Source organism: Scomber scombrus, chromosome 17 (genome assembly GCF_963691925.1).
Source record: "Scomber scombrus chromosome 17, fScoSco1.1, whole genome shotgun sequence".
In the NCBI taxonomy this organism is placed as follows: Eukaryota; Metazoa; Chordata; class Actinopteri; order Scombriformes; family Scombridae; genus Scomber; species Scomber scombrus.
Genome location: NC_084986.1, coordinates 20,686,344 through 20,791,638, shown reverse-complemented (window position 1 = coordinate 20,791,638; position 105,295 = coordinate 20,686,344). Strand labels below are relative to the sequence as shown.

The window sequence follows — 105,295 nt, the reverse complement described above, 5'->3', positions numbered from 1 at the left end:
TGGTAAAAAACTTCACAACATCTGAGTTTAATGGTACCTTCTACTGTCTGAGATCTGTTTTTTTACAACCTAGGCCCCCAAAATCCTGTCAGAGCGTGTCCATATCCTGGCCAACCACTGGCTCGCCTCTTCCCACGCCCCCCTCCCATATGAGGCTAGAAATTGAAAAACATAACAATTCCAATGTCTCCTCGGGACAACCAGTGTTATTTCTGGTGAGGAAATGTTCAGTGTGTCTTTGACTGCACGTGTGGCGGGGGTGGTCGATGTGACTGCAGCATGGAGGAGGAGCGTGTGTGTACATACTATATATATATAAATATATTTATGTGTGTGTGAGCGTATACACATATACGTATGTGCACACACTTCTGTGTACGTGCCCTATGTACATGCTTGAACAGGGTCCAGCTCCTAAGCACTTGTTCTTCTGCAGGGTGCTGTGATGTCATCCTCCCACCACTCCACTCTGTTTTCACACCACTGTGAGTCACACCGCTCCTGCTCTCTTCTTGGGGAGGTGTGTGTGTGTGTGTGTGTGTGTGTGTGTGTGTGTGTGTGTGCATACAGTGCCAAACGGGAGGTATTTTGAACTTGAATTCTGTCAATGCCTCTGCTTTTTCAAAAAAATCTTGAAAGACTCCTCTGTAAGTTCCTATACTCTACAGAGGGGCACCGGGATTGCGAGGATCATAGTTCAGTGCGGCTTTTGACAGGCAGCTCGGATCCTCCGAGAGCACCTGCTTCTTTACCGCATGCAGGGAGAAAGAACATTATTCATCTCGAGCACTGCACTTTCTTCTACACAGATGAGTGTCTTCATAAGTAATACATATCCCACACTGGTAATGGAGTTTGCATGGAGCAGGCACAATGATAACTCAAACCCTCATGGGACAGACCATTCTTGGTCCGTGTAGCTGAAGCAAAGTGAAGAACTGTGAAGAAAGATAAAGATGTTTGCCTTTTAACCCTTTTAACCTTTTAGTTCAACAAATTTGCTTTCGTTGCACTGGCAGAGATCCAGCTGCAAACAAAACTGTTGCCTGCTGCTGAGGGCGAAAATAGAAAGAAGTTGAAGAGAAGGAACAAAAAGTCTTCCTCACTATTTTGCTTTATTTCTGACTTTCATTCAATAGATTCAACAGTATGCTCTTAGTATACTGTTGAAGTTACGCCCATAAAGTATACACACAATGAATAATTGATGAATTACACTCCTTTATTCTGGTATTGTCTGTTTGTTTTAGCCACTGGCATTCAACGTGGTGTACGAGGGTTTAAGGCGTGTTCAAATAAAGCTGATTGCATAGGGCTTTTGATGAAGTGGTGTATTTGTCTTTCTCTAACTGCTTCGAACCAAGTACGTATATCATGCTATATGCCCCAGGCCACATAGTAGCATGCATGCATTATTAAGACTACAACATCCGTTACTATAATATGCTCCCGACGGAGCATCCGTCCGTTCTCTAAACCACTTATCCTGTCCAAGGTCACGGTTTAAACATGATCATGTGTAATATATAGGAGAAAAATTCACTTGATGCACTATAATTAGGAGCTCTAGTCATTTTGTGCAACTTTGTATGGACACAAAGTAGTGTTATTTGTTTTATTTGCTTATGTGTATTCATGAGGTGCATAAATGAAGAATCCACAATGCTGAACATGTTCTATAGTCTCTGTCAGGATGTTAGGGTTGAAGAAGAAAACATATAAAAGTAGTGTATGCTCTCCATTTTGAAGAAACGTTTGGACAGAACATCATCAGTTGCGTTTCTCCTCCTGTCTACCCTAAAATGTCTACTGATCACTCAGCCGAGCGAATAACCCAGCCAGTTTATCCTCACAATAACAACGTGCAACAAAACACTAATTACACACTCACACACACACATACACACACACACACACACTCTCCAATCAAGACACAGTGGTCTCCACTTATGAAAAACAAGCGCATCAAATTCGGTCTATTTTCAGAGCACACTGTCTGCATTACGCCCCTTAGTAAAGCGGACAAAAGAGCCAGTGTATGTGAAAACAACTTGTCGCCTTTCTTCATGTCAATCTCTATTAGTGTAGGAGCGCCGCTTGAGTGGAACTTTGTGAATGGGGCCCATTCTTTTCATTCCAGCACTTCCAGGGGCAACAGAGCCAGGAATTCCACTGCTCTCCCTCTCTGGGTTAACGCGGTCATGTATCCTATAGGTGGTCGCCCTGCGTCTGACCTCACTATTTGACATCTTAATATACAAGTATCTCAGACAGACTGTAATATAAGCTGCTGTAGTGCCACCATCAGATATGATAACATCACGTTTGATGCTGTGATGTAAAAGGAATGCCGTAATAGAGTAGGGGTCTTCAAAAAGAGCCTTCCTCATTAAGATTCCCTCTTTCCTTGCAGGATAGTCTGTCATACCACCAAGAGAGCAGATGAAAGATGCTGCAAGTGCAAAGACTTTCACAGGCCCACTGCCTACACTTCATGAAAGGGGGCAGAAAGGGGTATAAAATAATCTGTGAACACTATTGCTATCAAGTAGGGACTACAATATAATTACAATTACAAACTGAATCAAAGAAGTTTAGGGTGTTTTGTGTGTCCATATTGGAAACGTTACAAGGATATATATATTAACATATATCGTCCCACAATGCATAAAGACAAAGAGGAAATCTGGAAAAAAGGTTTAACCAAATTGTGAGCAGTGGGGAAATGGAGGGAAGGAAGATTTGGCAGATCTCAGGAAGATTTTGGAAAACCAAACTGGCAGTGGAGTCTGCTTTTGATTGATGTACAAACAGCATTTTTTCTGTTTCCACAAACCAGAAAAAGTGCCTTTATTTCTTGTATATTACTACCACAAACAGTATTCACTACAATTAGTATATAGTACCTACTGTATATCATTATTATGTAGGAAATTTAGGAAATGAGACAGAGATTTTGAGAAATATCTCAGTAGTCATGGGACATACCTCTTCTTCTGTGGCCCCTCTGACCTGTGGTGTTCCCTAAGTCTCCATCCTTGGTCCCCTTGTTGTTCTGTATATGCTGCCACTGAGACGTATCATACACAAACACAAAATCTAGTACAATGGTTATGCAGATGACACACACATTTATTAAACCAGTGTAAAAGACAATTTTAACCATCTTTCATCTCATCTGGTAGAAATGAAGACATGGATATCCCAATAACCTTCTCCAGCTAAATCTGAAATAATTCTTTTAAGTGGCCCAATATTACAGAAACATCTTTGATGACTGTCAAACAAATATCAAATCTGTACCCAGAAACCAGGGTGTAATATTAAATGGTGACCTTTCATTTTGAAAAACGAATTACAAACATTGTTCAATCATGTTTTTATCAACTAGAGAGCATCTAAAAAAAACAGTTATTTTCTGTCCCAGCATGATCTTGAGAAGGTCATCCATGTTTTTCATCTCAGCTAGATTACTGCAATTCATCGCATTCAGGGTTAGACCAGAAAACAATCACAGGCCTTCAGCTGTTATAAAATGCAGCTGCACGCCTTTTTATCAAGTAATAGAAGACAAGATTACATCAGCCCTATTATAGCCTCTCTTCACTGTTTACTAGAACATTTTAGAATTGATTTTAAGATTTTACTCATCACATTTTCCCAGCTACACTGCTGAACTGCTACTCCTCCATGAGCCAGAGTGCAGCCTCACATCCTTGGGCTGTTACTAAGCCCTGACTCCAGACTAAAGGTGACGAGGCCCTCAGCCCTGGAACTCCCTGTCCGAGAATCTGAGCTGGCAGAATCTTTTAAACCACTTCTTAAAACTTATCTTTAAAAAAAGAGCCTTTTATTCATTCTAACTCACTGTTTTCATTTACATATCTTACCTGTTTTATCATACTGTTGTCTTTTTTCTTCTTTTTTATGTCTATTCATGGGCATTTTATTCCATTTTAATTTTGTATCATTTTAATTGCCTGTTTTTATTTGCCTCAGCCCTGAAATATTTTAATCCTGGTTGAACCTTGGAAAGTAAATTGGTTTTGAAAAGTGCTGCATAAATAAAGGTTATTATTATTATATATTATTATAACCTGTTTTGGAAATATTATTTTTGTGAAGTTGTCTTAATCAAATATTTATTAGGGCTCAATTTCCTGTTATTATGAAACATTAAAGTCTTACAGAAAGTGCAAAAACACAATAAAGATAAGTTTACAGTATATATACTAAAAATAATAATAGTATGTTGTGTGGAATTGGGATACAGAGGTTTTCTCTTCATAGTCACTTTCAGTTGTGTACTCAGAATATGAGCTTGAAAGTGAGTTTTTAAAGCAAGAAATGTCAGCAGCTGGTGAAGTGTTTATCGCATTGTTACACACACACACACACGCACCTACGTAATTCTTTATTTAATTTGTTAACAAAGTCTTAGTTATTGAGTGCTTGGAAACATCTTATCACCTCACTTCAATAAAAAAACAATGATTCAAGAAAAAAGACACTTCTATAAACATCATAGTTAAACCACTTGATAAATAAAGTGTCCTCAAGTTATCACTACAGTATTTTCTGCAGCCCAAGGTATTGATGCCTGGATGTTTTATTGGCATAAAAAACTGGGTAGTTTCACTGTCATTGGTTGTTATCAATGCTTTTAATCCTTGTCTTTAATCCATACTGAATTTCATTCAATGGCTAACCCAATTAGACTACTTGAGCTAATCCTAGGGGAGCAGTTTTTCTCCAGAGAACAATACAAACCACCCACACAAATATCCGCCCTATGACAGAATGGGGTGGGTAGTGTTAAGACCCCAAGAGCTACAGGAATAGAGTGGCTTTAATGACGGTAATCTCTTTTCCTTTGTCTTTATTAGATTGTTATGTAATCCTGGATGACATTTTAGTATAATGGATGCACGGATGGAAAGTGGAAAGAAAGGAAAGCCGGAAGATGAGAGAATGTGAGTAAATGAAGATGTGAATTTCTGTCACTGGGATCAGAATTAATAATTGTAGAGAAGGGAAGAAATGAGAGAGAGGCAAAAACACATTGATGACACAGAATACAGAGAATGGGGTTGTAACTATTCACAGGTGATTATGTAGGAGAGAGAGATGAATTCCTGCGACTGCCATACTATTCACCCACTCTCCTTGGTACCTGCTGAGCTGCTTTAATGAAGGCAGTCTTCTTTCTCTTATCTAATTAAACATGTATGCTGAAATAATTTATGCATGTGTACAATGCAAGCAGGTGGGATTTTAATAAACTGGACTCATTGCATTTAAGCACATATCAGTCTTTTCACATACATATACAGTAAATGTCTTCTTATTTATACAGATATTATGTGTTGATGGTTTATGTCTAATGCAAAAAGCTGTTGGTTTAGTAACACAAACAATCACAGCAATGGTAAACATAATAAAGGAATCCCACAGGCTGTGGTTGTGGGATGCTCAGACGTCACTGTAGATCAACTTTTAATTAAGTAACCAAATAGACAGTGGTGGAAACAAACTAATATTCACTCAAGTAGCTCGGTACAATGTTGACTTTACTTGAGGATATGAATTTTTTTCTGATACTCAGCTTCTCCTTCACAACTTTTTAGTGGGTAATTCAAAAGTAGTTAAAGGTTATACATAGTTGAAGTTAGTTCCACCTCAACAAGCTTCAGCTATAAAATGCAGCCTAAACATCAATGCATCATTACCGATCCATAATGTACAACGAACAGATACTTTTTTGTTTGTTTGCTTGCTCTAACCGTTGTGATTAATGTCCCATGTCCTCTTGTATGTTGTGTTTGTGTTTTTGCCCTCTACTGAAAATCAAATTTCCCCTCGGGGGACAACAAAGATAGCACTGATAACAATAGAATGCTAACAGGGGCCATTAAGCCTGCATATCGAGTATTTTCACGTGTGATGAAATACAACTGACTGAACTGATCCCTTATGTCTAACATGTTAGACTTTCAGTTATCTTATTGATAACACTTTTAGCATTTATAAGCAGTATGTAACCATTTAAGTGATTTATAAGAATATAATGTAGTTATATGCAGATGTTATGAACATACATATAGATATTCTATATTATTACAACTGTTTTATATATTGTAGAGCTACAGAGCTAGTGGATGAATCAATTAGTTGATTAATCAACAACTATTTTAATAACAGATTATTATTATTTTATTTTATTTTATCCAACCCACCTTGGTAGATTACCCATTGGCTGATACATATCTGGATGAACATAATTGGTTATTTTTTTGTATATTTTTTGTTACCTTTTTAATTTTTTTCTGCTTTTTAAATACCCTATTTAAAGACTGCTTGCTGTGTGTTTTATGATGACCCTGATGAGGGCTGCAAGCCAAAACACACCTTTTCTTTATAAAGTTGTTCTATACTACAAGTGCTGCTGGAGTTTGGACTTTTTTGGACTTTTTTCCTTTGTCCATGTACCTTGTTTCCAGCTTCTCAAATGCTTTCCTCTGTTTTCATAACATGATTTTTCCCCCTACTATCTGACATTTGTGATTAATTGATAAGTAATTACTTGATAAAATAATTGGCATGTAATTGACAATGACAATAATCTACATTGTAAAATCTTATAAATAATTAATTAAATGTTAGTATTCTTACATGTGCTAAACAGGGGGACTAGACCAGAGAGAAACAGTTCCCTATATATATCTCTCTTGTCTAAAACTTCTTGGTATTGCCCTTGATAAACACAGGCTGAATGCACGTTCAATAGTCCAGTCTGTGTCATATATAAGGTTTGTGTGTGGAATAGGTAACAGCCTAATAATAGCAGAGCTTTCAGAGCCTGAGGAACAAGTGTCTCAGACCATTGTGAATGTTAATAGGCAGTTACTGTCATTGTATTCCTACTGATGTGATTTGATTTCATTCACAATACTCCTGTCTGACGCTGAGTGTTATTTGAATTACCTAACTACAAGAAGAACAATGTAAAAGTGATTGTTACATCATTAATGGGATCGATGCCAAGCTCTAAATTGGGATTTATTGATGTTTTCCTGATTGTTTTCAAAGAATTCCCCCTGATTAGCTATTGCAGTGTTAATGTAACTGTTTTAAACTCTGTAGCTACGTCAGGGTCTACACAGACAGATGCAACTGTGACCTATTTTGATGTTACAAATCAGGGACATAGTCCACACCCAATAAAAGTAGGTGCTGATGGTAGACAGTGATGTGGTGAGCGTGGGAAAGTTCAATAAGTGATAATGTCAGGGGCTAGTGCAGTAGATGAGATTGAGATGTACATCATTTTACAATTATTTTACAATATTTTTTACTACTATTGTTTTTATGGCCTTTGTACTTACTTATTATTTATTGTTCTTTATTGTTTTTATTGACGCTCCTCTATTTTCACTGTCCACTTTGCTGTTGCATTAATGTAAATTTCCCCATTATGGGACTAATAAAGGAGTATCTTATCTCTTCAGTGTTGTACTTTTTTATTTTGAATGTCAGAATGTGTTTCTATAGATTTGTAGTTTTTATCCTGAGTAATTTATTCTACTTTCATTTTACGATTTTTATGATATGCATGATGTAATGTAGTAATGCTTAATTATTTGGTACAGCAGCAGCATTGTGTGTGTTTCCTCTGGGACAATAATGACTCACTTTGCTGCACCTGAATGCAATCATGTGCAACAGATAGTGCCATTTGAAGTCAGTGTTCATCAATGCACAGACACCAGTTGCTTGAGAAGAACAGCCATCACTGTAAAAAAACCTATCCGACTCTGTTGCCAGAGCAACGCCCCCCCCTCCCTCTCCTTCTCCCTCTTTCCACATCATCCTTTCACCACTTATCTGCCAGTCCGCTCCTTTCCGACTACTCTGCGTATCGTATCGCGAGACTGCGCAGTGTACTCATTGGTGAGCATTACCTCTCTGGCTCTTATCGCGAGAGTAGGGCTTAGAGGAGTTGAGAGAGGCGGTGACCTCATCGTCGTCGCGAGGCGGAGCGAGCCGCTGCAACTTTGGATGAACTTCTGATTTGAACAAACCGAGAGGCGGTCTGCGGAGTGCACGGACAACAACACACTGAACGGCGAAGAGCCCAGGACGTGTTTCTTTTTTTTTTTTTTTTTGTGTAAATGTTGACTTGAATTCATCACGGCAGGTTCATTCTGTCTGTACCGACCGGTTACGGTTTATAAACGCCGGTGACTGACCAGGGAGAGCGTTATCTCCCCTTTCAAAATCTCCCACAAGGTGGAAATGAATAAAGGTGAGTGCACCCTCTCCTCCGCTGCTCTGCACGCTTGACACATCAAATAAAGCCATACCAAATAGTCTGTCTGCTTACCTTGCAGTCGAGCTGTGGACGGGTTATTCATTTCTGTGCATTTAAGCCGTACGAGGGGTTTCAGGTAGCACGTCGGAGGGAAAACTAAACAAAAGTTTTGCTAGCGGTCATGTAACGTGAGTGAGGTCGCTGTGTGGTGTGTCTCTGCTAATTCCTAAAGCTAATATCTGATTTAGGTAGTTGCGGTTAGCTTAACATTTTTTTTGTTGTTGCTTTTTAGCCCACCGTTAATACTTCTTCGTTTCTGTGCCTCCCCCTCCATAACAAACTCCACATTTTTAAGAATAAGACAACGAGCCACAACTGCTCTTAAAGAAACAGGAAACCTTGTAAACTGACCATCAGATAAAGGTAATTGTTGTTTGGTTTAGTCCCGGCGTGACTGCTGTGTAATTGGGATGGCTAGCTGCGGCCACTCTTGTGGCTTCCTGTCTGTAACCTCGCTGTCCGTCTTTCAGTAATGAGCGGTGCATCAAGCACAGTGACGTGATTTCTTCTTATCAGAGAGATGACTTCATGTTTGTGGTCTTTCATGAACAGCACTGCATTGTGGTAATAAACTGATGTTCTTTAGTCATTTGCAGCACTTCACCAAGGCTCCGTTAGGCGTTGGTTCACGTAGAAATATCTCAGCAAAAAAGGTGTCACTGTGTGTTGTTTTTATTGCAGGGAAAGTTTATGAATTGTTTTTCTTATAAGGAGGCAATGATATTATTAAAAGTGTTATTGATTCAATGGAAATAGGTCGGGTTATGCATGTTGAGAGCACTGCACAAATAGCAACTTGAAGGCTAAAGAAAAAACAGCAACAACTTAAGCATCATTTATATCAAATGCCCTGTCAAAACCAGCCTCATTAATCAAAATGGCCGTCTGTGTAGTCTATTCACATTTGAATAGTGATGTAACATCTAAGTGAGGAGGGTGACCCAAAGGGTGATGATCATCAGATGCTCCAACCACAGGATGAGCAAACTCTCTGCATAAAAGCCAGTGATATTTTAGAGTAAATGAGTAAGCTTTTGAAGTTACTTTTACTTAAGTTTGCTTATTTGCAAGTGTCTTCCATGCATTTGTCTCTTTTTGCCCTAATGACGCCCTGAGAAGGAGCTTTATTGTGAGTGGACCCCCTGAAGCTGCTCTGTCTTCTGTTATTGCTGCCATCTCCACCTGTGGAGTCTGTCCTCAGGCTACCAGCTTCAGCCCTCCAGGGGGCTTAGACACACACACACAAAAACACACTGCTTCCTCTTTTGACAAAATCCTAAAGGGATTCGTCAAAGAGATCTCATCTCCATTCATCGGGTGGTCGGGGTAGGTCAGAATTCTCTACTTGAAACGCAAAAGTGGAATTACAGAGATATTCCCACTGAGACTGCATTTCAACTGCATCGCCTGCTTTGCTTTGGCTGCTGCAGCCGCCGCCGCTGCGTCAAAACCCCCCTGAAACTCTCATCAGCTAGCAGCCGAACATCTCATTCCATCAGCTCTCCCTCGTCAGCACCTCCTGAATGCCAAGGCTGAGCAGATCTGGAGCCTGTGTCGCATTTATAATATTAAGTAGGCTATTGAAATCGAGTGTGTAGGTGGAGGCGCGCATGTTCTGCAACGCGTGAAGTAAAAGGAAGGTGGGAGAATAGGAGGGGGAAAAAAAGGAAAGGGAAAAGAAAAATAGCAGGGATGCTGATGGGCAGCTGAAAGAGTATCAAAGGGATTTTGAGATGTGGAGCTGTTGAAACATCTCCTGGTGTTCCTGGATTAAGCAGCTGGAGTTGGGTAAAAAAAAAACCCCAAAAACTTGTCTTCCATCCCCGTCCATTGTAAGCACAAGAGAGATCTTACTGGGAGTTTAAACATGAAGAATATCCCAGAGTCTAAGTTACTGCTCGCGAGCAAAATCCAAAGCTTTCAAATTATATCAAATGCTCTGTGATCGGGATGTGGTCACTCTCTCTCAGAAAGCCTCTCATGTGTAGCCGAGGCGTATCTGGGACACGCAAGGTTTCTGGACGCGCACACACAGAGAAATCTGGCAAAAGCAAAAGTCTGGAAAAAGGACGTTTCAGTGTCAGAGCCAGGCCAACTTGCACTATAACTGTCTACATGCGACACACAGCACTGACAGGAGAAGAGAAGGGAGGTGTCACCTGTTTATGGGCCTTCTCCCTCACCATACCCCTTCCTCCCTCCACACTGTACCATGATACTTTCTTGCATCTCTGCCTAGTCTTCCCTTCTGTCTCCACTTTCTGTCTCCACTTCTTTTCTCTCTCCACCTCCCACGTTTCCCTCCTTCCCTTCCTCCCTGCCTCCCTCCCTTCTCCCATCACTGCCAGTGTCTCTTTCCTTCTCGTCTTGCTTCCTTCCTGTTTTGGAAGACATGCCAGGACTCTGACATTCTCATCATTTCTCTGGTCCACATCCCTCACCTTATCTCTCTTTCTTCCAAAGCCCCCCCCCCCCCCCCCCCCCCCCCCCCCCACACACACACACACACACACACACACACACACACACACTCTCTCCCGTGTCTCCTTTTTTTCATTTATTTATTCCCCCCCTTTTCCCTGTCTTTCTGTCTACGTCTCCTTCAACCCTCTTTTTTCTCTCCGCTCTCCCTCTCTCTACGCCGGAGATTGGAATGTGAGTTCCCTTCTGTTTAAGGTCTTGGGGGGTGGGCTGTCTCTTGAGAAATACCAGAGCAAGATATACTTAAAAAAAACAGAGAATAGATCACCCTGCAGGGCAGAATGATTTAATAAGACTACTAGGCCCAGACATATAAGAGGTTTTTTTTCTGCAAATAGAATTTCCTCAAATTCGGGGCAGATTTTGTACCATAACTGGAACATAATAGCGCCCATTTTAAGAGCGTGGAGTTAAATGCATCACTGCCATCTGTAATTGCAACAGCAGGATATCTCCGGGGTGGCACTCTGTTGTAGCAGGATGATACACTAGCTAATTAGCACTTCTCATTATGGGCATAATTCATATTATAAACAAGATGTGGTACATTTGTCAGGTCTGACAGAGCAGCAGTAGAAAAGGTCTGTAATGACAGGAGGTAAAGTTAGTGTTATGGATCAACTTTCATCCCTTGTTGATTGATGATTTTACATAAACACAGTGACCATCACTGTGTAAAAAGGTAGATAATATTTTGCTGTCCTTGTAAATGTCTTTTTCAGTATAATTTAAACTATATACTATCTATCTGATGCTTTTTTTGATGGGCTTCCACAGTGAAATAGTTGCATTATAAATGTAGGGGGGAAAAAAATCAGCAATTCCAGACTATCATAGAGAAATAGTGAGAGTTATCCAAGGCTGATTTTTGGCTGTGTGTAAGTTATACAGCCACTCATCTTGTGTAATATTACAGCCCAATCAACTTGTGACCATTGCATTAGTTGAAGGGATAATTGAGCATCCAAATAGTAAACGGAAACAGCTAAATAGTGTCCCCGAAGACATGAGTGCGGCGTAGTTAGAATGCCTAGGCCTCATTACATCTGAAGTACGAGCGAGCATATTGTTTTCGCTTAACAAACAGCCCTCGCGGTGTTTTTCTCTGATATGTGAAATTGCATATCTCTTTTCATCCGTGGTCTTTAGCGAATGGTAAATCGAAAGAAAAAAAAAAAAACACTGTCGAGGCTTTCAGCAGGCGATGTCAGGGCCTTTTATCGCAGCCGGAGAAGGAAAGCGAGGGCACAAGGAGAATTTAATTTTAGCCGTTACACCTGAGGTGAGAGTACTTTAAAAGCTGCATTTTCTTCCTATTGAAACCCTTTCTCTTTTTCTGAATTTTCTCCTCTCTGTCTGGCGAATTAACTTTTTAAAATTAGGACTGGAAGAGTGGATTATAGCACATGAAAGCTGTGTGGATTATAAAAAAAAAAAAACACTCAGATTTCAGTTGTGACAGATGAGCAAAAAACCTTTTTAAAAAAAAAAAAAACAACATTATGAAACAATGACTAGGCAGGCTAATCCATGCTGAAGTAAACAGAAGGAACATACTGTACAGATGGAGAGCCCTGAGAACAGCCTAGATATTATGAGAACAATGCTTAAACGCTGTCAGCAATAGCAAGGAATCATAATTCTTGTAACAGTACAAGCCAGCGTGGACAATTAACTACCTAATGCTGAAGTGTGAATTTGTAATAAAGAGGGAAAGACCTTAGACTCTATGAGTTTATTGGATGTTATTTTAGTAGTATGCTGCTGTTGGAAATAGTGACGTAGTTAAAGTGGCCAATAAATTTAGATCTTAAAGCCATGAATGTACTCCAACAAGGGGTTTGTTGAAAAATGTTAAATACCCTATGCCGCGCTATCAATTATGCACATTGAATTTAGACTGAAGCAAAATTACATTGCAATAGAACTAGTGTAATCTTTGTGTGACAAACATAAATATTCTAAAATTCTCAATTAAACTAGGTATCTAGATTGGTATAAAAGGTTGGTACAAACTAATTACAGGATTACAGTGCTTCCCCAAGGTTGACCGCTTTGGAGTCATTCCACCTTAAGCGAACGTGGTCATGTTAGGCTACCCCATTGTCCCTAACTTCGTACATTTACTGCCAGATCGATAACTTACCACTAACCTTTTCCTCTGCTCCAATCGCATTCACCATCACTTTTCTGCTGTTCACACGTCTCTAATCCTTAATGGAGCTATGCTATCAACAGTTTCCCAGGCAACGACACAAAGTTTAACTTGAGTTTTGGAATAGCGCCGCACAGAGGCTCACAAACGCTATTGATTTCTGAATGAACGCTTATTTGGTGTTATTTTGGCATTTAAAAGAGATTTTTTTGGCCTGGCGGGGGTTGTTGTTGGCCTGTACAATTACAGGGGAAACACTGGATTACTATGCTGTAGAATAATAGCATGTTTGCTATAATCTCGATTTAGATATTGGCAGTGACATTTAGTTCTCAAACCTATAAATGCTGCTCTTCTAGATCTCACAGATGATCAAACACGCTCGGAAAGTGTACAGTGTTATTTACCTAATATATACATGTGGAAACACTGGGAAAGTGGTGCCAAAGCTTTTGACTGGTACTGTATAAAATAAAATAATCTAAATTCCATTAAGTTACATCACTTTGTACTGGAAGTTCATCACAGTGTCAGTGTTTCCAAAGTCGTCAAAGTAAGAGAATCACCACCGAATGACAAGTGTGTGGTTTGAAAAGTCAGGTGTAGGTGGAAGACGTGTTCATTATCCTGCATCAAAGATGGGTTTAGTGTGTTAAATCGATTCCTCTCTCATGATGACAATGTAAGGATGCGACTGTGCTTGAAAACTGTAAATCTTATCCCCGAACATATATGGAAGCATTGCCGAAATTCCCACCAACTGCCTCGCCATCTGTTTCCTAAGTCACACAGAGCTCTCGAATGTTCTGTCTTCCTCGATGACTAAATGGGTGTCGTTTTGTTGGCTGCCTAGGTTGGTAGTATTGATAAAAGAGCTTCTCTGCCCCTGTTGGATTTGTTAATTGCTGCTGTCTCACCAGTGTCATTTTGTGAGAAAGAAAGTGTGTGTGTGTGTGTGTGTATGGAGCTGAAACCTAAAATTTAGGTTTAAGCTATTTGTCAGGAAATTGCATAGCTGTTTTCAACACTTGGGATGTGATTTGGTTGTTGTAGTCGATCTGGAGCCTGGATAAATTTCTCACACAACTTTGGGGTTATTAGCTCCCAATTTGAGCTTATTCTTCACACTAGAATCAGGCCAAATAATAATAATTTACATGTTTGTTGCCAATACTGTAGAGTTCAGATGGCTACTTATTTCTGCTAAGGTTGTTTATTCAGATATCACTCTTACAGTAACAAACTCGGTGTTGAAAGCAGATCAGTCATTTGTTTCTATTTGTGCATTGGTCAATTCCGAATCTCTGCTTATTGGACTGTTATTTACTTGAACTGTGTGTGGTTAATTGAAGAACAGCATTCATATGTGTGAGTCACTCTACTGTACATTGTGTAAGATGCCATAATGCCATTATGTAAGATCAATAAAAGAAGGTGTAATAAGGATTATGAAGGAGCTTTCTCTTTCACATTCAGTGTTTCCCAGTTGTTTCCTATTAGTACTGGCTTTAGTATTTTATCAGAGCTTTCCATAAGGGACAACCATACAAACAGCCCACTACTTATATGAGTACAGCCAGCTACTTTACTATCCCACTGTTGTCTGTGGGTCAATTTTGACCCAGGAAGACAACAAGTTTTACTCAAAAATGTGGTATAATTTCATTTAAATGAGGCCTATTAACCATAATTACCAAAAATATGCTTTAGGCTTATGCTTTATAAACAGACAAACCAGATTGGGTCAGTCTTGACCTAGAAGGAAAAAAAGTTGCACGACCGACGGGAAGACAACAGGAAGGTTATGATACTTTTTGATTCTAATAAAACAATATAGAATAATAATATGTAGATGAACAAGTTGCGTTTAGGTGTAGTTTTCACCAGTTTTAAGTAAAACAATGTATAAGTAATATTTAAGAATTTTAAGAAGTATAACTCAGGTTACATATTTGCCCTGAAGATAACTGACCACCTGAATGTTTAGTTTATTTGCTCCTGCCACAATAAGAAGAGATAGAAGATAAAATACTTAACGATTCTGGAGCTGTTACCCAAAACCTGAAAGACATACATGCAGTGTAACAGAACACAATACATGATCAAATCTAATGCATAAAAAACAACAACAACAACAACAAAAACAAACAGGCGTTAGTCATTTGGGATTGCTCATCACAGTTTGACACAGGCTTGGCTTGTACCCTCGGCTCGACATGAAAAACACCACAGGGTGATCTCATGAGTGTGATCTTCAACATCTTTGGAGGACTAAATTAAAATAATGCTTTTACAAAAATTCAGTACTTTTTAAGCAAATGTGTTGTGGAAGCGTTAACAATACATTTTGGCTTTGTGAATCAAAGACTGGTGTGTATTTGCCATATTTTGAGGAAATGGGAAGAAGGAAATACAAAGAGCATCAGTCTTGTTCTTGACATTTAATCAGCACAGATTTCTAGAGTCAAAAACCATGAATCCATGACGGCAATATCAAGTAGTCCATCTTAATCCAGGTCCATATAGACTGACATAAACTGGAGCAGAATCTGGAACCAAAATCAAAGTACCCTCCAGTAGGCAAGGCTTGGGCAAGATCCATGTTTGCTATGGAAGATAATGAGTGAAGGATAAAGTGAGTGGGGATGGGAAACATTAGGATCTTATTGATACCACTGCCATTATCGATTCTGCCTATCAGTCTGACTCTTAATCAATTCCCTTATCGATTCCTGATCAGTTTTCTATGTGGGAATAAAGTAGGCCTACACAGGGGTTTCAGTGTCAACCCAACAGTTTTATTATCTCCACTGTTTATCAATGACCTGTCATGCTGATGAATGTATGAAACATGTGTGCCATTTTACACAGGGCATTCTATTCTAAGAGAAAGCACCTTTTATTATTATTATGTGATAGGTGTAACTGGAGGAGGCTCTGTACGTTATTGGAATTTAAACTACTGTTGCTCCTTTTAGACAGGATTTGTTTCTCAAGTAGATGTACAGTGATTTGTATTCCTATCCCAAGCTCACACACATTTTCTCCCTCCTCCATCTATCCCATCCCTGAATGCCATGTCTGTTTTTTGGCATGAGCTTTTAACACTGTAATGTTTGGTGAAATGTTTGAAGTCCAACAAGCAGTATTTGTGTACGAATAGCTCAGCGTCCTGTTATTTAATTAAGTTAACCTTGAGATTTGTGCGCTGCAATGACATCATTTAGTTAGTATTTAGTTAACCTGAATAGAAAAACCTCATTTATACAAACAAATGAAAAACAAACCTTAGGCTTCCGGCTTAGGCTCCTTACAATAGACTATTGTAATTTATAGCAGTCTGTGCAGAAGCTCCTCATTTCATTGCTGGTGACGCTCTACACAATATCATCCCTTTAAAATATTCTGGACACTCTTCATTATTATCAGCTTTCTATGATTTTGCGTTGGCTAACATGCTGTCCAGAACAGTGTAGCTACCAAGCAACATGGCAATTTTTTTAAATACATTTTTTTTTTTAAAATCACCCACATCCCTCTGGAACATTTGAGCCGTTCTCATGAGACAGTGCTTTCATCCAAACATTCTGATGGCATGACAATCCACTAGATTTAATGCCTGGATTACTTGGGTAAAAACTGTAAAATAAGATCATGGTCAGTTATAGCTATTACATCATGCACACATTTTTTTTCAGTTTTTTCAGTCTTGATTCTGCAAATATCTTGCTATAACAGTGCACCCTCATTGTTTTGCTCATGTAACTTGTACATTTTCTTCCCCCCTGTGGGTCCAAGCCTTCATATCACTGCAGGGGAGTGCTCCAAAAATAAGATCATGCTCTTGAATCACTGATTAATATATTCATACAGGATTTGTATGATCAAGCAATGTCAGAGCTTTCTGAGATAAAGACTGACATTCAGTCTGTAGGTTTAAGTTGTCAGTCAGTTAATAATGAGAGTCTGATGTATTTGTAGATATTTAACTTCCTGTTGTTCCTGAAGTTCCTGGATCTGATTCTGCAGCGGTGCTTGTGGAAGAATGGTGGAAGTCAGGTAAAAATATACAATGTCCTCAACACGGCTCCTGCTTTTCTCATGTGTTGCTGCAGGGAACCCTCCACTGAAGGGAAACCGAGGCGGAGGATTAAAAGAAGACATATCCTGGTCATTGTTCGTCACCGCTGGCTGGAGCTGCCTCTCTCATTTAAAAGGAAGCTGTTAATACTTGAAGTTAGGAAAGCTGTCATCGCTTTGCAGTAAGTTTTCTCTTATTTTTTTTCATCATATGCAATCTATGGTACATGCAGCGTGTCGTACCATCAACGAGCTTTGAAGCGGCTGCTTGTTTAATGTAATGAAGAAGATATAAGGGATGTTATCGGCGTCTGTGTCATACCGCACATTGCAGATCTGCCACAGTGTGAAGTGGCGGCTTAGAGAGAAAATCCGACATTAAAGGCAACAGGCTTTTTTTTTTTTGGAGTTGTTTCCCCCCGGCCTTGAAATTGATTCATTAAGTGTGCTGTAATTGACAGTCGCTGTGATTTCACTGTCAGTTTGAGTTCTCTTCCTCAGCTGCAATGCTCCACTTGAGGTTCAACAAACCAAACGGATCATCTTGTGGCCGCGTTGATGTTTCTGGTAATGTAGCTGGTTGGGAGGGGTTGTGTTAAGGTATTGGAACACATACATCAGTCAGAGATGTGGTTTGGGTAGTCTAACATAGTTAAAATGTAAGTTATAAAAAGAGACTCTGTCAAAAGCTTATCAGTGTAGAGTTTTAAAGAAAGATGTTTTCTTTTTGCTTTATAGGAGGTTCTGTTGGTACTTTTTCTACTTTTCATCAAAACCAGTGCTCCATATACACTATCTACTTTAGTCAGTTTACTATACTCTGTAAAAATACAGAAAAATATATTGTTGAAGTAAAGATAACATACAGTATATAATTGATATCCCCTTGTGACAGATAGGTGATCTGATCAGGGTGTATGGTTAAAGTTCCTGAAAACTTGGTTTCACTTTGTGCACATTTTTTCCATAATGTTTAAAACTCTTGTCTAAATAAGCACCAGTCAAAGTTAAGTTATTATTTATTTATAGTTTAAAAGATTTCTCATGAGGGTTCTCATTTCTTTCCAAGTCTGTCTTAAAAAAAGTCTGACATGCCAGTATGACATGCCAAAGGGGTCTTGGTCATTAATTATTCCTCCTCTCCAATGGGATCTTTCCTTTAACAGTCAAACTGATGAAGCTAAATTGCTTCATCAGAACTAAGCAGATGTGGTTTTAATCACATTTGATTGACAGTGCTGGCCACGTACGTTTATATTGTATATGATTTATATAGTCTATCCTAGCATGCACTGAACTTTTCTTCATTGCATAGTCGAGGCTCCAGTCTTGCACAATCCCGCACAGAGAAAGAGGCAAATATGTGGATTGATTTCTCTGACTTGTAACGGATTCTTTTCTGGTGGAGGGAGGTTGGTGGTTTCATGTTTTTATGTTATAAGTACTCAACACAAAACTTATCTACTATTTAGCTGATTATACACTGGTATAAAGTCTTATTATACTAAACAGCACGGAAGATGGATATAAGAGTTTGTTATTATATTATGTTGTCAGTACAGGTCCAGTTAACAGTCAGGGCGACTTTGCTGCACTGAGAAGTTGAATGAAGCGTCAGCACTCACTCGTTGTGCCAAAGAGAAAAATCCCCATGATGAAAGACATGTTTCTCAGATTTTATGGGTTCCAAGGAGGTCCTTGATTGTGCCAGGGGTGGTAAACACATAAATCCATCTTGATTTACTGAAAGCAGCAGCAGCTTTTTGGCAGAATCCACAGCAGTCTTCCTTCTTTGCAGATCCTCATCCTGACACTAAGCCAGAGATAATGCTGATAGCAGTGAATTCCTCACTGTCACTCCGGTCACTTGATAGTAGGTGGACATGCAGTTCATTTTGTAGCAATTATGATTTGGGTTGCATTACTTTGTCATTTCCATTCCCTTTTTACATCTTTTTTTAGTCTCCAAAATTTCTAAAAATGCATAAAAAATCCAATCACAATGTTTCAAGGTGATGTCTTTGAGAGCTACAGCGAATAATCAATTAGTTGCCAACTATTAAATCAATCGCCCAAATATTTTCATAATCGCTTTGAGTCATTTTTTTTAAGGAAAAATGTCCAAATTCTCTGATTCCAGTTGCTCAAATATGAATATTTTCTATGGCAAATAGAATATCTTAGGAAAAGCAACAAATCCAAATGGAATAGAAACTGGAAGCAGGTGGTGTTTGACATTTTTACTGGATAAATGATTAATGCATTATTTAAATTGTTGAATCACTTCCATTGATTGATTAATTGATTAATCAGCTATTTAACGGTAATTGGGTCTTACTTCATGAGCAGATATGGAAGATATGGACCAAAGCTTAGAGGATAGGACTGACTGAAGCGGACCTGTAGGCAATTTTTTTTTCTAAACCAGAAAAACGAGGTCACGGCGCCTAGACTCATAACATCTGGTTTGCAGGTGGTGGAAGCAGAAACCAAAACAGGAAAGTGGCCCGTCATGATCCGTAGCACTCACTGCAACCTCTCGGCTCACTCTGCTCATCCAAGAGGAGGAGTTCTGGCATGTAAGGTGACGGCCTTGCAAGGCAGAGTGAGGTTTTCATTCTGGGATTTAATAGATTTCAGATTCGTGGCTCTTTAAAAAAAAAAAAGAAAAAAAAGTGCATTGGTCTGCCCTGAGGTTCATCCCATCACGTTTTCAGCAGAGCCCCGGGTGTACGATGGAATGTAGCAGAATGTGTGAGAATGCTGTGTGTGTGTGCGTGTGTGTGTGCGTGTGTGTGTGTGTGTGTGTGTGTGTGTGTGTGTGTGCGTGTGTGTGTGTGTGTACACAATAGGGATGACCTCATCGTTTTCAGCTTCATCTAAGCTCAACACGCTGAGGAACAATGAAATCTGCGTGTGTGTCCCCCCCCCCCCCCCCCGCTTACATTGTGTATATGTGTGTGTGTGTGTGTGTTTATGTCCCAACATCTGAGGTGTGTATTTACCTTCTGGTTTACAGAGGTTCTTAAAATATTTACCCAGGGCTGAACTGGTTAATGATTATTTGGACAAGCGGGATTGCAAATGTTGGGCTATACACACTGAGGCATGTCGTAGCAGAGAAAGCAACTATAATGGGCTTTGTTCCTGCTGTCAGTTAGTGAGTGCAGACCTGACTCTGCTGACCTATAGATTAGGAGGTGAGCATTTTCTCACATAGTTGATGGCCGATGATGGCTGGGATTGTTGTCAATCGTCCTTTTTTGGGTTTTTTTTGTTTGTAGTGTTTTATTTTTCCCAAAGCTTATCCCTACAGTTTTCATATCACCAGTGTTTATTCTAGGGTTCGTGTATTTGTCCTGAACTGTTCAGCACAGGATGTTCGGTTCAGGATGCGACTTTCCTCCAATTACAGTTACAACAATTACTGTCAAAGTCATTTAATAATCCACTTACTTGCGATGTGCGGAACAATAATTCTAGAGCATAAGTTCCACCCAAAACTTTTTGGCAGTGCACCACTAAGCTGTAGCGAGTTCATGGAGGTATTATAAGAGCTGGCTAGGGCGCGGCTGCTCAACCGTTCAGACAGTTTTTCCCAGTGGTCACTTGCGGTATTGCAGCAAAAAATCCTCCTGCACCCCAAAAAGCATTTTCCCCATAAACCACTATTGTAAAAGAGACGTCTGTAAAACTGTTGACAGGATACTTTGAACTGCAGACAAGGTCAATTATGCATTTTTGACCCATGGAGGTTTTAGGTGTGTAAAACTTTCCTCGAGCTGAGAAAAGCATTCTAAAAAAACAGTGAAGTCATCACAATGTATATGGGCCAAGCAGGGTGGGGCCAGCGGGGGAAACACTACTGCACATATTCAGTGGGCTGCATAACGGGGAAGCAGACCCGGAAGCTAGAAACCTTTCTTGGTGTATGCACCAGCCAAGCAATTCTCATTGGACTGAATGGGCACCATTTTTGGCTTGGTATCCAGCTCTCATAACACATCCATGTAGCAAGCTGTATACTAGACAGCTAGCCAAGTTAGTGTGGTTACCCTGGTTACCACGATTACCCATGCTCATGTGGTGTCACTGCCATCAAAAAGACACGCGAGAGACCCAAGCTGTATGATCCTCCCATGAGATGAACCAATTGCAACACTGTTATTAAAATATGTGCTGTTATCCCCGTTTAATATCATGTCTTCCTGTCCCCCTCCCCTCTCTGTGACGGTCAGCTTGTGAGTAAAGCCGTTCAGAACAACTAAACACATTTTAATTCTAACGTGGACACACAGCATGTGGTAAGTGACCTGACAGTTCTGAGTGACCATAAATCAGCATTCACCAAGTGATCTGACTCCTTAAACTTTTTCTTTGTCTCTTGAATCAGTTGTACTTTCTAACTTCTTGAATCATTTCTTTACCATGTCCTTGTTTCTCTTTCAATACCATTAGATCCTGTAATTGATGCTCACTTCTGTCTCTTCTCTCCACTCTCTCTGAAAATATATAAAAGCCTTCCTTTTTAAAAGTCAGACAGAGCATGAAGCAGAACTTTAACTTGGTATAATTACAGTAATTGTGGACGTATGACAGCATGAATGCATCAGCAGTCAAGCTTTATCCAAACTATCAACATTATTGTGAAGTAAAGCAGCAACACTAGATAAACTGGACTGTTTATCTGGACATTTCTGTCTTTCTTCTTTGTCTACCATTTCTTTCTGGAAACTATCATTCACGCTTTCATTACGAGTGGAATGGACCATTGTAATTTCCGTCTCTACGGTATCAGCAAAAAGTCCCTCTCTCGCCTCCAGCTCACCCAAAACTCCGCTGCCAGGATTTAGACTCGATCTAAGAAACCTATCACATTTCACCGATTCTGGCTTCTCTTCACTGGCTACCTGTTGTTTGTACAATAGATTCTAAGATTTTACTGATTACTCACAAAGCCCTAGGTGGCCTTGGCCTAAGCCCCCATTTCTTGAGATTATTGGATGCATTGTTCTGTTGTTGTTCCAATGTCCTGATTGATACATGAAGGGGATAAAACCTTTGCAGTCAGGGCTCCTAGACTTTGGAACAACATGCAATAATGTCAATCTAAGGAGATCAAGGCTGCAAACTCTCTCATTAACAATAATGTCAATCTTAACAACTTCTGCTCCATTGAAGAGTTTTTCTAGCTTCTTAGTTCATTGTTTTTTTGTCAAACAGATTATTTGATGCCACACTTAATAATGTCATATATCATCCTCAATACTGATTCATTCATCTGTCCCATGAAAGCTTCAGTATGGAGTGTTCGTCTGTTTTAAACACCCATGTAGCAGGAGCTGGTGGTGCCTTGTTTGTCCATCTTAACAGTAACAGTCTTAATGTCAAGCCCAGAATACACCTTTTGGTGTTCTGTTACACCCCATCTTTTTTGTCTTTTCAATAGATACCTACAAGTATTCCTCTGTGGCTCAGCAGATAGAGTGAGCCATCCACTAACTGGCTGCCACTGCTGTGTGAACTATTGCAAACTGCAAAGCACTTTGAGTTAAAGTGCTCCGTAGAGTAAATGTAATCCATTTAAAAACAAACCAAAAAAACCCAACTAATTTGTAAACCGTGCTCCTTTCCTCTCACACCTGTCTCATTTGCATCCCCGCCTAATCATAAATTTACAGGCCAATGCTGCCTTGTTACCCAGTCACTCAAAAAAAAAAAAAAAATGAAAGCGGCGTCGGAGAGCTTTAAATGGTCATCCGAGGCAACTCACCACACACGCAGCTTTGATCCATTCCAGTGGCGCACAGACAACTTTCTCGCTAATGTCTCCACTGGGTCTCTCCAGCTGCGAGGTGGAAGCTCGATCGGTATGTGAGACGTGTGAGCTTAAGCAAGCTGCTGTTTTTTATTAGGAGAGACGGACACATGGGAAGGGAGTCGACTGTCCCAGCGCTTGTTTCTAATGACAGCGTGCTAGTTTAGAAATGCAGCGTCTTCAATGAAGGCCCATGGGGTTGTTCTTAATGAAGCGACTGCCTGAAGTCCTTTTAACATCTCATAAAACACTCGGGGAAAACAGCCATAGTTACAGAGAGGTTGAATGAAGTGTGCCTCATTTATTTTCTGTATATATGACATCCTGCTTTGAATGAGGCGTTCTTCTCTAGGTCACACTGTGCAGTCAGTGAGCTGATCATACCTTCACCAAATAACAAACAGACTCAAGTAACTAACTTCAGGGTAAAGTATTTCTCCACCAATGTGATTAGTCCTGCGTTGATGATGATGATGACGATCAGAAGTCAGGTGTGGAGATATAATGGGGATACCAGAGGACATGAATGGTGTGATTGCAGCAGGACACCACAGTCTGTACTAGAGATGAGAGAAGTATCTTGAGGGTTATAGCTCAAAGCACCACTGGTTCTCATTGCATCCTGATATGAGATTCAATAAGCGAATGTTGCCAGGCAACGAGTGCAATTCCACTTTTGGCAAGTATTGCTTAGTAACAATTTTGTCTCCAAGATGTAAAAAGCAGCAACACCAGTGGAATCAACGGTGGATGCAACGCTGGAAAACGATCCATTTAAAGAATTCAGAGTAACATACGTAGTGTTGAGCCAATTAATGTCATGTTAGTAAGGTGGAATAGTTGTAACTGATTTGCTAAGTTGAACTTGCATAGAGGAAAAACAATCTTAAAATCTCCTCTTAAAATGTAGTATTCCAAAGCCGAATCCTCCACAAAATATCTCCACAGGTCGTGTCAGTACTGGAGAGCACTCTTGTCTCACAGTGCACCTCTGCCTGCAAATAGCCAGTGGTGCACTAGTGGGAGGTGGAGTAGGAGGAGAAGGGGTGGTGTGAAAGAGGCCTGCGGGGGCGGCGCTGCCGCTGCGTTACATAATATAAGCCGGATCCAGCTGCGCCGCGCTGTTTAGCCCATGGGTGAAGTGGTGCCAGCCGAGCCGACTGATGCGTCCCCACCTGTGCTCGTCGGAGCCGGTGCAGGATTAGATCGAGGTCAATGAACAGACTGATCACATGTAGTCGGCGTGTATCCCAGGCCAGAACTGAAATAAGCAAAGCATGAAAACGACAGCACCAGCCATCTCTCTTTCGCTCTCTCTCTCTTCCGGCACAGTGTTGTTGCTGTGGCAGCACAGTTGTTGTTCTGTCAAAAACCTAGGAGTGTAATGATAATGCAGGGTTTTAACAACTGTAATTAAACTACAACTAAAGCTTCTTCTTCCTGTAGCTCTTTTTTATCCCCAAAGACCCACTCAGCAGAGCAATACATCAAGCAGAAATATTCAGAAATTTTAATATTCATAATCATATGCTGTAGAAAAGGAGAGCTCACGCTATCTTTTCCCCTCATTGTTGTATTACAGCAGCGATTGTGGACGAGAACTTCTGTAAAAACTCATTTACCGTTAATATCCCCCAGCCGGCTGCTGTGTTGCTTTTGGCAGAGCGCGCGAGTTGCATAAAGACTGAATAATACACTACAGGTGTCTTCCAGGAAGGAGCCTCATCCACCCTGCAAGCTTTGTTTAGGAAGCGTCACTGTCATTAAAATCTCATCGCGTTACCCTCCCGGACCTCTGAAATAAAAGGAAGAGGCGTCTGTGAACTCTGCCGCTCTGATGCAGTGCTATTAAGCGAGACGCAGACAAAGTGATGTTAATAGAAGTTTATTTTAAACACAGACAGGCTGAATCCAACACAAAGACCCTCTATATGACAGGAGCTTCACTCATACTTTTTGAATACTGTTGAGCTGCATCCAAAGGGAAGATTTGAACTTATGTTAGAAATGTTATGGTTGGTAGACACGTTCATCCTCAGTGAATAGAGTATATGTCTGGTGTTTCTGGTGTATTGATGAAAATGTAATTGAGGTGTGAACATTTTGAATCCTTTAAAGCAAATGTATTTGTTGAAATACTGAAAGTGGGATTTCTGTAATACTCATGGCGATCCAGTGCAGCACGTTGGTGTTAGACATTAACCACACATGATTTCACTAGTGTGTGTGTGTGTGTGTATTATAAGAGAAAAAACTGGGACCACACAGACAGCCTCAGGCTCTCAAGGCCCTGAAGTGATTGATGGTTGGATGAAACCCGGTAGCAGCGATCTGTTAAGTGCTGCCTGAAAACACCTGCAGGAACTTCTGTTTGCTTCCCTTCGTTCCACCTCTCCTTACCTATTTAAACCATTTTTCTGCCCCCCCAATGTGGTCCGATGGGAGGCGTGGTGGATATCCTCTGGGTTTGCCATGCAAAAGTTTTACTTTGCCTCTGGCAATGTCTTTCTGCACCCAGAAGCCTTCCTCGGAGGTCTGTGGAGGAGCAGAACACAGGGGAAGAAGGGATGAGAGAGTGAGATGGCTTGATAAGTAATATCGACATAAACAGGTGAGAAATGCAGAGTAATAAGGCTGGGTAAAGATGGAGCAGAGAGCTAGTGTTTAGGTGAGATAAGGATTAAAGAAAGGAGGGGAGGGGGGGCCAAGTTATGTGAAAGTGGAGCACAAAATGAGGAAGGGAATGAAAACAGTATAGGGGGAAAAAGTCAGAAAGTAGAGAGAAATACTAGTTGAGCAGTAGAGGTTTTAGAGTAATGAGTGGGAAGGAAAGGTGAAGCCTAGGATACATCCGCACTAAAACCTTCTTGTTGTCAAACTCTCAACTTTTTTACATTTATGCCTTATGTTCACATGATTTTAGCGTTTTCAAACCCCCTAAAATGGAGACTGTTGCAAATGCTGCTCACCTCATTTTTAGTTTGAGATTGTGTGTTTAGTCCTGACCCATGTTGCTTCCTGATTGGGTCTAATGAGTATCAGTATCATGTGTATGAGTAGAGTAGATTATTAAAAAAAAAAAAAAAAAAAAAAAACATTTCTAAAACGAGTCTCAAATAAATATATTAGTGTGAACGTAGTCCCAACCCCCGCACTTAATTGTATTATTTAGCCAGTAAAAGCCCCAGATGCCTGTAGTCAAACAGTGTCTTGACCCTTTCTTTGGTTGTGAGCTGTGGGGCTGAGGGCGCCGCACTGAAAGCTTAGCGCTCGGCCTTTTTACTCAAAGGCCTTTTCTCTGCCGTGCCCCTTTGGGAGGCGCGAAGACTCACATCTGTCAAAGTGTCACAGGGCTCGCTTTCTGCGGCCTCATCCTCCTCCCCCTCCCATCCCTTACAACTGCGATTACCCAGGAACCCCTGCACACTGTTTCTCACGGCCATTAAATCTGCACTTGTCAATCTACCCTCCTTGTCTAGTGACCGATGGCCTCACGGACGTTCGCCTCTCAGTCGGCTAAGGTCTAATCGATACAAGCGCAGATTTTCCACCTCAGCGCTCTCCAACCATGTGCCTTTGAGAGCCATATATGTGTGGTTACATTCACCCACCACCATATTTCACTCATGAATGATACATTGCCTCTTTAAATCAGGTGCCCTTAAAATAAAACTGCACACACGTGGATAGCAGTTAGATATGATGCATGCATGCTTTAGCAAACTTAAGCTGCATACAATCTACAGTGTTTTTTCCTGTTTTCGTTACTTCTGTAAGTTGACTTAGAACAATCTAAATAGCTGTGTCAAACCCATTCATGCTGGACCCCATTTTTGTGCCAAAACTGGCTGATGACATCCACATCCTTTTTTTATTTTCCTAAATATTTTTTGGGATTTTATATCTTATTGTAGCAACAGTAGGGAGAAGAGAGAGAGAGAGAGAGAGAGAAAGAGAGAGATTGCAACATGCGTCAAAGCTCCTGCCTCCGGACTGGAATAGCGGACGTTGCAGTTATACGGTATGTGTGGCATCCATCATTTGTTTGCTAAACAAAAGATGGATGTGAGTGTTTATTAGGAGGTGTAAGATACAGTAGATAGAGATCTTTCTATAGGCCAGATGAGGATTATGAAAGGTTTTGTTTGAAGGCAGGTGTTCCTGCTGCATGACAGATTGACATTTTTTTCAAGCACTGTAATCTGCTGTGAAAAAGTGTGAAATGTGTCTGTCTTCACTAACATGTTTTGGGGCTTAAAAATGGTTCTCCAGCTGATGAGTACAGTCAGTTAGCATGCTTGTAGGTTGTGTTTTTAGCTTGAATTCCTTTTAGTGGAGCATTGTTGTTATCATGTTGCGCTACTGACTACCAATAATTTAACTGTGGAACCACACCGCCAATCAAACAGCAACAGGAAAACAGGAAATTGTGTCGATGCCTTTACTTTACAGTTGATGCCTCTCTTCTGTGAAGTTGCTGGGTTAATTCGAGCTATCCGCCCACGCAACTTTCAGATGTTTGCTTTCAGCTTTTTAAACGATGCTACCTGGGACTACGTCTGATGCTTTCAGATTGTTTCAAGCGTCGGCACGAACAAGACTCCGGGATAATTGCTGTAAGTACCTGGCTCGTGCCTTCAGATGTCAGGATTAAAAGCGTATGGTACACCCCCCCCCCCCCCTCTCTTTTATTTACCTTAATGTTACAGCATCTTCCTCTGGAGCTTTCCTTCCTTCCCTTCATGGTTATGTATGTGGTTAGTTAATTAGCCTGCTTCTCTGGCTAGCATTCACACTCTCCATGTTAATCATTTGATTCAATTTAAGTAGGGCAGGAATCAGGTTATATTGTTTCAGAAGCATTAGAAGGTGACTGCAACTTACATATAGCTTCATCTGTTAGTGTATAAACACAAATACTGAATGCATGTGGCACAAAGCAGACTGACTTACACATTGTTATTAAATATATCTGGAGTGTTGGTACACATATGACTCAATAGCCACGAGCATAGTAGACATGTGCAGGGTTAGTAAGGAGGGAAAAACGATATTTCAGGTTTAGTTGGAAGGGGGGAAAATATCTCTAAAAGGATTACAGACCTCTTGCCAAAATCCCAAAGCTTCAGGAGAAATGTAGTGGAGCGAGACAAAAGGTAAGAGTCTATACAGTGACTTGGCTGTCATGGCTACCCCTGCCACTAATGTTATTTATAGTGTGAACAAGAGTAAAGAAAAGATGGGAGAGGAGAAACTTAAAAAAAAAAGAAGAAAGCAGCTTGTTTTTGTTGTCACGCTGTTGTGGGGCTTGACTTTTATGAGCTTTGAGACCGGGATGTGGTAGCAGTGATTTATAGCTTTCATTATCAAGAATTTTACCTCACCGTATTCTTACCAAAAGGCACCACACACACCTAAAAACACATACAAACACACTTCTGAGATATGACAGTGCAGGTGTGTATGTTACCAGACAAAAAGGAGCAGAATAGTTAAAAAGTTTTCTGAGATGAAGCTCAGACCACGAGGATTAAACGTTAACGCTGCCTCAGGTTTGTATCAGGATGTGAGGAGCAGGTGGCTTTTTCCAGGCACACACGGAAACACATACACACACACACACACACACAAAATACAGAATGTTCCCAGGCTACCTGAATCTTTTGATATTTGTGTTTTCTTTTTTTCTTGAGCTCACATTCGTGTAGACACACACAGAGGTAGGGAGACGAAAGGGGATGTGGAGAGAGAGAAGAGGAAAGGTTTTTCTAGTTGAACTTGTGAACTCAAGTTGGGACTCACACTTTTTTTTCCTGCTTAAATATCTTTTCTGTCTCACTTTATCTGTTTTTTTTCTCTCTCTTTGGCCTTCAACAACCCATTTTTTTCTCTTTTTTACTCAGATTCATTCCGTTCTTCTGAATAACACTTTCTTTCCTTCCTCTCTCTGCCTCACCTTCCCCTCTCTCTCTCTCCCTCTCTCTCTCTTGCTTGTGGACTTAAGCTCGCTCAAGTGTGATTTACATTCGTAGCAGAGGATCTGCTACTTTGGTCATGCTTTTCTTTCTCGCCACATTTTCTCAATTCCCCCCTTTGTGCACAGATGATTCCCAGGCTTTTTCAGTCACACAGACTTTCTCATTTCCCCCCCCCCCCTTTCTCATCCTCTCTCTTTACTTCTATCTTTTTGGCTTGATAGCAACTAGTGATACAACCACATGGCACTTAATTGCCCTCCATAGACTTGCAGAAAATCGCAATAAAGTCGCACACTCACATGTTAACAGTTGTAAATGAATCTCTGATGACTAATGCCTTGACGATGGTAAGTTGGAGGCCTTTCGTGGCCGCTGGTTGAACTTCTCCTGGCAAGTCAGGAGCTTCACAAATAGCTTGGCCTTGTCAAAGCTCACCGGCCATCAGAACTGCACAAAAGCAAATGCCAGGTTTCCCCGAAAAGTAGAAGTAGCAGCAACGGCAGCGGCTAGAAGCAGGCCTAATCCAGGCTCCGCTCTGAAGAAGGTTTAACCGACAAATAGATTTGATACAGCAGCTACGGCCAGCCTGCCTGCATCCCTGTTGTCCAAAAAGGGGGTTGAAGAGTGTTAGAGAAAGAGGAAAACTGAGTCTTATGTCCCCCATGACATGAGGAATGTGAAAAAAGGAGAGGAGGCAGCTGACATTTCATAGAGAACTGCGGCCAAGACAATGAAGACAGGTTTTTAGAATGTTAGGATAGGTGGCAAAGGAACAAAGCTGCTTATGCCGCCTCACGTCGAATTTGAAACAGAATCCACAGAGAATTCGATGCACCACGAGTTTCTGCAAGTTTCACTGAGATTTTTTGGTGCACCTTCACGGAGCTTTATATATACACTTCTTCACTCCCTCCTGTTTAGCATCGCCCCACTCTTAGCTGACTCATTCATGCATTGTAGGGCTTTTTAGTAGGGGGTGTGAGGTTGGTGTTTTACAGCCCATTAAAAGAAAGGTGTTGATTTTACTTTAGTGCAGTTTTTTTATTCCTTTCACAGTCTTGGCATTTGTAAAGCATTGCCAGCTGAGGATTATATCCCAGGCTTAGGTAGAGTGTGTTACATAATAAGTACTTAAAAGCTACTAATCATACTCCCAGGTTAAATGCTTCTCAACAAGACAGGAAGTGAAAACCTAATGGCACACATGGCCACACACTCGCGTTCATCTCTCAAGAAGTGTAAGTAATTGGCTACAGTTGCATTTTCTTTTCATATTTTGGCCTGGTATAATTCATATCAGTTGAATTTCTTTGTGAAAGAATACAAAAGCTGACAGTCAGGATCATTAATTCCCCCCCTTCTTCGTCCGCGTTGAAACAAGTAGAGGCTTTCATCAGCCTCCGTGATTAGACCAGAACAGGAAAAAGTGTGTCATTGTGAGGAATGTTATTTCCATTCTCCTAATGTCATCCATCTTTTGTTCCCCTGAGACGCTGACAGCATTCGTTTTTGAAAAGGCTGGTACAGTTAAAAATTATGACACACCCTAGGTCAGCACGACGAGCATCGATTAGGGTCTTAAAACGAGCCAAACATTGTGCAAAACACCTGACTTTAAGTGATTGATGCTAAAATCTCTTCATGGCTGGATAAAGAAAATTGACTTCTGGCAATCAGCTTCTTAAATATTGATTTTTTTTTTAACTATTAGTATTGCCATGTTCAACTCAGACGCCTTTAATTTTTTCTATTGTGTATTTTCATTTTACAGGTTAAAGCTGGTGATAGTCTGCGTTTCCCAAATCCCATTAAAAGCTCAGAACTAGCAATTAATTTATCTTACTAATAGCCTGTGTAACCTGGTGTAGCTTATTCATCAGTGGCATTGTTGTCCAAATAAATGAGCCACACCATCCCACTTACTATGATTAACATGGGCACTGTATTTGATTTTTAGGCAGTCATTCACACACTGTTCTGGTGTTCAAATACTAATTAGTTGTGTTAATCCACAGCTTAAAATACTCATAACCAAATGCACTATGTACTCCTCTATGAATGATTTAAAAAACAATAGTTTACTCATTAAATTTACAAAAAGCCACAAACAAAGCAGAAAAGTATTTGATTCACTGATAATAAGAAAAATAAGTGTGTCTCCAGTGTGGTTCCCAGTAGGGATTTGTTTTCTCAACTGGGAGGTGTCACCACCATCAGTAGCTGACTGGAGAGAGAGCTATCTTCTTAAATCCTCTCTTGAGTTCTTGTGCGCCCTTGCCAGACATCTGGACATTGTCTGTTTTATGACCTGCAACTTGAAATAATGCTCTGTCTGAATCCAGTATACCACAGAGTGATTTGTATTGTCAAGCTGTCTCCTAAAAAAAACAAAAAGGTGCCAAAATACACATTCTTCTTAATCACTGACTTTAAAAAGACCCAACTTGTCATAGTGGGCATTGATTTACAGCCTAGGCTAATGGCTGGAACATTGTAGTGGAGAAATCAATAGTCAGTTGATGTGAAGTTTATATTTATGGAGTCTTTTTTGTAGATTCCATTTTGACTTTGACACCACTTGACTTGACTAATCCCTGAATCGATGGCAATTTGAAGTTGAGAAGCCAGAATGTGCTTGATAAAACACAAACCGATGCTTAAAAGCAGCACAGCTGTCGTCTCAGGAGCCTTCAGACCTCCGCTGTTAAAAAGAATAAATGAGCTCACACATCAGAGATTTTTAACCATGTTATCATTTTTGGTCTGTGTTAGTTTTAGAGCACAATAAGTTTCTCTAGCACCAGGAGTTGGTGTGAAAGCATCTGGAGAAGCTTGAGGCTTTGGCCTTTATAGGCTGGAGTTATCCTGCCAGCCCACACTACGGCTTTACCGGCTCTGACCTCTTTCGCCCTCCTCTTTTTTTCATCCTCTCTGTTTTTCTCTCTGCTCTCCAAAACCTACATGCCCTTCCCATTTCTGTCGTCTTCCCATCTTCGTCTATCTGCAACTCTTCTGATTCTCTCCCACCCGACTTTCCCTCTTCGCAGTGCGCTGGGTAAATTTTAGACAGAGATTTGTCTGGATCGTATTAATCCGTTTTATCGGCCTTGTCTGTCAGAGTGTTGGTCAGAACCGCAGCTCCCTGTACTTCCCCAGACAAGCTTGATGGATTATGCAGTCGCTTTTAAAGCTCTCGCTCCAGTGCATTCCTAAGACTGGATGGTTACTTATTTACTATTAGATGTGTTTAATAAGTCGTGTAAATAACACTGAGAATTCTTTACAGATATTCTGACTCTAAAAACATATTTTGGATTTTCTGAACTCTGAGACAACACTGTGAAAACTGGACTATTTGGTTTCATATTTACTCCCCCGTGTCTCACAGACTGAGGCTCCCAATCATTAACTAGTAATATTAACAGAGCATGACTAATGGACAAGTTCCTGTGAGAGTGTGGCCTCGCTAAGCCAATCAAAGTGAAGTTATTCGGCATCAGTCACCACCAGAGTTTCAGTGGAAACTGGCGGGGTGCAACAGAAGGTCGTCCACTCAGTTATTATATGTCTCATTGCTGAAATTTGAAGGTTAATTTCCATTGCATGTTTTCCCAATATGCAAATAATTGAATCAAAAAGACTCAAAAGAATGAAAGCATTTTGTAAAAGGATAAGCAGTGATGAAAACGTACGCCGGTGTTGAGAGAAATGCGTATTCCTGAGTTTATCGTTCCTTATTTGTTAGCCCGACGTAACATCCACACATCTTTTGATTTCTATTCGCCAGGCAAATATGAGCGAGGAGTGTCCGTTAGAGTACGATAGGATGGAAGACAGATGTTCGCTGATGCTCGGGTTATGTTTGTCCTTTCATCAACTAAGCAACTGTGGGTAGTTACTAGAAAGAGTGAGTGTTTGTGTGTGTACTGAGCAACTGTTCAAATGTGTTCCAGTTTGCATAGAGTAGGTTTCCCCCCTCACAGATTGGCATGGGTGGACCATTAGCAAGCCTCATTAGGCTTAATGCCAGCATGCAGACACAGACCAGCGATGAGTCCAAGGTCCAGGTCAGCAGTCTGTACTAATAGCCTGTCGTGTGGAGAGATGGCAGTGGAGCTGACAGGGTTAGGCTGGGAAGATAAATGTGTGTTTGGAGAGTAAATCCGATTTAGTTCTGTGCTGAGAATTGGAATATTAAAAAAAAAAAAAGGTTTAAAGTTTACAATAATAAGTTAGGAGTGAAAGTAATGTTTCTTCTACTTTGCTCAAAATTGAGGTTAATCCCACACAGCCTACTGGTTTGTCAGTGGTTCAAACGCCAGTGGTTAGTAATTATTAATCACTAGTTATACATTTTCAGCATGTTTTTGGGATGTCAGTATCTGTGCAATTACCATCAGTAGATGTTGATGCTGATGCTGATAATGTTGATTACATGCTGTGTTTATTTGCCTTCATTAACTGCATCCATGAATTGTTTCCAGATGATGATTGGTGAAAATACATGCGGTTGAACTAGCCGCACCCTTTTTTTTTTTGAGGAATGAAAGTTTACATTGAATTGAATGGGGAAACTCTCATTTACAAGATTACAAATACAAACATGCCGCAAGACATCTTGGGATTCATTTTGTCAGGTTGATCACACACACACAGCTAATAGCTCACAAGAAACTAATTAACTAATCCTTGCTTGGATCTAATTACATTTATTTCATATTATTGATACCACTTAGCTGACTTTTGTATTCAAAATGAACCCGACCAATTAACTTCTCAATCACTTCACGTGACCATGCAGGTTTTTCTTTGGCAGAGCTGTCAAACCAAGGTGCCTCCAGTTCTGGGCATAGATAGTCACCGGACCGCTGATATCTGATGGGAATTGGAATATGAACATTTGCAGCCACGAGTCCAAATCACAAATCAAGGCTCTTAACTCGAATGAATTCACAGACCACACAGATGGAACTTATTACAAATGTTTCTGCAGTCTGCGGAGTTGGCCATCGCTGCACTTCTTCTCCAGGAAATCCAGCCAGCCTCTCCAGAGAGGAAATGAAATATGCATGTCGGTGTGTGTTTAAAAACAACTGCCAGATCACTTGTTTGAGATGCGATTTCACTCCACACTGCACGCCTGTTAACCTCTGTCACCAACCGTGCTGGTTAGCGTTCCAGTTTGAGGCGTCCTTTTGGGATTTTTCTGTGGTGCCCACTCGCATGAGCAGGCTACAAGCATCCTAATCACTTCTGTTACCACTCTGAATGGATGACATTCATTAAACTGCGTTTCATTATATTCATGATGAGTTTTAGAATCTTGTTAGTGTCGTTGATGGACTTATTACTTATTACTAATTTTTATTACAAGCACCATTTTGAGATAATCCATGAAAATTGGCGCAGATATTTTTTTTTATCCCAAGAGTGTTCTCTCCAATAGAAGCCTTTTTAAATGATGCTTTAAAAGTAAATCGATTAGCAAAGTTGATTTGTGTTAGAATATTGTGCAGTTTATCCAAATTGTTGGATATCCCCCTTGAATGATGATAATAATAATAATGTGGAAAAAAGTAGAAGGAGTTGCTATGTTATACACCCACTTTATTCAGTCACTGTTCAGAATTTACATCATCAAAAGAAAAGGTATTGACACCTGCTTTTGATGTTCGTTCTGACTCTGGCTGTTTCTATTTCAAGCAGCACTGGGTTGTAAAGCAGGTCACTGCTCTCAGGTGGATTTTGCTTTTTAGAAAATCAAACTAAATCTCTTAAGAGCTAAATATCAGTTAAACCGAAGTCCAGTCATCCTGTTGAACACTTCTATCACAAGGGAATATGAGATGATCTACAGTACCTGTTGGCATAATAATGACATTTGTTACAAAAAAATCTGAATAGTTCAACACAGTTAGTATACAAAGCCAGTCTCTATTCATGTTTCTGTTTCTTGGTTTAGGTAGAGCTTTATGATTTCCATGTTACAGAAAACATGGATGGAATCACATACTTTTATAATAAAAATGCAATCAACTGTAAGGGGCGGAATATCGTGGAATTTGCCAACATGTGGATGCAATTTATAAAAATCAGGCTTTCCCCCTGTCCTTATAAGACTTAAATGTAGTGTTGAAATATTTTTTTTCACAGCGCCAAAAGTGAATGAACAGAAAACAACTACACTGAGAATCTTCACAGTTTGGTGTCATTTACGTCTTGTTCTGCCTCTGTTTGACCGAGGGTGGGGCTCATCTCTTTCATACACTGACACATTTTACTTGACTTGATGACAACTAGGCTTGTTACAGAAAGTGCAAGAACAACTTTGCGAGTGAAAATCCAATAAGAGTCATTTATTAAAACACCTGTTTGCGACTGCTTTTTCTCTGGTGAATTGTTATAACAAGTTAAACCAAATGTCTGTTTGTGGCTTAACAGTTTAGCTTAATTTGCCACAAATCTTAAAATGTGGCAAATCCCCCCCCCCCTCCCTCAACCAGCAGCAGCAGAGGGAGGAGGACAGGATGAGTGACTAATACATAATGATATCTGACTTCTTCATTCTTTCTAAACTTCACTCAGTAGTTTTGACATTTTAGAGTTTAGATAGTGACTTTGCTGTTGTGAATTAATTCTATTTTTAAAAATAATAATCCAAGACACCCTCATTCTTTAGTTATGAAAAATAGGCAGTAGGAATATGAAATGGACTGATAGGTGTGGCTAAGATAAAAAATAAAATCCTAATTCACCCTCACAGCTGGTCAGTGGCCTCACTCTGACTCACATTCCTTCTTTATAAGCCTAGTTTAGCAATGTTAGTTTGGGAAATTTTGATAGTTATTGAATCATTGAAAGTTTATTCATTCATCACATGATTAGACACTATCTGATGACAGAATGTGCTTACATGGTAAAACACAGAAATTATATTAAAAAAGAAAACAGGATTTGGGACAGACAAAAGTAATAGGGTAAGAGTTTTTCATTTTTATAAATACTCTCTTAAACCTTGTTAAGATCTCAAACAGCATGAAAATCATTTGAATATATCCAGTCTCACTCTAGATAGAATAAGTATTATTTTAATCAATATTGATATCTTGCAGTCTGTTTCTCATTTCTAGTTTGCAGTGTTGCACATTTCAGTCCTCCTGCTGAGAACTTCTGGAATTATAAGTGAATAATAAGTTAATAATGATAAATTAGAATAATAAGGTGTCACGTTAACCATTTATCTCTCAGTAAAGCATTACTAAAGTTTCCTATGTGGTTTTTGCAGATAATAAGTAACAATCCAATACTACAAGGTAAAGTTAATTTCAGAGATTGCTGTCACACAATGATTGGAGCTCATTGTGGAAACACTGCATTTTAAAATGACATTGACTAAAAAAAACAGTATTTAATGTGGATCAATATCACCACTGATATAGATCTGCTGTATCTAGGTTTACATAAGAGTGTCACCAACATTTCAGCCAGAATAAACAGCATCATTCATTATGTGTGGTTTATCTATTTGATCTATCTGTCTAATTGCACTTTATTTAAACTGGTGTTACCATGTTATATATATTTTAGTAAGTTTATTGCCATTATTTCTGGGACAATATATTGTGCAACAAAAGTAGTTCTCATGACAGGACTAGCTGTATCCAGTCAGTGCATCCATGTACATCATTCTTTATTTGAGAAAGTATCTGCTCCTCTTTCAGGTTCGCCAGACAGCTTTCAAGCTTCATCACCCGCACTTCATCGGCCTTGACCAGATACACTGATCAGCAGTAAGTATCCAGCCCTTTTCTGTTGGGTTTGAGGGTCTGCTGTCCGTACGCTGGTTCTGTTGAGTGCCAGTTAAATTAATCAGGCAGCCCCTGGTACAGCTGTTGTCAAGGTTACTGTCAGTCTGCGCCGCTTATTTTTTCCTCTAAAGTTCTTGAAGTGAATGACACTATATTACAGAGCTGTTGCAGGAGAGGGAGGGAGGGAGGGAGGGGGAGGGAGGGAGGGAGGGAGAGGGAGGGAGGGAGGGAGGGAGGGAGGGAGAGGGAGGGAGGGAGGGAGGGAGGGAGGGAGAGGGAGAGGGAGAGAGAGGGAGAGGGAGAGGGAGAGGGAGGGAGGGAGGGAGGGAGGGAGGGAGGGAGGGAGGGAGAGGGAGAGAGAGAGAGGGAGGGAGAGGGAGAGGGGGAGGGAGAGGGAGAGAGAGAGAGAGAGAGAGAGAGGGAACCAATTTTAGTCCTTGTGTCGCCATCAAGTTTTTAGCGACACACTTCTACTTTCAAATCCTCTCTTCAACAAAGCACCAGCATTCATTTTCTTCTTTTTTCATGTAATTATTATGTTTTCTGTGCTGCATTCCAACACTGTATGGAGGAACTTCAACACCACTCAATTCACTGTACATGCATTAGTCCTATTATTCACAGTCCTATTGGAAAATATAAATGGTATGTGTTGCAACATAATAAAATTGCCACATAATATAATTGCCACATAATATAATATAATATAATATAGCTTTGGGAATAGTATAGATTGTAAAAATTAGGAGTAATCTGCTGTGAGATAAAACGTGGTGAGTAGGCGGCTCTTATCTATCAGATGGAAACTGCATGTTTTGTTCCAGTAAATGCTTTGCTTCTCTCTGTGTGTATTTCTTTCTCTCTCTCTCTCTCTCTCTCTCTCTCTCTCTCTCTCTCTCTCTCTCTCTCTCTCTCTCTCTCGCTTCTTTTTCTTTCTCTCTCTCACCTCCTCCTCCAGCCAGCTATGCTGCTCTCATCCCCTCCCACACACACACACACACATACACACACACACACACACAGATACAGACATTACTATATTCAGACAAGAACTAGAGAGAGAGAGAGAGAGAGAGAGGAGGGTAGAAAGTCTGGGAATGAGAGATGGTGGGGGGAGAGTGAGCGAAAAACACACCAGGGAAGAAAGATAGAGATGATAATAGAAAGTGGAAGAATATAATGAGATGAAGAATGATCAGACAGCCAGGGAAAAAATGTTCTGTTAAAAGCCATCAGTGTCCAAAAGTAACACCGGCGGTAAATAAAGTCACCGGATGTCTCACGATTTAGAAGCCTGAAAGTCACTCAGTCTGTTTAACAAAGAAGATACAATCTAAATTTGCTGTATTAATTTAAATATATAGCAACAAACACAGTGCAGCATCCTTATCTGGTATCTTATACACACGGGAGCTTGATTCATGCCAACAACCTCTTTCACTAAACTGCAACACTGATTATATAAAGTGATTACATGTGGATACAAAGCATACACAATGGCTGCATCTGTATTCAGCGAGGTACAGTGTGACTACTAAGTCCACACCGGCCCATTATTTGTTGCCTGAATAGTAATGGACTGTCTTTGAACAGTAGTATACTCGCCCTGGTTTTCCATGTTTTTACTCAGCCCCTAGCAAATGCTGTGTGGCCTTGAAAAAGTGTCAGTGGTTATATTATAGGCTCAGATGTGTTTACATGCAGCAAGACTACGCTTTAAGGGCTTTGTATCATTATAGATGGCTCCCCCAGTGCCTGCCTCTGCCAGCTGTGTTGTTGCAAAGGAATATGGAAGGAGGGATAGATGGATGGATGGAAAAAAGAGAGGGTGAAACGATAAGTTGACTTAATGGACTGACTACTCACTCACTCACTCGCTCACTCTCCGTATCCATCCCCGCCTCTTTCCCACTTTTTTCAGTTTCGGCATCTCATCTCCTCCCACGTGCTTTCACATTGAGTGAGGAATCAATCCTTCTCACTTCCATTATCTCTCCCTATCTAACTACATCTATCTCCGTCTCGCTCTCTCCGCCACTTCTTTCTGGCCATTCTGTACCAATCGAACACTCTCTCACCGCCAGCGCAAACGAGCGCGTGTCTCTCCAGTCCCACGGCAATCATACCACGTCCTCATTAGAACTATTCCAGTAGCCCGCCTTATCCTGCCTCACCTCTTTTCCAGCTCTAATTGGGCAGAAATGGCAGCCTACCTATCAGCAGGAGCTCCAATACAAATGCTGCAATTTCTTCTTTACTGCCAAAGGCTCTGTAAACAATGTGTAGGTTCTGACAATGGCCTTATAATAACTACAGGTCAGTATTTTCTAGTGTCAATGTTAGTAAATTGGTGTATCTGGGTAAGTCAGATTTTATTCAAACCACCACCTTTGCTACTTTCTGGAAAATGGCTGCATTGAAGACAGAAAAAAGGCAACATTAGAGAATAAAATGTGCTTTGTTTCTTTCCAGGTTTTCTAGGCCAGTTTAGAGGATTGTTTTTAAAGGTGACTACTGTCATGGTTTTCCCATCATGACTAATGTTAAAGATATGATAGGCTTGCTTGTTTTGGGGTTGTCTCTGCTAGATGATCTGTGCAGAGTATCTCCAGAATGTGATTAGAAAGTTTTAGATAAATAGGCTGAAGTAATACAATCATTAAACCCTTACAGGCTACTTTCTAAAAGTCAGTAATGTCATTGTGCATGCAGCAGTATTTGTGAAAACATCTTTTGTCCAAGAACTGAGTCCAAAAAAACTGTAAATGTGATTTGTATCTCCCAAAAAAGGCTTCAACAATCATTTTTTAAGGGATCACATATTTGATGTTACATTCATTCATACAATACTGTGTTAAGAATGAAAGAAAACAAAAGGAAGGAAGGAAACATGGAAGAAAAAAAATCTTCATCGCTTCAGTTTTGGCTTGATGTTGCATTATTTTTAGAGCGTGTGTTTTTATAAGATTAGTGGGTTGTGTGGCACTAAAAACTTCCAAGTATATAAACACAGTCTTTATATTTGCGGAAATTACGCGCCACCCGCAGAAAATAAACCAAAACAACAACAACAACAACAACAAAAAAAGTGAAGTTTATTTTTATAGTTTCATTATATAGCAAATGTTACAAAGTACCTCGCAATAAAAGACAGACGCCGTAAAACATAAAAATACAGACACAATAAAAACACATGAAAGCCAGTTGCAGTGGGTGATGTCAAAGAACAAACACAGTCTGGGAAACTTACAGTATTTGCTCTGTGGATCCGTTTTAAAGCTAAAAGCATTCACCCTTGAAGTAAAACATATATATTGTGGATTGTGATTTATGAGCTTTCTAAACACTTTGAGGAAACGGCACAGATTTATGTATTGTGTGTCTGGTTGCAGAAACAATGTAGAAATGTTGGCAACCTTGATCAAAGAGTCTGTTAAGAGGCTTTGTGCTTCAGGAATATATTTTTCTAATAGTAGCAGCTGCAGGTAGTCCTAATTGAAACAGATTGTGTGTTAGAAAAAACAGCAGAGTAGTGTTATCACACCCTGTTGCAGAGGCAGTTTGTAAGTGTTGTTATTTCTTGAAAATCCCTCTCACCCCAGACTTCAGTGTCAAGTGTGACTGGCTCACCCATTCCACGTCCAACCTGTCACTTCCTCAGGGGAAAGCAGGAAGTGGCCGAGATGTGTTTCCTGTTGGAATGTGAGACGGCTTCCTCAACCCCAGTAAAGACTGGCACAGCCCTGAGTCCCAAAGCCACAGGAAGGAACAGGGGTTTCCTTACTTCACTGCACATTTCAGGCGCCTGCATTCAACTTTTATTCTATCCTTTATTCTAACCTTTATGGTATAAGCAGCAACTTTTATATCGAGGCTATTAGTCTAGTCTTTAACCAGCCGACACGCCCCCTTATTGGATATCAGTTATTGATTGGATGCTGCAGTTTATTGGATTGATCTGATACATCACAACATAACAGAGTGGACAGACGGATTGCAGATTAGACTCAAGTGGTATCACTTCCAAATGTTCTATTTCATCTGTTCTCTGATTCATCATCAAGTTAAAAAAACCAAACATGTTTTAATTGTAGGTCTGAACACTAAAAGAACCATAAACAACTTTCTTCATTTAATAGACAGATTTTTCTTTTGCATGATCTTATTAGCATTTACAATCCCCCCTTCTCAATTACATCTCCCCCATTCACTTTTATTATAGATAAAACAGTAGGAGAGTCAATCTGTCAGCAAGAAGCCCATTTTAAACATCATTTATTGTCTTGTCTGCTCTGGCACTGATAACCTTTCTTAGTATTAGCCTATGTGTGCATCCTTTTCTTACATCTTACAAGGAAAAGACACAAGTGAGGCAAACATGGATGCTATTAAGAGATTTGGGATATACACTATTTTACATAATGAGGATATTGTTTAAAGGAATTTGAAATGGGAATACAGAACAGGGAAAATCACTTCTGGATCCAGCACTCCCCCTCTACTTCCCACCTTGATTACCGCTGAGCCTTACGGCTGGACCAGCTGCTAACAGGCCACAACATTTCCTGAATGTCAAAATAACACTTGACAACTTGCAGCTGTGACACATATTGAAAATGATTTATAATGTCTCATCTTGTCAAACTGTTACACTCGATGTTTTTGTCATTTTGAGAAACAATTACCCAAAAATACGTCTATGTAGATTTCTTTACAGCAGATTTGCATTTGTTTTAGTTGTACATAGCTGTTGTATGTTAGAAAGTTGTAATTTTGTGTAGAATTCATTCAGTATTCCCTTCTTCATTTGTCATTCATCAGGTCCGTCAGTTCTCACTTGCTATTCACGTGCCTGTCTGTCTGTCTGTCTGTCTGTCTGTCTGTCTGTTTATCCCCCTGTTCCTGCTCCTTCCTACATAGGCACACATACACAAGTACATGGAAGAGTGAGCTGCTTTCATTTCTCAGTCCTACTCACTCCTCTCCTTACTGCAGTGCTGTTTCAACTCACTGTTGCCCACGCAGAGCTGCGCCATTTTGGAAATCTGCAGCTCTTTTCTGATGGATGTAATCCATGCCTAATTTTCTGTGGCTTAAAGATGTCACCTGCGCTGTGAAGCAATCAATAGCAAGACATCCTCTTTTTTTTTCTCTGTAAAATTCTTTACATTGAAAAATGCATTGTACATTGTGTTGCCAGTAAAAAAGTGAATTACAGAGCATTACAGAGTTGAGAAAAATCTAGTGAGACCATGTTTAGATGTACTTCCATCTAAGAACATATAATTATCATTTACATTTCTGTTTTTGTCATTTCATTTTTTTTCTTTATGTACCACTATTTTGCAATGCATCAAATAGTTTTCTTCTTCAGCAGCAACCCAGATTTGCTTTGGATATATGCATTTTGAGATTGTTTACATGCATTTGTTATTATTTTTGCATGCCAAGAGGACTATTATGCTTATTTCCAGCTCTCTGTTTTTATTCAGGAACTCCACTAGAGTAGCTTTGCATGTTTTGCAGTTCTAAAATCTCCTTATTTATCTTATAATGGCTCCTTTCTGCAGCCCCTCATGCAATCTTAGCTCCTTGTCTCTTTAAACCCCCCACACGCCATGAGCCCACTCTGTTCTGATTTGCTAGATTTTAGGAAGAGAGCGGAGCCACATCAGTTATGATAAGTTACCACCAATGCAAACCCAACATTTCCTATGTTACTGCTAGTCCAATATCCAGTGAATGACGTCAGTATCGGCACCCAATAACGATATTAGATTGGATCAGCCCCAACCCTGATAACCACGTCCCTTGCCAGGTTTAATTTAGTCTGTGGCCTTACTGATGGGGTCTTAGATTGGGATCCTTTCCCATTTTTTTTTTTACTGTCTCTCTCACTTCTGTTTGTTTCCCCCCTTTGCTTTCTTCAAATATTTTTTTCTCTCCCCACTCTTTAATACATCCAATTTCCCATCTTTCTCTACATATCTCCTCTCCATCCTCTTTCTCAACGCTCTCTCTTCTCTCTCTTTTTCTTTATCTCTCCACAGTACATCAGCCCCCAGCCACCATGTTAATTACACCACAGTTCTCTTTTCTCTATTATTCACCACTCTGCTATTTCTGTCACCCTCACTGCTGTGCCTTCTTTTGCTGCGTTGCCAGCATTTTGCTAGGGTCTGCAGTGGCTGTTGAAAATGAGGGTGGGGGCGTGCACTGGTGCACAATTCAACAACAAATGGCTGTTTAGCGTCATCTGATTGGCACAGATTAGAGGGCTCTTTCTTGGTGGTGGTGCGGAGGTGGCTGTTGGAGAGGACCAGGCTGCTTCATTTGCTGCTGTCAGAGCACAGCTGACTGAAGCATTTGCCTAGAATGCGTTTTACCATTTTAATGAGATTTTATTCCTTTAAATGTAATTGTATGGATGAAAATAGCAAACATGGGGTTGTAAGTGCTCACAATAAGCCAACTTTCACCTGATTAATCATTTTATTTTTTAACATTGCTATCCCTCAGATCAAACAGTCGGAGTAGGAACAGTAATCACTTTTTGAATGCATTACAACTCTCTCTCGACCAGTTCAGCATTGATGCACACAACCTCTTAGTTGTGATTCAGAAACTTCCCCAAAGCTATTAAATGTTGACTCCTATGCTATGACTGAGCGCTTGTTTTCTCTACCTTAGTGTAAATACATTTTATGGAACAGGGGTTACGGACTGAACTTGATGAACATGATCTTAGTCAGTGCCTTAACCTTGTTTAGTTTAACAAAGTTAAATTAACCAGTACTGACAATATGCTACCTGCTCTGCTAAAAATACACAGCTTTAATGGATTGTAACTTGCATAACTATGCATTTCAATATCTGATCCAGTACCTTTTGCTAATATTGTACCCATTCCAGTAGTATCGGATTAGTGCTGTGCAGCTACTGCCAAAACCCTCTGAGGCTATAAAGCTTGAACAGTATCCTTAAAACAAGATGGTTTGTTTCACTTGATCATTTTTAGCCTCTAAAAGGGCTATGGTAAATGGACTGGAACCTATCAGATAAGACCTTCATTCAGTCTATGTGTGTCTGAGTGTATGTATATGTTCTCCATTGATAACCTATTTAAAACGATTATCTTATGGAGACACCCACGAATGAACAAGGTGCAACAGCATGCCTTTTGCAGTAAATGTCAAGTGCATTCCTTTTCAAAGCAGTGATTCTCAGCAAAATACTTTTCTCAAATTAACATATTAGGCCTTTTGCTACTACTTAGGTGTCTGGTTAGGGTTATGTTTAGGTAATTCAATTTAAGCTACAATATTGTACTACACTAGATCACTGATTGTTAATAGTGGTGATTTGTATTGAAGATTCGAGATAAGAAGTGTATGTATTGAGTATTGTTAGACACCATGGCTTCGCAGACAGAACTAGATTTACAGTTAAAGAATTGAATTCATTTAGTGCCCTATTAGTCCATTTAGGAGCCACCTGTGGGTCTCATGATTGGTTGTACAGTCTGAACCAAGTCTACATGTAATTTTCCCTCCACAGATTGACATGGAAGAGAAAATGTGCATGGCACAATAACTTACCATCATAGCTATACAAACTGAACCTGTTACATTAGCCAGAATCCATTTTATAGAGGCCAAAACAATTCAATATCAACTAGTTCCAAGAGGACCTTACAGTGGGACATATTTATTAATAAAATACAGTGTGCCCAAATGAAGTCAGCAAAATATAGTTGTTTTTGTTGCTTTTCTGCATTTTATTGGAAAGAACATTTTTATTCAATTCACAGCAAGTGAAGCCATGCTCACAGTCAGCAACATATGAGCTTGCTGTTGGCCAAATATGACAAGTGACATCTCAAGTGTACATAACAGAATGATCTGACACTGAGAGGGCAGTGATAGTTTGAGTTGTGAGGTAACACAGTTACATCACTTTTATCAGCCCATACTGTAAATAGCAGACCAGCCTGCAGGTTAAATCACTCTACCTATCCACCAACGAACTAACCCCAACCAAACCCTCCCTGCTCACCATGAATAATAATAGATCGGCCTGTCGTGAGGGCAGTTGACTGTATGGATGTGATTCATCAGACCTCACATGCCCTAAATACCACTCTCTTGTGTGAGTGTTTAAAAGCCACCATGATAGGGAAGATCAGAGTAGTATAGGTTGTGGCTGGATATGGATCAGTAGTACTTTAAAGTTTAGTTCAATATAGAGGCACTGCTAAAACAACAGCAACATCTTTCAGTATTATACAAACCAGTATGGGGTGCAACGGATGAAAAGGCTCATAGTTTGGATTGTATCACACTTTTGAGTCATGGATTGGATCATTTTTTTGGATCAGCAACAAGGGAAAAAAAGGGGGCGAGACAAATATAGCTTTGCTTTCCATTTATTCTGTAAAACACTTTTGCCCATGGTCTTAAAATGAAAACAACATTCAAGATGTCCGGTATTTTAAATACAATCTTCAATTCTCTATTGTTAAAGTGCAATATGCGGCATGATACCTTTTCCTTTAATACCTAAACATGTAAACAGACCTGCAAATGACACATTCTCACTTTATAAATGTATTTGTTTTAATTTGATAAAGGAATGTAGATGTATCTCATTGCACCGTGGAGGTAAAGAGGAGTAGAAACTGAGCATTGGACCCCTGAAACACAGTGAGAGGAAGGCATGGCAGTATGTGTTTATAGACATAAAGATGCAGTGGTGGTGAAACAGGTATTGTTTGTTTTGCTGTGAAAATGGTTTGTGGCTTTGACTAAACTGCATTGCTGAGCAGAGGAAACAGTCATACAAATGATGTGGTGGTAAATCCCTCTTCCTGTACATATTCAAAATGTACTGGTTTGTTGACTAAGCTGCATTGCTGTGCAGAAGAATCAGTCATACATTTGATGTTGTGGTAAACCCCTCTTCCTGTACATAGTCAAAATGTACTGGTTTGTTGACCAGTGTTTTCAGCTGTTTGCTGTGGGAACAGATACAAACATATACAGACACACATGCTTGCACACAGGGGAAGTTGGCAAGGCCATAGCCATTTGTGCCATTGCTGCACACTGTGGCCTCGAAACACTAAGTGGCACTTACCTTACCTTAGTCATCTCCCTCTTTTCTTTACCTCCATTTTATATTATCTATGTTTTCTTTTTCACATAGACAGGCATCACCATAGCTGTTCATCTTAAGAGATGGCATAAGGGCAGTTTGGACAGAGTGTTAACATTTTGGGTGTAACAGTACACAACATTCACAGTTTGGTATGTACCTTGGTTATGGGGTCACGGTTAATGAAACAGCTTAGTTGTGCTGTAGTGGAAACTATTACGGACATATTTTAGTAGTGCTGCAGTGAAAACCATTACTATTATTGACACAGTTTACAGTTTACTAGTACTGGAGTGGAAACTGTTACTATTACAGACACAGTTTAGTAGTACTGGAGTGCTACTGGAGTGGAAACTATTACTTTTACTATTGCACTCGTTCAATGTCATGGGAGTGTCGTCCAACCTGGATCTTTCCTTTTTCTTTCTGATGGCAGCGATACTACATGAGCATGGGCAACCGTGGTAACTAGGATAACCAGGTTAACTTGCGCTATAGAATTAATGTTCCACATGTCGGAGTAAGGGGATCATTCAACTATTTTGACAGTAAGTAACTGTTTGGGTCACAGAGCATACCAAACCAAAGAAAGTCATGTACCAAACTGAAAATCCTGTACTGAGCAGTTTGGGATGAGTACACATACTATTACTCCCCTAGTTGAATTGTCGGCATGTTCTCTGACATGCGACACGTATTCCAACTCTGAATGCAGCTTTTCTAACAAGGTTTTAAATCAAATTCCAATTTACACTTTTGTTATTTTTAACCACTATTAAGGTATTTCTCCAGGGATTCAGTCTACCCTTAAGATACCCTTATTGAATGTGTGATGGACATAATCTTCTCATTGTCTCAACACTATATAATTCAATAGCATCACAACTCAGTCTTTTAAAACAACAAACAGTTAAATAGACACTTCTCTAAAACAGTTTCAAAACAGCATGTGTTCTAAATAGGCATACCTAAGGAAATGACAATTGAGTATTATGTGCTGTCGGTTTCCCTTGAAAGTAATACATTTTTGTTTACTGACTTAGTAAGAAGATGCTGGTCAACGCATATTTATTTTCACTTTATTGTTAAAGTATGTATAATTTTCAGTGATGTCACCAAATGCATATAGATTTGTTGTCACTGTTGTATTAGAAAGCAATCGAGGCAAATTCTATACTTCATTCAAGCAGATTTGACTTCATCCGTTGAAAGATATCTCTGCAACGTTATCTAGCCAAGATGAAAGCACTAGAGGTTAATCCTAGTAACATTCAATATTTTTTTTAATTATTTGTGTCTTTCTTAGGTGCTTTGTGTAAGCAGGAGATCCACACACCCACAGTCAAAGGAGAGCAGTTTACCAAGGCCACGGTAAGAATATTTCACATTTTTTTATGACGCACAACACATGGCAGCTTTGGTGTCATGCAAGAAAGAGGATCTCCATGAAACTAAAATGTCAATATAATATACATATAATATAATAATATAAGTGTCAATGGAGCCATGGAGCAATGAGTCACGAATATAAAAAATGAGATGTGTGATTAAGGCCTCCAAAAATATGAGTTTAGCTATTCAGATGCCAAAAAGCTGCTGTTCGAATGGAGGTTTGAAACAGTGGTCATATGTATGAAAAAGGTTAAAGATTTTAAAATGTATTCATGCACGAAACCTTTAAGATGCTTGGAGCCAAAGTAATTCCACTATAAAGCGACAGCCACTTACTGTAACTATTACTGCACACACTCACAGACTCCTTTGTCATCACTCGGTCAAACGCAGTGCCCATCTCCTCCCACTGCCTCCATTGTCATTCTGTGAAAACTGGGGATCCGGGAGTGTGCGCCGTAGAACTCACAACTTCACAATTTCACACTTGAGAGAAAAAGACAACAACGGCAGACTTGAGAGCACCCAAAAAAAGTCCCTTTTACATTTCAGTGAACCAGAGAAGAGACCTCACCCCCCCCCCCTGACAAGCTCTGCAGAGGCCGAAAAAAACCAGCATAGCACGTTTATCTTTCCACACAATTACAATTTCACTTTGAAAGGCTCTGAGCTGAAACTCCAACACTTTGGACTGCCTGCTGCCTGCCAGCTTTCAAAGAGAATAATGTTTGATTTATATTTTTTCTTCTCCTTATCTTCTCTCTATGTCTTGGCCTACCATTTCCTCATCTACGCTCAAACAAGCTGAGATTAGAAGCTGCGTGGCTTTCAAATGGCTGTATAGCATTTAAAAACACCGGGTTACCACTGTTACACTTTGACACATGAGAGGTTTGAAATACCTGCATTTTGTTGAATTTTTATCGCCAGGATATGGTTGGTGCAGAGGAGTAATTGCTGATATGTTTGTGATAAACGATTACTATTACTTTGAAACTTTCTGCATATACTTTAGTTATGTTGTGCAAGAGTTTCCTAAAAAAAACCCAAAAAACTATGTATAGACTCATACAAAAATAATTAGAGTTCAACCAATATATCGGCCTATTCGCTGATATAAAGGATACCATAATTTTTTGACTCCTTAATATTGGTATCGGCATCTGCTCCAAAAATCCAGTGACCTACTACAAGTGTGTGGTGGTGTATTTATCTGCAAAAACCTTGCCCTTTGCCTGTAGCTTCTTATTTTCTGAAGCAATTCAATGCGGCACTATCGGTTTTGGGCGTGTTTATTTGTGCTTTATGACCTAACCGCCTTGAAACAATCAGAAAATAATGACAAGTCCTGCGTAGTACACCTTTAAACCTTTAACCTTTTAAATTGAGAACCAGTAATGCCACTGAGCCTGGGAAAGGTGGCTTAGGTGAGAAAACATAACGTGATGCAACATTACTCATCATAAAGACAGAGCGCAATACATCATACTCCACACCCAACGGCGGGGAAAACTATCGGTGCCATAATACGCAACAAAGGTCTGAAAACATAACTAAATGCCTGTAGCTAGCTAAAAGCATTAGATTACAGCATGCTAAAGGATTATTTTATAACCCAATGTTAGAAGAGAAAAGGTAGTTTATAGCACATGCTGAAACCCATTAAGATGCAATGCATGAATGCAAAGGATGACATCACCTCTACAGGAGAGATTGCACAACTGTATAGCAAACTCCACCACATAACAGGCTGGCGTCACACTTTTCACATCTGATATGGCGAGTACAGTTTGTAAACATGGGTGTGGAAATTACACGCACAGACATGCAATCATTTAAACTTCTGTCACACACAATATACCTTTCAATTAAACAGCTGTTCTGTTACTTTCATGTTTGTTCTCTCTCAAAAGTGGAGTGTCCAGGTATATGTGTCATTTTTACGTAGGAGCTGCAGGCTGTCCATGTAGCTCAGGTCAGGTCTGCACCCCCACTGCATGGCACACAGCCAACAGACAGAAGTGACAAGGAGCCACCTTCACACAATAAAAACTTGTCGCTCTCAATGGAGAGCGATGGATTGTTTTTCCCTTAGAGGTGGGCGGACCTTAATTACCCTTTGTCTCTGTATGGGTTTTTTGCTTGTGTATGTGTGTGTAAAAAGGTAAGAGGTACTTGTGGGTGCACACTGAATGCCTGAGTCATAATATGGATCTTTCCCAGGTTTTTGTTGGTCCTGAGGCTCTTTGTGTTACCTGTGGTGGCTTTACACCCACTCATGAACAAAAACAAACACACACACAAACATACACACGTATTGACGATGAAGTAGTATCTTGGCAGCAGGTGTTTTGAGAGGACCTGTTTGAGTCATAGTGTCTCTCGCTTACTGTTTATTTGTAATTGACATTTTCCTGCCTACAGCTCCAAATGCACCTCCATCCAAAAAAGAGGGGATTTCTTTTTGAGTTTCCCCTGCAGAGGTTTCTTCCATTGTTTCCATGTCAGGCTTTTGGTTCCTTCTCCTTGTCTCATTAAAAAACATGGGCGGGATCAGAAATTGTTACTATTGTTGGCTTGTGAAGCCCATTGAGACATTGAATGTGTTGTCAGACTATTAAAAAAAGAAAAGAAAAAAAAAACTTGATGTAACTTGACTTGACTCACAAGTATGTGGCAATGTCTGTCTGGGAACAGGTGTATAATTGTGAAAGGATTAGTCACATTAAAACACACTGTCTGACAAACTGTTGTCTGTATAACAGATAGATTTTAGTTTGTTTCTTCTTTTGTTCCTTTTATCATAATAATTTATTTAATCCTCTGCCTCTTTTTTTTAACTTAAGAATGCAGTACTGTGATTGCAATGTTCTGTGTTAAACATAGATCCGGGGGAAAAAGATGCATTTTCTTTGAACTACAATACAGCTGATTAATGAATACAGAACCCTAATTTAATCTGCAATTGTCTAAGAATATTCAGTGCTTTCAAAATTACAGTTTTTCTGAGAATGATGAGAATAAATTGATGATATGCTACTGAGCTACACTCACTCACTCACATGCATACACATGTGCCCACTCAACCCTCTGCTAAACTTTTTATGCCCTCTCTTTTCAAGAGTCATTTTAACACTTTGTATCCTTTCATTGTTCAGCACTAGCCTATGTAAGTCCGCTTAGTCAGTCGTCAGCTTGTCTGCACTGTAATTTTCAGGTGTGTATGAATCACTGCACTTGTGCACATTCACAGTCACAGAGTGGGGCCCACACTGGCACACCTGTGCTGCTTGACAACAACTTTACGACTTTAGCAACCAGAAACATTTAAAACAAATGTAAGCAGTACTAGGGTGTACATATTTTCAAATCACTGTAGTAACAATAATGACACCCTCATGATGACATGGTATGCATTAGTAGTTTTTGGTAGTATTTTATTTTACATTCCCATAGCTTCTTATAATTTCCTTAAAATTAACTGAGGCTGTAAATTCGTAGGATGGTTTCTGCAAATGACTGTGTTATGTCTGTATAATTATAGAGAAAATTGAGCTGGTGTTCAGTTTGTTCACTTCAATGAACTAATTCTAAATAATTGCTACCAAAGTGGATCCTTTAGTGAGCGCACAGCAGGTCAGCTGAACATGCAAAAATGTTTGTTGTCTTTGGAGGAACTCTTTCAAACATATTCCCTTGGAAATCAACAATTGCTTACTCAAACTCAACACAAATAACTAACTCGAACTACTTAACAGTCTCAGAAGTTGTAGTAAAGATTCCGTAGTTAATTTCAGGGACTTTTCTCGGAAAGTTTTTGGAAATGCGCAGTAGTTGCCAATGGTTGCTACAGCACAACAAAGATGTGTTGTATCCGTCTGAGCTGTTATCAAATCATTAGGACCTTTACTTTAATCATGTAATTAATGGTGTTTCTTTTTTTTTTTTTTAATAAGATGGATCCTTATGTACTTCACTGCAAACTAATAGCACTGTTCATAATAGTATGAACATACATACATTAGTATGAACATAACACCATAATAACTTGTAACCATGACACTATGTCTGACAAAGTCATGAGATCATAATGACATCACTAAACATTAATTACTCATTCAGTCACTCGCATTGATATTTTGATGATGAATCCTATAGAAGCCAGTGTTCCATAGGAGCAACAATTGCTATGTGCCAAACAGTTTTATGCAAAAGTTTGGGCAGAAAAATAACATTTTGTTGATTTAAAAAAAAAAAAAGGTACAGTGTCTAGGATATGGAACATAAAATACAATATTCATTCATGCATAGTTACTTTTTATGTCATAAATTGAATAACAATCACCATTGTAACATGTGTAAAGTTTGGGGACCCTGCATAGTCAGTTCTTAGTAACACCCCCTCTGACAGGTGTAACAGCTTCCAAACGCTTTTTATAGCCAGCAAAAAGGGTTTCAATTCTAGAATTGGAGATTTTCTTTCACTCTTCCTTGCAAAAGGTTTCTAGGTTTTTAATATTCTTGGACCGTCTTGCATACACAGCTCTTTTAAGACCAATCCAAAGATTTTCAATGATGTTAAAGTCAGGGGACTGGGAGGGCCTTTCCAAAACCTTCAGCTTGTGTCTCTTGAGGTAATCCAAGGTGGATTTGGAGGTATGTTTAGGATCATTGTCCTGTGGTAAAAGCCATCCTCTTTTCAGCTTCAGCTTTGTACAGACGGTGTGATGTTTGCTGGTATTTAGTGGAATCCACTCTTCCCTCCACCCGTGCATTGTTTTCTGTGCCACTGGCTACAACACAGCCCCAAAGCATGATAGATCCACCCCCATTCTTACCAGTTGGCAAGGTGTTCATTTCATGAAATGCTGCTCCTGTTTTTTTTCTCCAAACATACCTTTGTTGATTGTAGCCAAAGCACATGTTTCCAAAATGCACCAGGTTTTGTAGATATTCTGTTGCATACTTCTGACTTTGGATTTTATGATGAGAACACAGATAAGGTTTTCGTCTACTGAAAAAAGAAACAACAAAATAAAAAAACAAGAGGGAGTGGGTTGTGCATCACAGCTCATGGTACTGGAAAATAAAGTATTAAACAAAATAAGTTTATGGCCACACAAACACAAATTTCTCTGCATAGCATGTTGTTCAGTAAAAAAGTATTCTATGAAACCTACAGTAGAGTAGAATTTTGTTGAACCTTTAACACAAAAGGCACAATTTCTGGGCTCATGTAGGAAAATGTAACTTGGTGGAGAGCATTCAACTTGAGAAATGTTTTTACCATCAGACAGCCAAGTTTCTTTTAGCAGGAAAAAAGCCAATATAGTAAGAAATAATGAAATAATTGAATATGAGCAATTTGTTAGCAAGTGACGTGAAATTGAGCAAAGCAAAGCTAATGTGCTCTAATTGGTTATTAGCCCTGACAGTGCGGCCACAGTGAACAAGGGAGAAATTATCCATGTTAACAGATCTATGAAGTAGATGAGTGTGTGGCCTGTTATTGAGAATTACTGGGATGTCAGATACAGGGCCAGGATTAGGAGGTCTGTGTTGGGATAGTCAGTCAGTTGATACACTACTAATGTGTAGATAAGTCGAGTTTCCAGTAACTTTGTGCTCTTCCTATTGGGGTGAAGGTTGTCATTTCTGAAAACATCTCTACTTTCCCAAAAGGTTGTTTCTACCAGGAGCTCAAAGTTCTGTTGAAGTTTTAAAGCAGTTATATTCCTCAAAATATGATTATGAAATTCCTAATTGAGAAGAACCCAGCATCTCACAGTGAGATTAGAGGGTATACCACTGTTACTACCACTTCTACTTTTACTGCCGCTACAAAGAAGAATACATCAGATGTATGTAATACTTACCTAAAAGTCATTCTTTCATAGTGCTTTACAAAAATGTTCTAGAAGATATACATTACATTGGGCTTATATTTATAAGTCAAATGAGATTCCTTTCTTTTTTTAAATTGTTAAATGATTGGTTCACATTTTTTTCAAGTCTGTCTTTTAATCAATACTCGCATGCCCATATGTTGAGTGGAAGTGTTATTAGTCAAAATTCACAGTCATGCAAAAAAGGCTTAAAAAAAGGAGTTATCCAAAATAAGTGTATCATCCAAATTATTCTTTTTAGCCTAAAATGATTAATTCTCCTCTGAATTACTAGCTATATTTGTAATATCAAATGCTCAATAATGAATTGCAACAACACGTGCATGGTTCGGTAATGCCATGCTTGTTTCCAGCCATCATATATAAGACAAATGAGTCTCTGTTAGCAGTTTCTAGTCAACCAAGTCAGCGGGCAATCTCATAGCACTTAGCTGCGTTGAGCAATAATGCTACATACTGTATTTACCTCAGGAGTCGACCTCATTTAAACACTGCTAAAGGTTACAGAGGATCTGCCAGTGTAATTTGGTCCTCTGCAACTGCACAGAGGCATGGTATGCCACATCCATTTCTCTCAATTCCCAGTCTACCAACCTATAATCTTCTTCTCTCTCACTATTTTCTCTAAGTCTTGGAGTTGGTCAACAATGACATTTTTAAAACCAAAAAGGGACTATAGCAAAATAATGAAATGGTTGTTTTGCCTTTACATAATGTAGCATAACAAAGCAGAGCAGATTTAATATACTACTCAAATAAAGTAGCTTATATTCATAATTTTCGTGCTCTTTTGTCGAGGGGTCCCCTTGCTTGTACCATTTTTGAGGACTAAAATTAAATTCTGCTCTGTCTTGGTTCAAGAAACGAGTTATCAGCTCCAAAGTCAGTACTGTTGCCAATCTTTTATGTTATGCACAACCTTTAGTGATGCAACTTCTGAGTGGGTGTTCTGGATGAGCATGCCACTCATGCACCAAGGGCTGTTATCTGTGGAACAGCCTTTTAGTCTATAAGAGAAGTTGAGCAATGACAGCAATGTTGCTGCTTTAATAATAGAATTCGCCAAATTTTGTGGTAGCCATGATATCAACAAACAATATTCTATGGTACTTAATTAAGAAAAATTTGAAGATAAAGAAAGTTAATTAATTAATATAGTTAATACATTTGTTTTCTCCTGGATTGTGCTTTTTCAATATTGAGTCTCTGTTGGAATGAATGTGTTTTTTGTGAATTTGCAATGATTGACGGTATTTGTCATTTGGTATTTTCTTGATTTGAGTAACAAAAGTATTTCAGATTTTTTTTTAGAAGTTCTTAACCATTGCTCTACATTGTGGTTGCCACTGTTTTGTACATATTTTTGATATTTGCAATTTAATGTTTGATGAGACAAACATTTTCTGGTCATTAGAATTCATATTATCTCCAACAAAAACCTGAAAGGCCTCTTTAGCATATCAAAATGGTCCCACAACAGAATCTGATTCCGTATTTATCTGCAAATGGAAATTTCCTGGTCAGACATGCATACAATCACCAACACCTGGCCGTTTCTGCCTGGTAAACTTCAAAACAATTTAATATTTTAACCGAAGCCTGCACTAAAACAGACCCATCTGAACAACTAACCTACAGGGAGTAGAGGAGATATTGTTTTATCATGAGAACTGGCCTCAAGGCCGCCGATTGCAACAACAAAGCACCTCAGATCTCTGTTAAAGGGTCAATGAACCATATCACAAATAACAGTTTGTCAGTTACTACTCCTGGTATTGATGCATGCAGTTGGTTTTATGTCTTATGAGATATCTGTGAAATTGATATCATCGTTGTTCAGGAGTGAACGGTTTGTTTGTGCCCCTGAAAGTATCGAAAAATACATTGGAAAACATAACAGCAATATGTATCTCAAAACAATCCAAGAGATTGGAACAAGAGTCTCAGAGCGGGTGATGGTACCATAGTTCCAACAAAAACTTCACAGTGAGGTCTGTGGGAAAGGACGCGAAGGAATCAATTTCCATGTTCTTTTACTTACTCACTCACTCACTCACTCACTCTTTCACATTGAAGCATGCACTGTACAAATCCCTATCTCCATGATGATAGAAGGTGTGGTCTGGAATGGAGAGGAAGTGCACCATTATGAACAAACACACACTCAAACATACTGAAGTCTTTCCTCGGCTCTCTAATTAATGGCTTTGTAATTCTTGATTGACTCACTGGCCCAAGTATGTCCATACACATGCTGTACATATCATTCTTTATATCATTACTCTCCTGATCCATGTTGTTTGTGTTGCCCGTGAGCTATCCACGGTCTTGGACAGGAAGGTGAAGATTTATCAACCCGAGCATGTTATTCTGAGTGTAATGACTGCATTAATTAGGAAAAATCAAAACAACAAACGCGTCTCCCTTGTTGATGGCATCAAGAATCCGGCCCTGAGGCTTTTGCGATTTTAGTTATTTAGCTGACACACTTTCAAGAATGACATACAAATACTTGACAGGAATACATTTCCAAATTTCATTCCTTTCTCCAAGGACTTTCTGTAGTATTGCTCTTTCCCAAAAATAAAATACTCTTGACAATGACATGTACAAATTAACATCACCATGTGTTGGTGACGCTAAGGCTTTACAGCCTTTATGTGTATGTGCAGAACAATGGTTTTACTTTAAATAATTGTAATTTCTATGCCCAAACTGGATGACATTGCTAACATTGTTGTATCAGACTGAACAACGCTCCCCCCAAGAGCCTCAGAAACACTGTGCTGTTTTGTCTTTTTCTGTTGTCTTTTACAGACTGATTAGTTCTACCTGTGACCAGTAAACTGACCATGAAGTTCTCCCTTTTTAAAAGTGTTTTAAGTTTTGTCTGTCACATGGGTCTAGTATGTGACCTTGCAGCAACTTTGTGGTCTTTAGTTACTGCAAAATATAGCCTCATTTCGATTGATGGTTTTACTGTGTTTGAGTTATGAAAAAGAGTTTACAGGCTTTGTTGGGCTAAATTTGTGAGTAGTACTGTAGTTTCCAGTTGTTTACTATATAATCATGGTTGTTGGAGCTGTAATTAAATGCAGGCTTGATATTGTAGAACATGTGATGTCTGATGTTTTCTAACTGTTTTCTTTTTTCTTTTCTTTTTGCCTCCTACCTTTCCTTTCTACTGTTTTCTTCCTTTTTGTCTCTCTTTACTGTTTCTCATATATAGAGTTGGTCCTATCCAGACTGGACTGAATTCTGTTGTTGCTTGGTTGCAATGCAGACTGTCTTGTAGAGACTTCAGCTGTGAAAGTTCACCATCAACATATTTTGTTTGATCAAGCTCTAGCTTTTTAAAGGTACAGTCTCTCTACTATTATTTAAAAAGAATCCAAATTCAAGGTCCTGAATTCTGTACATTTAAATATATAATTGCTTCCATTTATTTTATTGTAAACTGCTGATTTAAAATCTGCAAATGATTATTGGTTACTTTTCTTTAGGCCCTACTCATGTTTTCATTTTCTCTGCTCCTCTTGCAGAATCAAATGTATCCGTGAAGCTGTCTCATCACTTCTCTCAGTGGGCATTATGTTGACCCTAATCTAAACCCATCGACACCCCATCCCTTCCTTTCCCTCCCATCTCCCCTCCCCGCACCCTTTCCCAACTCCATCATGACCAGCCTCAAGCGTTCTCAGACAGAGCGCTCGGTCGGGGGCTCAGTGCCGGCTTCTGATGAGTTCTATACCCGCCGCCTTCGACTGCCCAATGGAGGGGCACCACCACCCCGCAGTGAGAGCGCCCACATTTCCTCTTCCTCCACCACCGGCACAAACCCCGGTGTCCCCAAGATGGGAGTTCGGGCTCGTGTGGCTGACTGGCCCCCAAGGAAAGATGGGGGAGGAGGAGGTGTTTGGCATATCACTGTGGAAACTGACTCACCCAGCTCCACCATCACCAGCTCTTCAGGATCAGGAAGCGGAGATAGAGAAAGACTTGGAGGAGGAGGTGGTGGAGGTGGTGGAGGAGGTGGAGGAGGTGGAGGTGGTGGTGGTGGTGGTGGTGGTTGTGGAAGCGGTGGCAGTGGGGGAGGGGGGATGTCAGCCGTCACAGCCCACAGCAATCTGTCGGCCAAGCTGGGCCACCTGATAAGCCCTCAGGACTCATCCATGCTCCGCAACATCCACAACACACTCAAGAGCAAGATGCAAAGCAAGGGGAAGGACAATCGTTTTCTGTCACCAGATGGTTATCTAGGCTCACCTCGCAAAGGCATGAGACGCATCCGCCAGCGGAGTAACAGTGATATAACTATAAGTGAGCTGGATGGGGATGGCAATGAGGGCTGGTCCTTCTCTGGGTGGACACCCATGCACCGTGAGTATGGCAGCACTTCCTCCATCGATAAACATGGTGTGTCAGGTGAGAGCTTCTTTGACATGCTAAAAGGATACCAGTCCTCTGAGGCCCCTGATCAGCGAAGTCCAGCTCCAGAGAGGCTAACTGAGCTCCTTACCGTGGCCCCTGTAAAACAGGCTGCCCTGGACTTGCCAGATGGACCTTTGGGGCCAACCAGAGGTAGTCCTGCCAGTCGGCTTAAGGAAAGAGAGAAGCACTTGAAGAGGAGGTCAAAGTCAGAGACGGGGGGAGAGTCAATTTTCCGCAAGCTACGCAGTGTGAAGGTGGAGGGTGACACATCAAGGGCTGGTTCAGATGTTGAAGATGGGGGGAAAGGAGATGAAAGTGGCCCTCCACCCAAACCCTGGCTATGCCAAAAAGGCTTTTCCCATTTTGATGTCCAGTCTCTACTCTTTGACCTCAATGAGGCCATCCAGAGCCGGCAGTCGGGGGCCAAACGCAAGAACACCACTACTGGTGCCTCGGCTGCCGCGGCTGCCTCTGCTTCTGCTACATCATCCCTCTCCTCCAATCAGAGTGCAGGGTATGGGTCACCCTGTGGCTCACAAGAGGAGCTGAGCAAAGATGGGACAGGAGGAGGACACGGTACCAACCCTGCCTTGGACCCAGGTGACGACAAGAGCAATGACTTGGTGCTCAGCTGCCCATGTTTCAGGAATGAGATTGGTGGAGAGGGTGAGAGGAACATCTCTCCTGCTAAACAGGTTGGTTTTGTAAGAGAATAGGATGACTGGATTTTTATAAAGAATATCTCTAAATATGGGTATTTTTCTTAATTCCTGTCAAGATTTCTCACTGGGGTTCAACAGACCACCTTAGACCAACACTGAAAATCACAGTTTAACACAACATATTAAAAATGTACTGCATATTTAAGTGTGATTTTGTGGTTTAGGTTACTTGCTTTACTTTTGTTCTTGTCTTGCACCCTCCAGCAGGGCAGCATAGGTAGTGGTGGGAGCTCAAGCAATTCCTCTGGCAGCACAGAGGAAGGACCTTTGGAGAACACCCTCACTACTCATTTCACCAACGCTGGTGTGGCTGTGTTGGAGGCCCCTAAAGATGGACCAAGCCAACATGCTGACAGGTCCAAACGATACATTGTGGAGCATGTTGACCTTGGTGCCTATTACTACCGAAAGTACTTCTACCTTAGAGGTAAGCATAATATTATGTAGAGTATGGGCTTATATTAATAGATTCATATTTCTTGTCCTTAAATAGCTGTTTCTCCATCTCTGGTGTGGAAGATTTCAGTCTTAAATACTATTGAATGTATACTGTATATACAATTTTTATTTTCAGATATACCCATTAGAAAAAAACCTTTTTTTTAGTAGTCAAGATTTAGCTGGTGCAGCATTTGTAAAATATCCAGTATTGATTGAATTTCATTCTGCATTTCAGCAAGAAAAAAAAGATATGTAGATAACAGTAGAGGAGAAGTTATTTTTCTCTTCTCTTGTGTAATTTCCTCTTTCCTTCACATTTTCCCTTAATGTCTATCCCCTCCCATCACTCCCTCTCACCCCCTAGAACACTGGAACTATCTGGGGGTAGATGAGAATCTGGGCCCAGTGGCAGTGAGTCTGAGGAGGGAGAAGTTGGAGGAAAACAAGGAGCATGGCCAGCAGTACAGCTACAGGGTCATCTTCAGAACGAGTGAGGTACATTGAAATGCATGACTCTCTTACACCTTCTACACTGACATACATCATGTTTCATCGTCTTCATTTGAGTGTTTTATTTAAAGTGTCTCTAATTAATCGTTCCATTCACCAGGATATACAGTATTTGTAGCTGTTCCCTTTGAAACCATGAATGCTCATGTTCACAAATGTGTCAATATTCAGTACACTCTGTACTGACTAATGTTACTGAGAAGCTATTATGAGTTCACATTGTGTGGGCGTAAACATATAGGATCTGCACCCAGCCTTGCTTATTGAGAAACCCAGTTGGAGGGAAGAGGACATTATAAAAGCTTCAGCTCGATGTTATCAGATGTAGCTTCTTCAAGACCTTCGGTGACACCGCCTACATTCCCTGACACCTCCGCAAATTGTGTGTTGGATTTTGTTTGTAATTAAATCTCCAAAGCTCAATTTGCATTGAGAGCAAATCTTTTGTGAATCCCTCTAGCTAGAGCTGCTGCAGTTACTGCATTACAACAGTAACATCACGCCCACTGCAAAGTCAAGCTGATCACTGCTTCAACATAAAGAGTGACGGGCCTGCCGAATACTGACCAATATTGCTGCTGCAAAGTCGGCCTCTTAAAGACAGACATTTAGACAATGAAGGCTGTAAAGAATAGACTACTGCAGGAATGAATGTATTTGAAAAGTTTACCGTGTTGTTCTGAATATAAGACAGTTTCTTTTACTCTGGAAATATGTCTGAAAGAGTAGAGTTGTAGTAGAAGTGTTTTGCTTGTCTAGAACTTAAGGAGTTTCTGACGGCTCATGTAAACGGGTTTTTCTGCCACAGAGGAAATACATTCATGACAAGTGAAAACAAGTCCAAAGCATACAGTATGTCAAGCTGCCAAATACCACTCTCAGTGATGATAAGGAGCTCAAAAAGACAAACAAAGTCTTATAAATGCCAACCGCTGGAGTAAAAGTATTTTTTTCAAAAACAGGTGTTGAAAAGGCAAGTTCATCTTATTATCAGGGTCTCATTATATTCACACCAATGCCGTATTTAGGAACAGATTATTTTATAACATCTCAGGTTGAAATATATATATATTTTTTTTAAATGTCATTTACTGCAGTGGTTTTGAATGGCTTCACTAATTTATGCAGTAAGGAAAAAAATCAACCCAGTGGCAGCTCTACCTCTAGCCCTTGCTGCCATCTCCTCCTATAGACATACTAGAACCAGAGATCCATGTCCTCATTCCCTGAGCTGAACGCCCACCCACCATCTTTGTCAGCCTTCATCTGTGAAGGACTGAGCTGTGCCATTTCGCAGCTAAACGAGACTAAAATAGCACAAAAGGTATTTTAGTGGAAAAGGAAAAGCATTGCTCTCGTATTGAAGCACACCATGAGTAATAGCCCTTCCAATCTCTTGGGATGACGCACGACCTACTGTGCTATGTTTTCCTCTATTTTCTTCCCTTCTCTTCTCTTCCTCTCTCCTCTCTAATTGCTATTTTCAGAGCAGGGAGCCAGGCAGGTGTAGATATATATGTGTGTGACTGTGTGGGAGGGAGTGGGATGCACTGATATTGAAGAGACAAGTCCAGTGTCCACTGAGGAGAGTTGTTGTCCTCTCTTAAGTTAGAGTGCTTCTCTTATTCAGTTTGTGTAACCTAGAGAGTGTTAGCACCATTATTGGTTCTACTGAACAACATATGAAGATACACATAACAGACAGTTTTTTAAGAGCCATGGACCCACTACAGATATCCAGCTCTATTTGTTCATGATAGATATTCAGGTCCTGGTCCTTCTACAGTCCTCTTGATTTATTCATGGAAGTCCTCTTTGAGTTTGTTTTAGCCTGAAGGCTAAGAGTTTTTAATAGTGGAAACCACAGCAACAAAACCTACAAGTTCTTTATTCTTTTTTCTAGCCAGACCTTCACACTTTGTTTTCCCTGTAGCCACACAAAAAATGGTCTGGCAGAATGCATTTTTAAGCCTGGATTTTGAACAGAAAATGATTAATTTCATGAGTGATTCTGAGCCCCTGATGTTGCACTGTCCATGATTATAACTTCAGATGAGCCCACTTAAATTACAATTGTGCAGTCCTAAAGACTTCATCACAGGCATCCTTACAGCCTTCTAAACATAGACCTACTGGTGTGATGGCTGGGCAGTTTTGCTGTTGTCAGTCATAGAGAACCAAAAGAACCAAACACACTGCACACTGCAGAAAGGGAAGGAACTTTATGGTAATGTTCACAACCAAGAAATATCAGTACTGCAACATCAATTAAGTTTCATCCACTAAAGACAAAATCACATTGGGACGTGTTTAAGAATGTTTTACATTTTGTGGCTGACACCTGAGAAACCATTAAGAAAAAATGATGGTCAATGGAGAAAAAAAAAATTGTATTGAATTTGAGTTACTAATACAATCATATACACTGATCAGCCAAAACATTAAAACTACTGACGGGCGAAATGAATAACATTAATTATCTTGTTACAATGGCACCTGTTAAGAGGTGGGATATAAAAGGCAGCTCGTGAATAGTCCGTTCTTGAAATTGATGAGTTGAAAGCAGGAAAAATGTTAAAGGGAGAGTGAAAGGATCTGAGCAAATTTGGGACTTTGACAAGGGGCCAAATTGTGATGGCAGGATGACTGTGTCAGAGCATCTCCAACACAGCAGGTCGTGTGGGGTCTTCCTGGTACGCAGTGGTCAGTACCTACCAAATGTAGTCCAAGGAAGGACAATTGATGAACCTGTGACAAACCTTACTTTGACATGAACCACCAAAATATTGTTGCAGACCAAGTGCACCCCTTCATGGCAGCAGTATTACCATGAATGGGGTGTATGTATCTAGTATAGTGTAATTGTTATTTTTGTATTACTGCCAGTTGTTTAAATAATGGGTTGTAAGTCATTTTCACTGCAAATGACTTCGATTGAGTGACTTTGAGATTTTATTATCAAAATTAAAAGTTGTTCTGATCCATACTTTTGCTACTTTCTCGGTTGCCTCGTCTCCAGTTGAACACCCTGCGTGGCTCCATCATAGAAGATGCAGTACCTTCCACATCAAAGCACGGTCTAGCGCGAGGCTTGCCCCTCAAAGAGGTGCTGGAGTATCTGGTGCCTGAGCTGAATGCTCACTGCCTCCGCCTGGCACTCAACACACCCAAGGTCACTGAGCAGCTGATGAAGCTGGATGAGCAGGGGGTAAGTAAACACAAACAGTGCTTTTACAGTCAGTGTTTTCCAGTAAGCTGATATCTTAAATGTCATGTTAACAAGACACCTGGTTACCATAATTCAGGTAGAGGTTTAGAAAAACCTGACTTCCTCATGTAGATTTCTCCCGGAGACCACTGATTTCTCGGCCATGTGAAAGGGCAAACAGATTTCTAATTGGCTAATAAGTCAATTCAAAGCCTGACTAAACCAAATCTAACACAAAGTAGGGTGTATAAATCTAATTAAGCTGATTTTCATAGCTGCTCCCTTGACTATTTGCTTTGTGAAGAGAGGCTGTGCTCTGTCTGCCCTCTGCCTGTACTCTTCTCTCACTGTGCTGTCAGTCTGCCATGACAGACACACACACACACACACACACACACACACACACACACACACACACACACACACACACACACACAGGTGTACTTTAAGCTCAAAGGTGGGACTTTTTCCTCCCCCATCTGGCGACCAGAGTAACTACAAAAATACTGTCGACATGCTTACGTCATAGGCCCCACAGTAGCCTACTACTGCTACTGTATAAATTGTTTTTGGCATCACATCCCTCACAAAATTGCTTTCACTTTTACTATCAGAATTTGATCCATTCAGTCTGATAATATTTGGAAAGTCTGTACAATTTAATTATTTTATCCCCAATCAAATTAGCAGAGTGGTAAGTGGAGAATAGCTGCCTCGGGTGGCAGAAGTCTGCATTGCGCATGCTCTACTGTAGAGCATTAAACACAGAGATTTATCCGGCAGTAATGGGCTTAATCAACATTGTGTGAACTTGTTTGGAAAAGGCTTTAATGTAACGGCATTCATTAATATGTAAAAGTTCAGCAATGCAGGTTTATGTAACTTTTGGGGCAGAAATCAGTGTTTACTAGTTGTGGACATGGCTTTACATAAGCCAGCCCCAGTTAATTGGTCTTAAGTGTAGTGTGTGTCCCTGAAAGTGACCCAAAAATACCCAAACAAATGCACACAGACACAGACACAGACACAGACACACACACACACACACACACACACACACACACACACACACACACACACACACACACACACACACACACACACACACACACACACACACACACACACTTCAACCTTAAAAAAAAAAAAAAAAGCTCTTTGATACTCATGCTCCCTGATGCAATCATCAGAGCTGAACTCTGAAAATGTCAACATGATTTTGCTGGAAAATGGCACAGCGATCACCGCAGTACAACCCAAAGTGGTTACTCCTAAAATGCCAGCATGAATTCTCCCTAAAATGTCAACATGGTGACATAATTTCTAAACAAAAATATGCTTGTGTCTCCCCTTTTCAACAACAACCGCAACAATCTCTATTCCCTATACAGCTGAGTTTCCAGCGAAAGGTGGGGGTGATGTACTGCATGGCAGGCCAGAGCAGCGAGGAGGAGATGTACAACAACGAATCAGCTGGTCCTGCACTGGAGGAGTTCCTTCATCTTCTGGGGGAGAGGGTTAGACTCAAAGGCTTCACAAAGTACCGGGCCCAGCTGGATACCAAAAGTATGTACATGCCAGAAATCACAAGTTGTCTTACAACTACAGTGTAAAATATTTGCCTACTGTTAAATTCACACATACACACACAGCAGCGTAAACTGAGATTGATACACACTAAGCAGAAGTTCTCTTGATTAGAATAGTCTTAAATTCAGTCGCCCTACAAGCATTTGATAGATTGTAGCTTACAAGAGGTGATCAACTTCATTAACATGATATGAAAGTCCAAGGCAGTGCATTAAGAGGGGTAAAATGGAACATTAGATTGAAATAAATTGTGTTAGGACACTTAGACAATATCATTCATATTGCCATTGGCTGCGGCATCTTTGAGACTTTGTTGCTTCCCTAGCCCCTCTCTAAACCTCAGCCTACTTTAATCATTTTGGCTTCCGTTCAGTGTTTCTTCCGTCTTTTCTCCCTGCACTGCTTTAAATACAAAGGTTCCTTTAATATCAGATATGTGACAGATGATCTTTGGTGTCAGATTATCCTGTTGGGGTATAGATTCCAATTCCCTGTGTGTTTCTACCTGGGGCCTCTTTTTAGAACATATGCATTTTCTGTAGATAAGATCGATTTCCACCTTATGTGTGCATCTTTTCTTAGCCTTTTAATATATTTCACTCCATATTTTCCTAAAATCAATGAAATTATTCCCCATAATGCTTTGTGAGTCAAAAACTCTCCCAGTCACTTTTTGCAGGACATATAATACAGCCTTCAGTAGCCTCTAGTAAATTACATACAGCCATACAAAGTACTCCCCATAGAATGAGTGTAATTAATTGAGGTATACTAGCTGGGTTAAGTATGGCCTTTAAAAGACCTTGTGACTGTTTTGTTCTCTGAATAGAGTGCATCGATAGACTGCGGAGGTGGTTATTAGCATTCAGTGGACAGAGCCTGTTAAGTGCTGAGGGAACACCGGGCCATCTGATCAGCAATTGTGGCAGAGGATGAGAGGGGAACATAAAGTTGTTTGGTTATAATTTTTCATAGCAGGAGGCTATTTATAGTGGAGATGTTTAAAATTTAGTCAGGACTGTTTCAATTGTGAAAAACTTTCTCATTTGACTACTTTTCATGGTTTCACACTAAGGACTATATTACTAAGGAAAATATAGTACTATTGTATTTTTGTATTGTATTCAGAATCATGTCAAAGTCTCATTTAATTGTGTCCCTTTCAGCGGACTCAACGGGCACCCACTCCATGTACACCACTTACAAGGACTATGAAATCATGTTCCATGTGTCCACCATGCTGCCCTACACGCCCAACAATAAACAGCAGGTAAGTAAATATGAGTACCTCACTGTTATACTTATACTAATGTCATACTTAAAATCTCTGTGTTCAATAGTATTATTCTTTTCTTTAATGATTGAATTTAGGCATCATGATCTATAGGACATGTGGGAGGGTAAATATAACCAGGGCACTTTTTCAGCTGGTTTTGATATGTGTTTTAGCTAAGAAGATTTTCTAAACTGTAAATTCTGTGTTTTCATAGAAAAATATTTATGTTAGTCAGTTTTTCTGCCATGGATGTATGTGCACTGGAGCTTATTGCTTGCATAGCCTTCAGCATGTAAGCAGCTTAATATCTAACCCTGGTTTCTACTGGTGTTTTTGAACTTTTCCAGCTACTGCGGAAGCGTCACATTGGGAATGACATCGTCACGATTGTGTTCCAGGAGCCCGGGGCACTCCCCTTCACCCCCAAAAACATTCGCTCACACTTCCAGCACGTCTTTGTGATTGTGCGGGCACACAACCCCTGTTCCGAAAACAGCTCTTACAGGTGAGATGCACTAAAACCACATTCATGTGTACGGTGCGTAGTTCAGTTTACTAGAGTTAGCTAACCTAGTTTAACCTTCAGGGATTATCTGATGGTGTTAAAAAATGTGGTGTCAAAGAACATCATGTTATAAGATCTTAAACAGAGAAAGACACAAATAATTTAGTCTAAATGCTTCCCAGAATGTGAATGTGATAGAAAAACTGAACGGAATTAGAACACACATTCAGGCCAGTGTTGTACACACAGTTGGATTTAGTCTAAATAGGTGATTCAGACGTCTGGCTTACCTATGGTATGACTTTTACCTCATGAATCCCTTTTCATCATTGCTGAAACAATATTGTTATCTTTTGCCTCAAAAAGTTGTACATCTCTCATTGCCTTTGTACTCCCATTACACCATCATAGAGTAGGCTGTGAGTGTTGAGAGCCCTTTCTACAGCTCACGATTCATCCCCACATTCTCAGAGATGTGTAATATGAAACACAATGTACCAGCATGGAGTCGTTTTTAAGAAATAATGAACATTCCGCCTTTCTTCCATTTCTTGTTTAAAACTGTTGAGCTGTGAAGGACATTTGAATTTTTTTTTTATGTCTTCCCCTGTCTTGTTATCTAGTTTTCTGTTGTTCTCTTATCTTGCTCTCTATGACTCTTCCTCCCTGTCCCATTAATGGGTGTTTTAATTGCTGTCTGAGCACATTGTGTGAGGTCTTAATTGTCCCCCATGGGGCTACTTCGTTACTGAGCAACCACACACACACACTAACACTAACAAAGAGCCCAACAAAGGAGTTGAATGTAGTGCAAATATTGTGTTCACATGCCTTCTGTACTTCACAAAGGGGAATTAAGTTTTATGAAGTCAGAAACTAATTTCACACAAACTATAGAGGTGAAACATGAGGTTTCACTAGGGAAGGGAATTTGCCTTTTGAGTCAACATGTATTCAGGGGTGCAAACTCGTCACATATCAGCAAAATTTGCTGTTTTAAATCCAGAATTGGTCATTTGTTTGATTCGTGGTGATCCACACAGTTTTTGAAGGTGTTTTTGTGTGTGTGTGTGTGTGTGTGTGTATTGGGGGATCGAGATCAATTGTTGGAATTCAACATGAGAGAATAACAACTGTAGGATTCATATAATTGTTTTTTAAATGTTCAATCAGTAAAAAAAATGTACAAGTTCACAATTTGCCTACCAGTTGAGATTAAATACGATACTAGTAAGCCCAATCTGCAACTATGTGAAATTTCTGCATAACCTAAACATGGATGTGGGTGGATGTGTTTCAAGGCCAGGCAGCACAGTTGAATAAAAACACAATTAATCTTGTTTTTCTATCAGAATGAAACTTAATCATGTTGACCCACATAATATATTTCTGTATTGTAACCTTTATTTTTAATTATGCAAATGCTGCAAACTCATGAAATGAGTCGGAACAAATATGGCAATATCAGTGTGTTGTCTTCCATTAAGTTTATGTTATTAAATTATCTTATTACATTAGCTCTAGGGTGAGTTTTTCTCCTATATCCTCATGCCAAAAATCGAAAGTAAATCTACATTTTAAAACTGATATTTTGATTCTGATATTTTGGTCACCTTTTTCACCCCTGATGTGAATGCACCCCTGTGTGTTATATAAGGATGACCCAAATGCTTTGAAGCTTCTTGACGTGTGTTATTCTTTTCTTAAGGTTCCCTCTTCACAGAACATTAACATAAATACACAGAGCAGAGGAATACAGCACACTTCCATCATACTATGTAGTGTGGCTCTGCTCTGTGACAGCCTCCTACTTTGGTAGTCAGTTTGGTGTAGGTACAAGAGGGATTTTATCAATTACTTTCTTCACTAGATGGCTCAAAGTGGGCCAGGCTCAGTGAAGATAGAGCTGTAGGAGAGCTGTTGGCTTCCATATACCTACACCTCCCTCATCCATTTTGTTAGATCTGGAGATGAAGGACGAGGGGAAAATGACTAAATTAGACCAGGACTACATTTGTTTGGAAATGTCAACAAAGATTTTCCCAACTGACATCCTAATTCACACCGACCTACTACAGTATGACATTGCTCTGCTAGCTACTATAAGCTGATAGTCAAGTGCAGATTTATAAGGTTGCAACTAATCATGATTTATTTTCCTTATTTAGTAACTCGACGATTATTGTCTCCATTATATTTTGTCTGTGTAGGTAGTACGAGGTGATAGTGGATGATTGAGTTGAACATAACCCCCAAGAATATGTTTGGTATAGTGTGAAAAGTTTCCAACCTTTTCTTTAAAAATCAAATCCTGCACCCCACTGATAATTTCTTAATGATAGATTTATGTTGTATATACTTCAGCTCCAGCTGTTAAGAACACATTGTGGTATATGCCTTCACTAAAACAGCCGCTCAGTAAGCCTTCCTCTAAATAGTGTATATTATAAATGATTAATGCGTTGAGGACTAGTAGACAAAAACATATTATACGTACCTTCCCCACAACCACTCACACACACACACACACACACACACACACACACACACACACACACACACACACACACACACACACACACACACACACACACACACACACACACACAGACCCCTCTGAGCCACCCACTCCAACAGGTATTGACATGCTCTTTTTCTTGCCCTGGCTCAGTGGGCAGCAGGTCGTGGATACTGGAAAAGCGGAGCTGCCCACACACTGGATATTTATAAGACCACAAATCACTGAAAACCACAGGAATGTGCTCTTTCATTTCTATAGCCAAACCTCCTGCCATGAGGATCACACAGCAGCCACACAGCTTAGCAGTCCCCTCTGCACTACCTTGTCCTTTCCCCCCCCCCTCTCTCTCTCTCTCTCTGGCTGTCTCACCCTCAACCTCTTTTCAAGATTAAAGAGATTTTATTTGTCACACATGCATACAAGTGCGTATAGTGAAATGTTGCGTCAAGAGCCCAGGCAGTGTGCAATGCAGGTATATGAAATTATAAAAGCTAGGCTAATATTTACAAAAATCTATACCCATATCTGTAAATGGAAGAGCTAACAAAACAGTTAATAAAACTATTGATAAAGAGACAACAGTATTTAAACAGAAATTGTAAGTACACTATACAACCAACCCTAACCCTAACCCAACTATACAAAATAGTAAAAAAAACTTTTATAAAATAAACAAGTCAGTTAAGGTGGCAACATTGTATAAATGGCAGTAGTGCAAACTATAGCATGATGTACATAGGTGAAGTCCTTGTGTGTATTTCCTTTCTAGGGTTTTATTGTTCATTGTTCATGGCTCTGATAGCCTGTGGGAAGAAACTGTTCCTCAGTCTCTCAGTGTGCGATTCGTGGCTGTGCAGGCATTTGCCTGATTGTAGCCACACAAACAGTCCATTGCTGAGGTGGTGGTGGTCCTTTACCATCCTCCTAGCTGTGCTGACGCACCTCCTGTTGTATAGGCTATGCAGGGAAGGGAATGTGGTACTCGTAGTGTGCTCAGTCAATCATACGATCCTCTGCTATCACTCTGGAGCTTGTTTTCTACTCCTTTGTTAAGTAAATAATGTTGTTTTAATGCCAGTTGTTTATTGACGTTAGCAGGAGAAACTCAATGCCCTGATGGACCTTTAATTTCATATGTATGTAGTGGGCCATAAGGATCACTTTAAACATACTGCCCAATGAAATTATTAAAGTAGCACTAAATGATTCCATCCTACACTTTTTGAGCCAAATACGTGATATCTAAGAGATTTTCCTACTGCACATGCTTATTAGCTATAGGATAGGCAGTTTTGGGTCATGCCACAGATCTTGTGTCAACGGGTAGGCTCAAGTTGCAGAACTAGCTGGCCATATGTGTGGGTGGCGGGGCGGGTATGATATTGCACATCTTGGTCTTGAAAATCAAACCCATGCAGAACTCTGCGTCAGAATGCTCTGCACTATAGCAGAGTAGAAAGATAGCAGGACTTTCTCTAAGACCTTGAATTTCCTCCATCCACCCTGAGGTTGAATGGTCAGAAAATCCAGGATCCAAGTGCACAGAGGTTTGTGTAGACCCTGGTTAGTTTACTGGCCAGTCTGAATGGGACAATAGTGTTGAGTGTTGAGCTAAAGTCTATTAACAGTTATCTAATATAGCCCACTCCGCTGTTGTCAAGGTTGGAGATTGTGGTATGTCGTACCTGGGAGATGACATCATTTGTGAATCGGTTTGGCCAGTGGGCAAATTGCAGGGGGTCTAAGGTTGGTAGAGAGTAGCAGATGTAGTCCTTTACTTACATCCTAAAGCACTTATGGCTACTGAGGTCAGCGCAACTGGGCCGTAGTCACTCAGGCAGGCAGGGGAAGCATTTTTTGGCACAGGGGCAAGAGTGGAGTGTTTGAAGCATGTGAGGACCATGGACTGAGAGAGAGAGAGGTTGAAAATGGTTGTGAACATTGGAGCCAGGACATCAGAGCAGGGTTTGAGAACCTGCCCAGAGATGCCATCCAGACCAGCTGCTTCCCTGGTGTTGACCTGCTTCAGTGTCCTCTTGACCTTGTATTTTGATAAGTCGAGAGTTTTTCTCTCCCGGTGCTGACTGCGCTGACAGCCAGGCCAACACTAGCAGCGTTCGTCTCGAACTGAGCGAAGAAGGCATTCAGCCATAGTCGGCAGACCCTGCCATATATGCCTGGAGTCATGTTGCTGGAACTATGATTCCAGTCTGTCCTTGTAGCGTTGCTTTGCATCTTTTATATCTTTTATCATTCGGTCTCTCTTATTTTCTCATTCAGTTATTTTTCATGCTTGTCTTGTCTTGTTCTCACTCTGGCTTTTTATAAATCTCTCTTCCTCCCCATCACTTCTTTCTGTCCTTTATGAGTCACAGGTCTTTGGTTGACTGATTCACAGGTGTTTGAGATCAGTACAAGTGCTTTTAGAGCTCCACTGTAATGCATTGAGTGGTGTTTGTAGTGATGGGGAAGAATAGGAATAAAAGGTCTCATTTTATTTTAATCATTTGTTCAGCCTGCCTATAATCGTTGTATCTTCTATATCGTCGTTCTTATCTGACATATCTTGCATGATTTTTTTTTTAATCATCAGAAATAAATGTGAAATGTGATTCTGTCACTTACTTGACAGAATGGACTGTCAGAGATTGATTATATGCAAGTAACAATTGTAATATGAATACTGTAAGCTGAAAGTTAGTTAAAGGGGCAGTTCTGGGTCATTTGCAATCTAGGCCAATAAAATCTTGTCAAACACAATGTAGCTTGATGTAGTGTTTTAAGTACTTGGAGTTTTCAGGGAGAACTGCTCTCCCTTACAATTCAGCTGGACCAATGGAAATACACCAAAACATGCAATTTGCAACACATGTACTTCAATGACATCTATGGGGTTTTTTTCAAATTATCAATAGCCTTACATTTCTTTGCAGTGTGTTTTCCCCCATTAAATATAATGTAAACACAACAGAATCAACAGTGTATTACTTGTAATTTATCAGATAAACTGTGAACTGACATGCCAGCAAACACTACCTTCTCTACTTCTTCTTTGCTAAACTTTTGTCCACTAGAGTTATATACATTTTGTAATTCTAGCTAGGAACTGATGATGTCATCTTGGGCTTTGGGAAACAGCGATAGACATTTCGTACCATTTTCTGACCAAACAATCAATAAATCAAGAACATTATCGACAGATTAATCGATAACTGCGCAATTCTTCTTACACTATTGAGCATATTCCCAGCATTCATTTGTCATCACTGTATTATAAAACTGGGTTTACTCTCTAAGGGAATTTCAGCCACAGAAATTTTTCCTCACTTACCTCCATCTGTCACAACAAAAGAAAGAAAACAAAGAAAGGTGGGAAATGAGGTGTCAACAATTTGATGCTTAGTATAATTAAACACCACACGTCTCCAGTGAGGACAGGGTGTCTCTGAGGTATGTTTAGAAATATGTGGGTGACATATTGACTTTAGTTGCTTATTAGACAAAACGATTAATCCTGGTGTCAACATGTACGCTGATGCATGTCAGCAGGGAAGTGTGTGGGATGAGGGGTCCAACTTCCAGCGCTACTCACGTCAGCTGAGTGAATATTGTGATTGAGCGCATTTAGTAACAGGTTGAGACAAGGATAGGTGACCCATCTATAAACACAATGCTCTTTTGATAATATGAAAGGCCATTTCAGAGAGCTGCAAGTGCTCTGCTGTAGACAGCTGCTGTAGCCTGAGACATTCAGCTTGCCAGGTTGTAAGTCTACTTGTCCCTCGCAACAGAAAAATGCAGTCTTTTACTCTACGCAGTCTTTCCCCCTATCTTTTTAGTCTCCCACACAGTCTTCCTTTTTCAGCCACATTTTTCCTCTCTCTCTCTCTCTCACTCTGGGCTTTCTGGGGCTTTGGGCAATAGATTTGGAATAGCACTCTCCCCTCATCCTCCTCTCCTTCCTCTCCATGGCTGCCCGGCTGAGTTCCTGACATACCAGACAAGGCAAACAGCCTCAGATGGCAGTTCCAGGGACTTAATGAAAGGAAAAAGGAGACAAGAGAGGGTCAGTCGAGAGCAGTTAAAACAGGGAGGCATAGGACATTATGTTATAATGAAAAGGCTGCAAATACACTGCCGCCACACAATTGTATTTTTTAGTAGTTTTAATGAACCAGCATTTGGACAGATATCTTGGCTAGGTTAGTTAAGGTGACCTTTTGGCTACTCGCATGAGAGCATTGGAAAACTAATTTGAAGCAGGTAATATCAAAAACTAAAGACATTAAGTGAAGAAGAGGAGAAAGGTAGAGATAGGAACTTTGTCTCCCTCTTAACCACTTTTTAACAATCAAGGATTTTGCCTTTTTTCTGTGTTCCCGTACTTGGGTGAGCAAACAGCACGAGGCCTTATATCAAACATTTAATCTGTTGTGGAATGTGGAATCACTTTCCACTAAATCTTCATGGCGTAAATACTTAAAGTTTTGGATGTGACACTGTCAGTTGATTTACTGTCTAATAAAGCACTTAATCTAAGCCTCAAGATCTGTTTTGTCTGAACACCCACTCAAAGTCGGCTAAACTGTTGGCCAATAGTAGCACAACAGAATTGTTAACCAAATCAACTCTTCCTTCTTTCTTCCCATTTATCATTCTGTCCTCATTTTCTCTTCTCTTGTTTACTCCTCTTCATGCAGTGTGGCAGTCACCCGTTCCAAAGACGTGCCTTCATTTGGACCCCCGATCCCAGAGGATGTGACTTTCCCCAAGTCTTCTGTGTTCCGGGACTTCCTCCTGGCCAAGGTCATCAACGCAGAAAACGCTGCCCACAAGTCCCACAAGTTTCGCGCCATGGCTACCCGAACACGCCAGGAGTACCTGCGCGACCTGGCCGAGCGGCACACCACCAGCACGCCCATCGACCCCTCCGGAAAGTTTCCATTTATCTCGCTAGCCCACAAGAAAAAAGAGAAGAGCCGGCCGTACGGAGGAGCGGAGCTGCGCAGCCTGGGGGCGGTGACCTGGCCAGTCCACGCTGAGGATCACGGGACCGGAGGGGAGCTGGAGGCGCTTCTGTCCATCTCGAATGACTTTCTCATCCTTTTGGACCAGGAGGGAAAGGCCGTGGTGTTCAACTGTGCTACTAAGGACGTGATTGGCTGGACATTGAGCAGCCCTGCATCTTTACGGATTTTCTACGAGCGGGGAGAAAGTGTGTCTCTGAGGAGTATCAGTAATAATACAGAGGATTTCAAAGAAGTGGTCAAACGTCTGGAGGTGAGAAGATACACAAACTAGTAAATTACATATGTGAAGAAATGTGTTCTATACACACTTGGGTGATTAGATTAGCAAACCTGACCTCACTTTTTAATTAGTAGTTTTTAATTAGTAATTATTTGCCATCTTATCACAATATTGCATGCTCTCTTCCATCATAGCTGAAGGCTACACAACTACACATTCAAAATCAAATTAGGTCAATTGGTGCCTGATTTATTTGCCAAGAGAACTGACACACTGTAAATTATATCAATAAAAATGTTTTGGTCCCTGTTACCAACTAGGTGTCACTGCATGTTCAGCTAAATTAAAGCAGGCTCCATGTGGTTATTGGAGGACTCTAGACTAAAGACAGGTTAAAGGTGACTAACATTCATTTGTGTAGAGAAAAGTGGTAGAAACTCAATCAATGGACTAAAATGCTGTTGGCTGCCATTGATTGTTTACCTGGCCAACTCACACAGCCTTTTCCTACGATTCATTGTTCTGTCTGTCTGCCAGAATGACAACATTTTTATGTCTACATGCCAAAGCTGCTGTCTCATTACTGATCTTGGCTTATTGAGAGTTTCAGAAACACCTCTGGACAACATACTCCTAATGGCTCATACACCTACACATACAGTGAAGTGGTGCTAGCTCTTCCTTTGCTGTTTCCATGGAAACTGGTTAGAAAAAAGGTGTTTTCTTATGTAATCATCAGTGCTTTAGAAAGCATTCATTTCCACAGCCTCTCCCTACCTTCAAACTGTGTGTGTGTGTGTGTGTGTGTGTGTGTGTGTGTGTGTGTGTGTGTGTGTGTGTGTGTGTGTGTGTGTGTGTGTGTGTGTGTGTGTGTGTGTGTGTGTGTGTGTGTGTGTGTGTGTGTGTGTGTGTGTGTGTGTGTGTGTGTGTTGGCTTTTATCATGTATTTATGTAACCTGGATTGAGTCCACCGTCTTTGATTTACACACGGTCATACAAACATACTTGAACACACACACATCGTTATTTGGCTCAGTGCTATGATCACTTTCATGTTGCATTCAATGCATCTAGCGTTAATCTTCAATCATTTGGACTACCTCTGTGCCAGAGAGGGGAAGGGAAGTGGCCTTGGGCCACCGTTTTTTTGGAACTTGTCTCTCTATCTCTCTCTCCCGCTGTATTTCTCTGTTTCTGTCTCTTCTCTTTTTGCTCTCTCTTTCCTCTCTCATTTTTTCTTTTATCGTTCCCTTTATCTTGTACTCTCTTCTTCTTCCACTCCCACGCACACATTCAGAAACATCAGAGAGCATCAGAACAATTCCTATCAGGTGCCAGTCTGCAGCATGGTTTATTCACGCTTCCCTGTGAAGTGTGAGTAAACCATGGCTTCTATAGAGGTTTTGCTAAGACCCTGTTTAGACAGAAAAATGCACAGGCGCACTGGAGCCACCAGGTGTGTCACTACAGAGAGAGAGATCAGTTGCTACAGACGACAATGAAAAAAATGCAATGAGGATTGATTTAACAAGATCTTTTTTGGACTCATCCTTTGTCCTTAGTAATTTGATGGGTGATCTGGGCTGTTTTCTCCTTAAAAAGTTAAACGTTTTTGAAAAAGAAGGGTGTCCCCTTTTTAGTGTTCCCCTAACCTGCCTGAATGGTAAGAGTTGCTTCCTTCCATGAAAAGACATGAAGTTAAAAAGCGTTTCTTCTAAGCGGTGCAGCTCTGTGTGAACACAGCCCTAAAGTGTCACAGCAAGAGATACACCTGCTTTCATTTCCATCTGTCAAGTGTGTGTGTGTGTATGAGAGAGAGAGACAGAGACAGAGAGAGAAGGCATGTGCACACACCGCTAGTGCGATGTGTACCACTTGTGCTGAAGCACTAATTCATTTTATTTATGGTCATAAATACTTTGGATCTTTGGGATCTGTGGGACTTATTTGAAGAAGAGAAAGAGAAAGCTTGTGTGAATATGTTCATCTCTTTATGTACACCTGTCCAGACTTACTGATTTGATGCAGAAGTTTTAAAGTAGCAGCCCTAATTTACTGACATTTTATATTTGTTGAATTTTATTTTTAAAATCTACCATTAGTTCACTTTCACCCAAACTGAAGAAAAGATAAAAAAAAGTAATTGTCAAAGTATACTATTAAGTCTTTCCAAACAGCAGCTGATTGTATACATAAAGTGTTTTGTGTTAATGTTGAAAATAAAAATGTTGACCTTCATTTTTGTTTTCTTTCTACCTTTCTATATTTTTTCTCTATCTGTCCTCTCATGTTCACTTTTTTCTCTTCACTTTTTGACTCATTTGCTCTTTTTCATAATGTCCTTTCCCATCATTCTTGTCATTTCCTCTCTGCTCTCCCTGTGTCCAGTTCCTGACTAAGGGTTGTGAGACATCGGAGATGACGCTTCGTCGAAATGGCCTGGGGCAGCTCGGCTTCCACGTCAATTACGAAGGCATCGTGGCTGAGGTATCTGTCTGTATATATAACTCAAAAAAGCTGTCTTGTTGCTCTGTATTGCTTTTCAAAGTTGGCCATCAGATTGTTAATGAATTAATGATCATATTTCATATCATTTCATATTGATCATAAAGAATCAGCTTCATATTGAATGAGTTTCCTGTGTTTTCAAGAAATTTGTCTCAATATTTAAAATGACAGTGGATAATGAAAAAGTTTAAGATGCACACAACAACCTCAGTCTTTTCTTCTTATTGGTCATTCTAAATGTATAGTATTCACAGTTCTAAACGTCCGATTAAGCAATGTGTATGCACTTTTGGGCATTATCTCATTGTGGATGTGCAGAAGTGTTCCAAGATGTTTGAATATCAGTAGTTGTCATGAATTTCCAGCTTGTTATTGAAAATCTTACACATGAATAGAAAAAAACTTTGGATCTTGAATGTGTGCAATAAGGGGACTCTTTCACTTATCTCGGATATTAGAGCTTAGATGTTGTTTAACATTCAGCACATGAAGTATCTCACCGCAGGCGTCATAATAAAACAAAACTGTGTTATTAATAGGTGGAGCCGTACGGATACGCATGGCAAGCAGGACTGCGTCAGGGAAGCCGATTAGTAGAAATCTGCAAAGTTGCTGTGGCAACACTGACCCACGAGCAGATGATTGACCTCCTGCGGACCTCAGTGACAGTGCGCGTTGTTATCATTCCACCTCACGATGATGCCACTCCTCGCAGGTCGGTGGGCGGGGATTTTACTCTCTTAAAACCACTTGTGAACTTAATATGTGAACTTGCTTTGAGAGACAGGTCACAATGAACAAATCACTGCATGCATTTCATACCTGAAGTTAAATGGTGTGCTCTCTGGATAGGGGATTATTTACAGTCCTAGAACTAGCCAAGAGTTAAACTACCCTCATCAGGATTCATGTTACTTTAAGATGCCTAATAAAATGCCAGTGCATGTAGCCAATTAAGATAAAACAGCAGATGTGCTGCTATTAAGAGCTACTCTTTATTCCATTCACTGAATATTAAACATCTCACAAATCCCAAATCGCCTTCGAGACCTTTTTAATCCCTGCTAAGAAAGAAAAACTGAGTTAATCCTCACTGACTTAGACTCACTTCCTCCACAGGGGCTGTTCAGAGCTCTATCGCATGCCTGTGTCCGAATACAAGGGCAGCAGTAGCGACAGCGGCTCCTTCGAATACAAGTTCCCCTTCCGCAGCAACAACAACAAGTGGCAGAGGACGTCCAGCAGCCCTCAGCAGTCCCTGACGGCCTCGCCACAGCCCCACACGCCCAACCGGGCCATCAGCCTGGGTAGCTCAGTGGGGAAGACTCTATCAGCCGAGAGGCTGGAGAGGGGCGCGGCCATCCCACGCAGCGTCAGCAGCGATGGCCGACCTCTTGACACAAAGAGGTAAAAACCCAGAGAATTTTAACACAGATCGGTGGAGTATAACATTCATAATAGAGAGGTTTCCGAAAGAGTGTACAAACAGAGAAAATGTGGATTATGAAGGCCAGAATTCAGCAGCTGGTGAAGTAATCGCTGAGTCATTGTTATCTGTGAGAGTTTTCTTTATTCATGTGAAATGATATTTGCAGCTTCCACTTTCACCTCTAACAGTAAAAAAAGCTATTGTGTCTGCAAAGCTATTGTGTCTACAAGCATACAAAATGTAGCCATGGGGTATTTAATAGATCTCTAAGCAGGAACTTTAAAGTAGACTATTCATGACTTCTTTTTTCATCCAGACTGGGTGGGGACAAAGTAGCAATCATTGGAATTTCCTCTCAAGGATCAACTTAGAACATTTTGCTTCTACAATACTTTGCTTTGTTTATTTCATGTTCCTTTAGTTCCTTCATTCCCATCTGCTCATAGATTCTTACAGTTCCTATGTGTGTGTGTGTGTGTGTGTGTGTGTGTGTGTGTGTGTGTGTGTGTGTGTGTGTGTGTGTGTGTGTGTGTGTGTGTGTGTGTGTGTGTGTGTGTGTGTGTGTGTGTGTGTGTGTGTGTGTGTGTGTGTGTGTGTGTGTGTGTGTGTGTACATCAGGATGTCTCCGGGCAGTGAGAGCTACAGCCTGGCCTCCTCCCTGGCGTTGGGTCGCTCCCCTCACAATCGCAGCTCTCCCAGCAACCTGTCTTGTTCCAGTGACGCCTCCGGAAGCTCTGCTCACTGGAGACAGAAGTCCATGCCTGAGCAGTAAGAAAGGCGGGGGGGCGAAATAGAATTGTGTGTGTGTTTGTGTGCCGCGCTCCTTTGAGAGCATTTTTTTAATACACAAATTATGATGTAGTGTGTCATTAAAGCTGAACAGAAGCAACACATTTTGATGAATTTCATTGAGTTTGACAAAAAAATGTCTTCTGCCTCGACACTCTTTTGTTTTGTTTTTTTATGTGCCCAGCAATAATGAAAGACACATTATAACTTATATTATGACTTATTTGTTTCAATTCAACTGAAGTAAATTTACCAAATTCTTTTTTTTTTTTTTGCAGTGTATTGTCTTGAAATGTTTTAATTTGACAGTTGTAACAGTGTAGGAAAGAGAAAGCATTTGTGTGTCTTTGTCTGTGATCATGCTCCTGACAGTTTTTGTGTTTTTTTTGTTGTTGTTTTTTCCCCCTGTGTGTTTATTTATTAGGTTCGCAGGCAGCCGTCATTCTCCAATGTCTTCAGAGAGACAGGTGGTTGGAGAGAGCGGCTCAAGTGGAAAGTCCACTCCCAACTGGTCGAGGATGGAGGACGGCGGAGGAGGAGACCGAGGGTCAACAGGTGAATTTAACTTACAGAGAAATAGTGGAGTTAAAGTACTAATGAGAGAAAAGGGTAAACATCAGTGCGTGGTTATATGTGTGTGTGTGTGTGTGTGTGTGTGTGTGTGTGTGTGTGTGTGTGTGTGTGTGTGTGTGTGTGTGTGTGTGTGTGTGTGTGTTTATATAAGGGTGCAGGAATGTGAAGGGGGACTCCTGCTCTCTTGAATAGCAAGGAAGGGAGGGAAAAAAGACGTTTCATCCGTAATGCTAAGTCTTTTGAAACGACAGGTATCCAGAGGTGTGTGTGTGTGCCTCATCTGCTGGAGACAGTTTTTTTTTTACAGCCGAGATGCAGCATCCACACTGCCTCCTAAGCAGCCACTACTTTCCTCCTTCTCCTTCTCCTCCTCCTCCTCCTCCTCAGTTTTCTGTGAATTCTTTCACAGAGACGGTCTTAATGTCTCTGCAAACAGACAAGAAGGTGGGACATAATGAAGAACAGAAAAATGAAAAGAAAATTATTAAAAGAGGGGGAAAAGGGAGGTGTTGAAACAGTGACCTCAATTAAAGAATGTGGCTTTTTCTCTCTGTGTCACTTTTCCTTCTTGTCTGTAAGTTTTAATAATAGAGGAAGAGAGGTGGGAGAAATTCCTTTCTTTCCTGTCAACACAGCTGGCCAGCTTACTCTTTGTGTGGCTTTCATTCACCCCCCCTACAGTCTGTTCCTTATTCCCCACTGCTGTTTGTCTCTCATTCATCTTTTTTATTCTCTTTATATTTTGGTTTTCATTTAATTACTAAGTATTTTCCCATGAACTGTTTTTTGGGAGTTTTCTTCTTTTTCGTCCAGCTCGGCCACCGAAAGCCACAAAAAAAACTTAACTGCTCCACTACTGCTCCTCCAATTCCCAGCAGGACGTCGCTTTGGTTGATTGTTGACCAGCCTAGTTTCAGTCATGTCCTCAACCTGTTTCTGTCCGCCACAATCACAGAGAAAGGTCCTGGTCTCTCATTTGTGGTTGTTTAGAGCACTTATGTCTTTATTGGTCAGGGAGGGACAATTCAGGCCTCGGCCAGCTCAGTCGAATTCAGCCAAATGTCCACTGTGAAGCCTCCGTGGTTTTAGAGTTCTGTTCTACCCTCTTCTTCCCATTTTTACCCCTTTGACCCGTTAGTCTTCGGCAATGATGATGTGGCCGCGCTTTGTCCAGAAATAACACGAGTCACACAGAGGGCAGCACGCTCACTTTTGTCTCCTAGTTCCTGTCACACTCAAACAGGACAGCAGAGAATTTTACAACCCTTGCCTCCTTAACCATTAAAGTAGTCTATATAAGGCTTTGTATGGAAATAATTTATGCAGTGGGAAAGGAAGAGTATGAAGAATGTTGTTTCTACTGTTATGCACAGAACTCCCTCAATTTCTTAGCGCACATATCAACCTAAGACGCTGGTAAATTACTTTTGGTTCGTCATGAAATATCCAATACAGAGACTAGTGACATATATACTGCATATTTATGCACAGTCACTCAAAACAAGCAGGCATGCACACATGCAACCGTCTCTAATTAGTGCAGAGAGCCCTCTGGGCCGCTGTGCAGAGACAACTATGCAGAGTAATGAATATTCTTAGTGAGATATGGGGGGGTGGGGGATAGTTCCTCTACACTTCTGGATTCACCCCAGCAGATGTTATGATACCTCCCTCAGCTATCTCTCTCTCATGGTGCTGTGGTCATTAGCTGCCTACTCTGTATGTCTTGTTGCATAACATCTAGACAATTACACAACAGTCCCATTTATACCCGGAGTTTCGCTTCAGGACACACACACACACACACACACACACACACACACACACACGTTCTCTCACGCGGTACAGCTTGCCTAGAACAAACAAAGCCAGCAGGGACCGTATGGGGACAAATTTCCGTTTGATGTGCGTTGCTTTTGATGGCAAGTGATGTGTGTTTTTTGTTCATGGACACAGCAGAGGCAAAATGAAAACAGTGTCAGCGTTATGAGCCTCCTGGAAACATGACTGCTGTAGTAGCAAAATACACATAAATGAGCAGAGCGGGGAACAACTTCTTTGTTGAATCATCAACAAGTCATCTGTTTATACTTCAGGGTTTTTTGCGAGTGTTTGTCACCAACTCCAGCCTTGTGTATTGCTCCGTTTCTTGCAGAGGCGCCAGTCTCCAAGTCCGGTCAAGGCTACTCTGGAGGTCCCCGTATCCAGAGGCAGGAGCAGGTCATCCATCTGTCCCCGAAGAAGGGCAGCCAGGTCAGGCTTTACACCTTTCAAATGAGTTCCATCAGGAACACAGTTTGATGTTTTTGTTTTATTTTGATGTTCTTTCTTTTACTTCAGTCGGACGGCCCTTACTCTGGTCACTCCAGCAGCAACACTCTATCCAGCACAGCTTCCAGCGGGGGCCATAGCGACAGCGATAAATGGTACGAAATGGGGGCGGGTGGAACCTCCAGTGGAGACCAAGGTGAATCAGAGCCCAACGGCCTGGGAGGAGGAGGCTACCTCCAGGGGGCCTCGGCCGACAGTGGCATTGACACGAGCTCTTATGGAGCCTCACATCACGCCCACCCTCACTCGCATCATGGCAGCACCACCTCCCTGCTGGCTCCCAGCGGAGGCAGAGAGGGAAGGGGAGAGGGAAGGGAGCGGTCATCATCTCCATGGCACAGCCCCACGGAGGGAGGTCGCAGGATGCTGGAGAGGTCCCCTGCTGCTGCCGAGTCCCCAGGTCCCCCGGGTGAAAGGAGCATGGATGGGACGGGCCGAAGTCCACCTACTCATCTCCTCGTTAGAGACAGCAGCACCTACAGCCTGAGTGATACTGGATCACACTCAAGGTCTGTATTTGTGTATTTTTGTTGATATTTGTTTGTGCAAGATAAATCTGACGGGTTGTGAAATGATCAACAAGTTAAGAAAGAATAAGAACGTTTTCTGGTATGCTTATTATCTCTCACTTTTCTCACAGCTTTGCTTTTCCTTGAAAAAGGCTGGATAGTTGTAGCTCCCTACAACTCTAAACAGATATCCAAATGAAACAATCTGAGAATTAAATAGTTAATGAATATGAGCAACCTATGATGAGCCTTTATGGGGAAGTATTACTCCACTATTAAGGGTTACAAGCCTAAAAGACTTCAAACCATTGGGTACAGATTTGTTGCAAAGAAACAGGGTGAGAAACCAGGCTGAATGGAATGCAGGCAGCATATGAAGTTGCAGGTACGACACTGAATCTCTATCAGCTGATATTCAAACAGCAGTGGGTAGTAGATCTTTTTTATCTGCTTATTTGTATTGTCAAAGACCGTAAACTTTTTTATTTGGACTCAGCCATGAGAGGCTGTGTAAAAAAAAAAAAGTTTTTCATCATGAGTATGTATTCATTATGAAAGGGTTAGGGTTAGGGTTATCTTTACGTGCCTACATAGCCATCAATTCAGGTCAGCATGAGCGTCATGTGTTGTTTTGTGTGCTGGGTTCAAGTGGAGTGAAACCACATTGATCTGACACAAACCCGCATTGTGGCCAATGGGTTTAGAGTGTGCCATCACCATAAGCACAAGCAGCTGACCAATAACCAAACCCACACAGCCAACTGAATACATCCTAAAATAAGAGAAGTAGTTAAAAAAACAGTCACAGGTTAACAGTGTTATATATTCATGAGAGAATGATAATGAATCATTTGTAAATTGCTTCCTTTGAATAAAAAAGTCGAATGTTTTTCATTTAAAATTTGACCTCTTCCACGTTGTCATTTGTCATTGCAGCTTTTGCATGACCTCTGCAACATGTTTCCAATTCTCATAACTCAGAGGCAATATTTCTTCATCTGAGAAGAACATACACTGGACCACCTCCCTTTCAACAAAGTCTTCCTGGAAACCAAGCGCAGGAGTAATTTCAACTGCCTCTTATCTTTCCACATTATGCTTCAGGAAATGTGGAACACGTGTCCAACTTTTCGGAGCTGAACTGGCGTTTAGGGCTGAGGGAACTTAGCAGAGGCACAGCCCTCTTGTTTTAGCATGTCTTAATCCCCCCCCCCTCTCTCTCCTCGCTCAGATAGAGTTACAGTTCATGACCTGGGCATCATCTGTCAAGCATTTAAGCTACATTTGTATTCTGTCAGAGTGGCAGTGGGAGAGGGCTCAGAAATGAGTTGGCTTGACCGAAGGTGATAGTTTGATAGAATTTTCTATCTATAACAAGGTGATGTATTTCTCCCCCTGGAAATCAGTCACCAAAGTTAATCAAAAAATATGATTGGATAAGTTAACATGATTGTAATTTCTCAATTTTCTCCCTGTTGATTGGGTATTTAAAGTAAATGTGATTATTAAGATTGCTTCTTACTTTTTGGGATCCAGTGTTTTTTTTGTTTTGTTTTTTTAAGTCACCCTCCACTCAAAAATGTGTCTAGCTCATTTTTATATCAATGTGATGTTTGATCTTCACTGTGCAGAATGACATATGTGCAGAGTTTGATACTGGAAGTCTGTTTTCACATTCATCTGCGAAATGTGGAAAGTTTTTGACTAGTTTGAAAAGCCAGTCCTGGTCCAATATTTTAAGCTCATTGGACCGAAAGTATGATGTGTAAACATGAAGCCTCCAGTGCACAAACACTGAGAATGGACTTTACAGTGAAGTAGGAGACATCTTGTATCCAGCAGGAAAATGTCTGAATTGAAATATATTTGCATTTTTATAGATTCTTGAATTTTTAATGAGGAAAACCACATCAGACGCAGAGTATTTTTATATATATCTCCAAAACATGTCTGGAGGGGATCTTTAAGATTTCTTTTTTCAGATTTTCAGTATGTTGCCTGTATTTGACATTTTTTGGTAGAGAAAGACAGCAAGTACAGGGAGAGAGAGATGATGGTATGATATGCAACAAGGGTCCCATTGCTGGGAATCGAATTAGGCATATTGTGATTGAGTGGTATGTGCCTTAACCATCAGGCCACTGTGGTGCCTCCAGTGTTTTCTTAAACTATGGAAGTTTGAGTATATCTTATTCCTGCTGGGCCTCTAAATTACAAAATGATACTATTATGCATCACATAATGCTTTGCCCAAGGCCAAAATTAATCCCCCAAGGGTCTAAAACTTGTAAATTCCCTCCTCAATTTAAGAAAAGGATCACATTGCTTTGACATGTTTTTTACACTAGATTATAATACATGTATGTAGCTTACATCAGTCTGTAAGCTTTGCATTCATGAATAACCCCCACCCCTCCACCCCCTCTGTTTTCTCTCCTCTGTCCCTCAGTGCCAGGCACTCAGGCCACAGCTCCCCCAGAGAAGAGTCCTCCTCCTCCTCTTCGGCCACCTCCCCTTCATCTCAGTCCTCAGTGTCCCCCGGGCCCAAAAGCTTTTATCCCCGCCAAGGAGCGCAGTCCAAATACCTGATTGGCTGGAGGAAACCGGGCTCCACCATCAATTCTGTTGACTTTGGAGACACACGCAAGTAAGGATAGAGAAGGAGGAGGAGGGAGAGGGGGGAGGGAAGGGGGGGGGGGGGGGGGGGGGGGGGGGGGGGGGGGCATGAGGAAACAATAGGACTAGCTTGGACACAGAAATCCTGTGTTAGAAACTGGGGGTGTGGGCATTTACCAGACAGGTAGAGATCAATGATAGATGCTTTTAAGTTGCATTGTGGGAAATGTAGGGACCATATTTATAATAATACTAACGACAAAAAGTTAGGATATTTAGGACTGATCTGCATTAATATTGCACTTTTCTTTCTTAAATCCATCTCTCCTGATTCCTCTTCTGAAGTTATTAATGGTGCCACTAGATCATTTTGAGTTTTGAGTGCTTTGCTCAAATACACAATAGTTAGTGCTTGACATCTGCTTTATCTCATCATTTCTCTCCAAAGATTATTATTATTCATAACTTTATATGGTTGTATTTATACAGCAGGCCTTTTGTATATGATTGTATTTGATTACGTGACTTGTCCACCCACTGTACCGGTACTTTCCTACTGATGTCTATCACTAGTAATAATATGCGTACTACTTGATTACCCCCTTGTGGCAGAAGAGGATATTACACTAAACAGGATGTAGTAACTGAAGGCAAATTGCATTAGAATGTCTTTTTTCTTTTTTTACTTTATCCATGTTTTATTAAAATATTGTGTCAACACATTAGCAATGCTATATGTATCTTTAATGAAATCTCTGGCTATGTGTGTTATTTTTAGGAAGTCTCCAGGAGAGAGTGGAGGGGATGTTGTTCCCACGCCAGCAGCCAGGCCCTCTCTTAGAGATATGCACTCTCCCCAGCCTCATGCCAAATCTACCATAGAAGAAGATGTGAAGAGGCACAGCGCCCCAGACACCCCCCCACCACCACGCAGACATAAGGAAAAGGTATTTTTACAGGCATGTTTATAAAACCTGTTACAGGGACAACCTGTTCATTGAAACATTGTGAAGGAAATATTCAAAAGTTACAAAATGTATTTAGATTTAACTGCTGCTAACAAGGGTTTCAAATAATAACAGCTTAAAGGATAAGGCTGGTGATTTTTTTTTTTTTTTTTTCTTCTCATTGTCAATAAATCTCATCTGCAGAGCCAAAAAAACAATGAACTCATCCTACTTAAAAGTATTGTGGGTGTATCCAAAGTCTGATATATCTTATTAATCTCTGCTGCTGCACTGGGTGACATGTTCCTGCTCCACGAAGAGATTGGTTGCCATTGTTTGTTTAGAAACTGCTCCAAAAAAAGAATAGCAGTGATAAGATTGTAACAGATTGTAAGAGAGAGTGTCCTTGTATGGCAGACACCACTGTGCATGCTTGGGCACTCTTCAGTTTATAGATATTTTTTAGCTTGTTGTACTACATATCATGCACTCTTGACTTACTGAAATTCTTTGAAAAATGTATGATAGCACAAGTCAAGATGTTTTTTATATGTAGCACAATGACGTAGCAAAGCTCTGTAAACTTAACTTTGGTTGCACACATGTGCAGTGGTGTCTGCCCATACAAGGATCCTCTCTGCTGACAGTTACAGCTTAATGGCTGTTATTACTCTTTGGATCCGTTTCTAAACAAACAACTTTAATGGCACTCCTCTGGGGGCGAAGGAAGACTTCAGCCAGTGCAGCGGTGTGGCTCATTGACATGCTTTTAATCATTTTTGGACAACAACGGAGGAATCTGCACATTTTACAAAATACAATCTACAATATATCAGGCTTTGGATACACACACAATATTTGCAAGTAATCTTTAACTTAGATGTAGAGAATTTCCCACACATAGAAGCATTGATGCACCTGGTCTTCAGATGGGTGGCACATCAGATTTACGCATCAGTAAATGTGAATATTTCCTCCCCGCACAGCACGCCCACAAATCACCACCAGGCACCAGGTCTCCCAGCCACCGTCGCTCGCTCCACCGCACACTGTCAGATGAGAGCATCTACCGTGGCCAGCGCCTTCCACCTCTGAGGGACTCGGTGCCCGAACCGACACTGGGTGCTGATGTTCTCTTCAGCTGCTCCACCCTTCCACGCTCACCCACCACCCGGGGCGTGCCTCTCCGACGACCCTCATATAAGCTGGGAGTCAAACTCCATGGTAAGAAAGAGCAGTGAGGGTGTAGGCATCTTGTTATAGAGGTGAATCTGCAAATCAGTAGATATAAGACACTATCCAAATAATAGATATAATTATAATATTTTCTGCACAGTTGTGGGAAGGTAACACACAATTGAATAAACAAAGTTTATGCAATGAACTTCATGCAGCACTAAACTCTGTCTGCAGGTGACCTCTCAGCATCTGACACATCATTGGTGGATTTGGTGGAACGTCACCGTGGACCGATCCCTCAGGAGCTGATGCCTCTCCCATCTTCAGAGAGGGACAGCCCACTTGAGTGGACACATCTGGTAGATGTGGCTAATACCTTTGAGACTGAGAGAAACACACACTACGGTACGGCCAAAAACTCTCACTTTAACTTCATAAAGTTCTGTATGTTTGAACTCACAAGTAAAGGTAACAATAACAAATTGATATGATAGCCGTTAAAAGTTATTATATAGACTTTCATGTTATACCATGAAAGTGCTTACGTGCAATTTCAGCTAGAGGCCTTTAAAAACTGAATCTGCTGATTTCGTCTCTGCTTTACTAACTTTGTTTTATTTCCACCTTGGTTCATGTCTCTGTGCCTCCAGTCCAGAGAAGTTTTGTGTTCGGGGATTCAAACCACCGAAGCAGCGGCGCCTCCAGTCCTCAGCAGCCCCACATAGAGCTGCAGCCCGCTCCACTGTCACGACCCTCATCTAGGTAACACTGTAATAATAATAATATGATTATAGGCACAGCTGTTATCAAGATAGAAATATATTCACACACAAGAAATTAACAAGAAACTTATTAAACCATCTCAAGAACACAGCTTGTTCATTATGCTTATTTTTGTAAACATGTAATCTAGTAAATCTAATTAGAGTATTGCTAAATGAATTAATTCAATGACTTCTCATTGTGTTAGGATTTTCTTTTTGTTTTGATTGGTGTCATTCACATTTCTGCAGGAAGTGTCATATCAACTAGATATTATTTATGAATATAATTTAACTGAATATACTGTATATAGGGTATAACCAAAGCCTATTAAATGTCTGTGCTTATTTGTTTCCACAGTGAGGGTCACATAGGGCTGGAGAGGAAGGTGACTAAGCTAGAGGCCATGGTGAAGATGCTCCAGGAGGACCTGAAGAAGGTGGGAGAGGTCACGTAAACATGACATACATCCTCTGTACACATATACAAACAGCACAGTACATACTCATACTGTTAATACCCTTGTGGCATATCAGCATGCACACTGCCTCTTCTGTGTTGTGCTCAAGCATTATTTTCTTGTTCCACTTCAGGGATGAAAAATTAGCCGTGGGTAGATTTGCATACAGTGGAATAGGGAAGACGTTAAAAATATACATTTTATTTTCAATAAAAAAATACAAAGTCAGCAGTTGAGCACTTCCACTTTTGTTTTGGTTAAACGCTGCTGCTCATCAATGTAAACTGCTGACTTAGACTTTCAGTTCAATCAAACTTATTTTTACTTCAAGTCACCTCAGGAACAGTTTAAAGTTGCTTGTGTATCTTTCTTAGGGATGCATTTTTTTGCTTGAGATGTGTGCGCGTGTATTTTCCACACATCAATATTAATTACAGCTGAGTCTCCAGCATCAAATAATACTTGCAGGTTTATGCTATACGTATCATATTCACATCCTTCCAAAAATCTCTGTTGGAGTAAAATCTAGCGAGTGAATTAGAGTTACTGTCAGTTATCCTACTGAAAGTATCCTCAGTGGACTGTGGCTGTGAAGACAGTCAACACACAATTATTCCAGCAGCTCCGGTGTCTTAGCTTTTGATCCCCAGACAGTGTGGATCCATAAACAGCATCAGATGTTGTTTTTGTAGTCCTATTTTAACCAGTTTTGGTGATCATTGACCGTTATCACCTTGTTCACAGCTAACAAGCACGGAAGCTTGAAAAGCCTGCTTCTGCTGTAGTCGTATCGTTACACTGAACAGCTATTTTTGAACATGTGGCCTACCTGTAACCGAGACCGACCTCTCCACAGTGAAAAGTTTTCACCCTTAGACTTGCTGCAGTCTGGTTGATATGGTTGATATCTCCTGCCATTTTTTGTAAACTCTGAGCTGTCTGTGAAATCATAGCAAGTGTTAAGCTGTGTTTTGATTTGATTTAGTTTTTGAAAGCAGCAGTAAATGATTCTGACAGTAAAAACTAACATCCTTCATTCTCACCTCCTTCCTTTACTCTCAAGCCAGCTGCAATCTGACTGAAGTTGATTGACAGCTTGAAACAACACTCTCTTTACAGTGTTTTTATAGTAGCTAGATGCCTGAACCTCACATTTTTTATTATTTTATTATTATCAAATATTTATTTTCATGGGGCCAACTATTGATATTCTTTTAGTTGGATTTCAAGTGTCAACTCAAAAAAAGGCTTGAATTGTGAATATAATCACTAAGCAGATGGAGAACTGATTATATTTATATAGAAAATAATGTGCTTAAGTTATAAAGTGTTGAGCAATTTATTTTTTTCTACTTTGTAGTTGGGAAACATTTATTCAGTGAACTGCTTAATAACTGATTTCATTTACTAATTGTATCCAATCTTTCTTTGTGTTGTAGGAGCGTGAGGAGAAGGTGCGTCTTCAGTCTCAGATCAAGAGGCTCTGGGAGGACAACCAGAGACTGCAGGAAGAGTCGCAGACGTCTGCCACAAAGCTCAAGAAATTCACTGAGTGGGTCTTCAACACCATAGACATGAACTGACTCTCACTCTCTGCACATTTTTTCAATCACACACGCACGCACACACACACACACAAATGCATACATCAGCACATCTGGACGGAGAAGCACACTGACAAGAAATCGTGCAGAAGAAAAGTGGAGGTTTAATCCCAGTTCAGCTGCTGCTGGACTCAGTTACTCTGATGTTGAACCCTCTAACCACCTTCCATTGGCTTCACACATCAGCGGGGTGGTATTATTGTCTCAGTCTCCACATACCATCTGTTAAACTACTCAGGATGAGACTCAAGAACAATGGGTGTTGCTTATCAGATTATGTCCTCTACTCTCCTATGGGACCACGAGAAGGTTGCTGAATTGATCTTTCTCTCATCTTGCTGTGCCAAAATCTTCTGCAAAATTGCCAACGAAGGGGAAAGCTCTCCCCCCTTTCCCTCCCTCCTCTCACTTTAGAAGTCAACTTCACGGCGAACATAAATAATATCCTCATCCTCCGGACATGCTCTCTCAGAGGATGCGCTTCTCTTTTAAGGACAGCCGGCAGTAGATATCTGACCTTTTTTTGTGTTTCCTCGTCATTCCTTTTTTTTTTTCACTAACTCTTTTTTCCAAATGTCGCCCATCTTCTCTGAAAAGGTGAGTCCTTTTCGTGCCAAATCAAAACCCGCTACAGCCGAGGGTAGCAGAGACATCCAGGTGACTTGAAAAAAAGAGGAAGTCTCTGAAGTGCCGAGCAAGAGTCAAGACAGGTACGCAACAAATCTGCCAGCCCAGTTCATAATCATACACACCTGTAAGAGCAGAGTAATAAACACCGCGCACAGGGAAGGTTTTCATTTCCTTCAAATGGAGAGCGAAGAAGTTTAGCACCTGTGTTCTCTCTCCACAAAGTTGCTGTGAGATTCTTCTGACCGCCGAATGGTCGTCGGGGCTGTTTGTCTCTCAGCCACCAACGTGGAGGCAGCTTGATCTGCCTCTGCACAGGAGGAAAACTTGGATTTGTACAGTTATTATTATTATTTTTTTTAATTCTCCTCTGTGAGACTCAGAACTGGATCAAAACAATCCCGTCTGTCCCTCCAGCACAAGCCAACACCCGACAGAGGAGTGTATTTAAAAGCCATCGGCAGCGGTGCCATAAAACAAGACTGATATCCAGAGTGCTTTGGTCCATCCCAATTGTATGTGTCTTAAAAGCAATAGGAAGAAGTCAGGACTCCTCCTCCTCCTCCGCGCAAAAAAAAAGGGAGAGAAAGTTTGATGTGGGAAAATGTATTTTAAAGTCAAGATTACATTTAGCAAGATACTCATTTCTGCTGCACAAGAGCCTCCGTCTTTCTCCGCTGAAGCATTTGTGCTGTGAGGAAAAAGGAAAGTGAGGACTCCACTCATCATCCCACTGTCTGGAATACAGAGAGCCAGCTGATAATAAATGACAGAGACATTTTTTAGGAGGGGAAAAAGTTAGGTCTTGTTTTTGTTTTTTTCCCAGGTTAATTTATTTCCTTGTATTATAATTCCAATAAATAAGTTGTTCTATTCGTACAGTACAACTGACATCAGTGTTAAGTTCCTCAAGACAAAAAGTCACTAGCTATATTATTTAAATGGCTTTCTTTCTTAATTCCGGCTAAAGCCTGACTATATACTTTTTATTCTGTATTCTGTTGTATTTTGTGGTGCCCAAGCCTGCTGTCGTGTTGCTTACAGTGCCCTCTAGTGATGACCAGTGGAAATGTCATGAGTATTAAATGTGCCGCCAGTCACTCTGTATTTTCCAATGCCTCTTCAGCAATCAGTCAGACATCGTCCAGGAGGCCACATGAACCACAGGACAGGACGAGAAATCACAAGCCAGCTTTGACAGACAATCAAAGTTCGAGTTTTGATAAAGGGAGCAGACCTTAGGTATGCTTGTGTGCGTGTGTATGTGTGTGTTTAATGTCTAACATCTGTAGTATTCCTCAGGTTCAGTCTTTGTTGAAAACACAAGGATCTTTTGACGAGTTCTTAAAGTAATTCAACAAAAATTGCTTCTATGGTTAGATTGAACCCCCCCCCCCCCCCCATGACAAAAAGGGAGATACAATACCTTACTGTACCAGTGGCAGTGTGTGTTGCCATTGTGTGAATGTGCATCAGTCTATCCAGCCGTGCCTACTGTCACTTATTTTGGTCATTTTCTCCCAGTCAGAGCAGGGATGTGCCTTTGAAACAGCACCTGGGGAACAGATGAAAAGGGGGGAAAAAAGCAATCCTCCTTCTTCATCCTGAAAAACAAACAAAACACACCTGCTAACAAACACACGTATGATTTTTAATCAAGTTCACATTGCACGCCCCGCCTCATAAATGTTTGTCCAGGGAATCTGTTGCGAGGTTTCTGTGTTACTAACAGCCTTTCTCTTGTTCAGATGAATATTTGCACTGAACACAGGCTGAGCAGTCTCCGGATATAGACAAGGGGGAGAGAAGTGTATGAGAGTGTATGGAAATGTTTGTGTGAGTGTATGTAAGTGTGTGTGTGTCCACACTCAGTTGCATGCAGTTTTGTTTTTCAAACCTGGTGCTTGTAATAAGAAAGAATTGGAAAAAATAAGTTCCCTTCAAATTTGAAAGCTTCTTTTAAAGAAAGTTATTTCCTCTGCCAGGTGTCTGACATTACAAACCGAGTGTTTGGGCTAACATCCAAGCCCTTTTCATGAAAATCTAATCTCTTGAAGTAAATTTGCATCTTAAAATGTATGCAATTTAAAACAAAACAAAAAGAACCCTGCAGCATACAGCACAACAGCCCCCCGTCTGAATGTAAAGAGAATATAAACAAGCCTAAAGAAATGTGATGTTTACTCTGACATATTCATTCAGCTCTGCAGTTTTGTAGAGAAATGAGTGGACTCTTTAAAAAGAAAAAGAAAAGCCTAAAGTAGTCATGGTTCTGTTTTAAGAATCTTTTTCTTTTCCGGTCTGTATGCACAATAATAACACCAGTGGACAGTCGATATTTGCTCAGTGAGATGATTCAACACGTTTAATAAGTTGGCCAGTTGTGAAAAGCCGTCTGCATTTTTGCCTCCATGGTCATCCAATAATGTGAAATCCTCAAAAATATACACAAAAGATGAGTCATGTAGGCAGAAATGTTCCTGATACATTTTTCACTGTAAATCGTTGGGCATCGAGTTGGATGTTAGATACAGTTATCAACCTTATACAGAGAAATATCCTCACACGCGCCAGTCCAGTAAATGTAGTGCGAATGTTGTTATTTTTCAGCGCATATACGTTTGTTTCTTTCCTCAGCTTTGTTTTTTGTTTTTTTTGTTGCTTTTTTTCAGAGGGGATATGGGAAATGTGAATGTTCAAATGTTCCATTTTGTAATATCTTTTACTGATAAGAACCTTTGCACAATGTTTTATATAAATGATTGAGTTTACAGGTTTATGGATGAGAAGGGTGAATTGATCCATTCCTGTGCGATCTTGTATAGATGTACTTTGTTGCTCTGTAGTTTTCCTGAAGGCAAAGTTCCTGACAGACAAACAAACAAACAAGAGGAAGGTGCTCGACTTTATTCGGTTCAAGAAACGGGAACGTCTCTTTTTTCCCCCTCAGGCGTCGCCGATCAGACGAGAGCAGGGCTTGGATGTTGTTTTGTATGGTAGGGATGCTTGTTTTCAGTCAGGTGAACTGGCGAGGTCAGCGATCGCATCGGGGGGCGGGGGGGAAGGAAGGTTTCACCGAGCGCAGAGTCACAGCTTTAACCCGCTGCGTCGTGATCTGTTTAGTTTCCTCCGGGGGTGGAAGAAGAAACACAATATCAAGAGGACCATACGTTTTACAGAATACAAATACTGTTTAAATCCCAGATCCATTGTCTTTGTAAAATGTTCAAGGTATGAAAAAGACATTTGCAGTGATCACAGTATTAAAGTTTATGAAATAAATAAATGCCGTCATCGATTTGTTGGTGCTCTTGTGTTTTTGTTAGGAAACTGAAAAACACTTGTTTCCATTGGCTTTTTTTTTTTTCCTCCTTCCATTTAATTTGTATTGATCTCTTGACTACTTTTTAAAAGCAAGCAACCCAGTGTGTCATGTTTCTCTTTCTGTCCCTTGCACTCAATAATGACAGCTCACTTCGAGTCAGAGGGAAGTGGATTTACTCGTACTTTCTCCTGCAGAGCTGCTGTCTGATTGCATCTTGCAGTGAGTAACTAGTGAGCAGGGAAAGGGTAGAGGTCTGGGATTGGGACTATGACTGCCTCGGGCTCCCATTGTTCTTCCTATGATGCTGATTCACCTGATTGCACTTAAACTGTTCTCACAGCTGGAGACAGAAACCAGCTCGTCTGTATTTTCTGCTACGCTCATTATTTGGACTCTGTTGACCACTGCTGAGAGAGATGATAGAACAAGATGAGCTGTGATGTCAACCTAAATCAGTGCTTGTTTGTTTTTCTCTGTATAACACAAAAAACAGACATTTTCTCCCTCTAAACTTTCTCTAAAGAGCGTGTTTACATGTATCGGAGCAAAATATCATTACCCTCATCCTGCTCTGCAGTGAAATGCCACCAAGACACCCCTGTTTAAATAAGTTCTACTGGGTTTTGTGTTTCAGTGTGATTTCTGGAGCAATAATGATGTCAAAATAAAAGCATAGAAAGCGTAAAATTCAGTTGATTTGAATGTCATGTGGGTATTTAATTTAAAAATGCAAATGTGAAGTATTTATTACCGTCCTTGGACCAGGATGCCTGGATCCAGCTAAAAATACCCCTGTAGAAACAAGCACAATTAGTTTGACAAAATCTTAAGATTCAGTTGAAAGCTTGTGGACCTTGACTTCTCAGTAGATTTGTTTAAAGGGGATCTATTATGCTGTTCCTTATTTTCAGTCAAATAAATACAAGGTTACAGTGTTGGATGTTCATACCTAATGTGGTTAAAGTGTTGAATAATGAGGTAAACATATGTAGAAGTAAAAAGCACTGACTTCAGACTGCTGTGAACGCTCAGTTTCTAATGTTTTTTTCTTCTATCAGTCTGAGTCAAGCTGTCACGCTGTGAGTGTTTTTCATTACACAGCACAGCAAAGTCAAATAAGCAGTTTACCCTTTAGAGATGTGCTGGTTGTCAGCAGCTCTTCATCAAACATCATCATCTCTGTGGCTGTTTCTGCTCGTACTATTCCTCCCTAAAATGTTTCTAACTGATATGCTGAACAGAGAGCACCCCAGTATCTCCATAGTTGTTGTGTGGAGCAGGTTTTATTTAAAGAGTAGCAGCCACTTACAAAGCTTTGCTAATTCAGAGAGGATCATGTTTGATTTTCTATAAATTCCTCACAGTAAAAGTCCTATTATTTAGTCATTTGCAAGCTTTTAATATGAAGCAGTAAAGCAGGAAATGTTGGGTTTGCTTCAATGGTAATTAAACACAACTCTGTTACAGCTGCCCCTCGGCAGGTTTCCAGAAAGCTGGGCCAATCAAGGAGGGTTTTAAGAAGAGACCAGAGTTAAAACTGCCTGTTTATGGACAGGCTAAACGGAGGGTCTGCAAAACAGACCGGTATAAGATAAATAAGGGGTTTCTTTAACTGACTCATGAAAAGCTACTCTGGTGGAGTCCCAGAATAAAAAATATAGAGCTGGAAATGAGCATAATAGGTCCCTTTTTAACTTCAATGCTCAAGGACAATATGGTGTATTCTTGACAAATGTGCTATAAACCAAAAATTCTGATAGTGTGGTAAGTAAAAAATGACTACATAGGATTTCTTGAAACTAGCATATAAATCCGGCCAGTGTAACTGACTTTATTTGAGAACAATAACCTTTACATAAAAGTAAACAATAATATACCAACATAGTGCACAGAATAGATTGGAGTTATACAAATAAACAAACATACAGGACAGGGTAAAGGGGGAAAAAAAACTAGAAAATACTCATAATATACATAATAAAAATCTCCTAATAACACCAGTAAAGGCAATTCATATCAGGAACTTCAAGATAAAAGGTCTTTCTACACTTTTTTAGTAAATAATGACATATGAATCCCTTTGCTTCTTTCTTGGATTGCTCTTTTAATAGTAAAACATGCAACATCACTTCTTGATTAACAGCTGCAGGGACTTTAGGCTTTAGAAAGAAGATGTGCTTTACTTCTGTGAAGTATCAATAAGTCCCTGCACAGATTTCTGATGAAATGCTTTTACTTTGCAAATTAAATGAGACTTTTTTTTCCTTTTTTTTTTTTTTTGGTGTTCCATTGCTCCTGCAAATCAATGCATCACTGGTACAAAACGAAGCATCTGATTAATTTGTGTATAAAACTAGCAGTGTGGGTTAGACATCAATTTGTCACCTCTCCAGCTGTGGATTAACCTGTGGGCTACTTGTTTTAGTCTGTCCACCTGCAGTGATGTTTGGAGCAGTTTGAGGCCATGGCATCAATCACTGCAGTGTCGCTACAGAAGAGGAGAGCTGTAATGCGGAGGAGGCCACAGATTAGTCATCTTTGGTACAGGTGGAAAATGTGGGGGCTGAATCACCTGGGCCTCCTTTCAAGGTTTTGCCACAGAGAGCTTTACAAGAACTAAATTAAAGTCTGATCAGGGAGAGCCTGCTGCGTTTTTGTAGCTGAAAGACTTTCTTTGGGGGTTTTTTGCAAAGAACTAAATGCTCTTTTTAAATGAGACCTTCACCCAGTTTCTGCAAAATTCAATAGAGTCCAATTTGCAAAAAAAAAGCACATCTTATTCTTAAGTTACTACATGTGAGAGCAACCCAGTGCAGCCAGTGTTCATTTTAAGAGAGAAAAGACTATTTATCCTCTGTATGTCAGCTTTTTCTCAAACTTATACACTAATAAACTAATATACATAAACACAACAAAGCTGCACCGACATAAAAAGTGCCCAAAGTAAACTACAACAGGCTTAATCTGTGAACGGATTCATTTCTTATACCACTTAAATAAAATGTCTAAAGCTACTCTAACCACCACGTTTCCCCACAATATAATCAAATGAAAACATATTTAGTTTGGTGGTTGACTCCTCTTGCACATCACTGTCAGACACTTTATGACTTTCTGTCTTGGTTGATTGAATATACAGTAACACCCACAGTCTGACTATAATGGTGAAAAATATTTAGTGCATCTTCATGTTCATGAAAATATCAGAAGAAAATCAGAAGCAGAACAGCATGTCTCTTATCTAGCTGCTGTTTGAGGAATAGAAGTCCACAAATCCTACCAAAAGACCAAACCCAACTGAACTGATCCTTCTATTATTGTCTTTGTAGCTAAAACCTGATATTATTATATATTTGTCAGAGACCTCCATTGTTGTCCAAAAGCTTTTTATTTTTTTAAAAACACATCAATGAGCTGCATTGTTGCACTGAGGACATGTTCCTTTATTACAATGAACATGATTACTGTTGATTGTGACTCCATACTGTCCTGCTGCTGTAAATACTTTATAATGAGGTATTTGTACCTGAGGGGAAAACAACAACTTATATAACAAAGGTGTTTACTGCAACCAAGCCAACATGTAACAATAACCCTTAAGTTGGGGAACATACAACCTCTAGTCAGTGACCAATCCAAGAAAAATCACCTGTGTAGATACATAGAATTATTTCATGTTTATCCCCCAAAAAATCATTTAATTTATCATGTTGAACAAATTCATTAAATCTGGTCCAACTGCTAAAATCTCATGAGGTCTTTGGCACTCTCAGCTGGCAGTATCAATCTTCAATGTGACCTGGAGATACTGATTTGGAGCCTCACTTTTCCACAAATTGAAACATTTCAGTTGGAGTCTGTTTCCAAACGTGTAACATCATCTAAACTTTAAAAGATATGTCTATCTATCTCACTAAAACTAAAAATGCAACATCTTTATTATACTGTGGTTGCATCTCCATGTCATCACTGCTACCATGTGACCGGAAGACAAGAGTGAAACGTTTCATTTTTGGGCCATCTCTTGACTATTTCTTTCTCTGCTTGTCATATATGGACCCCCCGATGCTTTTATCCCACGCACTCCAGCAGCCCACACGACGCCTTCATGTCTCTGTACAGCTCTCAGCTCTTATCAAGCACTCAAGAAGTAGAGAAACAGAGAAAGTCAAGGTTTTTTTTTTGTTCTTCAGAGACGGAGCTTTGTTATTTGTTGTCATCCGAGATGCCAGCGGTCCCTGCTAGCTTTTAAGGCGGTCTGTCGATTGACACAATACCTGTCAGCCTGCGTCTCTGTCTGTGACGGCTGTGGGTATTCAGCACAGACTTTCCACTTTTTTCTTTGCGTCACTGATGTTTTTCTATTTACAACTTGTGAGGCATCGTAAGAACTAGTCCACTAATTGTGATTAACTCTCACATACTGTTCATATTCTGACCCGTCCTCACATTTAGTCTCAATAACAAACTTCTGAACCACAAATTATTCATAATTACATCGTCAGTCTCAGATACATGTGTGATCAATCCTTCATTAAGCTTTCAGACAACAGAAAGAAAAGAAAAAAACGATATAAAAAAACACTATAATGGTCCAATGTTTCATAAAACAGGAGAAACTATTTCAACAAATGATATTAAATGTGAAGAAGGAATATTTCTGATGTTTTGGATGAATATGTGTTGAATACATTTCCTTCTTTGTATGTTAACGTCATCAAATTTCAGACTAAAGGAGAAAACAAGTATTTTTTTTGCTGAGATGTAAAAATTGGTCACCTTTGACCCTGAACAGTATGTAAGGGTTAACAAAACAGGAATCAAATCCAAATGCTCTCAGTAGGGTGGACACATGTTGTCTTTATATCTGATGAAAATGCAACCAAAAATGTTTTAACTTGGAACAGAAGTGAAGTGAGGGATAAAACCATCCCAAAAAATTCCAGATATAAGCAATTCAAATGAGTCAGAGGATGGATCCGGATGGAGCTAGAAGTAGTAGGTAAAGTGCTCCTTTGAGAGTGGCTTTGGCATCTCATTTAGACCCCTCCTCCCTTCCTGCCTCAAATGCTTGTGGATGCTTCCAGACATCACGGGGGAGACCCAGAGGCAAATCCAGAGCACACTGGAAGGATTATATATCCCATCTGGCCTGGGAGTGCCTTGGGATCCCAGGGGAGGAGCTGCATGAGGTAGCCTGGAAGAAGAGTGTTTGGGTTATTTTTACTTGCTTACTACAGACCTGGATTAGATGCAGACCATGGATGGATGAATCCAGGATATTTTGTTTCTAAATGTTTTTCAGGCTCTGGCAGCTGCTTTGTTGAGCCCAGAGTCAAGCAGATTTATTTTGAAGCATCACAGGTGCAAAAGCCGCACTTCTGAACTCATGTTTTGTGTTACTACTGTAATCCAAACGTCCGGCGCAGATGATGCACTATTTTGAATTGCATCACCGCCACACACCTCATACATACAGATGATGTCAGATATGACAATTTCCTACTATTCAATCTTGAGAGAATTCAGAGGCCATCTGATACAGTTGGTAGAAAGTCATTCATATTTCTCATTCATGGTATTACTGAGGTCAATGTCAAAGAATGAATCAAGCAAAGAATATGAAGGCCTCGCAGTTGTAGTTGTAAAAAGCAAAGCTGAATGGGATTTACAGCAGCAGTGATGTACTTTTAGCTCTACAGCTCAGTCACACGTAGAGAAAATATACTGACACGTTTACCAAAGATGTTTTGCTTCCTTACTTCCTTATTTTCTTATGGATTTTATTACACCTGTAGCATATTTATTCACTTTGAAGTCATGGCAGCTTCTCACCCTGATCAAAAACGAGGTAAAATGACAGTAATAATAAACCTCCCATTTGCTCCCAGACCTGTGTGCTCCAGAGTGAAGTCTGCAGTTGGACACGTTTGCCCTTGAAGCCCCTGAAAACTTGGTTTCAAGTCTGAAGTGTTTCTCAGTAACATTAAAAATTCATGAACGTTAAAGTCGCCCTCCACTCAAAAATGTGTTTTGTTGAGCTTCACTTCGCAGAATGATGTATATGCAGAGTTTGACACTAGGCTGTTTTTATATTCATATGCTGAGAGTGGAAAGTTTCACTGTTCTCACCTTAAAGTTCAAATGTTTAATGAGTGTCTGTTCAAGCTTGATTTGGGACATCACCACTAGTTTCAAAGCCAGTTTCAGCCCAACAGGCAAATGTGATGTGGATAAACACTGACTTTAAAGTGAAGCAATTTTTCAGTGATGGAGAAGATGCCATTATTAGGATTTTAACGTGGTAAGTATTTTAAAATGACTTATTGACAGTTTAACTCTATAAAAACTCCCTTGATCTGCTTCATGTCTGTGTGGTGTGATCTGATTTGATTGACAGCGACCAAACAACACATCAACTGTCATCAGATCATCAGATTCTGATTTGAAGGAAATCCCAAAGAAAAAGACAAAAACAGAAACACCCAGTGTGAAATAACAAAAACTGCAGAAAACAGTGTGTTCGTGTAGGACCCTTGATTGAGAACATTATGTTTTTAGGGGCTTTAACTGTGCTAGCATAGCACACAGCAACAAACCATCACCCACTCACTCCCCCAATCATCTTGTCAAAGTGTGTTTCTTCACTCTGTAAGGCTTTATTTTAGGGTCAAGTTTAAACACTGAAAATCGAACTACATCATGGTTTATAGGGGAGGTCACATATTTTGTTGATCCAAGATAAAGAAAATGCAAAAAAAATAGAAATGCATGGTAAAAAAAACTTGAAAACTTGAAATTTCATAAATGATGTTTCAGGGTATCTCATGTCTTATTAAAGGGAGCCAAGCTCCCTCTGGCTCCCCTGTAGTCTGCGCCCTGACTGTGTTAAAATTTTACCCATTAACAAAAATTTACCCCAAAAGCCATTCAAGACCCAGCTTTACTATTGGTTTTATTTTATTGTTGCGTTTTTTACCCAAATTAAGTTTGTTATAATTTTACTCTAGTCTTTTTTTAATATACCTGTCAAGGTTATTAATTGTTAATAACTTGTATGTCATGTGCACATCATTTTCTACAAGAAACAATTCATTTGTGGCAGTTTTTAGCTGAAGCTTTTTGTGTGTAACATGGGGTCAAAATAACAGATTGCTAGTTAACCTGATCCAAAATGGGAACATTTTTTAACCCAATGATTAGTGTAGATTAGAATTAGCTTTGTGGGTCCTTGTAGGTATAGACATAAAGACATGGGTGTGTTTTTGTGTGTAAACGAGCACCAAATGTGGGGCAACCCCCGCCCAGCCACTTAACAGCACACTCGCACACATGCACGCACACATGCACACACGCACACGCGTGCTTCCCAGTGGGATCTTCTCTTCCTGTTTACTGATACTCAATAATTCAGTTGGTCCAGAGTGGAGGCTGTAGTTTCCATCCATGAGTAGATATGATGTGTGTGTGTGAATGTCAATCTTTCAGGCCAGAGTGCTCCATTAGTATCAATGTTGTTTTTGACGACAGTCAGCTGGTAAGTGCATGTATTGATTTGTGAGCTTATTAACTTCTTTTTTTTCCCATTTGGAGACTGAACTGCAGATACAAGTGAGAAAGAAACAAGAGTGAAACAGCTGCGTTTTGAAACTGCTGTCACTTCACTCTCTGTCCCAGTAATGTTCTAGTGAATTAGGCCAGCAAATATTTTTAGTCTGTACCACCAGAAGTGAGAATTTGCTTCCTGAATTGCTGTAAACATACAGTGTGTTGACATGTTCAATGTGAGATGTGTTTGCAGGCATACACACACACACACACACACACACACACACACACACACACACACACACACACACACACACACACACACGCACACGCACATACAGACAGTGAAGGAGTGTAAACCCCTCCCAACTACAGTAAGCACCCAGTTTCCTGCCTCAGCCTCTCATTGCATCAGATGCTTTAATGTGCCTCAGTGCTCGGCCAAAAGACCCCATCAGAGAGTTTATCTTAGTTAGACCTTCATGTGTTCAAGAGAAGAAATGAGGAGAGATTATACTGAGAGAGAAAGAGATCAGAGGGGAGGATTTTAGAAAGAAGAAAAAATGAGTGGAGGAGCATTGAATGCATTGAAAGTCTTATGCTCTTCTGAAATACAAAACCATGAGAAGCAGAGCAGGACTGTTGTGGTACAGGACCAGTCTAAACTGGACTTGACTGGTCCTGTCAATCAATATTTGTAAACCCTGTTATCTCCAGATCATTAATTAATGATCTGTTATCTTTTTATTGTCATACTGTATCAGTTAGTTTTACTGTAATCACAAAAAACCCCACACATTTTCATGCGCTAATTGAGTAATTAATTCATAGAAAAGGAATTTATTATACAATGAACATTTGATAACGAACTCATTATGTAAAGATAACGTGACAATTGATACTTTGTGTTCAAAGCAATCCGTTTTTCAGAGTTTTTGGAGTTTAAGGAGTTTTGCCTATTATGCTACATAGCAGTTAACTCCTCTGATTGCTGGAGCTTGTGCAGCCTAATTAGAAGCTCTGCAGACACTACTGCTCCCTCCTCTGCATGTTTTTGAGTGAAAATTATATTTTATTTATAGTAAAAGTGACAATGTGTATTGTTAATATATAAAAAATAAACTATAATTGAACAACAATCTAACTAAGGCCACAAATGATCATGTTCCTGAGGCAATTATTGTGATTCTTGCAGATTAAAACTGTATTTGAATCTAAAAAGTTTGCACGCTTTATTTATTTTATTTTATCTTTTTGTGGTTTGTGGTTAGAAATATACAGTGTTATATATACAGTATATTTTCAATACAGTAAGTGCATTAATTATCCTAAAATTTGAGCCATATTCCTTATTCCTTTGTCAAACTTACGCAAAGTTTCATTTGAATGTGTTATGATGAGTGTAATGATAAGGTTTTGGATGCCAGATACACCAAGAGGGGACATTTAACTGCTCATTTACAGTAAATGAAATAAGCTTTAATATTAAAAATCAGTATTAACTGTTACCCTGACCGAGGCTGACAATTAACAGGAAATAAATCCAATGACACCTACTGTGGGTTGCCTCTGGGCTGCTAGACATCTCAGACACACAGGGTTTAAAAATAAACCATTATTCTCACCAGGAGTAGGATTACCCTTAAATATCCAGAGGCAAGGACCAAAACATGATGTAATAAAATGAGCTTTTGTCTACTTCAGATAGAAGTAGACACCTAGAGAAACAGACAGTGCAGTGTTATGTTTGTGGTAAGAAGCAAGTCACAGTCACATTTATGCAGAAGGAGGAAACGCTGACAGAGTTCATACAGAGGCAGCACTTGAACATACTCAAACTGTTGTAGTGGCTTGATTGCATGAGCAGCAGGTTTATGATTGGAGGGTTATCAGCTGGACAGCGGAAAGAAATGGAGTCAACAGGTCAGACTTGTTGTTCTGGGTGGCTCACAGACTGAATGTGACACAATAAGCAAATAAAGTTATAAAGAAAATACCTCAAAACACAGAATAGTGTCCATCTTTTTAGCTTTTGACCCTATATAATGCCTGTCATAGCTTATAGCATCAGCATGGATATGACTCCTTAACCTTTCCATACTGTTCATTTTCTGACTCATAATTAGTCTCTACACCGATTCACATTCATATTTTCCCCATCAGTCATTAATACATGTTTGATTCAAACATTCACAATCACTATTTTATGGTCCAGGAGAACATTTTAATATAATATGATGAATACAACAACACATTTGAATGCTGATTTTTTTAATAAACAGATTTATATATTTGCATATATAAAAATGTGTATCAGCTGCACAAACATTTCAAAATGATGCATTTTAGTTCCCATTTTTCTATACTGTGGGTCACATTAGGAAACGTCTAGCTAAAAAAAATTGTGTTTTTACAGCTCTTAAATGAAAGAAAATGTACAGTAAAAAAAATAACTATGTAAGGGTTAAATTGTTTGAAGAGACGAACGTTTCACAAAAAAACAAAAAAAAGATTGTCGTGTGACCCCTCAGTATTATCCACAATGTTGAGATGGCAGGAATAGTGGATTTTTTTGGGTAATTAACACACCTTTGTAACAACAGACATTTTGACTAGTGGGAAAATAACAGGCGTAACTAATAACATTCAGTTAGAGTCTGACTGTGAAAAGCTTTCATTCAGCATGTGTTAACTTAATATATTTGACTTTTATGTACTATTACTGAATGAAAGGAAGAACACATGAAGTACTGAAACCTCCAAGAAAGTGCGAGTGTATATAATCTTTAAAACATGGTAATACTGGATTTACTGGTGACATACTGGTGAGGTTCTAACTTCATCACGCTGACAAGAGAGTCTATATGGTGTGTGCAGTATGTGTGTGTGAAGAACACTATGTATACTTTTTAATAGAGCTCTGTGTGCGTGTGTGTGTGTGTTCTCTATAACACACGCACTAACACAATCACATTTAATTTCCCAATTTGTGCTCCCACATATATTTATGGGCCAAACTATGAATTTCGAAAGCAGAGCATGACTCATGCTATCTTGTTTTATTTCACTTAGGAGGAAATTGCATTAACTTACATTAATTCCCTGCAGATGACTCACTCCAACCATAATCCAATACTAACATTAACCAAAAACCAAGATTTAATTCAACATTTTAATGGCATGTATTTGAGGACCAGTGGTGGAATATATTTGTGCATTTACTCAATTTAAGCACACACACACACACACACACACACACACACACACACACACACACACACACACACACACACACACACACACACACACACACACACACTGTACTCACAAACCAGGATTGACTGGGTATTAGTGGAGAGAGAGAGAGAGGAGAGCAAAGCAGAGCAGCAGCTGCTTCTGATCTCTCTCTCTCTCTCTCTCTCTCTCTCTCTCTCTCTCTCTCTCTCTCTCTCTCTCTCTCTCTCTCTCTCTCTCTCTCTCTCTCTCTCTCAGTGTGCAGCGCTCTGGTGGGTCGGTGAAGCCGCGTTTTGGCTTCGGAGCTCCCAGCGAGAGATAGACCGGTGCTGAGGTAAGAAAAGATGATAGAGACATTTGATGATTAAATGACAGTGAGACTATCTGAAGAAGAGAGAGAGACCATTCCTGTTGTACTGTGCGCTTTGCACTCTTTATGCATGTAATGTTAATGTACTCTTTAAAATGTATGTAATGACATTAATGCGATGTTGATCTGAGTGTGTTACAGTACTGTATATTTCAAAGGTATGTCTGTCTCTCTGTGTGTCTGTGTGTGTGTGAGAGAGAGAGAGAGAGAGAGAGAGAGAGAGAGAGAGAGAGAGAGAGAGAGAGAGAGAGAGAGAGAGAAAGCACCAGAAGGAGGATGTTGTTAATCCCACCTGTGATTTAAGGCAGAGCGCACAGATGGTTAGTTAAGTGACACTCGAAGGACACCAGCCAGTGGATTTGTGCAATGATTCTAATGTGTGTGTACACTTGTGTTAAGGTGTCCACGAAAACGTGTGTTTGTGTTTGTGTGTGTGTGTGTGTGTGTGTGTGTGTGTGTGTGTGTGTGTGTGTGTGTGTGTGTGTGTGTGTGTGTGTGTGTGTGTGTGTGTGTGTGTGTGTGTGTTAGAGACACATAGAGGTGAGATGCGCACACTTTATCTTTATATGTCTACGCATTATTGGTATTTGCATACAAATCGTGCATGCCACTGTACAGTATACAACTGGACCAGTGGAAAGCGAAAACAAGTGTGCGTGCGTGCGCGTGTGTGTGTGTGTGTGTGTGTGTGTGTGTGTGTGTGACAGAAAGAGAGAGAGAGAGAGAGAGAGAGAGAGAGAGAGAGAGAGAGAGAGAGAGAGAGAGAGAGAGAGAGAGAGATAGTCTAAATTGGGCTGCAGCGCTGTTGGCTCCGTGTGTCTGGGGAGTGGAGCGGTCCTCTGAGAATAGGGAGACGACCACAGACATCTGTTGGAGAGAGAGAGAGAG

At 40.3% G+C, this 105,295-nt stretch overlaps 1 protein-coding gene across 2 annotated transcripts; it reads left to right on the top strand.

Moving 5' to 3' along the window:
• Positions 1–8,114: 8,114 nt before the first annotated feature.
• sipa1l1 (signal-induced proliferation-associated 1 like 1) lies at positions 8,115–93,224 on the top strand. 2 transcript variants are annotated; one of them, XM_062437311.1, is made up of 27 exons: positions 8,115–8,305; positions 17,123–17,269; positions 36,605–36,673; positions 47,151–47,215; positions 56,372–56,501; positions 56,685–58,268; positions 58,500–58,722; positions 59,101–59,231; positions 62,266–62,454; positions 63,846–64,020; positions 65,211–65,314; positions 65,668–65,825; positions 73,047–73,626; positions 75,985–76,083; positions 76,644–76,819; positions 77,224–77,511; positions 78,152–78,301; positions 78,747–78,877; positions 81,051–81,148; positions 81,236–81,735; positions 84,185–84,382; positions 85,130–85,298; positions 86,285–86,522; positions 86,712–86,882; positions 87,128–87,239; positions 87,600–87,678; positions 89,139–93,224. In XM_062437311.1, the coding sequence occupies exons 6-27, from the start codon at positions 56,820–56,822 to the stop codon at positions 89,280–89,282; spliced, it is 5,562 nt and encodes a 1,853-aa protein (XP_062293295.1). In that variant the 5' UTR covers positions 8,115–8,305; positions 17,123–17,269; positions 36,605–36,673; positions 47,151–47,215; positions 56,372–56,501; positions 56,685–56,819; the 3' UTR covers positions 89,283–93,224. The 2 variants fall into 2 exon arrangements, with proteins under 2 accessions (XP_062293295.1, XP_062293296.1); XM_062437312.1 differs by lacking the exon at positions 84,185–84,382.
• The last annotated feature ends 12,071 nt before the right edge of the window (positions 93,225–105,295 follow it).

Excerpts from the sequence above, each read along its gene's own strand:
- sipa1l1 (XM_062437311.1), top strand. The coding sequence starts at position 56,820 with ATGACCAGCCTCAAGCGTTCTCAGACAGAGCGCTCGGTCGGGGGCTCA. Across the intron at positions 58,723-59,100 it reads AAAGTACTTCTACCTTAGAG|AACACTGGAACTATCTGGGG; the intron begins GTAAGCATAATA and ends CTCACCCCCTAG. Across the intron at positions 64,021-65,210 it reads GGCCCAGCTGGATACCAAAA|CGGACTCAACGGGCACCCAC; the intron begins GTATGTACATGC and ends TGTCCCTTTCAG.